Raw genomic sequence first — 144,179 nt, 5'->3', positions numbered from 1 at the left:
ACCAAGAAGAATTACTTGAGATCGTACTTGTCCCTGTACGAAGGCACCGGACAGTTAGGAACCAATACCAGTCACGGTATTACGTACGAGGATTATGCAGGAGGCTACGCTTTGTGGGCTTTCGATTTCACTCCAGACCAAGGCAGCGACGAGGGACATTTCCACCCTATAAAATCCGGCCAGATTCGTGTGGAAATTCAGTTTAAAGACCGAGACCCTGATGAAACGGTGAACGTCATCCTGTATGCAGAATTCGATAATACCATAGAAATCAACAGTTTGAGAGAAGTCATCCTAGATTACTAGAAACCATGGAAGACTGTTATCCCTCTTTACCTAGTGGAGAAACGTTTAGTGTTGGATTATTGTTAAAAAATGTTAGAGTTCTTGTTGTTTAGTGTTAAGTGATTTTTGAATAAAAAAATGTTGTGTTTTGAAAAAAATTGTTTGATGTTATATTGTTGGATTATTGTTAAAAATGTTAGAGTTGTTGTTTAGTGTTAAGTGATTTTTGAATAAAAAATGTTGTGTTTTGAAAAAAATGCCTTTGTCTTTTGTTTAGCTATAAGAATGTTGGATTGATGCTCTTTCATTTCTTACTATCCCTCTCATGACACTCACTAAACTTTGCGACTCAAAAACCGTATGGGGGATGTTTTCCTTCACGTCCGCGCTTTGACTTTAAGAACCGGGTTGTTTCCAGTCTAACCATCCATTGTCGACTCATCCTCCTAAGAAGATGTGCTCCAAACTAGCTAATCTCAACGAAGCCTACGTAAATTTGCATAGGGTCAGACACAGTCTGATACCGAAGCCAGAAGAAATAGAGAATGTGAGAATGTTAAAAATCACTGAAGACCTGATAGAAGAGCTCTTCAGAGAAGAAATGAACAGGGAAAAAGAAGAATGGACAGAGAAGTACAGACTTCAGAGACAGCAGCAACAACAACAACAACAAGAGCAGCAGCAGCAGCAACCTGAACCTGACAGAGGCTTTGTCGATTGCCGTATCGACACCAAAGAGTTCTTCTTTTCTTTCCGAAGAAGCAGACCTATCGCCAGAAAGTCTATCCTCAGAGGACATCGCATTCTTAGAAACTAAAAAAAGAATGCCACAGCAAACAAAAAAAAAAAAAAACAGCCCTTTTCAGGGCTACCCCAATACTCTAGAAAAGAAATAACGATCGATTTGCCAATGTGTGTAGGTAGAATAGTGTGAAAATAAACACTAACTCTTTTTTAAAAAATGTGAGGGTATGTGTTTGTGTGTTAGTAAGTGCTTAAGTAAGTTGGTATGAATAGTAGATTAAAATCATGGTTTTTTTTGGTGTTTGAGGTGTATATTTGGAGTTAGATTGGATTGCTTTGCGTATGTGGATAGTCTAATGAAGTGATTTATAAAAAAATTTAAAATAGTGATGGGTAGCATAAAAAAGTGAGTGAGTGTTTCTTTTAGGTCCGCGCGTTGTTGTTTTTGGTCATGATGTAGGTAACATCAATTTTATGTTTTTTAGGGGGATGTTTTCCTTCACGTCCGCGCTTTCACTATAAATTGAAACTCGCTGGGCAGTCTAGCTACCCTTGTTGATTGATCAACACCAAAAATGAACACGAGACTGTCTAAACTGTTGGAACTTCATGTGCATCTGGAATATGCCAGGCGCCTGTTGAATGAACTGGCCGCGGAAGCCATTGTGGAGGAGGGAAGGATAAGAGAGGAGGAGGAAAGAAGAAAAAAAAGAAGAGGAGGAGAGAAGATATAAAGAAGAAGAAGAGGAAAGAAGATACAAAGAGGAGGAGAGAAGAAAAAAAGAAGAGGAGGAGGAGGAGAAGGAAAAGAAGAGAAGAAGAATAAATTTCAGAATCCCAGAGAGCGAAAATTGGGATTCTGAAGCGACATATCCTGCCTCTGCTCTCTCCCCCAAAAAAGTAAAAAGTAACTGGGGGATAAGATGTGTATGTGGCGCCAGGCCTGGAAGGTGCCACCATTAACCAGGTGTCCATGAAGTTCCAAAAAAACAGCCCTTTTCAGGGCTACCCAATACTCTAGAAAAGAAATAACGATCGATTTGCCAATGTGTAGGTAGAGTAGTGTGAATATAAACACTAACTCTTTTCTAAGATAGTGTGAGGGTATGTGTTTGTGTGTTGGTGCTTGTAAGAGCTCAGGTATGTTTGTGTGAATAGTAGATTATGGGTTTCTTTATTGTTTCTTAGCGTATGTGGAGAGTATAGTTTGGGTTTTGTAAGCGCTCACGTACGATTGTGAGGATAGTAGATTATGGATTGTGTTTATTGTTTCTTAGCGTATGTGTTTGTGTGTTTGTGTTTGTGTGTTTGTGTTTGTACCCGCTCACGTAAGATTGTGTGGATACTAGATTATTGATTTGTTTATTGTTTCTTAGCGTACGTGTTTGTGTGTTTGTGTTTGTGTGTTTGTGTTTGTACCCGCTCACGTGCGATTGTGTGGATAGTAGATTATGGATTTTGTTTATTGTTTCTTAGCGTATGTGGAGAGTATAGTTTGGGTTTTGTAACCGCTCACGTACGATTGTGAGGATAGTAGATTATGGATTTTGTTTATTGTTTCTTAGCGTATGTGTTTGTGTGTTTGTGTTTGTGTGTTTGTGTTTGTACCCGCTCACGTACGATTGTGTGGATAGTAGATTATGGATTTGTTTATTGTTTCTTAGCGTATGTGGAGAGTATAGTTTGGGTTTTATTATATGAAATGAAAAAGTAGGGGATGTTTTCCTTCACGTCCGCGCGTTGTTTGGTCATGATCTAGGTAAGATCAATTTTACGTTTTAGGGGGATGTTTTCCTTCACGTACGCGCTTTAAGTATAAGAACACACAGTATTCGTCGTTCAAACCATTCTGCAAAGAATAAAAAAAGAAGATGGCTTCTAACCAAATGGACAAAATACAAACATTACAAGACGTTTTAGACAACTTAGGAATGATGGAGCAGATGTTGATAAGACTGGTTGAAGACCATTATTCCTATAGTCCCCATCGTGTAAAGATGGAAATTAATAACTTAAAAAAGGTAAAGGACAAGATTAGTGGTGTCATGAAAGAGATAAAGGAGGAGAAGGAGGATGAAGAGGAAAGAATAAGAATAAGCAAATGGAACGAAAAGATTGAAAAAGAAGAAGAAAATGAGAAGAGGAAGAAAGAAGAGGAGGAAGAGAAGAAGAAAGAAGAGCAGGAGAAAAAGAAAGAGAAGAAGAGAAAGAGTGTTGGAGATAAAATAAGAACTTGGTGGAGAAAAAGAAGAAATTAGAAGCAGAAGAAGAAGAAGAAAACCCAAAGGCCCTTTTCAGGGCCAGCCATATTTCTCGAAAAGAGATAGCCTTTCCATTGCCTACCCCTTTTTTTAAATTTAAATTTAAATTTAAATTTAAAAAAAAAATCCCAAAAGCCCAAACTCTATTCCCCATGTTAATTTCCCCTTGTCGCTAGACAGACCCACCCTGTTTAAATTCCTTTGACGCTATACAGTCCCCTATTCCCATGTTAATTTCCCCTTGTCGCTAGACAGACCCACACTATAGTTCCATGTTAAATTCCCCTTGTCGCTAGAGTGACCCACGATTTATTCCCATGTTAATTTCCCTTGTCGCTAATCTGACCCACGATTTTTCTCCGTGTTAAATTTCCCTTGTCGCTAATCTGTCCCAGGGGGGTCTGTAATGCTAATTCCCATTGTCGCTAATTTATCCCCCTTTACTACTCCCATCTCTTGCTCGTGCAGATATGAGAGGGTAGAGCCCACTCGTACTTTGAATTCTCTGTCGGAGAGAAAGTTGGATATGAAAGAGGGCAGACGGCCTTTTAGACCTAGATCGTGCAGGTCATTTAGTATCCCGTACTTCCATGTCGTGTCATAGGCCTTTTCTAAATCAAAGAAAACCGCTACCAAGTGTTCTTTCTTGATAAATGCATCTCGAATAAATGTTTCTAGTCTAACCAGATGATCGTTGGTGCTCCGGCCATATCGAAAGCCACTTTGGAAAGGAGATATTAAATTATTAGTTTCTGTCACGGAATGGTGTAAATGTTGTTAATTAAATACATGTACTCGGGTTTCGTTTCTTTTTCTCTGTACAACGATACCCGAGGGTGATTATAATATGGTCTATGTATTTCGAAATCGTGAGTACGATTCGTCCTGTGCCACACGTGCAAGGTGCCTTTGATAAAGAATAACGAAAATTCTAAAGGTATAAATACGTTACTACATGTAAAGGACCTTTACAATACTAATGGTTTTGTCAGCAAGCGGCCTGCTAAAAGGGAATCGCACAACTCCAGCTGTAGGGGTAGGTAATGTTTTGGGTTTTAAGTGATAACTAGTGTATTACCATATTTGCCTTTGCATGTTTGTTATAGTTTTCTTTACATACCATAATGCGTGCATTTTTTATTCTTGTTGCGACGTAGTGCAGGACTTATATTAGTAATGTAAAGCTACATTTTTTAAAAGAATTGTTTACTATTGTCTTATCAAGCAGGGACAGGTTTACTATTGAACCTGTTTTGTAATTGCCATAATAATATAATCTTTTTAACTTACCATGTATAACGTCCTTACGTTATGTCTGTATCAAGTTTAGTACACTGTATCGGGTATATTTTCAGCTGAGTGACTGAGTTTTTGATGGTAGGAATATCCGGGGTGTCCGGTGTTGTCAGAGGGTAGAAACGTCCGTGTGTCCGGAGCGTTTAAGGTGCCTGAGCGTCTAATGTCTAGCGTCCGGAATGTCAAGAGTGACTAAGGTGACCCAGCTGTAGAGCCGTCAAAGGACAGGGGGACCGGAGGGTCTAATATTTCAAGTATCCGGAGGGTCTAATATTTCAAGTGATCATAGTATTCCGAGGGTCCGGAGTCTATATTGGTTGTGAAATTGATTCGGAGGAGCTGTGGAGCGGATATGGTGCACGGGTGACGGAGTGCATCTCCACACATGTATTTTTAGCTGTATGCTAATTTTGGGTTAGTAAGACCCAGTGTATTATTCAGGACTGGAAGGATAGATTGTATATCCGTTCTTGTTTAGTGACATAATTTCGCTACCTGAGCGAATACATTTTTTTTACTATGTGTAAACGCTTACATTGTTTACTATTTGAGTGAACTATATTCATCTTTCCATTATTGAATCATTTGTGAAATCATTTATCCTGTATTTTAGGGTTACTGAACTAATTTATTTGTATTTTTTTTGTTCCATCTTTGAAACTGTGCGTTTTTTATGTTAAATAGATCCAATATTTGGATTATAAATACGCACATATCTTCATAATCCACTATTCATATAAATCGCCATATTAAATCATATGTCTGTGTCGTCAAAACGTGTTCTGTTGTTAATCCGAGATATCCCACCCGGTTATCTTGTTACAAATGGTGTCAGAAGTGGGATCATTTCGGATATAACAGAGCACTGAAATTGTTTTATTATATTTGTATGCTTTTTGTGTGTTTCAGATGCGTTTGACAAAGCACCAAGGTTAGGTAGATACCTAATTTTACGTTATTTTTTGTATTTAATATTTTTGTTGCATTTCGTGAAAGAAAATACGGTTTGTGGTAATTACGTGGTTTGTATACAACTGCACTTTAAGGTTGGTCACCACCAAACTTTTGAAATGTCTTCTATGAAAGAACTGGTAGAACTGTGTCGTCAAAACGTGTTCTGTTGTTAATCCGAGATATCCCACCCGGTTATCTTGTTACAGTTTCCAAGTACCAGACAAGCCGAGAATTGATCATTCGTTCCATTGTTTTGCACACACAGCTTGTGAGTGCAATTGGTCGATAGCTGTTAGGGTCTGCGCTATCTTTACCGGGTTTGGGAACTGGTATTACTGTTGCCTCTTTCCAGATTTTAGGTACATTACCAGTAATCCATAAATTGTTGAAAATTTCTAGAAGGGCTGTTAATGAAGGTTCTGGGAGGTGTTTCAAAAACTGGTAATGTATTTCGTCAGGCCCAGTGGATGTATCGTGGGCCTTATTCAGAGATTCCTTCAGCTCATACATTGTAAACGGTTGATTATAACTTTCTGAGTTATTCGATGTGAATTTCAACCGTGTCTTTTCTTTGTGAGTTTTTAATCTTCTGAATGCTTCTGAGTAATTAGAGGATGAGGAATTTTTCGGGAAGCTATCAGCAAGTATGTTAACAATGTCATGTTTGGAATTGATTTTCTTGTTGTTTACTTTGAGATGTCGAAAGGAATTGTATTTCCTATTTCCATTGATTTTGCGGATCGTGTCCCAAACTTTCTTTATAGAGGAACGAGAGTTTAGAGTTGAAACATATTTTTTCCATGATGTTCTTTTACTTTGTTTAATCGTGCGGCGAGCATTGGCCCGAACAATACGGTACTTAGTTAAATTTTCGGGTGTTGGACGATTATTAAAATTTTTCAGTGCTTCTCGGCGTTGTCTAATGGCCTCTTTACATTCTTTTGTGAACCATGGTTTTGAGAGTTTTTTACCGTTTGGTGAGGACTTAGGAATGGATTCTTCTGCATTGTCGATTAAAACAGAAGTAAAATATTGAAAAGGGTTATTGTCGTTTAAGACAGTATCCCTATTAAGTCTAGTTGTACAAAGTGTTTCAAATTTGGCCCAGTCGGCCTTCTTTAAATTCCAATGTGGAACTGCTTCGTCAATTGTAACGTTGGTATTGTTAAAAGAGATTGGAAAGTGATCACTGCTGTGAAGGTCATCAGCGACCTTCCATTCATAGTCCAAAAGCAGCGATGGGATACAAATTGTCAAATCAATACACGTGTATGTACCAGTTCCTGGATGTAAATATGTCGGTGATTTGGTATTATATAGACACAAATCGTGTCTGGAAATGAAGTCTTCTATTTTTTAACCTCTGTCACTTATGTGATTTGAACCCCATAAAATGTTATGGGCATTAAAATCACCGAGTAGAATAAAGGGTGCGGGGAGTTGTTGAACAAGGTCGTCTAATTCATTTGTTACTAAATTGGTGTTTGGTGGTATGTAGATAGAACAAAAGGTAATCACCCGATGCAGAGTGACGTTCACAGCAGTGGCTTGTAAATTTGTGTTTAGAGGGATGACGCTATGAGGGGCTCTGTTGTTCACAATAACAGAGACTCATCCTGAGGCTCTGTCAACATTATGAGAGTAGTTGTTAAACAGGGAGTAGTTTTTAAGTGTGATGTTATCTATATCTTTCAAAAATGTTTCCTGAAGACATAGTACTGCAGGATCACGTTCGTTTAAGAGCAAAAGAATATCATTGTAGTTGGCTTTAAGTCCTCTACAGTTCCATTGTATGATGGTGTTCTTCATTACAAGTTTATATTGAAGATTCTGGAGCTAGGTTAGACCTTTCGCGGAGGCAATGTCTTTGGTTATTTATCTGGAGGAAGTACGGGGGTGAATTTTTTGTTGTTAGGTCTGGAGCCACCTTGAAGACATGGAGCAGATTCTTTTGCATCCATATCCTCAAAGTCTCCAAACCTATTGTGCAGTTTTATTGGGTCATCAGACCCTTTTTGCTGCCTATTTCCTGTCGACTTTTTCTTACTGTTTGGTGATTTTGATGGTGGAGGATTGTTGAACGCTGTTTGCGTCGATGTTGAGTTTTTTGGGGGTTTGTAATGCGATATGTTCGAGACGGAAGGGGATTCAGGTGGGTCTGTTTGGGTTTGGGCGTCTTTCGTTGCTTTTTGATTGCTCTTTACTATGGTTGAGAAGGATGGGCCGGGGAGTGATGTTCTATTTTGTACAAGCTTCCTGGCCTCTGGATACGGGATGTTGGATGTGTATTTGATCCTTTGGATTTCCTTCTCCTGTTTCCATATATCGCAATCTTTTGAATTTGCATGGTGTTCCTTGCCGCAGTTGACGCAATGCGGAGTGGCTTTGCACTCGGATTCCCGATGAGAAGGGTCTCCACATCGTCCACATACCTGGTTTCTGGAACAGCGGTCTTCATCATGACCGTATTTTTGACATTTGCAGCATCGGAGGGGATTTGGTATGTATACCTCAACCCTAACTTGTAAGAACCCAACTTTGACAACTTTAGGTACCGTTGGTCTGTTGAAGGTGAGTATAATGGTGTTGGTGTCTTGCAGATCGTTGTTTCGTTTGATACGAATCCTACGAACTGCAGTGACACCTTCACTTTTCATCCCCTCTACGATGTCTTTGTCGCTGACTCCAGCCAAGTCACGGCAACGAATGACGCCTTTTGATGTATTTAGAGATGTGTGTGCGAAACAAGTCACTGGGATGTCATGAAATACTTGAATTTTTTGAATGCTCTCAGTGTGTGCTTTACGTTCGCACTCCACAAGCAGACCACCTGATTTAATCTTTTTAACGCTTTTTGGTTTGCCGACTAATCCAAGTATAGTCTTTTCGATTATAAATGGCTAGGGGTTTGTTTTCATCTTTTGATTTGATGACCATGAAGCGAGGAAACGATTCCACACTACATGGTTCATCATCTGAGTCAGTTCCCGTTTTGGTACGCTTATTTTGATTTTTTTGATTGTCCATTTTGGCTTGAATAAAAATTCAGCACCCGTGCTCCCCACCCACCAAGGAGCCCAACAAGGGGACACTTTTCAAGTGTCAGGGATACACAGATGCCATACTCAGTTGATAAAATTACCTTTGATTGACCCTGAAGTCGCCAATTTCTAAGGTCGGTAAAATTACCCCCCCCCCCGATTGACCCGTTAAGCCACCGCCTTCTAGGAAGTCTTCTAAGACTTGGAAAAGGGAAAGATAAAGGAAGAGAATTTAGGGGCAACAGTGGTATCAAGAGAGATACAAGGAGACAGATGAAGAAGGTGAGAGAGTAAATAAAGACCTCCTAGGGCTCGGCGTGACCAGCCGATTTGTCGGAACCGGGCCCATCCCGACCACCCGTCTAAGAGAAGTAGAGGCCAAAGTAGTGTGTTGCAGGGAAAGCCTCTGCTCAACTACCAGGATCCTTTCCTCCTCCGACACGGGACGCAACCCACGGCAAACAGGTTGCCTCTACTTAGTCGCGTTTTACGACACGTAGCGAGGCACGTCGGGCCAATTCTACAACCCCGGACCCGCAGGGGGAGACGAAGGTGGGTGAAATACTTAAGTTCGGCCTTGCTATATGGCACTCTGACATTCGATCGTACGTGCTGGGCCACGTGTTCCTAGTTATGGCCACCACTTTCCGAATGCTGCCCACCCAATATGGTATCAGGATGAAAGGTTGACGAGCTCCAACGTGCCAAGGGTAACTCTGCCTTCTGGTTTGCATCAGGAGGAGAAGGACATTCCCCTTTATCAAGGATTTATTCGCTCGAAGCGATAGTTTCCCACAGGCTCTAGCCGTCTATGAGCGAACGTTTGTTCTCGTCTGTAAGTGTGCACATTCGGTTGAGTTTCTGCTGGAAACTAGATCTAACCGGGAGGATTCCCCAGCGCGGCTCCATAGAGTCCACCTTCGGTTTTAGTTCCACCTTGGGGTTTTTATCTATCAATGTAAACCTCACCGACTAACGCCCAAAAGAGTTAGGACCATATCAAAATAAATAAAAGAAAAGGTAGATCTTACCATACGCACCACCAAGACTAACTTTCAGCATTAAAACTGCAATCCAATACACGCATTTTGTAGAGGCTAATTTAGAGCTTGGTCATGGACTAAGGTAGAAAGATGGAACAATATTCGTCAGATATAAAAAAAACCACAAAAATAAATTTAAAAGAAACAAACGCGCCAACCCCAAACGGATACCGAGTTCAACAAAATTTGATTGTCCAGTCCAGTATTGACTCTGACACATGAAAGCAATTTGGCTTGGGAATACATCCATCTACAGCATGTTCTAAGTTTGTGGCAATCCACTAGCAACATTAATCTCCGTGAGCTCTACGCGGCTGATGGTCATAGACAAGGGCTCCCCGCGCATGACATTAATACCAGTTTAAAATGATTTGTATAACGGATCTATCCCTCTGGAAACCCTACTCGGCCTAAAATCTTGCTTATCCTAACTTTCAAATACACGTTCTTGAAAGCTTATTTGGGTTTGCATTGATTTCGACCTTAAAGTTCCAGAGTACAAAGATTAAAACTCATCCTAAACAACAGCCAGAAACGAGTTTGACATTTGTGGTTAAGTGCTCAAAGGAGGAGTATCGCGGTACAGAGCCAAAATGTCATCCTTCTCAATTACTCGTTTATGTAAACTTCGCTTTGGAAAACAAATGAAAACTTTAAAAACGATAAAGAACGCAAAAATATATTATGATAAATAGAAAGCTTTTCAATTACCACATATTACTTCGGTTGTTTGAGGAAGAATAATAAAGATATGGCATTAGCTAATTGAAAAAACAAACAACTCTATATTTGCTTAAGAAGGTTATAATTCTATCTTCCAAGCCACGGTATAGGTCAGCTAATTCGTGTATTGCATGACAAATAGAGTACTGAGTAGTCTGAGATGCATCTGGTAACTAATAAATATATTTAATTTGTTATGTTATACATTTCGTGAACTTCATTATATGTCCTTTAGATGACAATAGACTATTTACTTTCATTTGAAATATCCTGCTTTTAATTTCCTACTGACAATATAACGCATGGACTCGTAGTAGTGTCATTATTTACAGGAGTACGAACCTGAAAACAATAGATTGACGAAACCTGCATATCAAGGCCAAAACAATGGACTAACTAAAGTGAATGGAAGCATGAAAGTAGTTTGTTATCAATGCATTGAGATTATATTAGATGGAAAATGATGTGGTTAGATCCCTTTTCGGGTGGGAGGTTGTGTGGTAGTAACATTTGAATTATGCGACTTACGAAAACAGAAATTACAATACCAAACATCATGAGTAGAGTACTTTAGTGCAGACACAAGTATATGTGCAGATTAATGTGGAAAAATAGCCGCATGAAGTTGTATAGCTGTGATTGGCTACTACTATCTGGGGCAATTGTCACGTTGCTTTTACACCCATCTTCTAATGTATCCTTTATGGACCACTACATTTTATTACCAATATCCATTGAACGGTTATATTTGCACGATTGTTAAAGTTGCCATCTTCCACTATATGCATGAAATTGACCATAGCGGCAAAGTTTGGTTTTGGTCACCATTATAATCTCCGTGTTGAGATGCACTTTGTACCTAACGTATAAACAGCTATGAGTGATGTTTCAATGGTGTTTTACCAGCCCTATATGTACTTCCCTATTGTGCATGTCACATTGAATGCCAATATGATCAGTATCAGCTCGTACCAATTCATATCAGATCTGTACAACGTATTTCTGGTATGTTTCCTACTTACTCGACCTAACATAAATGTATTACCATTATTGTCACATAGAATCTAACATGCATATTGTGTGATGTTGTACGGCAACTTCTAAATAGCTTAATTTCTAAATTATTTAATAACTCACTCTGCCGTGATATTAATTGGAGTGGATCGGTTACCTCCCCGTAACCATGTGTCCGATCTTGAAAATGTTACATGCATTTTGCAATCCTTAAATTGCAATTATGAACTGTATGAAGATCTTGAAAAGATCGTGGCTTCGATTTGCACCTTTTGGTTTTAACCCATAAACATTGAGTATATTTTAGCTGTGTATCAGTTGTTTACATAATTTTAAAAATTAATTCAAGTCAAGTAGAAAACAAATTTAATTTGGACAAGGTTTAGTGCAATATAAAATGTTACATTACAATAGCATATAATCAAATAAAGAAATTAAAAAAACTAACTAACAAACAATGCAAATTATAATCGACTCTAGGATCAAATTTAGTTTTGGACACAATGTTAAATCGCCGTGTTATTGTGAGCTACATTGTGTACCTGAGTGTAACAATACTGAGTTGTATGGGTATGCTGTTTTACCACCTCTACATGAACGGCCCTATTGTATATATCACATTCAATGTCAATATTGTCTGTATTACAACGCAACGAAATTCACATTCCTTCATTAATCTCAGATCTATGCTACGTTTTTCTTTTTATGTGATCTTATTACTCTGCCTGACATGAATGTATTACCTCTGTTGTCACATATTATGTGATGTTGCACTGGAATATCTAGACTGCTTAATTTCTAATTTCATTTCTCTCTCTCACTCTCTCTCTCTCTCTCTCTGCCACGATATTAAATGGAGCTGATCGGTTACCTCTTCTAAACCATGTCTCAACTTTAAAATGTTATAGACCTTTTGCAATTTTTAGATTGCAATTAGGAACTGAGGAAAAGGCCATGTCTCTCAGACACATGACATTTAGTGTGATATCTTGTGGGCTGTATGATGTATGATAAATGATTTTATTCTTTTATTTTGGCTGTCATTACTCTGATTTATGAATCATCAAATTGAATGATAATGCATTATTATGATTGAATAATGTAGAAATTGATTGATTGATTGATTGTTTTTATTTTTAACGGCGCATCAGCACTGTTAGGCTATTTAGCGCCAAACAAAATGTTATTTGTATAATCTTTTAAAAATTATAAAAGGTCCTATACCGACCAGCGATATAAAAGAACAAATGGTTGAAATTAAAACGGTAAGATGGTAACTTCCCGATCAACGGGGGATGTAAATGTTCTATGTTAATGAAAAATGATGAAAAGGTATTAAAATAGGACGGTATATATATTATATAAAACTGCACAACATGATAGCATAAAAGTTAGAGTTTAGAGTAAACGTTTACTGCTTTCAGGAACTTTATAATACGAGTGATGTTTATTGTATCAAAAAGTTCCTTCATGTCATGCACATTGTAATATTGATTGCGCGTAGGTTGCAGGTCAAAACACTCCATCATAAAAGTGGTTGACAGTGAATGGTTAATTGCAAGAAACGCACTCTGGTGGGTCTTCACCTTTTAGTATGTGTGAGTGGGTGATGTAAGTATGACCAATTCGGATTCTCGCAATGACTACCTCCTCCCTACGCATGGTTCTGTAGGAAGGAGTCCATTCTCCTAGAGTTGAAGAAATTGTATTTACCTTCTTTTGTTTCGAGTCCTCAGCATGCAAATCACTTGTAACTATTAGGTTTTGATCAGTCATAGACACATGTATGGCATCGAAGCTTGTTGTCCGTAACAGTTTCTGAACCTGCTTTTTAAAACAAAAAGAGTGCAGTTTCCTTCCAAATTTTTTATGTTGTGCTTTTATTTCACCCTTCTCTACAATGTTGTGACTTGTGAAACACTTGTTATGAGCAATATTGTCTGGCTTGAAATGACAGTGACTTCGATTAATCTAACCGTTTGTTTTTCCTCGTTACTTTATCATTTGACTTATGTTGATACTAGTAAGCTTTCTACTGCTATTACTGCTGTTGTTGTTGTAACTACATTATCACTGCCAGCACCAAACACTACAACAACAACTACTACTACTACAACTTATATCATTTCTTACATTTACATTTCAATTGATGTGAAACAAAACACACCAGCGGTCCATTTTGGAAAGGTACGCGTGTGGGTAAAGCACGTGAAATAACAAGCCTAAAAAGGATTTTCGCCAGGATAGTTCTAGGTCAGTACTTATTGTTATCAGAGTCTATTGCTGAAAGGGAGTTTTTTTGTTGGGAAATTTGGAACGTCGTTATACTCGTTTAAGCCATACTTAATTATCATTCAAAAACAGTTCGTAATCTATTATTATATAGGTGAAAGACTGTACACATATAATTAACGCTAGACTTCGCCTATGCTATAGTGTTATCAAAACGACGATCTATCTTTCTTTTTTATCAAAACATAAACGGAAGACAAAAAACACCAAATAGTTATTTAGCAGTGGGTGTTAGGAAGGTAAACAAGACACTGCAAGGCCATTTCACTTAAATTGTTCAAAACATTATGCTTTCACAAAGGTAAAGATATGAATGATTCCCAAATAATATATACCATTTCTATATTAATGGGAAACCATTATAATCATTTGAGATCAACGATGATGTTTGTTATTATCTATATGTATATATTTGCAATTGTAAGATTTGGTTATTTTCTATATATGTCATCACAGTTAGATGTTATATCTCTGGTACGTATTTTGGTTACAGCATTTACAACACCCGAGCTGAAGTGTTAAGTGCCTTATGTTCCTCTCCCTTCTTCTAAAACGCAATCATAGTAACATTTTTCTTAAAATTTGTCTTTTAAGAATAATGTTAGATGTTTCTGCTATAATGTTTCTCCTATACGTCCTTGTGGGTTCTGTTTGACATTATAACAATATTTTATGTTCAATTTTATAGTAAATATCAGCCACGGCCCATGATGCTGTTTTCCAAAGTCAGGCTACTGTTTATGGGGTCTTTTTGTCAATTACATTTGTTATCCAGGAAGACGTGTCGAAAAAATATTTAAATTAAGGACTAGTGCATTTCATCAGCAACTCAGTCGCCTAGGTTATAGTGTGCCGGCCTATCTGTTTCAAGTAGATATAATGTTTACAAATTCCTTTTCATCATTACAGTATCATACACCACACACACAACAATTATCAACACTTTTCATGCCAGCACCACCATATTTATTGTAACGGTGATTTCGTTTCTTTAGCTTCACCACAAATTTGATGATCGTGGATTCAAGCCTAATAGTAAGATGTCATTTTTTTTTTCTTGTCTTACCACACATTTCTGTATTATTGATCATTTTTCACCAATTATTACAAACAGTGTTTGTCTGTTACATTAATGTATAGAGACGAGTCCTTACTATGCAGTGTATTAAAAATCTTCATTGAATAATAAGGAAGCAGAAAGAATTTTGATTTAATTGTGTTGCGAACAATGCAAATAGTAAGGTTAGGATTAATGATATGAGTAACTGGAAATGAAACTGAAACTTATGAGTCAGAATCACATAGTGCTTACGCAGATCAGATAGCACAAATACAATATATATATATATATATATATATATATATATATATATATGTATGTATGTATGTATATATATATATATATATATATATATATATATATATATATATATATATATATATATATATATATATATATATATATATAATCCAAATAATACTATCATGCAGGCTAAATAATGATACTATTATTTGTATTAAATAATATTTCTGCCTAGTATAATCAAGTATTCTTCTATAGAATCCAGAGATAGCACTTTCCTTTATGTCTGGTGTATATTTATAACTTTCTCTGACTGTCTCTCTGTCTCCTCTCTCCTTTTATTGCGGGACACAACCCCTGTATCCATGTTTTTTTTGTGTGCTTTATCCCTAAAACATTATTAAGTTATATTAGATTCAGTCAGTACACCTTGTATGGTAGTTGTTATTTGTCTGTAGTGATCCTGTCACTCGTTGTTCTGTGGGGGTGGGTACGGTAGGCTGTTGTGCGGCTCCTCCTTCCTAGCGGGAGAACCTTCCGCTCTTGATCACCCCAATCGGGTCCCTACCACTGCTGACAGAATGAGTCATTATATTCTGTTCAACCACTTCCCACACCGTTCTAGTATGTTTTCTGTATGACTTATTTTCTTCATACTTTCCTTGAGTTGCTTGTTTATTTTACTAGTTCTGTGTATGTTTCCTTATCAGTGATAGTCTTTGTGTACAACATTCGTTACATATGTGTTCTTTATCAACATTCGTTACATATGTGTTCTTTATCATATTCATATTTTCTTTCGTTTCCTTTTCTAACATCTTGCAATGTAGTAAAACATTTTTGCTTCTACCTCGTGTTGTATCAGTCTGTTTTTCCCCTTTATTTGTCATATTATAAATATTTTTTTCATCTTCTATCCATATGGTGGGGCCATCTATCTATCTATCTATCTATCTATCTATCTATCTATATATATATATATATATATATATATATATATATATATATATATATATATACTACAAGTACAGAGATTCTTTCACGCTCTGAACATACGTATCATTCGAAAGAAAAAATGATTCATATATTCAAATGTATGACGGTAAGATTCATAAAGTCTCACGTAATAAAAGTTAGATTCAAATAATCTCATGAAATGAAAATAGGATTCAAATAATATTATGGAATTAAATTAAGATTCAAATAATCTCTTGAAATGAAAGTGTGATTCACATAATCGCACATGATGAAAGTAAGATTCAAATAATCTTATGTAATCAAAATGACTCAATTGTATTTAATCGAAACAACAATCAATTGAAACAAAATATGACTAGGTCATTTGTACAGCCGTATGATTCATAAATATTTGTAAAATCTTTCAAATGTGTCCACTGATAAAGCCACACGGTTCTCCCCAATTCTTGAGTTGGCCCACACTTGTATTGGCCTCACACACCCTTCATGGATCCACCATGCGCAAAAGCTTACAAATTAGCGGTTTAGTGTTTCTATGGCATTGTTGATTACATCATCTTCCAAATCCATGCAGAGACACAGACTGCCAGACAGACAGCATGATTTACTCGCATACACTTACGTACAAACATCACACAGTTCTCCTGAATTGGGTTGGTCTACTTGTATTGTCCACACCCGCCATTCACGGATCCACCATGCGCACAGACATTCGTATAGACATACGTACAGACATATACAGACATCACACAGTTCTCCTAAATTGGGTTGGTCCACTTGTATTGGCTACACCCACCTTTGATGGATCCATCATGCGCACAGACATACGTATATACATACGTACAGACAGCTACAATAAAACCAAACTGGTCATAATGACAAGTACAGAATTAAAAATTATATATACATGCTACTAAATTAAACACCTAATAACGACTTGTAACAGTTCAAAAGTTCACAACGTTTCAAATCCGCATAGTAGTAAAGTCATCATTTCACGATACGACTTCAAAAACTGAATATGATTCACATATCAAATTAAATATAAATGTAACACTGATCCCTATGGTTGTAGAACAAAAATGGAGAACGTTCACTCCTTGACTAGATCCAAAAGACCAGTCTGTCAGTTAGAAGGAAAGAAACTTTTCTTAAATCTACAGGAGAGTGAGTGTTAATAAGGGTAAAATACCCGTGCATATCGTGCCTTTAGTGTCTCTCGCCGCAAGCGATCTACAACGTGATACATGCTAGTTCAGTTGCTTACCCAGAAAAACAATTATCCACCCTAGGTAATGTTGTACGCATGTACGACGAAAATGATCAAAATGTTCTAAGGCGAAACCAAATTAGTTATAGCGTTATTGTGTGGCACGCAGGTACTGTATAATTTCATCTCTAGCGTAAGTATCGTATTTAGTGTATTACTTCCTCCGTCAGCACAGCTTTGATTGATATTAATTAGTTTATTCATGCATATTTTAATATTATTTGTTAGTATCTTACTTAATATGTTATAGTCTGTTTGTAAGAATGCAACTGAACGCCAGTTTTTCTTTCAAACTTTTCATCTTCTGTTGATGTTCTTACCATTGTCCCTTAGGATTGATATCATATCATATTCGTTAACTGTTCCCTTGCATTTTCGTTTTACTGTATTGCATGATTTATAATTACTGAGTATTTCTTTACATTTTTCTTTTCCCTTTCTCTGTAGTTCTTAGATCTTTTCGTATTATGTGATTGGTTTTCTAATCTGTTTATTTTTTCTTCAAGTTGTTCCAATTATCTACGTTTTTGCATCTCTTCTTATTAAGGCCATTTAGCATTTCACTTACTCTCATTGTATAATCTTCCTTTTCCAGTACAGAGTTGTTCATTGTACAATACCCGTTCCCCCATTTTATCCTTTGTTTCATTTTTTAAATAACCTCGTGGTGTTATACTTTTTATAGTAGTTTGCATTGTATTTAGATCCTACTTCAGACACACAGTACTTATCCAACCTGCTTTCTTGAATTGTTCTTCATCTGCGCTTATATGCAACCTTGCGCAGTGGTAGGTGCCACAATAGGGTCAAAATGGCACATGGGGGTCAAACGAAAAATATAAATGGGAATTGCACTTGGCGACCAAACGAGAAATTAACATGGGAATGGCACTACGGGGTCCAAAGGGAATTTAACATGGGTGAAGTCACGGCACTGGACAATGGGGGAAAATGGCAACACTATTACAAGTGGCTGACCTCGATGAAATAGTGAAATAGCAACTGTTGGAGTTGACATCAATACGCGCACCACTCCGTGTAATTATGATATTGTTAGCTATTTGTTTTCTAGCATTGTCTTGTTCTGCATAAATATTTATAGTGGTTTCGATATTTCTGGGGGTGCCATAGTCTGGGCCGTAAATAACTGAATATAGGTCCCCTTTTCTAGTCTAAATTTGTATCCTTGTTAGGAAAATGTAAATCCAGTCGTGCATCCGGCTTTCAATTCCATAATGATCCAGTTTTACGATGAAGCCATTGGTCCCGTTAAGGTCAAATGCTTTTTATAAGTCCAGGAAAATTACAATCTAATGTCGATAAATGCTCGCATCTGAAGTTGAAATCTAGTTTAACTCTGGATTCCAGTCGCATTAATTGATCCGTTGTTTCTAAAACAGCTTTGATTTTGTGAGATTGCATTGTTTCGTTCGAGTTGGTACTTGAATGTATTATCGATCATAATTTCTATTCTCTTACAGATGTTGTTTGTTAGAGAGATGGGTTTTCGGACGGGAATCACTATTACCTCCTTCCATATTAAATAGTACGCAGGAGCAGCTAGACTCCTTGACAAAAACATGATAATATGATCTTTCTGCGGTAAAGGTTTCTTTAACAAGCAAGAAATAAACATTATCATGGTCCAATTCCACTGTTCTAAAAGAGATTAATTACGTCTATCACTATAGCCTCCATATTCCCTGGCACGTTTTTGTATATTTCATATTTCATTTGATCTACTCCGGGAGTAGGTGGTTTCCTTGCTGGTAATTGCTTTCCTCCATTCGTATATTAAAAAAATGTCGTTTAGTTAGGAGCTGTTACTATCGATTGCTTGGTCTGTGAAAACGTTGGGGTACGTGATCTCATTGGAAGCCAGATAACTGTGAAACTGAGCTGTGTGGTTCCGAATGATGTTAATCCCAAAGAAATGTTTAGTGAGTAGTACAGCTTTTTCCATTATTGGCGACCGATCCTGAAATTTTGGTGACACATGGACGATTTTTTTTCCTTTCTTACATCTTCTTTTTCCTAGACCTGTTTTGCATTGCTTTTGAAGTTCAGTGATGAGCAATAGTTTTGCCAAGAGGTTTCTTTGGCTGGCCTTTTTACTTTTTTGACAATTTGTTCTTTTTTTGTACATCATGATGTTAGACGCGCACTTGGACAACATTGCTGGTGTTGGTGTTTCTTAAGTTTTTTTAGGTGGTGTTTTTGAGAGATGTTCGGAAAGTACCTAATAATCTTGTCTTCAGTTTCCTTCTCCTGGTGTACTGATTTGCAGTATCTTTGGTGTTTTAATATGAATTACAATGACATTTGGAAAGTGGTGGCTACCTTGTGTGTTGTCTTATATAACTTCCCAGTTTGATATTTAGGCTAATTTTGGTGTGCAGATTGATAGATCAATAGCTGATAATTTTCCACTTTCCGGATCAAGTCTTGTGGGGGATCCGTCATCCAGGATTATTAGATCCGTAGTTCTATGAATCTTCCTCCTTTATCTAGGTATTTGCCTCACTATTGTTCACTATAATGTGTTGAAGTCGCCACATATTAGTATATTTTCTTTTAAGTTATTAATATTGCTTGTGTAGGTTTTTAAGGCGGTCTTATCATGTACTCCTGGTTCGTATACGTTATATAATTTCAGTGAGGTTTGTGTAGATTTGATGTGTATAAGTTCTTATTCTAAGTCAGTTATATTGTTATGTTCTACGTTCTTTTCAAGGATGGTAATGGAGACTGAGTCATTGACAAAGGTGGCAAGTTCTCCCCTTTGTTTCCATTGCATCTGTGCTGGAAGCAAACTATATTATATCCAGCAGTTTTGGGGGTAAATATAGAGCTTTTGGTCAGATGGGTTTCTTGGAGGCAAATAATGTTGGCCTTCTTTGTTGCACGGTGTAGTGCTATAATTGGTTCAGGTTGGTTCCTAATTAAACATCGACAGTTCCATTGTCAAATTACAATCGATTGCTTGTATTTGGTGTCGCCTTTTGCATACGTTGTATATTTATGATGGTTGACTTTCATTAGGTTGATTGCTTCTACAGAAGTTTTAGAGCAGGTTTGTTAGTAGTATGAAAAATGGATGTATCGGGACCTGATTGCTATCTGTTATTTTCAATATTACCGATATTAATTCATTAATGTATTGTAGGATGACTAATAGGTCAATATTGTCCATAAATTAATATTGCAGTTTATGTTTACAAATTCAATTGTTTCACTCTTTTTGTTCTGGCATTAACTATTGCTATGTCCGGATTCCATTTGGAGCTTTCTATTTTGGTTCTTTCCTTTATTGCTTTGTTTTTTCTGTCGTGCTGCTTATTGGACGATTATTTACTTCTCGGTTTGATCATGGTTGGTATGGTCCTGTTTGCCGTCTTTGTCTTGTGTAACTTATGGTGTTCTATGTTCCTTTGGTTCTTCCTTCGTTTCGGATGGCTTTTTTTGTTTGTGCTGGTTCTTCTTGCTGCTTTTTGTTAATGGTTTTCTTTGCCTTGTTATATGTTATTTTCATCTGGTCCATTAACATAATGTTCTCGTTCTCTCTGGTTGCGTCTAGGATCTGGGGTGATGTTCATCTTTTCAATGGGCGCATATCTGACCTTGCGTTTTAAACTTACCGCTGTATTGGCCTTCGGATTTGTTGAATCTCGTCTTTGTCGTACATTTTGAGATGTAATGGCCTTTACAATTAAATCATGATCTTGCTTCGTTGCAATTGAGATAACGTTTCATTAAATTCAGTCAGAATTGTGGATGTCTTGAACTCTCGTTCCGTTCTTGAGTTTGATTGCTTTCTTGATGTTGACGTCGTAGTAGATGAAATCCCAGTTTCATTTGTTCTTGTTGTATACCGTAAGTTTCAGTATTTTCTTGTATCATATTTTCTTCCTGGATTCTTAACCTATCTCTTGGCCTTAGCTTTTGCTTGGTTCCGTTCTTTCTATTTTCGACGTTTGAAAATGTTTACATGTTTTCCTCGATAATATATATTTCCATGAATTTAGATAATTGTTGTGCGGTACTGTACCAGAATATTAGATAGTTCGCCTAATAATAGTTTGGCCTAATAATGCTCGATTCTCCTCCGTGTTTCTTTGTCACAATTTACGATATGCTTCTGTTACTTATTGTATTCAATTGTGCAATGTTGCTATTTATGAACATTGTTAGCTCAATCGGGTGATTGGGGTTGTTAGTTGGGTATTTCATTTGAATCGTGTTATGTTTCCTGTTTTTCTCCTTTTGCTGTTCCTGTAAGGTCTTCAAATATTCAAGAGACTATGTTGATGTTATTCGTGCTGCATATATCCTTATATTTTCATTTTTCTGAAATTTAGTCTAGTGACTTTGTGTGCATCTTCCGTGTTACGATTAGTAACACTGATGTTCCCTTCGTATCTTCTATTGTTTCCATTAGTTTTTGTTCTCCTGAGTTATTTCTTTCTTTAGGTCAAAAGTCAAACCTAATAATCCTAAGTAGGGTGAGTACAATAAGTCGTTCTTTTTAACCTAACCAGACTATTGTATCTTGTTGATTATCGAATGTACTCTTTGATAAGCCAATTCTCAAACTATATAAATTAGAATAAATCAAGATCCAGGACTCAAATTGCAAAAGAGTCATATACAAAATAGCAATATCAATAATATATAACCGCTACTAATTTTATGAGCAGTCTGTGTTTCTGGAAAAACATGACCAGTGAATTAAATAATTTGAAGAAACAAACCACTTTTAATGTGTGGCCAATAAAAGCAATTCAAGATTTTGTGATACATCTTATGGATCCCTAAATGACCAGCCAAAGGAATTTCATTGGTCAAACTAAGAACATTCCATCCCTTCTCTATGCATTTGGAACTACTATTTTATATTTCACCGACCACTTGTTACCAGCAGGTACCTCAGGTGATCACCATTTTCTCATATGGATGCATTGTTTACACAACAAACAAATAGGTACTTACCTGGTTTCAGTTACATTACGGGCCCTCTGAAACAAACAGGAGACCTCATTATCATTTTTCTGTCCGACGAAAAGTGATTGTCGTTTGCCGTCCTGATTCGAATAAAGAGAATGAGTAGTTAAAAGAGGATCAATGTGATCATTACCCTTTGATTCATCCAAACGATGAGTAAAATTGACCGCATCTAAAGCCTGACCAACAACCTGTGTCAGGTGAAGGAATACTTTCCAGATCAATGCCATGCTCAAGAGCTTTATTTACCATAGTTCTAGTAACTGCACATGCTGAAAATATATCATTGATTTTTTTTTTCTCAATAGGATCGACTTTCTAATCCAACCAAGGCTTGTCAGTTACAGGTGGAATCCCCACAAACTTATCTCCAGCTAGGTCAATGGCTAGTAATACATATATACCTCGATGGGAAAAAGGCGACACTACCGATCGCCATGGGTCATGAGATTAAATCTGATGACAAAATTTACACAATGGAGAGGGACATTAACAGAACCGCACAGTACTCCCTGAAAAAAACCCACTTTCATTAAACAAAAATTTCTCAGAAAAGGCAAAGTTCCTGATAATAAAAGACTTTACGAAGCCACCTTCCCATAAAAGTCCAATAGGGATATGTTTGGCCGAGACTCCAATGAGTGATATAGAACTCTTTGACATGATTGATTCATTGTTATCCATAATAAAATCAGACGGGTTTGCTTGACCCAACAAATTTGTTGCTTCAATACGTGACTGTAACTGTCACCTCCTAGAAATAAAAGCATCTGGAACAGGTCTGACTTAATGGTCTTGCTTACTTTTCAATTTGTTGCAATCAGAAATAACGTACCCTTTCTTCTTGCAATAGTTACACGTAGGAAGAGAAATTGAACCTTTGATCAATCTTATCAGACAATTGGAAATGTTCGTATTGAATTGGAATATTTATTTGTACTAGAACACTGCTGAATGGTAGACTTGCCAACAAAGGAAACTTTATTAGTTACATAATCCTTGTCAGCTGTACGAGCAGCATTTCTAACATTTCGACATTATGCTCATCAAGTTATGTCTTAACGCCACTATGGACGCAATCCTTGAACTTTTCAACTAGTATGAGTCGTCTGAGAATTTTGCAATATTGACCACTTTTCGTGGCTAAACACCACCTACCAAATTAGGGCTCTATTTCTCTTGCAGATTCGACATGTGTTTATCAAGTTTCTTTATCCTGAACGTTTGTAGATAAGCCACACGTATCAGCTCATAACCATTCATCTTAACCAGACCATAATCAGCACAGAAGCGTAGATGTCACGAACTTTGCCAAAATGTTCCCTTTGTAAAATTAGAATACAATCCTCTCTTGGCCATTTCAAAAGTTCAGCATTTTTTAATGAGGAAACAACTTTTATACCTCCTTTCTCTAAAGGTTGATACTAACGTAAAATTCTTAGTAACATAACAATCTTGAATTTATTTGTAATGTGGGTTCTTACAGTTTACTTGGCTAACTTTATTTATTTTAATCTGAATTGAAATTCCCTTTCTTCTTTGTTTCTCTCTGTCTGAATTTTGATTTGTTTTTCTCTTTACTCTTTCTACAAATGCATTTGAATTTGTCTTTCTTTTTCGTGTCACTGCATTGTCTCGTGGGTCGGGGTTTTCCTAGGTTCTTGATTGATTGATTGTTTGTTTTTTAACGGCGCATCAGCACTGTTAGGCTATTTAGCGCCAAAAACAAAGTGTTATTTGTATAATCTTTTAAAACTTATAAAAGGTTCTATATCGACCAGCGATATAAAAGAACAAATGGTTGAAATTAAAAAACGGTAAGATGATAACGGTGCAAAATAAAGCTTCCCGATCAACGGGAGATGTAAAAACGATGAATAGGTATTAAAATGGGACGGTATATATATTGCATAAAACTCCACAAGGTGATAGCATAAAAGTCAGAGTTTAGGGTAAATATTTACGGCTTTCAGGAACTCTATAATACGAGTGATGTTTATAGTATCAAAAAGTTCTTTCATGTCATGCACAATGTAATAACGATCGCGCGTAGGTTGTAGGTCAAAGCACTCTATCATAAAGTGCTTGACAGTGAATGGTTCATTGCAAGAAACGCACTCTGGAGGGTCTTCACCTTTTATTATGTGGGTGTGGGTGATATAAGTATGACCAATTCGGATTCTTGCAATGACTATCTCCTCCCTACGAATGGTTCTGTAGGAAGGAGTCCATTCTCCTAGAGTTGGCTTGATGCCATGAAGTTTGTTATTCACGGCATCATTCCATGATGCCTGCCACTTCTGACGAAAGAACTGTCTGATACAAGGTTTAAAATCAGTATATGGTATTTTAAAATCAGATGGTTCTTGAGTAAAGGCCATTTTAGCAGCGCGATCTGCTTTTTCGTTACCTTTAATGCTAATGTGGCTAGGTAACCAACAGTATATTATATTGTGGGAGACACTCAGCTCGGTATTTTTGAAGAGTATGTTTTTTAATAATGGGTTCTCCAGTTTTCTATTGTGTAGTGACTGGAGTACTGATAGCGAGTCGGAGAAGATGATACTGTTTAAAATGTGTTTCTTTTCTATATGTTGCAGAGCAAGGTCTATTGCTCTGATTTCGGCTGTAAAAATTGATGCTCCATTTGGTAAGCGAACTTGCGTTGTGTGATTTCCACAAACAAAGGCTTCAGCAGCCTTTTCCTCATCCTTTGATCCATCCGTATAAAATCTGGTGTAGTTTTTAAATTCGGTGAGGAGTTCATGGTAAGGGTTGTGGAAGACAGAAGGGTTTGTTTCGGATTTTTTGCCATCGTGTAGCGTGAAAAGAACTTTTGTTTGTTTAATTAGCCAGGGTGGTGTTTCGGAGATGGACGTTTTCTGCATTTTAGAAAGATCTATATTTGTAGTGTCAAGGCTGGATGACATTCTAATGCCAAAGGAAGGTATGACGTTTGGTTTATTTTCGTATAAAGTTTTATATTTGGGTTGAAAAACAGCCGAAAAAGCAGGATTCAGAGGGTTTGATTTTAATTTCAGAGCATACTGTGCGGAAAGCATTTGTCTACGGTGCGATAATGGTGGTTCGTTCGCTTCAGCTAGTAGGCTTTCACAAGGGGATGTTTTAAATGCTGCCAGAGCCAGTCTTATTCCCTGATGATGAATTGGATCAAGCATGTTCAAATATGACTTTCTGGCTGAACCATACACAACGAAACCATAGTCCAGTTTGGAGCGAATAAACGTTCTATATAAATTGAGTATGACTTTTCTATCAACACCCCAGTCAGTGTGCGCTACTACTTTAAGTAGGTCAAGTGCTTCTGAGCATTTAGCTTTTAAGTTCCTTAGGTGTGGAATAAAAGTCAGTCTTCTGTCAAAGATAATACCTACAAATTTTGCTTCCACAACAACTGGAATAGGTGTTCCGTCCAGCGTGAGGTGAGGTTCATCGTGACGTTTTCGTAACTGACAGAAATGCATGCATACTGTTTTGGACTTCGAGAATTTGAAACCGTTTGCACTGGCCCAATTTTGAATCTTGTTGATATTTTGCTGAAGTTGTCTTTCAATTGTATGCATGTGCTTCGATCGATAACATGTGAGAAAATCATCAACATATAGCGAGTAATCCACACCAGGAGTCAAGCACTTGGTGATGTTAATAATTTTGATATTGAAAAGTGTTACAGATAAAATACTGCCCTGGGGCACACCCATCTCTTGCTCGTGCAGATCTGAGAGAGTAGAGCCCACTCGTACCTTGAATTCTCTGTCTGAGAGAAGGTTGGATATGAAAGAGGACAGACGGCCTTTTAGACCCAGATTGTGCAGGTCATTTAGTATCCCGTACTTCCATGTCGTGTCATAGGCCTTTTCTAAATCAAAGAAAACCGCTACTAAGTGTTCTTTCTTGATAAATGCATCTCGAATAAATGTTTCTAGTCTAACCAGATGATCGTTGGTGCTCCGGCCATATCGAAAGCCACTTTGGAAAGGAGATATTAAATTATTAGTTTCCAAGTACCAGACAAGCCGAGTATTGATCATTCGTTCCATTGTTTTGCACACACAGCTTGTGAGTGCAATTGGTCGATAGCTGTTAGGGTCTGCGCTATCTTTACCGGGTTTGGGAACTGGTATTACTGTTGCCTCTTTCCAGATTTTAGGTACATTACCAGTAATCCATAAATTGTTGAAAATTTCTAGAAGGGCTGTTAATGAAGGTTCTGGGAGGTGTTTCAAAAACTGGTAGTGTATTTCGTCAGGCCCAGTGGATGTATCGTGGGCCTTATTCAGAGATTCCTTCAGCTCATACATTGTAAACGGTTGATTATAACTTTCTGAGTTATTCGATGTGAATTTCAACCGTGTCTTTTCTTTGTGAGTTTTTAATCTTCTGAATGCTTCTGAGTAATTAGAGGATGAGGAATTTTTTGAGAAGCTATCAGCAAGTATGTTAACAATGTCATGTTTGGAATTGATATTCTTGTTGTTTACTTTGAGATGTCGAAAGGAATTGTATTTCCTATTTCCATTGACTTTGCGGATCGTGCCCCAAACTTTCTCTATAGAGGAACGATTGATTCATTGTTTGATTGTTTGTTTTTTAACGGCGCATGAGCACTTTTAGGCTATTTAGCGCCAAACAAAGTGTTACTTGTATAATCTTTTAAAACTTATAAAAGGTTCTATATCGACCAGCGATATAAAAGAACAAATGGTTGAAATTAAAAACGGTAAGATGGTAACGGTGCAAAATAAAGCTTCCCGATCAACGGGAGATGTAAAAAAGTCCATTCTCCTAGAGTTGGTTTGATTGCATGAAGTTTGTTATTTACAGCATCATTACATGATGCCTGCCACTTCTGACGTAAGAACTTTCTGATACAAGGTTTAAAATCAGTATATGGTATTTTAAAATCAGATGGTTCTTGAGAAAGGGCCATTTTAGCAGCGCGATCTGCTTTTTCGTTACCTTTAATACCAATGTGGCTAGGTAACCAACAGTATATTATATTGTGGGAGATACTCAGCTCGGTATTTTTTACGAGTATGTTTTTCAATAATGGGTTCTCCAGTTTTCTATTGTGTAGTGACTGGAGCACTGATAGCGAGTCGGAGAAGATGATACTGTTTAAAATACGGTTCTTTTCTATATGTTGCAGAGCAAGGTCTATTGCTCTGATTTCGGCTGTAAAAATTGATGCTCCATTTGGTAAGCGAACTTGCGTTGTGTGATTTCCACAAACGAAGGCTGCAGCAGCCTTTTCCTCATCCTTTGATCCATCAGTGTAAATTCTGGTGTAGTTTTTAAATTCGGTGAGGAGTTCATGGTAAGAGTTGTGGAAGATAGAAGGGTTTGTTTCGGATTTTTTTCCATCGTGTAGCGTAAAACGTACTTTTGGTTGTTTAATTAGCCAAGGTGGTGTTTCGGAGATGGATGTTTTCTGAATTTTTGAAAGATCTATATTTGTAGTGTCAAGGCTGGATGATATTCTAATGCCAAAGGAAGGTATGGCGTTTGGTTTATTTTCGTATAAAGTTTTGTATTTGGGTTGAAAAACAGCCGAAAAAGCAGGATTCAGAGGGTTTGATTTTAATTTGAGAGCATACTGTGCGGAAAGCATTTCTCTACGATGCGATAACGGTGGTTCATTCGCCTCAGCTAAAAGGCTTTCACACGGGGATGTTTTAAATGCTCCCAGAGCCAGTCTTATTCCCTGATGATGAATTGGATCAAGCATTTTAAGATACGATTTTCTGGCAGAACCATACACAACGCAACCATAGTCTAGTTTGGAGCGAATAAACGTTCTATATAAATTCAGGATGACTTTTCTATCAGCACCCCAGTCAGTGTGCGCTACTACTTTAAGTAGGTCAAGTGCTTTAAAGCATTTAGCTTTTAAGTTCTTTAGGTGTGGAATAAAGGTCAGTTTTCTGTCAAAGATTATACCTAAAAATTTGATTTCCTCAACAACTGGAATAGGTGTTCCATCCAGCGTGAGGTTCGGTTCATCATGATGTTTTCCTAACTGACAGAAATGCATGCATACCGTTTTTGATTTCGAGAATTTGAAACCGTTTGCATTGGCCCAATTTTGAATTTTGTTTATATTTTGCTGCAGTTGTCTTTCAATTGTATGCATGTGCTTTGACCGATAACATATTAGAAAATCATCAACGTATAACGAGCAATCCACACCAGGAGTCAAACACTTGGTGATGCTATTAATTTTGATGTTAAAGAGCGTCACAGATAAAATACTGCCCTGGGGCACACCCATCTCTTGCTCGTGCAGATCGGAGATTGAATTCTCTGTCGGAGAGAAAGTTGGATATGAAAGAGGTTAGACGGCCTTTTAGTCCTAGATCGTTCAGGTCATTTAGTATCCCGTACTTCCATGTCGTGTCATAGGCCTTTTCTAAATCAAAGAAAACCGCTACTAAGTGTTCTTTCTTGATAAATGCATCTCGAATAAATGTTTCTAGTCTAACCAGTTGATCGTTGGTGCTCCGGCCATATCGAAAGCCACTTTGGAAAGGAGATATTAAATTATTAGTTTCCAAATACCAAACAAGCCGAGAATTGATCATTCGTTCCATTGTTTTGCACACACAGCTTGTGAGTGCAATTGGTCGATAGTTGTTGGGGTCTTCGCTATCTTTACCGGGTTTGGGGACTGGTATTACAGTTGCTTCTTTCCAGATTTTTGGCACATTACCAGTAATCCATAAATCATTGAAGAGTTTCAAAAGAGATGTTAATGATGATTCTGGAAGGTGTTTCAGAAACTGGCAATGTATCTCGTCAGGCCCAGCGGATGTATCATGGGACTTATCTAAAGCCTCCCTAAGCTCCGATAGTGAGAACAATTGATTATAACTTTCCGAGTTGTTGGATGTGAATTTTAAACGTGATTTTTCTTTTTGAGGTTTCAATTTTTGGAAGGCTTCTGAATAATTAGATGATGAGGAATTTTTCGAGAAACTGTCAGCAAGAATATTTGCAATGTCACGTTTTGAACAAAAGTTGTTATTGTTCAGTGTCAGATGTCGGAGAGGGTTTTGTTTTCTCTTTCCGTTTATTTTGCGTATAGTGTCCCAAACGTTTTTAACAGAGGAACGAGAGTTTAAAGAAGAAACATACTTCTTCCATGATGCTCTTTTACTTTCTTTGATTATGCGGCGAGCATTGGCCCGGGCAATGAGATATATATTTAAGTTTTCGGGCGTCGGTTGATTATTAAATTTCCTTAATGCTTCTCGGCGTAGTTTAATGGCTTCCTTACATTCCTTAGTGACCCAAGGTTTTTGGGTTCTTTTACAATATGGCGAGGACTTGGGAACGGATTCTTCTGCAATCTCTGTTAAAATAGATGTAAAATGCTGAATGGTGTCGTCAACATTGAAAACTGTATCCTCATTCAGCCTAGTTTTACAGAGTGTTTCAAATTTGGCCCAGTCGGCCTTCTTTAAATTCCATTGTGGAATTACTTCATCGCCTGTAGTGTTAAGATTTACAAGAAAGATGGGGAAGTGATCGCTGCTGTGAAGGTCATCAGCGACCTTCCATTCATAGTCCAAAAGCAGAGAAGGAGAACAAATTGTCAAATCGATGCTTGTGTATGTACCCGTGCCTGGGTGTAAATATGTAGGTGTTTTGGTATTATATAGACACAGATCGTGTCTAGAAATAAAGTCTTCAACTTTGTGACCTCTGTCACTTATATGATTTGATCCCCATAAAATGTTATGGGCATTAAAATCCCCGAGTAAAACAAAGGGTGCGGGAAGCTGTTGAACAAGATTGTCGAGTTCGTTTGGTACTAGGTTAGTGTTTGGTGGTAAATAAATAGAGCAAAATGTAATCACTCGATGTAGAGTGACGCTTACAGCAATGGCTTGTAAATTGGTGTTTAAATGAATGAAGCTATGAGGAGCTCTGTTGTTTACAATAACAGAAACTCCTCCTGATGCCCTATCAACATTTGGAGAGCAGGTGTTAAACAGGGAGTAGTTTTTAAATGTGATATTGTCTGTATCTTTCAAGAATGTTTCTTGAAGGCATAGTACCGCAGGATCATGTTCGTTTAAAAGCAGGAGAATATCATTGTAATTTGCTTTAAGTCCTCGACAATTCCATTGTATGATAGCGTTTTTCATTATAAATTTAAATTAAAGATTGTGGAGCTAGGTTAGACCTTTCGCAGAGGGAATTTGTTTTGTTATTTCTCTGGAGGAAGTACGGGGGTGAATTTTTTGTTTGTAGGTCTGGAGTTCCCTTGGGCGCATGGAGCAGATTCTTCTGCATCCATGCTCTCGATGTCTCCAAACCTGTTATAAAGTTTGATGGGGTCATCTGACCCCTTTTGTTGCCTGTTTCCGTGAGATTTTTTACTCTTTGGTGATTTAGGTTGTTGGGTATTATTAAATGTAGTCTGAGTAGATGCCGTGTTTTTCTGTGCTTGGTAATGGGGGGTGTTTGAATTTGGTGTTTAATCGGGTGCTTCTGTTTGTGTTTGAGCGTCCTTCGTTGTTTTAGGATTGCTCTTCACTACAGTGGAGAAGGATGGGCCAGGATGGGCTGTTTTTGCCTGTACAATTTTTCTGACTTCTGGATAGGGAATATTATTTGTGTATTTTACCCTCTGAATTTCCTTCTCCTGTTTCCAGGTATCGCAATCCTTGGAATTTGCGTGGTGCTCTTTTCCGCAGTTGACACAATGCGGAGTTGCTCTACAATCAGATTCCTGATGAGCATTGTCTCCGCATTGGCCACATATTTGGCTCTTGGAGCAGCGGTCTTCGTGATGGCCGTATTTTTGACACTTATAACACCGAAGGGGGTTGGGAATGTAAATCTCTACCTTTACTTGCAAAAAGCCAACTTTTACCACTTTGGGTACAGTTGGCCTGTTGAAGGTGAGTACAATGGTGTTGGTGTCCTGCAGATTGTTATTACGTTTAATACGTATTCGTCGGACTGCAGTGACACCTTCATCTTTCATTCCTTCGATGATGTCAGCGTCGGTGACTCCAGCCAAGTCACGGCAGCGAATCACGCCTTTGGACGTATTCAGTGTGGTGTGAGCGAATGAGGTTACTGGGATATCAAAGAACGTTTTCATTTTCCTGATATTGTCTGATTGACCTCGTTGCTCACACTCAATAAGAAGACAACCCGATTTCAACTTTTTAACACTTTTAGGTGTGCCAATCGATCCTGTGATAGTCTTTTCGATGACAAATGGAGATAGTGCGGCAAGCGGTTTCGTGGCATCTTTTGACTGTATGACCATGAAGCGTGGAAATGACTCCACACCACATGGTTCATCGTCAGTCTCTGATAAGGGTTTCGATCTTTTATTTTGATTTTTTTGGAATTATCCATGATGGCTAGATTAAAAATTCAGCACCCGTGCTCCCCACCCACCAAGGAGCCCAACAAGGGGACACTTTTCAAGTGCCAGGGATACACAAATGCCATACTCAGTTGATAAAATTACCTTTGATTGACCTTGAAGTCGCTAGTTTCTAAGGTCGGTAAAATTACCCCCCGATTGACCCGTTAAGCCACCGCCTTCTAGGAAGCCTTCTAAGACTTGGAAAAGGGAAATATAAAGGAAAAGAATATAGGGGCAACGGTGGTGTCAAGAGAGATACAAGGAGAGAGAGAGAAAGAAGGTGAGAAAGTTAATAAAGACCTCCTAGGGCTCGGCGTGACCAGCCGATTTGTCGGAACCGGGCCCATCCCGACCACCCGTCTAAGAGAAGTAGAGGCCAAAGTAGTGTATTGCAGGGAAAGCCACTGCTCAACTACCAGGATCCTTTCCTCCCCCGACACGGGACGCAACCCACGGCAAACAGGTTGCCTCTACTTAGTCGCCTTTTACGACACGTAGCGAGGCACGTCGGGCCAATTCTACAACCCCGGACCCGCAGGGGGAGTTTTGATTAAAGGCATTTATGCCAGCTGTACAATATTTGAATATGTGCTGTCTTGCCTATAAAAGCTGAGGTAAAGATATTGCTTTATTGATTTGTATAAGGTTGTGATTTGTCTGACATTAATAATTATTCTTGGTTATTGTATTCCCTGCCTTTATGTCCAATCCTTACACATATGCATATATGTTTACGTGGATCAGTCAATATGAGAGATGGTCACATAGTGTGGGTGTTGCAAAGTAGATGTTAACATCTCTCAGTAGGTATGGATGCCGCTTGCTAGGGGTGGGTGATTGTGAGTAAGTCTGTGAATGGGTCACTATGTATACGGATGATGTTCAATACAACTGTATTGTTCTGGGCGGTTGGCGTCGGTGATGGTCAGTCAGGCTATGTGTCAGTAGATGAAGGTAATGGTCCATAAGACTGCTGGTTTGATCAATATGTGTGGGTGATGGTAAGTAAGGCAGTGAATTGTCTACTATATGTGCTTGATGATCAGAATGATGCATGAGTCATCAAGTGTGAATGAGTATCAAGTAGTCTGTGTGCTGGTCTTTTCAGTAGGTATGGGAGACTGTCGACAACGTTGTTGATGGGTCAATAGGTGTGGATGGGCGTTAGTAAGTTTAGTTAATTTAAATATGTGGGTCAATAGGTGAGGGTGATGGTTAGTAAGACTATGTCTTGGTCAGTAGGCGTACTCGATGGTTAATAAGTGTGTTGATAGGTATGTGTCGGTGTTTTGCACTCAACTATGTTCAATTCCCCACGAATAGCAGATCCATATGGGAATTGTGTCTGCAATAAACACTATTGCCTGTGCAGAAAACCAATTTCAATGGGATGAATGTGTAGGATAAAGAGGACAATATATATATATATATATATATATATATATATATATATATATATATATATATATATATATATATATATATATATAATGACGTAAGGTTCACGGTTCTGTTCAGTAGTTAGTCATTGTCGTTGAATGATATAAAAAAACAGTTGTGCATATGTAGAGAAAATACCCAAAGAGTGTTGTGGGTAGTCGGTAGTAGCAGTACAGACCCCGGCAAAATTAGACTGCAAGCTTTTCGTTTTCTATACAAGAGACACTTTACTACTATGAGAATGTAACTAAATAATATGGTTAACTTTCTACAGCATTATTCATTCGAGTTATGGTGGATGACTGATGATACTAGAATGTTTATTTTCAGCTTAATAATATTTTAGGTCATGTCTTTTTTAAAGCAAAGTCATTATGCAACTTTATATTGGCGAGATCGTATCTGGGGTCGCAGTTCAGTGTCATATGTCATCAATAATGTCTTTGTTTAACTAATTTACTATACACCCTAACCTTGCCTATAAAAAAACTTTCCTTCTCATAAGGAAATGAGAAGAATAATAATAATTATAGCTGGGTCTGCAATCTCCATCTCGATCGTATTCAAGCATTTTATATATGGGCTGATCAACGTTCATAACACATACATCCAAGATACGTTTAGCTCACAATGTACACATTACATGGTGTGGGGTTTGGGGTACTTAGAAAGACGCTTTTAACAGTTTATATTATACATCATGCAGAATATATGAGAGCCAAATGTTTCGTCCAAGGACACAATGTTCTAGGATGGGAGGGAAATTAACTCGCGACCCTTGGATTACGATTAAGAATCCAACGCTTTAGATGTTCACCCTATCACCGCCACCCCTCAACCTCAAGCGATTCCGGCAATTTTCAAAAGGCGTATTATAAATTGCACATATTAATCAATTAATTACATTATTTGTTTCTGAACTATACATGAACTTAAATATGGAAACCAAATCACTATGGAAAGATTATACGAGCTTTTAGGATGGACATTTTTTAAATGCTGTAATATTAATCAGATTTTATTTTTGCAGTGTCTTATTCTTTGCTATATGATCGGGCATGTTTAAAGCTGCTTCTTCTGAGGCTCTGCTCTGTAATGACTATTACCATTTTGCATGAATATAAGCAACAACAATTTCGCATGATAGCCAATTTTATATGTATTACTTAAGATAATAGCCTCAACCTTTTGTACTACTCTTTCTTTCTTTTGATCCCATCCACTCCGTCCGTAACGACTTTATCTAAATGGGTAGAATAATTGATCAATATTGTATTGATGTTAGTAAAATTTAGATAATAATATAGCAGTAAATACGAAACCAATGCAAAGGGGGAGGGGGAACTAATTGTTCAATAGTTATAAAAATATGTTCCTGAGAAATTATTAAAAGTGTACCAATTTCTGATTTGTGCAAAGGAGGAAGGATCACTGATAGTTATGTAGCACATACTGTAAATGTGACTGTTCTAGCAAAGGCCTCAGTGAAATAGGATTTTCAGACGTATATTTTGAGGTATATACAGCTAAATTGATTTCGAGTATTTACAGCATCAGTAGGCGATTATGTGTTGGTTTCAATGCGGAAGTTACATGAAGTATATTGGAGTGGTTTTATTGTGATATATATTTATATGAATAGGAGCTGTATTTTGAGACTGGACGTGTTCGCCCTCAAGAAAATGAATGGAAGGTAAGAACTGTAGGATCTTGAACGTATTTTTAGAAAAAATATGTAGTTTTACGATTAAGACAATAATTTGCAACACATTATATTACATGATACTTCACATATGACCACATTACCATTCCCTTAAATAATACATATATTTTCCTTCTTGGATAATACTAATTCATTTCGGGACAGATATACTGAATAGCATGATTATTTCGCATGAAATCGTTTCAGTCGTTGAATTTAGCACCAGAAAATCACCACACTTAACGTCATTTACTGTCATTACTGAACAAGTTTCAAAAGATAACGAAAAAACAGGTGCTTCAAAAGCAAAGTTTAAACCTCATTTTATTCAGTTTGTTTATGGATAAATTCTACGTCAGTTTAGACTTTCGTAAATATGCATTAAAAAGAATTAAACCAGACCTAAACGATTACATTAAGATAAAATATTAGAGAAAAAATATCCTATTCCATTATACAATTGGTGTTCTTACATAGCTCAAAAGCAAATGAAGCAATTGACTGACCAAAATGTACTTCTAATCTCGCTCTTCGCACAGTTGCTTCAATCGCCTATGTTATTATACTGATCAGACAATGCAAAACTTGCATAGATATCGATCATAAGCTAGAACGAGTCATACGATACTTGAATGTAAAACGATTATCAAGGCTGACGAAATATCGGGATTAAAAGGCTTTATTATTTTATTTGTATTGTTATTTGTATAATTGAAATATATTGAACGTTTCTAAAATGATTATTTTTATTATTATTAGTGTTTCCGGTTTTCTAAGTATGAAATCAAAGTTAGTAGCTTTTAAAAGAGCATCCATTAAACTTTGTGTGTTTCATAATGCTTTTCCAAATATTTATTTATGATTGCCTTTATTTTACACGTATTATTACAATTTTAAGTAAACCCCAAAAGTCACAATTGTTCCTATATATTTTCTCTAAATTAGCAAACATATTGTAAAAACCAGCTCTCTTATGTAACATAGGCCCACCGAAGCAAATGAATTCAAAAAGCGCAATGGATTTACTTTATAGATAATTTTTACAAGTCATATTCTAATTGCATTTATTGATATACCTTGATATTATAATATATTAATTTCTTTCCAGAGACTGAGATGGAGATGAAGTTTCGAGGTGTAGCGTGTCTGCTTGTATTTTCAATCTGGATTTTTTATGGAAAAGAAGTATTCGGTAGGTAAACAACACCTTCATAATAAGATAGTAAATGTTTTTATCATTGGTAGAGGTTTCCAGACTTGGTTAAAATGAACATTGTTCTGAAGCATTCAGAAGTATCTTAAAATTGCCTTTACAACAATGGTATAGCTCTTGGTGAGCTTTAGATTTAATCGCTGTCGTCTCACATCGAATTGAATTCTGAGAAGCGACACGTGTTAAACAAAACATTACGCCGGATAGGGTAATTGAGAACTGTTTGTTTTACGTGTCTTCAGGTTTGGTGAGGTAATATAAGTATATTTGATGACATATTTCTTAGCAACATTACCTTCCTTTTCTCAATATATGCCTTGTACCTAAATTTATTCTTTCGTTTGCTAGTTAATATTGCCCGGCCAATTCCACTGACAACCACCTAAACTAAAACTGTTCATTTTCAATGTTCATCGTACCGGAACTTTTTATACATTTTGCCATAGGGGCCAAGAATTGGACATAATCTTAGCAAGGTAAACGCTTCTAAACTAATGCAAATATGTTGGAAAAACCTGGCCTCTAACGGAACTCCAAAATTTCGAATGATATACTTGTATATATCAGCGTTACCATATGACAAAAACGACCATACGGCGTCATAAAAAGCAAATTTTAGGTGGAGAAAGCAAGAATTGGACAGAAAATCATAGTAAGGTGATCCCTTCCAACCCAAGATAAATGTGAAGAGAATAGTGCGTTTCCAGCATAGCAGCTCTGTGTTCAGATGACCATTGCAGATTGGCGCGTCGACGTTTTCATGAAAGAAAAAAAAACGCTTCACAATACACTGTGCGGAAATTGTTGACTTGATGCGCGCGAGTCTGATTCGTGAAAATCCTAAAGTACTCGTCGATTCTGCGCTGCGGTTCAACATCAACCAGCTGATGCAGTTGTACAATATGTTCCAATATCTTATGTTTAACTCGTGAAATTTCATCCATCAACCCTCAAATTATTGAACTCATCTTTAGCATAATCGATTTTCTTGCATTTAAATTTAAATCAATTAAATAATAAGCGTTTATTATAATGATAGAAAAAATATTTTTGCGGATACCTCATTAAAACAACAGGTCCATGTGAACGGTGTTGTTTAAAAGAGTATTGCGGAGATCATGTCTCTGGAAATCACCGTGGTTGAGACCTTTCATGCACCGGTTGTTGTGTAGAAACTAAGTCAACATCTAAGTTGTGTCGAGATTATAGGGTTGTTTAACCGTGGTGGAATACATGGAATCATATCCGACTAGGAGACGCTCAGACATTATCAGCTGTTGGTTCATTTGTTTCTTTTTGCTATTGTTCTTGTTTTATTTTTAGTTGAATAATACACATTTATTTTAATATGGAGTACGAATTTATAAATTTAATCAACATCGTAACCAATCCCATCAAGTTTGACTTCGATCAAATAGCTGCACCTCCAGTACCTCTACTTTGTTGATTAAATCTTTATGATTTTATCATTGATGCAAAATTTAAGTTTCTAATGATGGTGCCATTCATGTGTGGCTGACGTGGTTCTTTAAACAACGTCAAAACAGTTCCTTGACGATGACAAGTTCGCTTGCAGCTAAAATCATCAGCGTGTTACCGTCAAGGGCGCGATACCATATTAGAATTAAATGTATCACCGAGCAATGTGATTGTGGTTGAATAATCCAAGATAAACATGAACCTAAACGCGAATCACGATTGAAGGTACGCGTCAACATGCTAACAAGTTCAACATCACCGGGGCTGCTAACTGGGATCGACAAGCATTTTACGAAATCGCGTTTCCGTACACAACCGAAGAGCATGGAATTTATCAAATGCAGCCACCGAACGAAAGCAAGATCTCACCAGTATAGGTTAGAATATTGAACTTGATGTTACCGAACATTCTGCAATTTCAGCTCCTTGATCTCCGCTAACTCCAAAACTTTTTGTTGCTATTGATGAATGGAATAGCGTTGTGCTTGGACGAGGAGCAACACTCTGCGACGTTGCTGTGCTTGAGCGTAAAATTAGAATTCCTGTCATTATTAGCACGATCAGTGGTGAGATCATAAAGAATTTTGTTAAATAGAAAAATAAAGAAGCTGCCTTTGAACTAATCGAAAATAACGCACATGTGTGGACGTCTACGTTAGCGTTTCAAAGTCAAACTCAAGTCAAATTTTATCACGGCCATATTTATCAGGCTCGCTGTGATATTTCCAAACATAAAGGCCATTTTCAGTCTGGTATTTCGATCAAACAGTGTCATCATGTGCGACTTGCTACTAAACAAAACCACTACACAATCCAACACAATTAACAATAATGAAATACATGAACCATAAAACTCCTATCGATGAGTAAGTCATTCTTTTGTAACGGTGGAAGTGGTATATCATTTTCCACCAAAAACTAATCAATGCGTCCAACTCCAAAATGCTTTCACGAAGATACTGCACGGTCATTCACCGAATATGGACATGGGGGTGTCTGAAACACACAATATAATATCACCATGGTCACGTGTTACCCAGAAAGTTTTCTGACAGGGTGAATGCTTTCCTATTTTACAAGGCTTGGTCTCCTACACATTAACTGGTCCGAGTGTATGTAAACGGATCGATGCCTGATTTTGACGCAACAAGGTGTGCGTGCATCAGCAGCCTCGAGTTTAACAGCAACGTCCATCTAATTATTCCTGCGTGGTTTGTTACACACTTTAATCCGCGAGACAACGAGGTAGCTAAGCATCAGGGTGGATGTGCTCCATGTGTGTTGTTGATTTCTGCTTGACAAACATATTTTAGTGAAGATATCCATCACTGACGTAATTGTCTATTATAGGCCTCAAAACGCTGTGTAGACACATGTCACTGATTTGGCAAATACCATTGTAACATCGCTTTTAAAAGATCTGGGACCAAAATCGTTGGTAAGTTTACGATCTGTGCGTCTGTGGATCATCAAAGTCAATGTCACAGACTCATCACTGACCCAACCGAACTATATTTTATCGTTGCAAATACCATTAACAAAGATGTGTATAGACGAAGGTATCAGAAATGGCAAAGACAAAGCGTAGCACTCAATTCTGAAATTGCACCGGACTTTAGTGGGTACTGAAGAAAACTTTAAAAAAGAAAGCAAAAATACCAAGACCTAAAGTAGTACTGTAATTACTAAGCTCATACCGACGTTAGTGGAAATTGCCCAAAATGTCCTTTGTTATCTGAGAGCCTAAGTAAGAGTGTAAGAGGAGATGATATCTCACATGAAAATTCTACTATCCAACAACCATAAAATGCTACTCTTTACACCCTTCTAAATACCATATGGAAAACCGCTAGTATCTAGTTCTAGTCACAACTTGTAGGAAATTCCATTACAAAAAAACTAGTATCAATTCATAGTCACAACTAGTAGGAAAGTCCTTTTTGGAAAACCTAGTATTTATTTTAAGTTCTAATTTGTGGTAAAATCAAAATGAAAAACCTAGTATCTATTTATAGCTACAACTTGTTGAAATTCCTATGGAAAAACCCAAATATATAATTATACCCTAAAAAAAACCGGTGTTACAATTGGCTGACCTCAATACGCGATGCTGTAGGTACATACGTGAAACGAATTTCATAGAACCAAATGGTCTTGATAGGGATATATGGAGTTTTGTAGAAGTAACAAAGACCTACACAAACACATACACTCCAAACGTCATGTGCTAGCGTGCAATCTAAACGAAGAATCTACAATCTCACAAAATATAGAATCCCTTAAACCGACAAAAATACCATCCATTATACCAGTATACCATCTAGCATCCCAAACCCCATACAAATACTATCGATCACACCATCTAGACTATCCATTACCCTTGCAAACTGTATGTACCTGGGTGGAAAATCAAAGTTGTCGCCTCTAACAACGACAACGGCGACGGTCAAAAGTAGGACAATAAACTTTGCCTGGCAGATCACAAGTCAGACAGAATTTTCAGCACCTAAACATATTTGTAGCATTTCAAGATAAGAGCAGTTAAACAACCAGTGCACAAACCCAGTGGTGTTCGACAAACTTAATGTTACTTCTGGATATTTGAAATAATCCTTACTACATATGTATGAATATTTTAAAGTTACCGAAGAACATCAAATTAATTTTAAGATTCCTCATTTTGATGCTGAGGGCAAACGATAATCTATCAATGATTTACTAAAAAAATGCCACACCGATTTAACCATGAAATGGAATGGCATACCATATTATTAAGTTGTGTGACACAACAATGACCAAACCAACAAATCCATTTTATCTACGTTGAATAAACATCGATATGTCTTTGTCGATGTCATCATGATTAGCAGATTACAGTTGCTTAACAAATGTATATTCAGCCGGCAAAATATATCTGTATGAACACCTGCATGTCAAAGGCAAAATGAAGTTTAACGTGAGGCTGTAACTGTTGTATTGCAGCTTACCTTCAGTCAGTTGTACTTGCACCTAATCCTGAATTTAATCTGAGATTTGCATCACAATGAAACCTGCTCAACAATGACGATATATTTTCTTGCGCGATTCCACTATCATCTATATTTGGGTATTGATAGGTTGCCAAGCACACCGTCGATCTGGTTGATTGATTGATTGATTGTGTTTTAACGGCACATCAGCACTTTTAGGCTATTTAGCGCCAAACAAAGTGTTACTTGTATAATCTTTTAAAACTTATAAAAGGTTCTATATCGACCAGCGATATAAAAGAACAAATGGTTGAAATTAAAAACGGTAAGATGGTAACGGTGCAAAAAAAAGCTTCCCGATCAACGGGAGATGTAAAAAAGATGAATAGGTATTAAAATGGGACGGTATGTATATTGCATAAAACTCCACAAGGTGATAGCATAAAAGTCAGTGTTTAGAGTAAATATTTACGGCTTTCAAGAACTCGATAATACGAGTGATGTTTATATTATCAAAAAGTTCTTTCATGTCATGCACAACGTAATAACGATCGCGCGTAGGTTGTAGGTCAAAGCACTCTATCATAAAGTGCTTGACAGTGAATGGTTCATTGCAAGAAACGCACTCTGGTGGGTCTTCACCTTTTAGTATGTGGGTGTGGGTGATATAAGTATGACCAATTCGGATTCTTGCAATCACTACCTCCTCCCTACGAATGGTTCTGTAGGAAGGAGTCCATTCTCCTAGAGTTGGTTTGATTGTATGAAGTTTGTTATTTACAGCATCATTCCATGATGCCTGCCATTTCTGACGTAAGAACTTTCTGATACAAGGTTTAAAATCAGTATATGGTATTTTAAAATCAGATGGTTCTTGAGAAAGGGCCATTTTAGCAGCGCGATCTGCTTTTTCGTTACCTTTAATACCAATGTGGCTAGGTAACCAACAGTATATTATATTGTGGGAGACACTCAGCTCGGTATTTTTTACGAGTATGTTTTTCAATAATGGGTTCTCCAGTTTTCTATTGTGTAGTGACTGGAGTACTGATAGCGAGTCGGAGAAGATGATACTGTTTAAAATACGGTTCTTTTCTATATGTTGCAGAGCAAGGTCTATTGCTCTGATTTCGGCTGTAAAAATTGATGCTCCATTTGGTAAGCGAACTTGCGTTGTGTGATTTCCACAAACAAAGGCTGCAGCAGCCTTTTCCTCATCCTTTGATCCATCAGTGTAAATTCTGGTGTAGTTTTTAAATTCGGTCAGGAGTTCATGGTAAGAGTTGTGGAAGATAGAAGGGTTTGTTTCGTTTCCATCGTGTAGCGTAAAACGTACTTTTGGTTGTTTAATTAGCCAGGGTGGTGTTTCGGAGATGGATGTTTTCTGAATTTTTGAAAGATCTATATTTGTAGTGTCAAGGCTGGATGATATTCTAATGGCAAAGGAAGGTATGGCGTTTGGTTTATTTTCGTATAAAGTTTTGTATTTGGGTTGAAAAACAGCCGAAAAAGCAGGATTCAGAGGGTTTGATTTTAATTTGAGAGCATACTGTGCGGAAAGCATTTCTCTACGATGCGATAACGGTGGTTCATTCGCCTCAGCTAGAAGGCTTTCACACGGGGATGTTTTAAATGCTCCCAGAGCCAGTCTTATTCCCTGATGATGAATTGGATCAAGCATTTTAAGATACGATTTTCTGGCAGAATCATACACAACGCAACCATAGTCTAGTTTGGAGCGAATAAACGTTCTATATAAATTCAGGATGACTTTTCTATCAGCACCCCAGTCAGTGTGCGCTACTACTTTAAGTAGGTCAAGTGCTTTTAAGCATTTGGCTTTCAAGTTTTTTAGGTGTGGAATAAAAGTCAGTTTTCTGTCAAAGATAATACCCAAAAATGTTGTTTCCTCAACAACTGGAATAGGTGTTCCGTCCAGCGTGAGTTTAGGTTCATCGTGTTGTCGTCGTAATTGACAGAAATGCATACATACCGTTTTTGATTTCGAGAATTTGAAACCGTTCGTACTAGCCCAATTTTGAATCTTCTTGATATTTTGCTGTAGTTGTCTTTCAATTGTATGCATGTGCTTTGACCCATAACATATGAAAAAATCATCAACATATAGTGAGCAATCCACACCAGGAGTCAAACACTTGGTGATGTTATTAATTTTGATATTGAAAAGTGTCACAGATAAAATACTGCCCTGGGGCACACCCATCTCTTGCTCGTGCAAATGTGAGAGAGTACAGCCCACTCGTACCTTGAATTCTCTGTCGGAGAGGAAGTTGGATATGAAAGAGGGCAGACGGCCTTTTAGACCTAGATCGTGCAGGTCTTTTAGTATCCCGTACTTCCATGTTGTGTCATAGGCCTTTTCTAAATCAAAGAAAACCGCTACTAAATGTTCTTTCTTGATAAATGCATCGCGAATGAATGTTTCTAGTCTAACCAGATGATCGTTGGTGCTCCGTCCATAACGAAAGCCACTTTGGAAAGGAGATATTAAATTGTTAGTTTCCAGGTACCATACAAGCCGAGAATTGATCATTCGTTCCATTGTTTTGCACATGCAGCTTGTAAGTGCAATAGGTCGATAGTTGGTAGGATCTTCGCTATCTTTACCGGGTTTGGGAACTGGTATTACTGTTGCTTCTTTCCATATTTTAGGTAGGTTACCAGTAATCCATAAATCATTGAAGAGTTTTAAAAGAGATGTTAAAGATGATTCTGGAAGATGTTTTAAAAACTGGTAATGTATTTTGTCAGGCCCAGCGGAAGTATCATGGGCCTCGTCTAAAGCCTCCATAAGTTCTGATAGTGAAAACAGCTGGTTGTAGCTTTCCGAGTTGTTGGATGTGAATTTTAAACGTGACTTTTCTTTTTGAGTTTTCAATTTTTGGAAGGCTTCGGAATAATTAGATGATGACGAATTTTTACAGAATGTATCAGCAAGAACATTTGCTATGTCACGTTTTGAGCTAAGATTGTTATTGTTCAGTTTCAGATGTCGGAAAGAATTGTGTTTTCTCTTTCCGTTTATTTTTCGGATCGTGTCCCAAACTTTCTTAATTGAGGAACGAGAGTTTAAAGAGGAAACATATTTCATCCATGATGCTCGTTTACTTTCTTTGATTGTGCGGCGAGCTTTGGCCCGGAGAATACGATATTTACTTAAATTCTCGGGCGTCGGATGATTGTTAAATTTTTTCAAGGCTTCTCGGCGTTGCCGTATGGCTTCCTTACATTCCTTAGTGAGCCAAGGTTTTAGGGTTCTTTTACAGTTTGCTGAGGACTTGGGGATAGATTCTTCTGCAATGTCGGTTAAAATAGATGTAAAATGCTGAATGGGGTCGTTAACATTGAAAACTGTATCCTCATTCAGCCTGGTTTTACAGAGTGTTTCGAATTTGGCCCAGTCGGCCTTCTTTAAATTCCATTGTGGAATTACTTCATCAATTGTAGAGTTATGATTTACAAGGGAGATTGGGAAGTGATCGCTGCTGTGAAGGTCATCAGCGACCTTCCATTCATAGTCCAAAAGCAGCGAAGGAGAACAAATTGTCAAATCGATGCATGTTTATGTACCCGTGCCTGGGTGTAAATATGTAGGTGTTTTGGTATTATATAGACACAGATCGTGTCTAGAAATAAAGTCTTCAACTTTGTGACCTCTGTCACTTACATGATTCGATCCCCATAAAATGTTATGGGCATTAAAATCCCCGAGTAAAACAAAGGGTGCGGGAAGCTGTTGAACAAGATTATCGAGTTCGTTTGGCACTAGGTTAGTGTTTGGTGGTAAATAAATAGAGCCAAATGTAATCACTCGATGTAGAGTGACGCTTACAGCAATGGCTTGTAAATTGGTGTTTAAAGGAATGAAACTATGAGGAGCTCTGTTGTTCACAATAACAGAAACTCCTCCTGATGCCCTATCAACATTTGGAGAGCAGGTGTTAAACAGGGAGTAGTTTATAAATGTGATGTTGTCCGTATCTTTCAAGAAGGTTTCTTGAAGGCATAGTACCGCAGGATCATGTTCGTTTAAAAGCAGGAGAAGATCATTGTAATTTGCTTTAAGTCCTCGACAATTCCATTGTATGATAGTGTTTTTCATTATCAATTTAAATTAAAGATTGTGGAGCTAGGTTAGACCTTTCGCAGAGGGAATTAGTTTTGTTATTTCTCTGGAGGAAGTACGGGGGTGAATTTTTTGTTTGTAGGTCTGGAGTTCCCTTGAGCGCATGGAGCAGATTCTTCTGCATCCATGCTCTCGATGTCTCCAAACCTGTTATAAAGTTTGATGGGGTCATCTGACCCCTTTTGTTGCCTGTTTCCATGAGATTTATTTTTGTTTTTTGGTGATTTAGTCTGTTGGGTATTGCTGAATGTAGTTTGTGTAGATGCCGTGTTTCTCTGTGATTGGTAATGAGGGGTGTTTGAGCTTGGTGTTGAATCGGGTGCTTCTGTTTGTGTTTGAGCGTCCTTCGTTGTTTTAGGATTGCTCTTCACTACAGTGGAGAAGGATAGGCCAGGATGGGTGTTTTCGCCTGTACATGTTTTCTGGCTTCTGGATAGGGAATAATATTTGTGTATTTTACCCTCTGAATTTCCTTCTCCTGTTTCCAGGTATCGCAATCCTTGGAATTTGCGTGGTGCTCTTTTCCACAGTTGACACAATGCGGAGTTGCTCTACAGTCAGCTTCCTGATGAGAATTTTCTCCGCATCGGCCACATATTTGGGTTTTAGAGCAGCGGTCTTCGTGATGGCCGTATTTTTGACATTTGTAACATCGAAGGGGGTTTGGAATGTAGATGTCAACCTTCACTTGCAAGAAGCCAACTTTGACCACTTTGGGTACAGTTGGCTTGTTGAAGGTGAGTACAATGGTGTTGGTGTCCTGCAGGTTATTATTACGTTTGATACGTATTCGACGGACTGCAGTGACACCTTCACTTTTCATTCCTTCGATGATATCTGCGTCGGTGACTCCAGCCAAGTCACGACAGCGAATCACGCCTTTGGACGTATTCAGTGTGGTGTGAGCGAATGAGGTCACTGGAATATCGAAGAAAGTTTTTATTTTCCCGATATTGTCTGACTGACCTCGTCGCTCACATTCCACGAGAAGGCAACCCGATTTCATTTTTTTGACGCTCTTCGGCGTACCAATCAAACCTGTAATTGTTTTCTCAATCACAAACGGAGAGAGTGAAGCAAGGGATTTTGCGGCATCTTTAGAGTGTATTACCATGAAGCGTGGAAATGTGTCCACACTACATGGTTCGTCGTCCGAGTCAGATAAAGTTTTGGTACGTTTATTTTGATTTTTTTGGGAAATATCCATTTTGGCTAGATTAAAAATTCAGCACCCGTGCTCCCCACCCACCAAGGAGCCCAACAAGGGGACACTTTTCAAGTGTCAGGGATACACAGATGCCATACTCAGTTGATAAAATTACCTTTGAATGACCCTGAAGTCGCCAATTTCTAAGGTCGGTAAAATTACCCCCCGATTGACCCGTTAAGCCACCGCCTTCTAGGAAGTCTGCTAAGACTTGGAAAAGGGAAAGATAAAGGAAGAGAATTTAGGGGCAACGGTGGTATCAAGAGAGATACAAGGTGACAGATAAAGAAGGTGAGAGAGTAAATAAAGACCTCCTAGGGCTCGGCGTGACCAGCCGATTTGTCGGAACCGGGCCCATCCCGACCACCCGTCTAAGAGAAGTAGAGCCCAAAGTAGTGTATTGCAGGGAAAGCCTCTGCTCAACTACCAGGATCCTTTCCTCCCCCGACATGGGACGCAACCCACGGCAAACAGGTTGCCTCTACTTAGTCGCCTCTTACGACACGTAGCGAGGCACGTCGGGCCAATTCTACAACCCCGGACCCGCAGGGGCCGTCGATCTGGTACGATGAATGAACGACGATCTTGCGACATGGCCACCGCGGAACGTAAGGCTGACAAAACTTGGACTTTGGATGTCAAAGATGACACCGACTACCGTTGAGGAACAGCGGTTACTCTCCTTCATATACCTGGGTGGAAAATCAAAGTTGTCGCCAACGACAACGGCGACGGTCAACATCAGGACAATACACTTTACCTGGCAGATCACAAGTCAGACAGGATTTTTAGCACCTAGACACATAGTTGCTGCTTTCAAGATAAGAGCAGTTACACAACCTGGAAACGAACCCAGTGGTGTTCGACCAACTTGGTGTTACTTCTGGATATTTGAATTAATCCTTACTTCATATGTATGAATATTTTAAAGTTACCGAATAACATCCCATTAATTTTAAGTTTCCTCATTTTGACGTTGAAGGTAAACAAATACCATACCGATTTAACCATGAAATGGAATGGCATACCAGATTATTAAGTTTTGTGACACAACAATGATCCAACCAATAAATCCGTTTATCTACGGCGTTTGTTAGGTCTGCGCGACGAAAAACTAACGGTTACCTTGTATATAAGGGAGTGACCTGAGTTAACGATAGATCTTTACTGTAACAAAGACAACTATCGATTTTGCTGTGTTCCTGAACGTCAATTTTGAGAAATAGAAACACAGACTAATTTGATTGAACAGTTTCAACAAGCTTTCGTAGATGTCAAACTCTTGAATTTGCAAATTTCATTTTTACTCATATTTGAGTGACATGGACGATCTAACTCGTTCGGGTGCATGTGCAAGTTAAATAAACATCGATAGATATTCGTCGATGTCATCAATGTTAGCCAAAGACACTGTCATTGCGGAATGAAGTTGCTTAACTAATTTATATTCGGCCGCCAAAATATATCTGCCTGACCACTGGCATATCAAAGGCAGGATGAAGTTTAACGTGAGGCTGTAACTGTTGTATTGCAGAAACGATTTAATTAATGTTTTCTTGGTTCATGATAATTTACTATTGCAATTCGAAACCTTTAAATCGTTAGTTTGCTGATCATTGATACCATTGCTGATCGGTATTTTTGTGCAAGATTTGTGGTGAGTCATGGTTGACAAGAATTTAAAGTAGAATGTACGTAAGATGTTTATTTGCAATGCTGCAATTATCCTTTCTTATACGTGGGCTATAAGTTTAATATAGAGTAGCCGAAATATTATAATGCCGTTCTAAACCATTATACTTATCAGTGATTTTTTAAAAAGTTAACTTTTAACATTTATATTTCTTCCTATCGCTCCCTGATGCCCTTATATATGCCATTAACATGTGACTGATACTCGTGATAACTTTCTTTGCAATTCTTTATTGTTCTCATCCAGTTGCATTTTTAGAATTCGTATGACATTACTGAGATATTTCATACATTCGCTGGGTTCCTGGTTATAGTACGGATTAAGCGTTTGCTCAAAATCAGCAAAATCGATGGACGTCAACGTTTCAACGTCAGGGATTGACGGATCTTGCACCAACTTATGCTTTGACTTTTTGGGAGATACCTAACATTGTTTTTCATCGGAACGTCATTGCGTATCCTGTACAGCCGATTCTATCCTATTTTATAATGATGCGCGATCGCCGTCAAATCTTCTTTAACCAACACTCGCTCTGATTTCAGCGATATCGTTTTCCGTCATATCGATTCCACAAGGCGTATGAAAAGTATTAATTTTTGTAAGCATTGGCGGGTACGATGAAGTAAAAAAGATATAAAGTATGTCAGCTTGGGCATGTACGAATAGGTTTGAGTGGGTACGAGAAAGAATGCTTAAGAAAAGTTACTAAGTATTATCAGGTGTATTACTGGATATTAACTAGTATGACTGCATAAAACCTATTAAGTAATGACATGTATATTTGGGTATATTATTGGGTATTAATGCATATATTATTCAGTAGACACTTTAAGCATTATTGGGTATTCTTGAGTATAGTATCAAACATTTACAAGCACGACTATATATAGTTTTTTCAAGATTCAGACGCAAATGTAGTAAATCAGCTATTTGGGCACTGCGTATTCTAGCTCGTTTCTTCGTGAAAGCGTTGGTGCACCGATCTGAGGCATTTCGCAATAGTCCGTCAAACATCAGTCCTACTAGCGTGCTTAAAATATTTTCATGCATGTATGTATTATGTTGCCCAATAAAGGAAAACGTCCTTCATGTGGGCACCAATAACTGTACAAAAACTCTATAGCGACAAACCCTACCAAAACATGTGTAAACACGAAGAGGGAACAGAATTGCCACCAAAATTACGAATTTGATAATATGCACTAGTTTATCCGCTCTCAAGGGCATTTCAGCTCTATATTCTCAATCAAAGACTATATAGCGCAAAACTTTCCAAGCATTAAACACCCATAAACCGCAAGAACGAATAAAAGTCCGAACAAAGCAAAACACGAAGAGGGAAACGAGAGCTCTGAATATAACATGTCTCACTCTCCATTAACAAACGTGCTACCAGAAGAAAAAGTGCCTACAATTGGGGTTCCAGCAATTACAGTGCCAATAAGATATATTTAGTTCTAGCCCTACCCCACCCCCAATGGACTGAGCAACCGTGTTACATGTCATTAAATGCATATCACCAAGCCATACATGCAACGTTACTTTAGTCTATACTAAGTCTTTCACTGACACAGAGCATGAAAGCATATCATCCCCGATCATGTGTTGATATATTGAAAGTACTTTTCAAATCCACAAAATGTAGTGGATCAAGTCTATGAAATTTTCAGATTGAAATAATTACCTTCATATTTACACTAGGGAATAATGCATACAGTACAGATGAAATCAAAACACCATAGTCTTATAGAGGTTCATACCGTGGCTCAGTCGGAACTCAATCGCTCATTATTACCAGTTGCAAGAACAACGGGACTACATCGCAGCGTGGTCCATACTTAATCATCGGAAGTATGAACTGTCATTACTTGTCAGAAAACGAAATTATCCAGAAATATTCACTCGTGATTCATCAGCAATCCATTTGCAGTCAACTTTCAACAAAATCATACCGTGTCATATTTATCTATAACATGCATTATTTTTCAATGGTAGTGTGCAAGCATTCAAAGTAGTTAATAAATGTTATATGCGACATTTTCAATGCTAGTTTCCAAGCATTCAAGGTAGTTAATAAATCCATTATCTGACAATATGCCTTCCTAAATTGATATAATCATTGGACCTTCTTTTCTGTCAATAAGTAGGGATTAATATTCAACAAGACACCTGAGCGTGTTAGTACAAACCATTAGTGCTGATAACATATTTGATCTCCTTTCATTACGACTTAGTATATAATCCACCGCGAATATCAAGACACCATAAACCATGTGCGATTGCTAGATATTTTATATCAAAATATCAATTTCTCGGTAAATAATTTGTTATTCACACATAATGCCTTAGTTCAGAAATGTATTATTTTCACACAATATCTGGGTCTCATTGCCTAAGTATGAACTTTTACTACATTCGAAATCTTAGTTTCCTTACCTAGTTCTCATAAAAGATAATAACAAAACCCAAAGGCCACTTGTTAACAGACTTGTACTGCCACTGATCGACAAGATTTTCCTGAAGAATAAAACACAATGTCACTGCTGCATAAATCTCGACTATCTTGCTATATTGTGAATGTTATTTGCCCCAAGTTTTTGCTGTAGCACAAAAATCAGGCCGCTGGTTTGCTAAAAGCCGATGTCGTTGGTACAAAATTTAGCTATAAAAACAACAGGGAAGTTTTGTTTTAAATCTGAGGCCACCCAGTTTATGATCGTCATGTGAGACCATTTGGTTTTCGAAACTATCTAGCCAACGCCGGCGACCTTTCATCGTAATAATGTTGGCCCAAAATATATTGCAGGTAAACAGTAGCGCCTGCCCCTAGATGTTGGTATTTAAAACTATTATATATTAAATAGTAAGTCCATGTTATTACCATTTCTGATTCGTATACATTAGTATAAACGGTTAATACAGATTTAGACACATATCCATCGGTAACCTCGGTATTTATTGTCTTGAAAATATGGTTGTATTATGCCCGTGATACACACGATAGGAACTTATCTTTGCGTAAAGTATTTCCATATTTCTTTATTTTGATCAATACTTGATTCGAGGAACAAATATGCCTTCAAATACAGCACGATAATCGTCAATGACCAAACCGTTGTTTAAACTAGTGAGCGCATTTATATAAGTTATGTTGTTTAGAATCTCGTACAGCGGTCCTAAATATTGACAAAGTAACTAGCGCAAATAATAAAATTATTGTGCAACAGAATTTCTTTGAGTTCTGAGAGTATAATCTGATTTCCCTATATTATTATTTCGTTTGTTAATGAACCATGGAATTGTATGCCTGACACGAAATAACTTGTTCTAATATGATACAATTAAATTACTGTGAAGATGTGTCTTACTGATGAAAAGTAAATTTGACAGATATTAGTCTTCAACCAGTATCTTAACATTATATGTAGCTTGACCAACAAATTGCGGCCAGAGGTAAGTAGTGCGGCCATCTAACTAACATCGGATCACCACTGTCATATGTACCCAGAACACAATTAAATTTACAATATATTCTATATATTTGTTTATCAGAACTGAACTTTCCACTGTGTGACAATCAATATAAATCGTTTGTTAAAATAAAATACATTCAAAGATGACTTCACGGTAAGCTATTTTCATAGGTCCACCGGCATGTCTTTGAGAGGTTGGACTGTAAAGAAAGCAACGTGCAATTTAACACATTTGTCACTTCCGGATCATCACCAAGGCCTTATTACTCACTGTGCACTGTTGCCAAAACAAACACATACAATCACACCATTAGCGCATATTCTAACGAATAAGTATTACCTTTAAATCCATGCCATGAATGGCTAATTATAGCTCTTGTATCAGCACCAACAGGAGACAGGAACAATTGTCTAAAATAGACTGGGATTATATTCGTGGGTACTGAACCTGAACTAATAATTGTGATCTGATTCCTAACAGGCCAAAGTGTTTAAGCCCCATTTTAGTCAAACTTTTATATGTGCATGCAACACCTATTTCACCTTTATACATGAAGTTATTTTTATTTCATGGCAAAATAGACATGTTAAAGATATCAGAAAGTGTGTATTGCAGATGTTCCACAGGGTGCAAGTTTTGACCCAAGTGCCTCGAGAAACCAAAATAAATTTGCAATATCTTCCTTAATTAAAGGCAATTTTCAATGCAGTAAAACGTTAATTGTAATACAAGATGTGTTTTGTCTGAAATTTATTTGAGATATAAAACCTTAATAAATTACATTTTAATGGAAATTTAAATAAGCATTTCAATTTAAACATAAACTAAATTTTAATGGAAAATTCAATTTTCATACAAGTTTTAAATTCAAACTGACACATTTTAGTGAGTTAATTTGAGTAATGAATAGTATTTGAAACGATTCGTAGTTCGGGTTTGTACAACTGATAACATTTTTCTCAGGGGTAGTGAAGCAAGATTGCACACAGTGATGTTTTGCAGAAAATTGCAATAGGCCTATCAAAATGCATATAAGTAGACACTAAAGAAACAATGATATTTCTTATGTTCAACATTTATTATGTCAGGTACTCAGGCAATTGATTATATAAGTAATAGAGCACTCACATTTAAAATTGCATTCCATGTAAATGTCGATAATTACAAATGTCGACAATGTGATAGGAATATATAGTTCCAGGGAGACTATACATTACTGAACAATGGTGTTGATCTCTCTCATGAAGACCTATGCCATATCTTTCAGGTGTTATGTATCTGTGTTGATATGAACCAATCTACGTCACTTATGGCTTCTATTGCACATGTCCTAATTAAAACTTGCTATCGCCACTATTTCTACTGGGGAGCTTCCAAACTAATCCAACCCTAACACTTTGTTCCAGATACCAGGCTAGACCTGAAAGAGATAATCTGTTTCACTCAGTTCTAGAAAACAGTAAGATGTAGGCAAATGAAGTTAAAATGTGTTATATATGGAGACCTCGCAATGGCATTATGGGTGCAAGCACGGGAAAAAATATTATACTTGACATAGTGACTGTCGGAAATGTAAAGTGATGAGCATGTATTAAAGTCATAAATGTAACCCAAAAATATATGAGGTTTCTAGAAGTATATTTATCCATTTACCGGCTAAATAAATAAGTAGGTAGACATGTATCATAAAGATTATGGCAATGTGGGGACGGTGAAGTCTGAACATTGGTGCAAACATTAGTGCATACCAGTACACAGGAACGTCAAGTGACAATGTACTACATTAAAATATATTACTATAAGTAATCTTATTCATGATTGAAATAACAGATGTGCGTATTGCAAGTGAATACAACCAAATGTGGCCACAGAGATCAGCTATAGGTACCAACAGATCCTATATCATCAACTAAATCTGAAATTCTGATCCCCAAAACTTGTAAACAAGGATGAAGATCTGCTTATGTGGAACATGCACAATGTACTTGTTAAAATTAAATGAGCAAACATAATTCAAATGATCTGTTTGAACATTTTAGCGGATTTTTAAGAGCGTTGGTTTCAAATTATTGTGTTGAATCATTCATTGGAAAATGATATAGGCCGATGCTACAATACCGCACTCTGACAAAGTACTAAATTGAAATATCTTACCATACATATGCATATTCATGATGAAAATAACATTTTGGTGTATCTTAAGGGCACGCAGCCAGATATGTGCCTTACTGATTCACTTTAGTACAATGGCAGCCTATACGATGTACTGACTGTAAACTTTTGATCCCAAACATTCTAAAATGGATGGATATTTGTTCAAGTGGGATATGTAACCATGTTAAGATCAGTTGTACAAAATTCAATTCAAATAGTCTGTTTGAATATTTCTTGTGTAATCTTTAGAGTGTCGGTTAACAGCAATGTTTAGTAACTCATAATGCATAAAGCAAAATGGATCATTAGAATTCCCATAACATCATATAGGTCACAATGCCGTACTACATCAATCAATATCTTAACGAAAATGAACAATACAATAGAATGAATTTTGCGTCAACTTACATTATATTCCAATTTTCTTATATACAATGGGACATACACCTGGGTAAAAGTATATTATATCAGTTTGAAATGTATTTTATTATCTCACATTTCAAAATGATCTAGCACACAACTGGAGTAGGTTCTACTATAAAGCCTTTATCTAAGTCATCTCATCAAATGCCAGATAACTATGTAAACAATTACTGAAAGCTACGAAAGCACATATATATTACTCATGATGTCACTCCATCATAAACACATACATTAACTACTTGGACCCCTAATAAATGGTTTGAATGAACTAAAGGCTCAACACCAAATAGAATATTGTCTTCATCTAATTGAAATGAATGTCTCGTTTTGACTTTCAAACTTATTTTCACTGACACAGTTTGACAAATATCCACCATTACAGCTTGCATGTGGTGTAGAAATATATACATACTAATATTATTTGATATAATTCCCAATAAATATGATATAAGTTTATTTTGGGGGTAAACATTTAAAAACAATATTTAAAGTTATTTAAGTGTTTTAACAAAATGTAATTCTCTTATTTTTAATTTTATTTTTCTGTTTAAAAAGTCAATATACATAACACACTAAAGTTTCACGTGTCTGTCTTTAATAATAAACATTTTATACCAGTTTAAATTTTAATCAATACTGCACTGAACACGACCCAGAACACATTTAATTTTACTATATATTCTCTATATTTGTTTCTCAGTATTGAACTTTTCACTGTGTGACAATCATAACAAATCATACCTTAATCTCAAAGTCCTTCAAAGAAGACTTCACGGTAAAGTTCTTTTGATAGGTTCACCGGAATTTCGTTGAGGCTAGACATCCGGATCATCACCAAGGCCTTATTACTCACTGTGCACTTTTGACTAAACTCACGCATACAACCTCACCCTTAGCTAATATTCTAAAGGTTAAACCATTACCTTTAAATCCATACCATGAATGCTAAAAAAAAAATCATCTATAATCACCAAATAGAGACAGTAATAGTAGGCTAACAATAGACTGTGACTACATGCGTGGGTACTGAACCGGAACTAATAATTGTGATCTGAATCCCTATGTGAAGATTTGACAGCGACCGCTTAGGGATCGTGTTCTGGTGACCTAGTTTATTATAAGCCAATCAGCTAAAGACTTGTATCATCGCGTTTGGGGAACTGAACAGAATACCAGAAGAGTATGATTGTGTGTCTATCGATTAAATTCAAATTTCTGAAAGTTGCATTTCTATTAGCTAACACAAATGTCACCAGAACATGACCCCTAAGCGGTCGCTGTCACAGCTAAATCCAGGGCAGTGAGTCTCTTATTTTAATCAGATTGGTAGTCGCGGTAGAATGAACGCCAAGTCTTTCATTGACAAAGTGGAACAAGGTGTGAGCAATAGTGTTGAGTATTGGTGTACATGAGCTGACAATGAAGTAGCACCACTGCCGCTAATACTTGATAGTGTAATTATGTTGTTCTTTTATAACTCCCGGAATCAAACATTTGTGTAATAGCAGATAAACCCATTATGCTATTTGCTTGCATTAATTAACTTATTCTCATTAACTTATTCTCTACACATGTAATAAACTGTCTCATGCAGTAACAGAAAAGGTTAAAGATTACAGATTAAGTAACAAGTTAACCTGTTTAAAAAAGCATTGCCTCCGATTATGCAAGAATACGCAAAATACGAACGCTTGTGTATTTCTTTCATCGTCTCTATCCTTTATTTCATGCGGCATATTAGTTGTAGGTACTGTAATGTTGTATATATTTCTTATTAAGTTTAGTCTATTACTGGCCTATTATATTGACGAATTGTTGAAGTCTGTTCATCAGCTGCTAATATTAGTTTCATTACCACTTCATTATTTATATTAAGATTTGTTTCTAGTTTAGGTGAATCTGATGTTTCTAAAATAGTTATCTTAACTTAATATGATACCAGTTGTATTGACAATAACCTCGTAATTGATCTAACGATAGTCTGAACTATTTGTATGTCGTTTTAATCCAAACTGTAGCATTCTTTACTTAAAATCAATTCTTCAACTTTTGTTGCCTTTTTAGATATTACATATAATCTACCTACACATAGATAACTCAAAATAGTTTGCAAAAACTTCATCGTAGTCTAGAGCATAGTAGCAAAGAAAAGAAGAAAGTACACTTGTAACATCGTTTCATTTTCAGTAGTTTTAAGGCTGGTCCACTGTTAACTATCTACAATCTGAATATGAGTTGAAAGCCGGTTGGAAGTTCGCAAATAAAGGTTGAGAAAAATGAAATAACAAGATATATAGAAAGAAAGGTATAGACAAAATAAACGAAGAATAGGAAACGTGTAAATTTCAGAAGAAATTGACGTAGATAAATCAAGATGGGAATGATACATATATAATTAGAAAAGCTAGAATATTTTAAAGGGTAATGAGTGGATTGAACAGACAAAAAATAATGTAACGGGAAAATGTAGAAGGTGGGTAATGCGGCCAATCCCATCCTTATTAAAATGTTAAGAGACACAGGAACTTTTCAGAGTATTTTATTGTCAGGTACTTTGCCTTTTTCTGAGAAGTCTTCTTCCAATGAAAGTGTTCTTATTCAGGGAGTAGATTGCGGCTTTGTTATGTCCTCTCCACTGTGTAAATTTGTAATCAGTTTTAGTCTCAGGACCCTTGACAGTAGGAACAGTCTTTCTTTTACCCGTTGAGGGCATACATTTATTACTAGGCAACGACCTAGATTGAGGTAAGGTTCTGGTTAATCAACTCATACCTGACAAGCTTTGTTTGGATCAGAAAGTTGATTCTATTTAAAAAGAATTCCCTGGTTTATACTCAGCTTGTGCAGTTACTATAGCTATGGCAAACTATGCTCTTGGGAATGATGTTGATCAGGATAATATTCCTTTAGCTGACACATGTTTTGGTCAGGCTTTTGATGAGGTCACTTTCATTCCTTGTTTGGATCAATCGAAGTGTATTGATCACAGTGATCACCTTTTAACTACCCATTCTCTTTATTCGAATCAGGGTGATAAACGGCGATCACTTGTCGTCGAACAAGAACAAGATCCTGAGATCTCCTGATTGTTTCAAAGGGACATTAGTAAAACTGAAGCCATTGAAGTTCATGTCTGTTATTTCATTAAAAATGGAATTCTTAGGAGAAAATGAAGACCTCTCGAGGCTCCTGCTGGTGACGGGTGGTCAGTGAACTATCAAGTTGTAGTTCCAAAATCTTACAGACGGAAAATACTTAGTCTGACCCATGAAACTCCTTTGGTTGGTCATTTAGGAATTAATACGACTGATTGCTGTTGTTGTTCTAGGATTTAAAGCAATTTTTCAGCACAAGATAGGCTATACATGGCGGACAGTATAACTGGTGAAGGAAGAAACCTGGCAAACCCAGGGAATAACCACCGACCCACGAGAAGCTACTGGCAGGCTTTCCCACGTACCCACGCTAGCCGAGCTTTGGACTCGAACCCACGCAGACAGAGGTGAGATGGCAGTGATCCGGAACGGTGAGCGCTTTAGACCACTCGTCCACTCGGGGCCCCCCAGGCTTATTGCAAGATCTTGACTCACTTATACTGGCCAAAAATCAAAACTGATGTTTGCAAACATTGTAGATTTTGTCATGTTTGTGAAATAGTAAGAAAACAAAAGCAGAAGATACCTAATGTTCAACGGTAACTTATTCCTGCATTTGTCGAACCATTTAGTAGAATCATGGTAAATAGTGTTGATCCCTTACCTAAGACCAAGTCAGGTTACCAATACATGTTGACCATAAAGTGTGCGTCAACAAGGTTTCCAAAGGCAATTCCTTTGAGGAATATTAAATCTAAAACAAGAGTAAAAGGTTTAATAAAGGTTTTGTTTAACTCAATTTGGCCTTCCCAAATCTGTTCAATCTGATCAAGGGTCAAATTTCATATCTGGAATTTTTCCGCAAGTTAGCAACACATTTGGCATCAAACAATTCAGATCTTCTGCCTATAACCCTGATAGCCAAGGGGCTTTGGAAAGATTTTATCAGACTTTGGAAATTATGATTCAATCATATTCTTGTGATACGAATAAATATTGGGATGAAGACATTTATTTACTATTGTTTGATGTTAGGGAATCAGTTCAAGAATCTTTAGGATTCAGTCTCGTTGAACTGGTGTATGGAGAGACTGTGTATAATCGTTCAAGTTGCTGAAAGATAAACTTCTTTCTAATGTAGATACTGAAATTAATCTTCTCGATTATATTTCCAAATTTAAGTATAAGTTGTCAAAGGTCTGTGAGGTTGCAAGAGCGAATCTGCACTCCATTCATTTGGGGGACTCAGCTCACCAACATCGTCAACTGTATCATCTCTACTTTCAAAGACCTCAAAGAACTTGCTGATCTCATCCATAGATAAACCTAATAAACTAAAATTCTCCGTGTCTGCTACATAAGTACATTGTTTATAATATTTTAGACACACGTACGTGCAGTATAAGAAAGTGTAGTATGAAAATGAATGAACCATTAAAACAATGTAAAGCAAAAGGAACAAAATGAGTAATAACAGTAACATGCTTTATTTTGTACATTAAAGTCGTTAACTGGACAGATGATACATCGTTATAAGTAATGTTAATTGTTCATCATTTTGACTGAATCTTCATTATTCCATCCATTTAATTTGGATTTGTTTTCATCTTCACTTTAATTACAATTGGAACTCTAGAGCAATGTTAGAAATAAATTATAAATAAGAAACAAAAACCGTTAATTAATTAAGTAATAATGAACAGATATTATAAATTTACGTTCAAGGCTTTTCATTTGCACACAGATTGTATCATTTCGGTTCTATTGTATGTGGCTTCGCTAGATACTACGTCCGGAAAGTGGGACATTAGTTCATCTTGTTAATCAAGGACAACCGAAACTTAGGTTTTCATACTCATGTTATTTTGCTTTTAATTACAGCTGTTGTACCAGTGGTTTCTGTAAAACTAAGAACTATTGGCAATGCTACCGATGGAGGATCTCTGACAATTTGCTGCGAACTAGAAACGGATGTAAATATTGCAAGTGTAATCTTCATGAGGGATTCACATGTACAAGTATATATCTTTCCACCTTGTAGTTTGCATTCCAGGGATAACAAGAACGATGCATACAACATAACGTGTTCTAATAATCGATCATTTACAATGGTAAAATATAATATCAACACCAGTGAACATGGGAAGAGTTGGACGTGTCAGATACTCGCAAATGATGAACATTGCCCTACAGCATGCGTGAGCAACAATGTTACTATACATGTAAGGGGTATGTAGTGACGCTTTAATATTCCATATTGTTTTGAACGGTGGTCTTAACTTAAACAGGGTTTGCGAATGGGGTAGTATGTTTATTCCTAAAATAAAACTGAAAGCGTCTTGATGCTACGTTATTCAATGAAACGTTGAATAAAACGAAACGTGTCCTGTGAATTAAGATCAAACAACTTCGTCAACAATTTAGATCTGACGGTAGTTTTTGACATTAATTATCATTTCTTACAAACTATGACCAGAAACAGACAACTCTAATTAGTTGATGTTAATATGCTTAATGTCTCCCAACGCATTTCACAAAGGTGACTTGATAGGTTCTAAATTTGCAAAACTGGTTTCGTAGTTAGCGCGGTAGTCTATTGTAAATCAAAATGATTAATGCAGCGGTTGATCACATTACTACTATATTGATTAGGTTTATAAACCCATATAATATGTTTCGATATAAAATTATGTAAAACACTCTGAAGATGCATCAAGATAGCATGATATAAAGCAACAGCCTCATTTCAAATGCATCCATATGCTTCTCAGCTTCCTTTAACCACGGTAGCTTAAGATTTATAGAATAAAGTAGGTATTTGGCAGCACAAAAACGATACAACGTAAATACGTCTTATTATTGTTTTTTGAAATTGACACCATTTTAAATTTAGATTTTTCTAATACTGACACGTTTTCAAAATGTCGTAAGAAAACGCTTCAATATTAGTATTAACATGTGCGAAGTGGCCGGCGATTGCTATTATGCCGTTTTCGTTCATACTGTTCTGGACTCTTAAGTGAAACTTACAATCAATGGGGACTTGATTTCGCTGTTATGTTTTATTGTTCATGCAGTTCCAGTGACTACAGTTCAGCTTACAGATGATGCTGACCAGCCTTTAGTTACATCAGTGTCTGTTATTGACGGATTAGAAAAGATCATCAGATGTAATACGTCTCCAAATGGAAGTAGACCAGCAGCCTTGTTCCTATGGGACATGCGACATGAACACCAGTCATCTGAATTAATAGACCGTCCAAGTATAATCCCCAAACCAAACACAACACAGGTACCGGGACAACCAAAATCTGACCTGCTTGTATCCTACAGTACGATGATGTTCATGCCACAGAGGTCACACAATAATATGTACTTACGGTGTGCTGCGAAGGACAACACGTACAATGCAACTCTTGTTGGGTCACGAGAGGTTCAGATTTTTGTCCAGTGTATGTATATTACTAGATAACACTACACCTTTTACGTCATTTTGCTAATCAATAATCTGCTATGTATGAAGAAATAGCTCATTTAAAATGGGATATGAAATGCAGATTCCATATTATTTCAATATTTGTAGTAAGCACAGCACATGCTTCATTAAACCTAGGGTAGAGTCTCAATCTAAAGAAAAACTATTCCTTCCAGAAAAATTGAGTGTGTGAAAATTTCAACTCATAATTCTCCCAATACGTCAATTTTCTCATTTAATTGGGATAAGTTAGGTTCAACTTTTCTTTTAATAAAACTTTTGCATTATATCAACTCTTTCTTTTTCAAAGTCTACAATTTAACATAAAAACATGCATGTCATCTTTCAGTTACACCTTAGATAATTGAAAATTTAAAGACGTTGAATAAGAAGAATGTACAATCTATACTAAATGTACCTTTCTGGGACCGCCACTAAACTTTTATATTTTTTGGTAAATCAACGTTTATAATCATCACAAGTCTTATAACCTTTAAAGTTTGATATCGACGTAAAATAAGTTTATTCATCATACTTACTTCAAGACACAAAAACATTAGTGATGAGCTTGGCTCTAACTATTCCGATAGGTGATAAACAGTTAGGTAGACATAATGACAAATTTGAAATTCGCACTTATGTTTAAGATTGGTATCTATGCTCTTGTATTTAGAGACAAAAATAAGATTTGTTTCATTTTGATGCTTTATAATTTATTGGGCTGTATTACAAATATTGAAATTTACGTTTTATATCAATTTAAATGCTTTTTTCTACATTATTGTCGTTGTTTTCTTCAATTATGTAAGTCTCGCTTTTAGGTCATGGCATTCCAAATTGTAATAATCCATCTCTACATAATATCTGCAAATCAATGATGTGATACTAAATTTCGGATATATAATTATCTAAATAAAAATAAGAAACGTCGTTTCAATTTTTCCAACTCACCACTCTTCAAGCAGTTTTACTTAGCAGCCACTGCCTTTATATATTTATCGAAATTAGGCTTCAGGTCGCTTGGATAAAACTCACTTTACTGCATTATGTATAAGTCCAATAATCGGCAAATTATTACTGAACTTTCGGACCTAGTAAACTTCTTACACTCATTAAGCAACTATGTACCTAAAGTGTGTTACACCAACGTTCACAATCAGAACATTTAATCATTTTAAATGTCACTGATTTATCGGTTATTTTTTATCACGCGAGTGCAACATTTATTTCACATTTATAATGCTCCGGCAGTCGACCCGGACTGGTCAGGAATTGAACCAGCAACGCTCCTTTTACGAGTCTGAAGTTGCAAACAGAGCTAACGCGACTCCATGAACTACAATTTATATTTTATGATTTCCATTGCAAATGACATTTGCAAATTTTGTGTGGATAGTAAAGGTACAAAACTTGTCAAAAATTGTGGTGTTAGATGTACCACAATTTGTGGAAAATGCTAGCCATTATAAATAACTAAACACAGCAATATCAATTGATGTAGCCATATCTTTCTTTTGGTATAATTTAATCACGGATTTTCTGACGATAACTTGGCATATCTCGTATGGATTATTATGGATAAAATCATATCAAACATTGGAGCAAACTGAATATAAGGTGATCAAAATATGTATTAAAAACATCGCGACAGTATTTATTATAATCAGTATGTTATTGACAATGTTTCGTTCTCACCATGAAGGTATGGATAGTAAAGTAGCAATCTTTGAACACTTTTGATTTAATACATTGTAACTTGCAATATTTAAGTATTGTACTGGTGCAGATCTAATCCACACTTTACGTCCAATAAATAATTGCTAGCTGTAAAGATAAATAATATTAATTATTTTCATTTTCAGATCCCCCAACTGTTCACCTTTACCCCAACAATACCATATATAATGTTGCGGAAGGCACAGCTAATTTAACGCTAAACTGCGATGTGATCGATGCCAATCCTAATCCACAGTTGAACGGCTTTATTTGGTTGAAGGATGGGACTAATATATCAGGACAGACCTCATCATCCTATACCATTCATTTAGTAAACAGGTCAGATAATGGGACGTATCTCTGCAAGGCCAAGAATGCCATTGGAGATGGAATATCAAATCCCTTAACCATTCAAGTGCAATGTGAGCATTTGGATAGTTTCATTTGAATATTTAAATGCATTGAGTTGTTCATGCCAGAGAAATAAATACTACTTTGAAGAACTAAACTTAAAGGAACATAATATTACATACCCGGCTAGGGCCACGTGGTATGAAGTAGGCAGTTTCACATATATCCAGGTCGTTCAGAACCATCGGTAAAATATGCTCTGTTCTCTCATATATTATCTTTGAATCTCAGTTCGCCCAAAATAGTTATTTGGATACGCTTGTCAGTCGGTGGTTCTTCCCGGGTTCTTATAAATATACAGGCTACCATGTATAGCTTATATTTTGCTGAAAAATGACACTGCACTCAAAATAATAACTAACAGATCATAAAGTATGAAATATAGATCCGCTAAAGGTGCGAATAAGAGGCACATAATGGACAGTATAATTTACATCTGTGCTGAGAAGACATTTTTACAGTGGGAAAATAGTTTACCTGGTAAACTGTGCGCCAAACTATATACAGAACTATTTTCAAACCATAAGTGAATAATATAAGAAGCAGCGTTTTTGAATTAAAAGATATTGTAAACACTGTTTGATGTTTTAAATTTAATCTAAGATTTCGAATTTTGTCCTCCCAGGGGATTCCATCCGTATGCCTTACAGAAACTCTAAAGGAACACGTAGATGTTCTGCTGTGGTCACTGTATGTGTTCATGAAAATCTCTAAAAACGCATTACAGTGAGAACCTGTAATTCAAATCTGGAGGAAACTTGACAAAATCCCCCTCAAACAAAAAGATTGCCAGCTTATAGATAAAATCTATGTACCATACAAGTCAAAAAGTATTTGCAACCGGTCATTTTCTTTTGTTCCTTGAAGATAATAAATAAATATGAAATGTCACTAATGGGTTACATTAATGTCATAACGAAATAGATCTTAGCAAGACATCTATCATAATGTATCCATACACAGGTAATTTGCAAATTTCTAAAAGTGAAATTATGATTTTAAAAACAGATTTATAGTGTGGTTTTAACTAAAATAGGATGCGGTCATATTCGTGCCATATTCTAGATATGCTGGTAGTCATCGAAAAGAGAAACCTCTTCCGATCACAACAAAATAAAATAAACGAACTTAACATGTGTTTAAAGGCACGAATCTTGAGTGATTCCATTACAGTTTTTTAGGGTTTTTTGTGTAACTAGGCCGATTATAATTCATATCCTCGACAGCCCATTTGTACTATTTTGAAATATAGTTTTATCGAAAGTTCAAGAGGTTCCCTCGCTTGGTAAATAAATTCACCCTTCATGAATTTCTGACCTGAAAAGGAATCAGGTAACAATTCACTTCCTTAGGTGTCTGCATCAAGCATTAGGTTCAACAACACAATTATATATTACACTATGCATTAAAGGTATTCTGTTGAGAAATATGTTTGTGATAGACTAAAATACCTTTTGTAATACAATGCATAGATACTCAATGTTACATTTAAAGGAGTATCTGGGAACGAATTATAAAAATATAAACTTTGGTTAGGAGACTTTCACTGAATATATTAAATTCAAGTCATTATTTCTTGTGCTCATAAAATACACAGTCGCTATAAGTATATTATAAATTTGCTATAAGAAGAATATATCCTTTGCTATTGCATGATACTGATTAAAATGTATTTTCTTCTAGACAAACCTGAAATTTATCCTCTGGCAGAAATAAACGTAGAGGAGGGTCAAACTCTTGAGGCAACATGTAACGTTTCAGCATACCCATTACCTGCTGTACGTTGGACCAGTTCAGGAGGAGACATATCAGCCTCGGCTGTCCTGCGAATTCCCTCTATATTAAGAAACCAGAGCGGAAACTACACCTGTATGGCTCAAAACGTTCTTCATCCAACAGATCTGTCTCCTGTCATCGGTAATGTGTCGGATATTCTCCGTGTTGATGTTTTATGTAAGTAAATATATACTCAATTCCTCTTTATGACAACGTATTGATATTACTAGCTGAATAATTGAATTCCTTTTTTGCAAAAATGAAAGTGTTAATTAACATTATAACAAGATAGTGTTCTCGTCTGAACAGCCAATTGTGTTTACGCTCTATGTTTAAGCAGTCATTTTGTTTAATTGATATACCAGGCTTAACAATCATGGAAAAAATATTTAGAAATATAGACACGTGGAAGTTGTTTTACCCATTTGGATATTGCTTAATGTACACTACTGTAGCGCAACTCACTCGACAAAACTACCATGAGTCTCGCTTTCGGAATTTCTTTAGGAAAGGTCTTTAATAGGGGTAGTACCCCGTTGTATCTGTTTGTGGACTGGCCCTCCAGAATGTGACATATTTCTGCCCTAGCATCTTCTGTATCGTCGACTGAATCGTAATCTGGATCACGGGTAAGTCGCAGTCTGCTTCGTCGACGGAGTCTTGGTCACGGGTCATCACTCCTTCAAGATCGACGGAGAAATTAATATTATCGAAAAAACAAAATAGAGATCTTCAGATACTATCTGAATTATTGTTACTTGAACGAACCTTGCAATGCCTCTATTCTGGTCGACGAAAGACTAAATCCATATCATTTTGAGACTCTATGCTCTAGACGGTTTCCGTTCGTCGAACTACGGGACAAATGTCTTGCTCAGTCGCCACACTACTGTGCATCATACCACACCACAATTGCAACCACATCTGGTTATACCACACCACTGCATCCATATTTGGCGTGAATATAGGTATATATAAACAACAACAGGATCACGTTGCCAAACTACAAGACGTTAGATGCCGAAATAAAGTCAGTTATGACTTTAAATCGAAACTTGAAATTAATCGAAACGAAAAGTATTGTGCATGTGTTTTCTAGTTGCAGAACCCAAGCCTCAACAACTATGTACTTCAAAGCACATACCAATACATACAATGTCACCCGAAGTACGGTTAAAGTACAGAAAAACACAATATTAAATAATCAGAGTGGTTCATCATTAGCTGTTCTAGATTCCGCATTGTTATTGTCTGCTACGAGAATTCCTTTCACGGTGTCAGTGGGGTAAGAAGCAACTAGGCTGCCAGCATCGAAGTCGTTTTCCCTCTGAATGTATGCAACTCTTTCCGATTTCTCATTATTCAATCCTATCTCTCCGTTGGCGACTTTATTACGTCCCTGATAGCATTTCGGGTGACCCAAGTGCGTTACGAGGGGTTTTCCGTGTCTACCGTATTGAATCTTATACATGACGTTACTGAACATGTTAAGAACTTCCTAGGGCCCATAACACCATGTCGGTAAATTTGGCGAAATTCCCACTTTCCTCATTGGCGAAAACAACCAGACAAGATCTCCTCAGCGCACCTACCTGGCAAGTATATCACAATAGCACTTATGTCGGCGGAGGATGCACTGCAAGTTCTCTCTGGCAAAACGACTTCTTTGTAATGCACGATCCCGTTCCTGCAAACTGCATTAGATTTGAGTTGGTGGTCTTCCCAACACATCGTCTAACGGCAAATTAGTTTCACTTCCCAGTATCATGAAATTAGGAGTAAAACCTTTGGCTTCACGCACTGCTAAGTGGCATGACATAACTAAGTATGGGAGGTGATGGTCGCAATCAGTTTGCCACTCTTCGACGAACGTAATTATCATGATGTCTAGCACTCTGTTAATTCTTTCTATCACACCGTTGCCCCACACATGGTACGGACCGGTTCTATTTTTCTCGAGTCCAAGGAGACGACACATGTCACGAAAGACTCTCGAATTGACGGCATTGATCCGTTTGAATCTGTCTTGGCACACCCAAACAACTGTGACGACTTTCTTTACTGTCATTGTATCTTTCTGCCAAGGCATTGGTGATACTTCAATTCATTTAATAAAGTATGTAGCGATAACTAGAATGTAAATGTTACCATTTGAGATCTCCAGAAGTGGCATTAAGACGTTAGCGGATGTAGTTCCATCGGAAACCCCGTCGTATCACGCTGAAAAAATGGAGCACGCCTTTCATGTACTCGAGACTTTCGCTTTGCACATCTTTGTCACCATAGTCGAAAAGCTTACTGAAGTACAACTAAGAAATAAGCTTTTGTAATTTTCGTAATGAGTTTTCAAAATGCCCAGGGCTTGATTGTTAATATCTACACCCTCGTGCGACTCCCCACTTCGACAGAGTATATCATTCTTTATCTCTAGCTGCTCCCATTGCCTCTATATGCGTTTAACCAAAGATACGTATATTGCAACTTCATTCCACAGTGGTCGCTGATTGCTTTCAGCTCAGCTTAGAACAATTACTACATCCTGGTCTGATATATTAGTCTCAGCAAACTCCTTGTTACCACATGACGCATGGCATATGAGTCGTAACACTCCGTTCTATGTCTGTCGCCGGATAATTGTTGTTTGTATGGGGTTCTGAAAAATTGTCTGAGTCAAGATGTAATCTTCAGGGAGGACACCAAATTCGAAGCTGATACTGTGGCAGGGTTTGAATCCGCTATTCAAGTTGATGTTTGTGCGTTCTTGGAATGATGTAACCACTTGAAAGATATGTGGTATGTCCCGATCAAAAACCTCATTCCATACAAGTAATGATTGCTAAATGACGAAAGAATACCACGGTCAATAACTCCTTTCTCGTGGTTTTCGTTAGCGATCGGCCAGCATAGTCTTCAATCGTCTCGCATCCCTATCCACTGTGTACTTGCGACAGGACAGACCCAAGTCCACTGTCAAGAATGAAAGGGTTTTGCAGTGTCTGGGAAGCTAAAACAAGGCGGGTCGTCTATCATCTCTTCGACTTGTATATATAAGACTTATCGGTCTATGTACAGGCAAAGATCTACATTTTTAATGCAGTCAGTGTAAGTTATCTGTATTATCAGCAAAACCCTTTATGAATAAGCAATAGTGTGATTGCAATCATATGAAGCCGCAAAGTTAAGTCTGCGAAGTCGGTATTTTCCAGTCGTCCACGGCGGACACCTTGTCTGCATCTGAACGTATCTACTCCTTCCGCACAGCATACCCAAAGTATTTGATGTATTTTGCGAACAAACGACTTTTCTTGGGCTTGAACTTTAGACCATCTTCCAGTGTCCTGTCAAAGACCTGCCGAAAACCACCCACCTCTTCTTTGAACGTCCGTTTAAAAAGTATTATGTCGTTGAGGTACACCCGTGACCTATTTAGTCAGCTCCAACATTTGTTGCGGCCGTTATTCTAATCGTGATGTTATGACTGGACGGACACCCCGCTGACATGGCATTTACCCCCTTGTCGCTGTAGCTCGTCTCTACCAAATGGCTCTATCTCGATAGCTAGCTATATCTCGTCGTTAAAGGTCTCTCCTTTTGCATCTTTAATATCATGTAATAAATATTCCAGGGCATTAATGAGCTGTGAATTTGAGAGGGCTGTCTTCTGGACCACCGATAGATTGTAGTTAGAGTAGTAGTTGCGGTTTGACACTCCTTGAAGATCGACAGAGAGACAAATAGGAGCCAAAAAATAAAAGAAGATATATTTTAGATACTATCTGTATTCTTCCTTGGCCGTACTAACGCTATTATCGTTCTTCTTGAAAAAGCCTTATAGCGTATCTATTATGATCAACGAAAGATCCAATCCATATATTTTTTTAAACTCTTTGGTCTTTCTTTATATTGTTCGGTGAACTATGGCTTGCTCTGTCTGTGTTGTTTATACTGCTTTGCTCGCAGCGTTACGTTTTCACACATACATGCATCATACCACACTACGATTTGTGTGTATAACTGAATATACTGCCTGCGAACGTGCAAAACTAGTATCTAACTAGCCTGGGCGCTTTCGACTCTTAATGAGTCTTTCCAAAGCAAATACAAACTATAGAGAAGACGAACAAATAAAACAGAAATACAAATCATATGGTGAATTATAATCCTTTCAAGCGCATTGGATCCAGCAAGGGATTACGTGTGTCAGGGATTGATTAAGATAAATGCAATAAACTGAAAACCCACAGTGCAAAACTAGTATCTAAGCTAGCCCGAGCATTTTGACCCTTTAAAGAATCTTTTACAAAGACAAATACAAAACATAAACAAGACAAACAATAAAAAAAAACTGAAAAAGGTTAACTTTGCGAAACTTTACATGGCTTTTTCTTCAGGAATTTAACCTTTTAACTCTTTTATGTGTGAACTAGTTTATTTCAGCCTGTTCCTGACACTAGAACATACCAGTATTGACCTAGAAATTGATGAGCCATAACGACATCTATTATTGTATGTAAATTTATGTACACACGGATTATATCCCGGATATTTCATTTTTATATGAATAATAATATAATAAGCAAATTTAGAGAATTATTTAAAAGACAATGTGTCGGCTGCAAAGACAACCATGCACAAATAAAATTATCTTTTGCGGCCGATACATTTTTTTTTGTCCGGAGTGATAAACACAAAAAGTATTTTAATTACAAAAGGTTACGTAAACATTTCTTTAGTTTTCTTCAACTTGGCTGATAATAAATGTATATTAGTTTATATCGACCTACAAATGATGAACAATATTACCATCTGACTGCAATTGTATATCCGTGTGACCGTAAACTAGATCCTGGATATTTCATATTTTAATCAGTAGCAACAGGTTTATGATTGACTATTGAGCAAAATGAAAATGTAGTGCATACCTAATTTGTATTACTTGCTAGTTTATCCTCTATGATTATATGTTATATTTATATTTGCATTGTATATTTGGCCTTGTCCAAACTTAGTTTCACAGTCTACCTGACTAGGACATTGCTTTTCTAAACAACTTAATACATAGCTAGTATTTCTCTGTTAGCACATTGATTAAATATAAAGATCAGTATCAATAGAGATAAATATCAATGTTGATCTATATCGGAGTGTAGGATTTGGAGAAAAATAAACTGGTTTATCTGATGTTTTTTTCATCAGCTTCATTATAATTTTAGTCATTGAGTTTATCTTGTTGACAATTTTTAATATTCTGAAAATTAACTCACGACCCTCATCCTTGTTATATTATTGTGTTTTAGGTTTTGATATAATGTTTTTACTTAATGAATTACCCATTCTTGCATTATCATCTTCAGCAGAATCGGTCCTATTGTGTTCAGTGTTAAATTTAGGTGGACTTATTTATTCACTATTCTATTCGCTTAAATTACAAAGTGCTCAATAATTTTCGTGGACTGGAACATTCATTTGGAAATATAGTGAATTCAGTTAAATACATCTTGGATTAGAATATTATGATAATCAAAATACTGTTGGTACATCACCACACAACTAGCAGATTAGCATGTTACAAACTGAAAAAACGCATTCAGTATTGGAACCTATTTGGAATACCTGTGGAATTTAATTGGAACTCTATTTATTTGTACTTGTGATAGAACTTGTTTCACAATTTGGGTTTGAATTCAATATGATGTATTCTCTTTTTAAATTTTACATTTTTACTCTAGAAAACAAACTTTTTTGTGAATTTTACAAAACGTGATTTTGGTATTTTCTGTAACATTGTTTAAGACAAGAGAGTCGAACAAAATAATAATTTAAATAAAAATGTGCTGCCTGTCAACAGATAATGATTTTATTTACCTTTATATAGGCTTCTTGGTTGAAACAGCTTGGTTTCAGCGAGACTCCTTTTCATTTGTGGTTTCCAAACTCCAAACTCCAGTTGCTATTAGCGTTACATTATTGAAAGTATGGTCAGAAGAAAAGAAATATTCTTGATTTCATTCCGTCTGGTTTATGTGAAGAATTCTTCTGGACTTCATTCTCTCTGATTTATCATTCAATCAGATATGTGAAGAATTATTCTGCAGTTCATTCTGCACTTCATTCCGTCTGATTAATCATTCAATCAGATATGTGAAGATTTATAGCTTTTCATTTTCTAGGACATCTGACATTTATCCTCACCTACCACCCTGATAAACAAAATGTAGATAAAATCACCCAGAAATACTGGACAATCGGGGAATCTTGTACACACTAACGTTAATCTTCCTGAACAAACCAGTAATGGCCTATATCAGATCAAAAACCTCAAAGACATCGTCGTAAGAAACAAGTTAACGCAAGCCACAAGACAAGACCACCCAGGCAAATCTGGTCCCTGTGGGTGACAACAAGTATATAATATGTCAAAATAAAATAGAGGCCAGCACGGGATTCCAGTTGCAGAGCCGTACTCGAATGTGGCAATATCATCATTTTAGTTTAAAGTTCAGAGGTAGATGAGTTGTCAGCATAAAGGAGGTTACGAAAATGCAACCAAAATTTAACCAAGACAGAAAATGCACTAACCCAAGCCTTTCCGTTAAACTGACGTTTATTCTTAGACAGAAAATTAAATCGGACTTTGACGCCCTATTGTAAGATGGTGTAATATGACTGTCAGTAAACACCTTGAGCTGCTCCAGTAAGTACATGTTACCGCATTTGTATGGGAAAATATGACGAGTGTGTTTTAACTGAATAATACTGCATGACATTTGGAGTGCAGTATTAGTAAAAAGAACGAGTTCATATTTTCTCAAAGAAATGCAGTAACTTTTTATAATACTTTGATTTTGTTTTCCTATCTAAGGTTTAATTATAAAGGAATATTCCACAAGAAACAAAGTAATTAAATGTATGCTGTACTTTAAAAACAATACACAACCGTCGATTCATGCATATGTTCATTTCTACTATCAAGACTTGTTATATATGTGTTTCGTCTATGTCTTATATCCAATGACTTCCATTGATATGTACAAGTTTCATATTTTCACATTTTCAAATAACATCATAGCTTCACAAATCCTTTGGGAAATCATAAAAGTATCCAAAAACAGACATCGGTAATAGAAAAGTAACAAGAAAATGACAATATAATAATCCAATAGGTATTACCGACTGAGTACGCCTCATAGTTCCTGATACTCATTACCTTTCCGACGTCTACCCTTTTAACTACAAAATTGTAGCAATATATACCTTCTAATTTTTAGGATACAGACTATAAGTTATTATATAATACCTCACAGCCCGTGGTGTAAATATAGTCTTTTCATGTTTTTTTAAAGAGAATTACTTTCTATATATTTACAGACGGTCCAGGTAACAGCACCAGTCTTAGCACTCATTCATCATTGTATGAAGTGGAAGAGGGCTCCAACGCAGTGGATATAGTCTGCAAGGCCACGTGTAATCCAAATTGTTCATATGATTGGCAACGAAACAACAAGACGATAACGAACACAAGCACTCTTATACTGGGTGATGTCAAGAGAAATAATACTGGACTATATACTTGTACAGCTTACAACACATTTCTAGAGGAGACGAGGAAATCCACTGTATCATTGAAAGTGACTATAAAATGTACGTTTCAAAACAATCCTCACATCCTCGTATTATAATGTGTTGTTGTGAATCTCCACGAATTTACCGTTAATGATAGTATAAGAAATAGTACAAGTTGTTCCATAAATGATGAATGATTATTTGAAAATAAATCAGAATATGTTATTGACAATTGATATTGTGTGAAGTATTAGAAAGACGAACAGTGAACGAAATTAAATGGATAGAGTTAACTTGTACACTTTTACAGTACAATACAATTTTACAAGAAACATCTGCGATTGCAATTCAAACTTATTTTGTAGCAGGACATTGACATAAATGTGTAGACCCTCATTGCACAAACACTAACATATGCGACTCATTTTCTTTACCTTAATAGGTATGTTTCTAATAAAAAGTTTATTTTATAAAGTTTTGTAATGCCTAACTGAATATTTTCTTAAGCAAGTAAAGAAATGCATGATTGAAAATTCGCCAAATGAATGTCATCGAAGAGTTATTGCTGATTCACATAAACTGCAAATAATAGAATACGAACATTCTACATAAGGCAAGATACAAACATTTCAGTGTTAATTCCAATCAATTTTTGAAAATGAAGTTTCATCAAAGAAAACACCTTTCGGTATTGGGAAATATATTGGAAAAGTGCATTTTGAAACTTCTAGCTAGTACAAAATTATTTTTTCTTCACATCAACATTATAAATCATGTTGTAAGTAATCTCATGATGTGCCGATTTATAAGTAATATTTCAAGGATGAGTTTTTGGTTATGAACAACAACGCCAAGCATGTTGCAATATGTGACTAACATTCTTTAATGATACTGAGAATGAAATAGTAGTCTGCTTTTGATGGGTACCATTTCCAATAATGCCGAAATTTACATTAATGTACTCGTGCTGATAAATCAGAAACACTATCTGCATTGCCAGTGATATCTTTCAATTTCCTAGCTCTATGATGTTCATATATGTATCAGGAATATTTATGTTCAATATCATTGTTTGAACGTTATTAGTCATGAATGTGTTACTTTACCACATTATTGATATATGTTTATAATATGTCTTTAGACACTGACATGTCTCAATGGAATACGGGACACGGGGCTTGCGACAATGTCAGGGTGCCTGAGCATGTACGAAAACACCGCTTCTCTGAAGACTAACTTAAGCTGAAGACGCCTACATGAGATAAATCATTGCAGAAGTAACTTGTTCTTTGACGTCTAAGAGCACAAAAACCCAGTTTGTATTACTACTGTTCAATATATGATTCAATCATGATTTGAAATTAAGCATTTTTATATATTCTTATGGAAAAACAATGACGTGAAGCAATATTGTTTTAATTTGCAGACGCACCAAATGTAATGATTAAATTACATGGGTCAGCCATACCTAATACATCTGCAACGTTGGAATGTACACCACAGGGAGAACCACCACAGTACACATTTCACGAATGGATCCATACGGTAGGAGAGACAGAGATTAGGAGACTGAATGGAACCCTTACGGGAAATACCTCCACCATCACCTTGTCAAACATCAGCATCCAAGATCTGGGACTATATTCATGCACTGTAGAGAATTCTGTCACTGGTCTCAATGGACAGCTAAGCCAAACAGCTTATACTTATGTATATATTCAAGGTAAGGAGTTTTATTTGCACATTCCTCAAGTAATGCTATTATAGCAAACAAATATAACAATGGTAACTGTCTCATTGGATTTTTATTTGCTGCTCCCATCATCCACTTATTCAGTTTGAATGAAACCATCTGAAGACATGTTTCGGAAGGTTTCTTATTTAGCTTGTCTGGTTTATCAAAGCTAAGACGAAGCAATCAATATAGCAACAAGTCGGACTATAAGCCTACAAACTGATCTGTATACACAAAACATGTACACTTTAATGTCACGTGATGAAAAGCACATCTCAGTCTCCTCGAGACTAATATTTTGTATAATTCAAATTTCAAATTTCCTTTTGTTCGTTTCAGAAAAGAGATCAATTCCAATTCCGTAAGATATCGTAGCTTAGTTGTACGCAAGAAGATTATTTTACTTGCCATTAGCAGGAATATATTAAATTGCTTGGATCAGTGTATGAATTGTAGGGTTATCTTGCTGAAATATCGTGTCATCATTGATGAAAAGAAGGGAAACCGGTATTATGTCTCAGTTTTTTCGCAAACAAAGTTTAATATGGCTTTAAAACGAATTTGAACAATGTTGTGCAAATATATTTCATTCAACCAAGTCATACAGTAAAGCGAAATACAGCAAGTTTTGAAACATTCAACAAAGACAAGGGATCTTACATTATTGTGAATTAAATTTAAAAATGATCGTAACGCTGTATCACAATTTCCGAGGTATATTATTCGAATAGAATTACAGCGGGGTTCCGAATAAATTCCAATCTGCAATTTGCTGATGTACCAATAGCCTGGAATAATGTTGCTGTGATAATGGTCTCGATGTATCACAATGATATAGTCTAAAATATCCTTGAAGGAATTCGCAACAAATCCAAAATATTGATTTAGTCCGAAATCAATGAAAAATGTGTAATTCAAATGAAAACAATGAAATACATACATTGTCTCAAATTATAAGTGAAAATTAAGAAATGATTGATTTCACTATACTGGTGTTAAGATACGGATTGAGTAACTTTGTTTATCATTATATATATATATATATATATATATATATATATATATATATATATATATATATATATAATTTATAAGAACTAAGAAAGAATAGCAGAACTAGGGTAATTGACCTATCAAATTCCTTTCCTTAACATATTAAGTAGTCGAAAAAGGTAAGCAAGCATCAAGGTTGGTCTCAAGGGGAATACTAATGTCGGGAACAAAAACGTATTCGAGACGAAACAATTTGACCTTTGATTACATAGGGTAGATTTCGGAAAGCCAAACTGTGTCAAACATTTAATACAGACTTTTGCCAAGGTTTTAATTTAACTTTTTCTCAAACGAATAGCCGCTGAAAATCTCATGGAAGGATACAATACGGTCAACAGTTATTATTTTCCTAAATGGTTTGCCAAATGTAGGGATAGGTTGCAAACGAGTCTTACATATATTCTCATTGGTGTTTCCTATCATTTGACAAGTATGACAAAATCTACAGTATTGAGAAACATAACTTTTATTTTTTGGCCAATACAATTATAATAAATCTAGCGATAAGTCTTATTAACTCCTAAATAACCAACCTAGGCAGTTTCATGGGAAAGATTAAACATTTCTTATCGATATGACTTTGAAACAAACATTTAAAAGCTCACTGACCACGCGTCAGCGGCGCATACCGCCTGTAATCTCCACTTTATCATATGGACCTCCAATGTACACAAAATAACCAATTGAAACTTGTGTATCTTCAGTTTTGCTAATAGCTCCTGAAACAAACAGGAGATGTTAGGATCTTGTTTCTCTTTGATGAACAGTGATCTTCGTATGACACCTTGACTAGAATTGAGAACATGAGTATGACAAAGGGAATCACTGTAATCAATTCCCTTAACTGATAAATACCAAGAACAAATGTGACCTGATAAAATCTGACCAATAAATGTGCCAGTTCTAGGAACAATTTTCTGAATAACATTATTCTCAAAATCTGGTTTTGCTATAGTTTTGATAGCAGAACGGACGGACAGGGTAAGCATGATATGAATCAAAGGTTTCCTTTGCAATAGGACCAACACGACGTGTCAGTTACAAGCGCATTACCACATACTTATCGCCAGCGAAGTCATGCCAACCTATAAATCAAACACGTTCATTGCGAAACGAATTCACTGTTTCAACTGTACATGTCCTGAGACTAAGTGTGATGACAAACTTGGAGAGAAACCTTAATGTAGGAATATTCTACTTCCTGAATAAGAACACCCACACTAGAAGAAGATTTCGTGGAGAAAGATATATTAGATGCTCTTAATCACACAAGACTAACGTAAGTCAAAGGTCTATTAATATTTTAATAGGGATAGGCTTGGCATAATCACCATTAAATGCTATATAACCGTTTGACTTACATTTTTCATAATTCTCCATGCGTCCACCTTTTGTTCAGGCAGAAAGTGTAGATATTACTATGGATGTCATTCGGGCGCTGTTCAGCTAATGTAAGTTGTCTAAGGTTATCATAGTCCTTATGAATCTTTTAATTGACCGGCACCTTTCAAACAGTCATTCTTTTTCCCACGTAAATTCGGCAACGGTATTATTCGTTGTTTTTCTACAATTCTTAAAGATTTTGTCGCCATGTCTCAGGTACCAACTCATGGTCCTGAAGGACCTATCCGTTAACCACATTATAATCAGCACCGTGTTCTACCGAGGGTAAAGTATAGATATATATATCTGTCTGTCTGTCTATATATCTACATATCTATCTATCTATATATGCGTTTTACGTTCACTCTCTTCTTTGTCCCTCTGCTTCTCCCTTTTTTCGCTCGGACATTGTATTTCAATCCCTTAATTTGTTATTTGCATCCTCTCCTCTTCCGTCATATATATTCTCTCTCTCTCTCTCTTTCTCTCTCTCTCTCTCTCTCTCTCTCTTTCTGACTTTGAATCTCTCTGGCTGTCTAACTCTTCTCTGTCTCTCTCTGCCTCTTTCCCTTTGGTTCAGGTATTCCGTCATACTTTCTGACGCCGATGCTTTCTAAACTCTATTTGATTTGTTAACTGCAATTCGTTTACTTTTCTATCTGACTCAGATATTTATACAAAATTGCTAATCAAACCCAAGGCTATTTGATTAAAATGAAACATTTGGAACAAAATATTTGTATTTCTTGATCGCTAGAGAACGCTTGCCTTCAAAAGATCATAATCTCAGGCCTGCTCAGGCAACTCGTCCGTTTTCTAGGACATTAACCCTTCCTGAGCACGATTAAACACAAAGATCCCCACATTAGATGACACTGTGAAAGCTTGTTATTTCGCTATTTATTTCACAAACATGTGAAATCGAAATAACAGGAACTAAGAAAACTCGGAAAGAACGTGAATTCAAATATAAAAATCAATTTTTTATTTCTGTAAAATAATTTTCAGAATTTCCTATCCCTAGATGAATGCCCCAATGTTCTCTTACATCTCTACGGTCTTAAAATATGTATCGGAAAAGAGAGAAAGGCACGTTTTGTCTAAGTCAACAAACCAAAACCCAACCAGAGCTATCTGCTTATTCAAAACAAAAGTCCGCATGATGTCCATTAGTCCATTGAAACATTCAGAGAGATATACAAATTTTGGAAAGTATGAAAAATGTGACTCATTACAACATTTTTGGAGGTTATGTTGATTCAAATTGTTGAAACGATAATGAATGCCCGTTAAAGACACTGGCATCCATAACGTTGAAATTCTAAACTGCTTTCCTGTATAATGGTGTTAATCTTGCATAGATTACTTTCAGTTTTTTATGGTAATGTAAGTCGCTATGATTGGACAAGGGAACAACATTGTATAGGGATCCACTTATTTTTCAGATAGCTAATTAAAATCACTCGATTTAGAGTAGCTCTATGTTACGTATTAGTTATAATTTAACCTTACTGGACAGCAGAACACATACAGCCAAATATTTGAGTTTTAATGCTAAAGTTGTATTAAAAGAACTCAGTGAATATTTTACAATGTATTTTACAATGTATATCCTTCAATCACTTATTGAACATACATCTGCATCACCACTTTCATAGTATTTATTTGATTTTCAGGACCACCGGTCTTTTCTGAAACCCAGCATATATTTACGGGAGAGACAAACAGGTCTACAAGGATAGAAATCCCCATTTATAGCAATTCTTCCATAAAGATACTAAAATTAATCAAACATTCGTTCTCTTCAGCCATCATCAATACATCTGAAACTTCCAGTAACATCTCGCTTGCGAATATTACTGTGACGTTTTATAAAAAGAAAGCGATGATATCGGGATATACAGCCATGCTGATGTTCAATAACCTAAAGGATACGGACTTTGACAACTATACTCTTCACGTACAAAATGAAAAGGGCAATAACTCATTCGAGATCTCTTTGTTTGCTTCAGGTATTTAATTTTCATACTGATTACTACTTGACACGTATGTATGCATGCATGTATGTAAGCATGTATTCATGCATGCATGTAGGCATGTATGTATGTATGGTTGGCGGATATATATATATATATATATATAACCATTTAACAGAAGATCAACGAAAGCAGTCTTTACAATCTTTAAGAAAATGGAGCATCCTTGATTAAAATCGGATACATTCAAGATGGCCATTATGTATTTCGCCAGTATGCTGCAAACGAGAAAGGAAAGACTAGTGCAACATAAAATGTAATATTGGAAATAAGGCAGGGTGATCTTTTGTCCCAGTTCTTTCTGTAATATATTCTAAGTTCCTTTGTGCAAAACAAATGAACCTCATCGTTTACTTTTAATGTAAATTTTGTATCATCTCATTAAACCTCAGTTAAACCATCCAAAGAGGGTAAGAAGCGTTATAAGAGACCCAAAATAAATATTTGTGAACATCCATAACATACTTGCATACAGAAATTTAACTATGAGTTAAGTCAAATATCACACGTATTCAGCAAAACGCTTGATAAGCGTTCATTACAAATCACAAGTTCACTCATACTTAGAAATTCTTAACTGGTTTACAGTTAGTTGCGTTTATGTCCCTCTAATGCAGTTACTACTGGTAACTCTGACGAACGCAGCGCATTTGCGCTTGGAACAGAATATATTTATCTAGAAGTATTGTTGATCAAACTTTTCATCGTTGTGGTCGTTATTAACATTAACATTACTATGATAATTATCATTGAGATCAGACTCATTACAATTATTGGTTGATGTAGTAGTGGTGATAGTGTAATATGATAGGCAAGTTTACCAATACTTGAAGAAATCGATCTCGCATTATTTGAGAAAATATCAAAATTCCAAAACGAGAGGGTCACTGATGTAGATCTAAAGAAATAGAAGAGAAAAAACAACAAATATATACGTATGTATGCATAAAGCATGCTGATTTTTATTTTATACATCCAGTTAAATAATTCAAAACTAACAGCTTCAGTTTCGAAATATGCAAGTATACATGCAACTAGTTTTATTATTTTGCTAATGGTTGATACACTATTCTGCTCACTATTCTGCTTGGAGTATATATATATTAATTAATAATATAGCAAAAATATAACTGGGTTGGATTTCGGATTTTACAACATAACACTTTTGATGGTGACACAAATACGATGTTTAATGACAAATTACTTGAATGAGAAAAGAACTACGATTAATACGTGTGTATGATATCCAAATATTGGATCAATTAATATAATCCGCACGAACTAAATAATGAAAATACAAATAAATGACCTTTCAAGGTATAAGACAAGGGGTGAATGATTCACAGTGATTTGTTTTACTCAAATAGTAAAACTGGAAATTTACTCATATAGTAAAAATTTATTCACTCAAATAGTGAAAATGATGAAAAAAAAAAGGGACAGATGTACAAAATATATACAGTCCAAAAAAAACCACACTGGGTATGACAAACCCCAAAGATTAGACCACGACTACAATATTACATGTATGGAGTTACACACTACGTCACTAGCACACTTGGCTACCAGTCACACTGGTCAATCAAGCGGTCAGTATACCAGGTTGGTCAAGTAATCAGCACCCACCAAGCTCGGTCAGCAAGGCCCAATCACCTACTACTCAACGAGCAACATAGTTTACTCAGCTGTACAGCTGCTATGCTGCGGCTTCAAGGCTGCTATGGTCAACTTCTATGGTTAGCTCGGCAGCTAGTATAACGTCGACTCCGATCACTCCTATAAAACTGATAGCTCTTATCAGCTATACAGCGGCAACTCCGATCACTCTGGTCTGCTGAAAATACATCTAACACCGCGTAATATGCATTACACGGGTATATACGATAAAACGTAATTACGTTATATACGGTAAGCTACACAGATTACATTATCGGCACAATAACTGCGAAACAGTACACAAGTTCAGAGGTGAGCCTAACCGTGCCCCACAAGAATCCTACGGTGCAAACGTTTCTTAAAACATGCAACTTTTAATATATTGATAATATAAATATCTTGCTTAGTCACAACCAAGAATATAAAAGGTTTGCATAATACTACGTAAGCCGAAGCTATATAGAAAATATACAAGAGTAAACGTAGTAGTACAATAGTTATAACTTATTCACATGAAATTATTAACTCACATACCTCTACAGATGAAGATGTACAAGTCCTTAAAGTAGACACGGTGAGGTATTTATACACAGACGATACCGCAATAGATCGTCTGTGAGCTATAAGTATTCAGTTCTTCCCATCGAAAACACTTAGCACGTACGGCATAGGATGAAACGAGCTCACTATTTCGAAATCTTTGCACAATATACATAAATGGCCCTCGGGTATCGTTGTACGCAAAAAAACGAAACCTGAGTACATGTATTTAGTACATAAAAAGATTTATACAGTTCCGTGATAAAACATAACAGACTGTGTTCGAATAGTTATTAAAATCATTAATTATTTGTACTTACTATTTTTCTCTCACTAACTTAATGTTATGTTAAAAATGGAATGTTAAAAATATTACCTTAGAGTTTATCAATATTTCTCACTTTATTTATTCATTTTTATTAAAACAGAAATGATACCATAGGAAAATAAATTTTTCTTAGCTCTATCTCTCTATCTGTCAATATATCTATCTATATATCTATCTATCTATGTATCTATCTATCTATGACAAGATTTTTATTTATGTTACGTTCTGGAAAAAATGATGTTTTATTAATAGCCCCTTATACAATATAACATTTTAATTCATCAGTAAGGTGAATACAAACACTACTTGAATATAAACATAGCGTCTCTCTTAGTTTTAGTTAAATAATACTTATAGTGACATTATTTTCAATTACATATGATAGCTAAAGTTTGTAGCCCTGTGAAGTCACAGAATTTATATTCAATCATGGTTAAAAGTAATTTGGCATTCTTCTTAAATAATCAGAACTTTTTCTTTCTTTCATTAAGCATTAGGACCATTTTTGTGTATACACAAAATGAAAAGTGAATAAACCCGCTGTAACTTCACGGTCATACTAGTTTGACCTGTTATTGCGATCATCTTACCTTGGGTTAATACTATCAATTGCAAGAATTTATTCCAAATTATGTTTTGACTTGTCTGCCTTTTAATGATGTAAAATCCTCCGCTTGAAAGTATAGTCATTCTGTATATATATATATATATATATATATATATATATATATATATATATATATATATATATATATATATATATATAATTGTTAATTGTTTACTTATATCTGTCTCTTCATATCATTGGCTGTTTTTGCAATCCGGTATTCTGTATCATCAAACAATCTACTTAATCATTATCTAATTTATCAATAATTTCTTATGTACTGTTATGAAGTTCTTTGTCTAAATTTACTTTACTACCTGCTGGGTGTTTTCTAAATTGCTGCTGTATGTTCAGGTTTGAGAATCACAGCGTCATTTTCATTTGATCATTTTTTTTCCTTCTGTATGAAATAGAATAATAAATGTTTAATTGTACAGATCTAGACTTCAACTAAGATTATACTTCATATTTAATTCATTTATCCTTCTAAGTTATTCCTTCTCCCATATAAGTAGTATTTGACGGTTGTTCGTCTTTGAACCAGTTATAAACCCTCTATAGATAAAGGATATACTGTATCACTACTATTAGAAACATGTATATCATAACTCGTATTCATATATATAATCGTATTTTAACAGCATGATAGGGTCGGAGTATTCGAAGTAACTATTTGCTCAGTTTAATTGATCGAATTATATAAGTATTTAGCTCCAAACGGCCACATACTAAATCTGATTTTGTAGGTACATTTGCACGTATTAGATACCCATCTAGTCATGTATGAGGGGTCTGGCATTCGAAAAAGATGTTTAGTATGTAATTCCGCATCATGCATTCCGTATTCAACACATAGAATTTTAAAATTCTCAAGTTCCGGTGTTTTCTCAAAACCGAACACTTCTTTCTTGAAATTATGGGATTGCAGTGTGCATTAAGATTTACTTGCCTCCGAAATGGAAAAGCTTTATAACATGTCAATTTATGCAATTCCGAAACAAACATTTTGATAATGGATGTGTTTCAGATGCATGACCAATATTACGTTTTGCAAAGCCACGTGGTAACCCATTTTTACAAGTATTTTACTAAGTTTAAACCAAAAGGCAGACACAAGTTAGAATAACCTTAGCAATACACGAAAATAAAGAAATTAGTGGGAATTCGTGCTTTGAACAGTTTGTTTTCTCTAAATATACAGACGTGTCCTCATCGCCGGTCAGCGTAATGAAAATGTCGAACATTTGATAGTAAATTGCCAGATTGCACAGTAGCTTATTTAACGAATATGGCGTAGAGTGCTAAATTTGATGAATAGCACATCCGGCCCGTAACTAACTTCTCAACTTAAAACATAATATTACACTTAAAATACCAGTAATGAGGTATTGATGCATGTCGGAAGTTATTCACAGATACCAACATACTCTTGTAAGTTTAATAATTGCAGTTATATTTATTGACAAATGCCGCTTTAGCCATTGGAGATAATGGAAGAGTAAGTAGCATAAATATTGTTGACAGAGATTGAGGGAGAGACAGAACGTGCATTGAAATATTTTAACGTCTTTAAAAGTAAGAAAGACTAAGAGAGTCATGTCAAAATTCAAGCATGACTAGAAATGCCCCACATTTGGAAAACACTTAAATTAATGTTTTATACCCAAGAGAAATTCTACAACGTAAATCGTCGAAAATTGAAAATAGCTAAAATCTACTTCAGCTTCATACGTTTCAACTATTTTCTGCGGAAAATATTTTAAAGGAGAAGGTTTAAGTGGAGGGAATCACAATTTCTCTATTAAAATTACAGAGGAACTTAATTCGCATTAGTAAATCTATGTATAAAACTAACCAACATTTACACCATAAAAGCGTATCGCATAGATCAGCAGTGTTTGTATGCTCATCTTAAGTATAAGGATTACATCCTGCTACAATTTTGAGATCACAGTGGCTAACAGACTCAACATTCCGATGTCGTAGCACGCTCATTCGTTTACGCGCGCTCAGACTTATAAAGCGGATGAAACTTTAACAGTAAATGTTTTTCTAAGACTTCCACACTGATCCAATTTTGCTTCGCCATTTAGGAAACTATTGATGTTTTCTCTGAATAATTCAGTGTGCTACCTAATTAACAAATAGTGTTTCTTTTATTTAATAATCTTGAGTTTCCAAATTCAAAAGTGCTCAACTTACAAATAATTTTGTTACGCTTTATTAGGTACTTTAATCTTGTTAAAAGTATCTTCATTGGTGATTTAGGTAGCGTTTACAACGCACATGCAAATTATATAAACGTTACCTTCAAGCTATTTTAAAGTTAATCTTCAACTTATTTTCAAGTCATCTTCAACTTATATTCGAGTTACACTTGAATATTTTTCTTCATGTTTCCTTCCCAGATCTTTTCATATTATGTTCACATTACCTTTAAGTTATTTTCATTGATATTATTTATACTTGTTAACATTATAACGCAGCTAGGTCGGTGTTTTCTAGACCTATTCACTTTTCTTTATAAAATGAGCATATTTACGTTTGAAAGAACGGTGTTTCAGCAAATGTGATATTAACATCATCTCAAAACAGGACAATGATCTTGTTGATTATTGGTAACTTATTCGCATTAAACTAAGCAACAAATCATGCGAAATGTTATAATTTCGCTCTTGTCAAACCATGAATGGACCCTAGAGAATATTCAACTTTGACATTAACGTATTCAATAGAGGCTGAACAAATTGTAATTAAATGTTATACACGATATCAATAAATTGTTTTAAGTTAGAGAATAAGCAAACCATCTGCCTTTCTATTTTTATACAATGGTACTTTCTAAAACTTAGTATAACTAACATTAATATGATTGGAGCAAGTGTCAGCAGCTGATATCCTCCCATTAAGTTTCCTCAAATAGCAGCCGTCCTCTCCTCAGTGGCCATACATTTGAGACATTGGATAAAAGAAAGAATATATTGATCGTATGTTTCTTTCATGGCTATATGTCTGAATTCCTGATGCAAGTTACATCATAATCTACTATATTCCACATTAGCCCTCCAACTTACTTTAATATAACTATATATATATATATATATGGACGTACCTTTTCATTCCTGCAATATTGAAAACGGGCTGTAACGTATTCTTCTTATGCATTTAGTAGACAAACGTATGGGTCACATTCCAAAGATACAAATTTATTCCATTACGATTTCATGAAATGGCCATGTGCTACTTTATATGACAAATCTTGACGAAATGCGGTAATGCAAGATGAACATACAGTTCTCATGTGTTTTCTTTATCTTGCGTGCCCGTCAGCTTCTCCTTACTTTTGTAGCCTCAATTTAGTTACTGGCATGAACATACTACTACTACTACTACTACTACTAATTATTATTATTATTATTAGTAGTAGTAGTAGTAGAATCCAGACAAATTTTGAAAAATAAACGTATTGATACTTTTTCTTGTCGTAGTTTAATTTATATCCGGAATGTAAAGATTCCAAATTAAATATAACCTATCCGCATTCCTGATAATGAAACAGGTAAATATCGTACATTAAGTATCCCCACGCTGTCAGCTTTATATTGCGTCCGAATGTGTTCACGTTACATATAGGTGCTAAGTCTTTTTGGGATGTGTTTTTAATACTTCGGCTATTTTGTTCAAACTGTTTAATGTTTACCTTTTCGTTATAATCAGCGGTTGTCATCATTGCGCAAGCCTGTATTTATTATGCATTGCTCTATGCGTCCAAATCATCATTGCGTTGCTCTATGCGTGTTACAATTATTTGCTCTTGATGAAGACTTTATGTCCAAACGGGAGAAAATCCATGCTTTTTTCCTAGATATTTTCCGACTTTTGTGGCAGTATACATTATGTGTACTGTTATCTTTCATTATACTTTATTTTCCATTTTTTTAATTAGGCGCACTTCAAAGCTGAGAGAGAGAGAAAAATATAGAGATAAATATATGTAATGCTACCCATAATAATTTGGCACTTATACTGTTTTTTCAGGTCATCCCCGGCCAGTTTTCCGATTTTACTTCAACAGCCTAAAGAAGGACCAGATTGAGCTTCACTTTGACCCTGGTTTCAATGGAGGTCACAATCAGTCATTTGTCATTGAGTACATGTCCATACTCATTCATGATAGTACTTGGGAAAGTACCAGTATTAACGGCTTGCAGGAAGGAGAAAACCAGTACCGGCTAGCTAATGGTACTTTCTCTGTGAACCTTACCAAACCTTCTCCGGGTCCATATATGTATAGGATGTATTCATGGAATGTGAAAGGCAAAAGTCCATTATCGGACAGTATTCTGATTATCATACCCAGAGGTACCATAGCCACATTCATGCTAATGCATGCTTTTTCTGTTATTGTTGTGCATACAGATAAACGTGTTGCTTAAAAAATGTTGATAAGTTATTTGTCCTTGTTTCCAGCGTAAATTTAACACATAAAGATACATTGCAGGGAAAATTTGTTAAAGCACATTTTGAAAACCCAGGTAACGGTTATTATTTTCTCGCAGAATTTCAACCATCGCACTAGTTATAGTATGACTCCTGGTGCAATCGATACTATCTGTTGGTAGTTTTTATAATTATAGTCATCTTTTCACAGTTATCATAAATATAAGAATTTATAAATGATTTTCAACATGATTATTAACTTTTCAGTATTGTATCCAATTGATTAGTCATGTATACAAAATTGTTAATATAATAAACAACGTATTTACAAAGTATTTTCGGCAAACTTAAACGTTTCAAAACTATTTTGCTACCTACATTTCTAAACCAAAATGTGGAAATTTCCTGTTTGTGTTTTCCAGTATAAATAATTTGTACCAATATGTATTTCAAAACGAAATGTGAAACAGAACTACCCATTTTTATATAATAGTTGAATATAATTTTTACAAAGGTATAAGATAGAAAAACCAGGAAGAAATGGTACTTTAATAAAACTACATAATCGTTTTAATGACGAGGCTTTATGTTCCCTGATTTCCACTGTAGACAAGAATTCTTTCCAAGATAATATTCAAAGACAATGTGTAGTTCACGTGTGTCGCAGAATAGAAACCGAGTGGGTTTTTGGACTAAATGAATAAGAGAAACACAATGTGAGAAAGATGGAAATTTATGAATGAATTAATAGAGAAAAATATATGATGTAAAAATACAATGATTCTCTCACGCTCTCAACATACGATTTACTCAAATCACTCTACACAACATGCACACATCGAAAATAAATCAAAAATATTAAATCAATATGAAGTACAGATCCAAGAGCCCTCATGGACTGCAGATATGCTTCAAACAGTATTTTACACTATAAGAGAGATCCACATAATCTCGAATATGAATTCTATTAAGAGTCAAAAAAATCTTATGAACATAACTAAGATTCAAAATATAATCTTATGAACTCAACTGCGATTCAAAATAATCTAATGAATACAACGAAGATTCAAAATAATGTTAATACATTCGCTTAACTGGAAAAACACGTATTCACCCTAGATAACGTTGTACTATGTACAACGAGAAATAGTCGAATAGTTCTAAGACAAAAACCAAGTTATTTCTTTGCCTAATTATGTGACAACGTGTACCTAAAATTTATTAAAGTAAAATATGCAGCTAGGGCTGATCGCTTGAAAGAGTGAGTTTTGTTATTCTTCATATGACAGTCACGAAGGTTATTTAATAAGTAGATAAAGATTACATTGTATAATCTATATCGGAAAGGATATATTACATGCAGTACAAAGTAAAACATTTAGAACAAACTAAACTTTTAAATAAATACGTGTAGTAAAATGTGCAAATAAGATGCATTAAAGGATGTTACAAGATTAAATATTAGCGAATGTCTTGCAACAAACTGAACATGACATTAGTTTTTTTGAAAAGTGATGTAAATTTCTCAACATGTCAAAGTCATCAAAAATGACTGTCATATTAAAGCGATAATCATCAAGAACATGATCACTATAACTTGAAAGTATTTTAACAGTAACTGTTTAGGTGAATTTCGTTTAGAAGATGTATTCTGTTTTCTGTTTTAATAAGAAAGTCACATTCGTTTAGCCGGGTCTTAATACGTGGAAAAGTTATTCGTAAAGAAATGAAACCATTATGTTTTTCTCTCTTTACGTACATTTATACACGTACAAATCTGTTAAACGTTCCTGAAATAGGATTACAAAATGAAGAACTTGATAGCCAGAGCCATGCTATGCTGTAACATTAATCTTAAAAACACCACTTCAAGTCTTTCTTTTATTAAATCACAGTAGCTGAAGAAGAGACAAATCGAAGTGATCAACTATTTGCAGCCATGCCAATCGTTGTTGGGATGGGAGCAGGAATGGCAATGTTAACTATTGCTTTAGTCGTCGTTATTCTCAGGAAAAAGTCATATGGTATATTCTCTTTTGATCAATGAAGACAGTCTTTCATGGATTGATTAAGATGTAATGTCAGTATCTGAAGAGTTTTTAGATATCGAAATGCATGCATAAATTATATATTTTATGTTTATTTTTCGAGTTTAAAAGAATGAAACAAAATGAAACAAATGGTTTAAAATTCGCCCATATATCAAGGAGTATTTAATACTGTAAGACGCATTTACTGTATAATGTGAAATGAAGATGCAACAAAATTTGATCAGAGAAGAATATGAGAGTTCATATAAAGAACAGGAAATAATAAACGCATTAAGCCGTATGCCACCTGTTATCAGTTCTACAATGTTGAGTGGGTAACCAGACCTGGTTAATTATTATTATTATTATTAATTTTATTATTAATATTATTATTAGTAGTAGTAGTAATAGTAGTAGTATCCATTGGTTAGCTTTAATGAAACTAGGTATTTGCTCCCAGCGTCTTTGCAAACGTTTAGATGGCTTTTAAAATGACTTAGTTTTGGAAAAATAGTATGCAGACTGTAAGAGTAAAGCTGCTTCTTTCCTCTTACTATTCGAGATATTTGTTTAATTACAGGTAGTACGTCTGAAGGAAACAGAGTTTCTAGGTAGCAAAGCATTGCATTTCTGTACATACATTTCCTAGATAGAACCGAATATATGCAAACACAATACCTAGGTAGCACAGCATGTATATTTATGAACACGTATTTCCAAAGTATCACATCATTAGTATTTATATACACACATGCCCCAGGTAGGACAGCATTTCTATTTATATACACATAGGTAAAATGTAGCAATGCATTTGTATTTATATGCACACATGCCCCACGTAGGACAGCATTTCTATTTATACACACATATGACATAGTATCACAACATTTGTGTTTATATACACATATTCCCTAGGTATCATACCATTTTAACCTATATACACATAGGCAAAATGTACGACAGCCTTTGTATTTATATGCACACATGCCCTAGGTAGCACACGATTTATATTTATATGCACACAGGACATAGTATCACAGTAGTTGTATTTATATACACACATGCCCTAGTTAGCACACCATTTATATTTATATGCACATAGGACATAGTATCACAGCAGTTGTATGTAATACACACAGACATTAGATAGCATATCGATGGTATTTATATACACACAGGCCATACGTAGCACGGATTGTATATTTATATATACACAGGCCCTACGTAGCACGGATTTTATATTTATATATACACAGGCCCTACGTAGCACGGATTGTATATTTATATATACACAGGCCCTACGTAGCACGGATTGTATATTTATATATGCACAGGCCCTACGTAGCACGGATTGTATATTTATATATACACAGGCCATACGTAGCACGGATTTTATATTTATATATACACAGGCCCTACGTAGCACGGATTTTATATTTATATATACACAGGCCCTACGTAGCACGGATTTTATATTTATATATACACAGGCCATACGTAGCACGGATTTTATATTTATATATACACAGGCCCTACGTAGCACGGATTTTATATTTATATATACACAGGCCATACGTAGCACGGATTTTATATTTATATATACACAGGCCCTACGTAGCACGGATATTGTATGTATATACCCCCAAGCCTTTGGTAGCTAAGCATTGGTATTTATGTGCACACGTACAGGTAGCAAAGCATTTTTATTTATATACCCACAGGTCCAGGGCACACCATCATTAGCATTTATATGCACACCTGCCTAGGTAGCAGGGCATTAGTATTTATATCCACACAGATCCAAGGTACCACATAATTTGTATTTATTTACACATATTCCCTAAATATCACACCATTGTATATATAAAAAAACAGACTGTCGGAAGCACAGCATTTGTATTTATATCCACACAGGTCCAAGGTAGCACATCATTTATATATATAAACACATATTCCCTAGATATCACAGCAGTGTATTTATATACACAGTCTGTAGGTAGCACAGTATTTCTATTTGTATGCACACAAGCTCTGCATCGCAAAGCATTTATATTTTTGTACGCACAGACCATAAGTAGCACAGAATGTGCACTTACATGCACACAGGCAGATGTATCACAGCATTAGTATTTATATGCACATAAGCCTAGGTATCATGGCTTTTGTATTTATAAACACATAGGCTCTATGTAGCACATCATCGGTATTTATAATCACATATTCCTACGTAGCACATCATTTGTAATTATATGGACACATGCCCTACGTAGCACAGCTTTGATATGTTGTTGGCATCCGTTAGTCTCGAGAGACGATGGAACTGCGCCCATGAGAGAAGTCCCGGTTGGTGGTTGTGCAGCGTCTGCTGTGGCTAAGTACTCCAATGCGGGAGTGGCAGTCCCTGCTGCACTTGCTGCACTTGAAGGTTGCGTCTGGTGTTGGTTGGAGCTGCTACTTCTTCCTCTGCGATCGTCTTTCATCAGCCAGCAAGCGTTGCTTGTCCTCTCCGGCTTTCATACCAGTGATCAGAGCATGTCGCCAGCTTCATCTGTCTTGAGCGAGCTCTTCCCAGGTGTTGACATCGAGATCAAGGGCTTTCATGTCGTGCTTACAGACGTCCTTGAAGCAGAGATGTGGCCGTCCGATCGACCTTTTTCCAGAGTTCCGAATAAAGAATGTCTTTGGGGATCAGTCCGTCGTCCATCCGATGTACATGGTCCAGCCATCTGATGCGGCGTTGGCGGAGGAGTGTGATCATGCTGGGAATCTCGGCACGCTCGAGCACCTCGTTCTTTTTTACTCGATCGCTCCAGGTGATCCCGATTATGCATCGGAAGCATCGCATGTGAAAGACGCTCAGTCTTTTCTCTTGTTAGGTGTACAGAGTCCAGGTTTCACTGACGTACATGAAAGTGCTTAGCGCGCATGCACGGTACACGGTGATCTTAGTGTTCATGGTCAGCATTATATTGTTCCACACTCTCTGCGACAACCTGGAGAGAGTTGTTGATGCCTTTTCAATCGGCTTGTTGAGCTCAGCCTCGAGCGAGAAGTTACTGATGATGGTAAAGCCGAGGTACATGAACTGACTCACCAGCTCAAGTTCATAGTTGTTGATGATGATGCTTGGGGGGTCCGCGTCCTGAACCATCATGCTTGTTTTCTTTAGGCTTATGGGTAACCCTAACACATCGCATGCTTTAGCAAATCGGGCCATCAGGCGCTGAAGCTCAGCTTCTGTGTGGGTGGCTAGAGCAACATCGTCTGCGAAGAGCATGTCCCTGATGGTTACTTCACGCACTTTTCTCTTTGCCTTTTGTCGTGCCAGGTTGAACAGCCTGCCGTCTAATCGTGTGTGCAGGTAAATCCCTTCTGTGGACGTCCAAAAGGCGTGCTTAAGCAGGACTGCGAAGAAGATGCCGAAGAGTGTGGGGGCAAGGACACAGCTATGTTTAACTCCACTGCGGATTATTTATATGCACACAGTCAGATGTAGCCCAGCATTTTCATTCATATACATCCATGTACCCCTAGGTAGAACAGCATTTGTATTTATTTACAGATAGACCCTTGGTAACACATCATTTATATTTATACACTTAATAGCACTGGGCAGCACAATATTGGTATTTATATACACAGGCCAAGGTCATACAGTGTTTACATTTATATGCAAATCGGACATATGTAGCACAGCATTGGAATTTACATGCACACATGCCATAGGTAGCATATCATTGGTATTTATACGCACACAGGCCCTTCGTAGCACATCATTTTTAATTGTATTATGCACACAGGAACTAGGTTGCACAACATCTGTATTTATATACACACAGGCATTTGGTTGCACAGCATCTATATTTATACAAATGCAGTCCCTCGGAAGCACAGTATTATTTATATACACACAATCCATGGTCGCACAGCGTTTGTATTTGTATGCATATAGGCCTTATGTAATACAGCATTTGTGTGTGTATTAACATATTCTTAGGTAGCACATCATTTGTATTAATATGGACACAGGCCCTAGGTAGCATATCTTTTGTACCTATACGGACTCAGGCATTCGGTAGCACTGTATTTTCATTGATATACCGATAGGACCTAGTTTACACCGAATTATATATATATATATATATACCCTAACTTTGGGTAGGGCAGCATTTGTGTGTATATGTACACAGGCACTACGTAGAATAGAAATGTATTGGTACTTACATATATACATGCTCTAGGTAGCAGATAATTTGTATTTATATACACACATGCCTCTGTTTCACATAATTGGCATCTATATACATACAGGCCTAAGGAAACACAGCACTGACGTTTATATATCCACATGCCCTATAATGAACAGCATAGGTATTTATATGCACACATGCCTTAGGTAACACAACATTTGTGTTTATTAGTACACAGGCCTGGGTAGTACAGTATTTGTATTTATATACACATATTCCCTAGATGTCGCATCATTTGTATTTATATACACATATTCCCTAGATGTCACATCATTTGTATTTATATACACACAAACCAAGTTATCAAAGCATTTCTATTTATACAAACACAGGCCATTGTATCACACCATTTGCATTTATATGCAGACAGGCCTAGGTATCACATCATTTATATTTATATGCACGCTTGCAAATTTATGACATCATTTGTATTTATATACACACAAGCCCTAGGTAGCACATCTTTGTTATTTATAGGTGGCACATGATTGATATTTGTCTGCACACATGCTTTTTTTAGCACATAATTAGTATTTATATGCTTATTGGCCGTAGGTAGCAGAACATTGGTATTTATATGCACTCAGGCCCTAGGTAGCATAGCATTCAGGTATGTATATGCAAACAGGCCTGGGTGTCACAGCAATTGTATTTATATCCTCACAGCGACTAGGAAGCACAATATTGGTATTTATATTCATATCGCAATACGTATCACATCATTGTTATTTATATACAAACAGGCCAAGGTGGCACATAATTTGCATTTATATACACAATTGCCCTAGGTACCACACATTTGGTATTTTCATAAAAAACGGGCCCTATGTAGTACTCATTGGTATTTATATACACACAGGCCCTATGTAGCACAGTATTGATATTTATACTAAAACAGGCCAAGGTAGAACAGCATTCGTATTTATATTAAACACATACCCTAGGTACAACATCTTTAGTATTTACATACACAATTTCCCTAGGTAGCACATTATTGGTATTTATAAACACACAGGCCATAGGTAGCACATCATTTATATTTATATGCACACCTCCCCTAATTAACAAAGGTAGAACAGCATTGGTATTTATATACACACAGACCCTAGTTAGCACATCATTGGTACTTATATACACACAGGTCCTAGGAAGCTGAGCACTGGTATTTATATACACACAGGACTTTGTAGCACAGCATGAGTATTTATTTACACACATGCCCTACTTAGCACAGCATTGGTACTTATAAACACACAGGCCCTAGGTAGTACAGCATTTATATTTATACTCACATTGGCCCTACGCAGCACAGAAATTGCACTTATATGCAGACGTGATACCAGAGCCATGGTATTTCTATACAAATATCTCTAGGTAGCAGAGTAGGTAGCGGAGTATTTGTTGTTATATACAAATATCCCTAGCTAGCACAGCACTTGTATTTGTATGCACATAGGGATGGCGAACGAGGTGACGTTTCACCAGGATGGTATCCACTGGTCTCCTCGTTCAGCTAATTTGATTCTAAACAATTGGTTAGATCAAATAGACTCCGGTAAACGGGGTTTTCCCAAGGCCAAGAAGGTAAACCATCGTATATAGGAAAACAGCTAGGGAGAGCGGTCGTTAACCTTAGCAGTAGGAGTTTAGCGCAGGGGGAATACGACTTGCTAAACAAGGGTTTGAAATTCGTTCCCGCACCGAGCTATGTGGATGTTTCGACGCTTAAAGAACCGGTTAGAGAATTTACTAGAAAATTGATCATTACAAACTTTTTTCGTTCGGACGTAAATAGGGAGAAGGAACCCTTCGTGGAGAAAAGTACTTGGTGTCCACCACCTACAACATTTCCATCCACAATTAGACAAATAACCGATAAGGTGATGGTACAAATCTCCAAGATGCGATTTGAAAGAGAAGGACCGAACCTGAACAAGGAAGAAGTAAAAGCTATAAAAACTCTGAAACAAGATCAATCCATCATTATTAGAAAAGCAGATAAAGGTTCGGCAACAGTGGTTATGGATAAGGACGACTACATAAGGGAGATTGAACAACAATTGGCAAACCGAAATAATTACAGAAAGATAGACAATCCAATCTTCCCAGAGACTAGTAAAACTATCACGGAAATTGTCAATCGATTGGTCAAGAATAAATTTATCAGCAAAAAACAAGCGATGTACTTAACACTGCCAGGGAACCCTAGACCTAGACACATTTACACTTTACCGAAAATACATAAAGACCCGGAATCGTGGTGGGTCCCCTTTGAAATTCCACCTGGAAGACCGATAGTATCAGATGTAGGGAGTGAATCCTATAAAATATCAGAATATGTGGATTGGTTTTTAGCTCCGCTAGCATCGAAACATCCATCTTATCTCAGGGATACGAACGACTTTTTAGATAAAATCAGAGGTATCAAAATTCCAAAGGAAAGCCTTCTCGTTACTCTAGACGTGGAAAGCATGTACACCAATATTGACAACAAGGAGGGCTTGAAGGCGGTGAGGAATTGTTTCATGAATAACCCTGACCCGAAGAGACCAGACCATGAAATTTTAGAGTTATTAAAACTGGGATTAGAAAATAACGATTTTGAATTCAATGGCAATTGGTATTTACAAACCTCAGGGACAGCTATGGGTAAAAAGTTCGCCCCTAGTTATGCTAATATCTTTATGGCCAACTGGGAAAAGGAAGTATTTAAGAAATGTCCGTTTCTCCCTTTGGTCTATTTTAGATTCCTAGACGACATTTTTCTCATTTGGACATTTTCAAGGGAAGAGTTTGACAGATTTTTTGGGATTTTAAATAATTTCCATCCCTCGATTAAACTAAAGGCGACTGTAAAGGAAACTTCCATTGATTTTCTGGATACCACTGTTTTTAAAGGGATCGATTTTAGCAAAACGGGGTTCATAGACACTAAAGTCTTTTTTAAGCCCACGGATACTCACCAATTACTGCATAAATTATCTTTCCATCCAAAACACACTTTCAGTGGAATTCTGAAATCACAAATTATCCGATTTCACAGATTATGTACTAGACAGGAAGATTTTCAAAGAGCGACAAATATTCTATTTAGAGCACTTCGGGGAAGGGGTTATTCAAAGCGATTTCTGAGAACAATCAAAATGAACACAATAAGGGATTTTCACTCCTTCACACATACATTCGGAACAACCAAAGCCTGCCGCAGCAAACGTTGCAATACGTGCCCTTTTCTGAAAGAATCAAGACACTTTTCTAGCCATGCCACTCATCAGACGTATGCAATCAAACAAAATTTATCCTGCGATTCGAGAAACGTTATTTACCTAATCTCGTGCCAAAAATGCGGAAAACAATACGTTGGGCAGACCACTCTCACACTGAGAGACCGCTTCACCAGACATAGATTTGACATTAATCACAAAGAAAATAAAGCGGTGGCAAATCATTTGAACGGTACTGACCATTCCCTGAAAGATTGCGCCATCATTCCAATTGAAGCAGTTGGAAGAAAGGAATTCCTAACAAAACGAGAAAACTATTGGATGCAAAAATTAAAAACTCTAAAGCCTTGGGGTCTCAATCAGCACGAGGAAACTGAGGAAGTCGTACCATTTGTGATAACCTTTAACTCCAAAGCAGCCCAGGTGGCTAAATGGATTAGAAAGGGGTACGCTTCTATTCAAGACAAGTATCCTCGAGTCTTTCGAAACAAACTTGTGACAGGATACCGGAGAAATAAAAACCTAAGTGATATACTAATTAGGAATAAAATAAGGAACGCAAGTAATTCTCCCTAGGCCAATGCTTGTAGGAATCTTAGTAATTCCTACCTTATATTCCGTTTTGCCTAGCTAGCACAGCACTTGTATTTGTATGCACATAGGCTGTATGAAGCACAGCATTTCTATGTATATACACAAGGGCCAAGGTAGTACATCATTTGTGTTTATCTGCACACATTCCCGAGTTAGCACAACATTGTTATTTATATGCACACATGACTTGGTATCACAGCGTTTGTAGTTATATGAACAATGGCACTAGATATCACAACATTGTGTTATTTAGATACACATATTCCCTAGGTAACAGGGCATTTATGATTGTATAGAGACAGGCCCTAGGAAGCTAACCATTATTATTTATATGCACAAATGCATAGGAAGCACATCATTTATCGTTATATTCTCATAATCTTTTTGTATTTGTATATGCGTAGGCCCTATGTAGTCCATCAATTGTTGTTATATACACACAAGCTTAGGTAACACAGAATTGGAATTTATATACACACAGGCCGTAAGTAACACAGCATTGGTACAGATATACACACAGGCCATAGATAGCACGTCCTTTGTATTTATTTACACGTAAGACATATTCATCACATCATTTGTATTTGTACACACTCAGGCCGTAGGTATCACATCATTTGTGTTTATATACGAATAGCATTGAGATATGAAATCATTTGTATTTATATAAACACAAACCCTAGGTTACACATAATTTGTATTTATATGCACATATTCCCTAGATAACACAGAATGTTTATTTATATACACACAGGCCATGGGTAGCACAAGATTTGTATGTATATACACATACGATATGGTTTAGCAGCATTATTATTTATATAAACATTGGTCTAGGTAGCATACCATTTGTATTCATATACACATATTCCCTATATATCACATCATTTGTCATTATATACACATATACCCTGTCTAGCACTGCATTGTTTTTTATATACACTCAGGTCATATAAAGCACAGCATTTGTGTTTATATATGCATAGCCCCGAAGGTATCGTATCATTTATATTTATTTACACACAGGCCCTAGGCTACACACCACTTGTTGTTATATGCCCAATGCCATAAGTAGCACAGCATTTCTAGTTATATTCACATAGAACGTAGGTGCCAAAGCATTTGTATTTTTGTTTTAAAAACCGGCCCTCTCTATATTATATCATTTGTATTTATATACACACATGCATATGTATTACAACATTCATATTTATATACACATATTCCCTAGCTATCACATGAATATATTACACATATTCCATATTCCCTAGAGAACACAACATTCGTATTTTTATACACGCAGGCCATCGTTGTGCACCATTATTATTTGTATAAACACTGGTCTAGGTAACAATCATTCGTATTTGTATACACATATTCCCTTGATATCACATCATTTGTATTGATATACACACAGACCTAGGTGTCACAGTATTTGTATTCATATACACTCAGGCGCTTAGTAGCATTAAATTGGTATTTAAATACAAACATGCACATGGCAGCACGGCATTTGTACTTATATGCACACTGACCCTACGTAGCAAAGCATGTGTTTTTATATGCACAAAGGGCCTAGGTTTCACAGCAATAGTATTTACATACTCATAGGCCCTAGGCAGCATATCATTTGTATGTATATGCTCACTGTCTCTAGGTAGCACATCAATGATATTTATATGCACATAGGCCCAAGCTAGAGCATCATTTGTATTTATATGCACACAGGCACTATCGAACACATTATTGGTATGTATATGCACACAGGTCTTAGGTAGCACAGAGATTGGTGTTTCTATTCACCCAGTCCATAGGAAGCAGATCATTGGTATTTACATGCCCAAAGGAACTAGGTAGCTAAACATTGGTATTGATATTCACACAATCCCTAGGTAGCACATCATGTGTACTTATATGCCCTCAAGCCTTAGGTAGCACAGCGTTGGTAATTATACGGACACATGTCATAGGTAGCATATTATTGGCATTTATGAGCACATAGACCTGGGTATCACAACATTTGTATTTATATTCACACATGCATTGGTAGCACAACATTTGTATTTATATGCTCACAGGCCCTTCGTAGCAAAGCATTTATATGTATAGACACACAGGCTCTAGGAAACACAATATTTGTATTTACAAACAAACAAGCCAAGGGCGCACAACATTTGTATTTATATGCACGTAGGTCCTCTGCATCAAAACATTGGTATTTTTAATCACATATTCGTAGATAGCACATCATTTGTATTTATATGGACACAGGCCCTAGGTAACACAGAAACAATATTTATATGGATACAGGCCTTTGGTAGCACAGTATTTGCATTTATATAAACCTTGGACCAAGGTAGCACAGCATTGGCATTGCTATATACACAGGCCCTATGTAGCATATCATTGATATGTATACGCACACAGGCAATATATACCATAGCATTTTTATTTATATACACATAGTACCTATGGAACAGGACATTTATATATGTATACACACAAGCCCTAGGAAGCACACCATTATTATTTATATGCACACAGGCCTAGGAAGCACGCAATTTGTATTTATATATGTACACACGAAATAGGTAGCACATCATTTGTATTTGTATGCAAATAGGTCCTAGGTTGCAAAACATTTGTATTTATATAAACATAGTCTTTTAGTAACAATTCATATGTGTTTATACACACACAGGAAGGAGGAAGCACAATAATGGTAATTATTTACACACAGGCATAGGTAGCATAGCATTGGTATTTATATACACACAGTCCCTAGGTATCACGTCATTTCTATTAATATTGACACAGGCCATAGGAAGCACAGCATTTGCATTTATACGCACACAGGTTCTAGGTAGCAGACTATTTGCATTTATGTACACATAGTATATAGGTAGCACATGATTGGTATTTATATACACACACTTGCCATATGTAGCAAAGCATTTGGATTTATATGGTCACAGGCCCTAGGTAATAAAACATTGGCGTTTGTATGCACCCATGCCCTATTTATGACAGTATTTGTATTTATATTCACACAGTCCCCAGTTAGCACATCATTGGAATGGTATAAGTACTAAGTAGCTTAGGTAGCACAACATTGGCATTTATATGCACACATGCCCTAGGTAACACAGCATTGGTACTTACATACACACAGTCCTTAAGTAGCACGGCATTATTATTTGTATACACAAAGGCCCATGGAAACACGGTATTTGTGTTTATATACACACACGCCATAGGTAGCAGAGCAATTATATTTATATACACAGATGACATTTCTATCTCAGCATTTGTAATTATATAAACACAGTCCTTAGATGGCACATTATTTGTACGTATATAAACACAGGCCCTAGGTGTCACATCATTTGTATTTATATACAAACGGACCCAAGGTAGCACAGCATTTGTATGCATAGGTACATAGGGTCTAGGTTTCACAGCGTTTATATATATATATATATATATATATATATATATATATATATATATATATATATATATATATATACTCATATATATGATCACATGCCCAAGCACATAATTGGTATTTATATTCACACAGTCCATAGGTAGCACGTCATTTGTATTTATATGCACACAGGCCCTTGGTATCATAACATTTGTATTTACATGATCACAAGCCGTAGGTAGCAAAACATTGTATTTATGTTCACACAGCCCCTTGGTAGCACAACATTTGTATTTGTATGCACCAAGCTCCTGCATAACATATACCTGGTATTTATATTCACCTAGTCCATAGGTAGCACATCATTGGTATTTATATTCACCTAGTCCATAGGTAGCACATCATTGGTATTTATATTCACCTAGTCCATAGGTAGCACGTCATTGGTATTTATATTCACCTAGTCCATAGGTAGCACGTCATTGGTATTTATATTCACCTAGTCCATAGGTAGCACGTCATTGGTATTTATATTCACCTAGTCCATAGGTAGCACGTCATTGGTATTTATATTCACCCAGTCCATAGGTAGCACGCCATTGGTATTTATATTCACCAAGTCCATAGGTAGCACGTCATTGGTATTTATATTCACCAAGTCCATAGGTAGCACGTCATTGGTATTTATATTCACCCAGTCCATAGGTAGCACATCACTGGTATTTATTTTCACCCAGTCCATAGGTAGCACGTCATTTGTATTTATATGCACATTTTAACTAGGTAGCACACCATTTGTATTTATATGCACATTGTCCTGGGTATTTGTATTTATGTGCACACATGCCCTATGTATCACATCATTTATTTGTATATACACACAGGCACATGGAAGCACATCAATGGTATTTATATACACACATCCCCTAGGTTGCACAGCACTGTATTCATATGCACACATGCCCTAGTTGAATGGCATTTGTATTTAGATACACGAAGGCCCTTGGAAGCAATGCATTGGTATTTACATACACACATGCGCAAGGAGGCACATAATTGGTATGTATATGCACACAGGCCCTACTAAGCACAACATTAGTATATATATACAAATAGTCCCTTTGTCACACTGCATATACATGTATATACACACCATTATTGGTATATGCACACAGGCCCTACTAAGCACAGCATTGATATTTATATACACATAGGCCCTAGATAACACAGCACTTGTATTTATATGCACAATGGTCCTAGGTAGCACGTCATTTACATTTATATACATATAGGCCCTAGGTATCACAGTATTTGTATTTATATACGCATCGACAAATTTCCTAATTCGGACTAGGAAAGGACGTTGGTGTCGCTTTTGATGTGAAATAAGCGTACATAAGATGTATGTGAGTTCTAAAATTATGTCATGGTTGCTTACATTAGTAGATATGAGAAAGTTGCATACAGTTTTATTAGAATGACCATTGTTTACTGAGGTATTTCAATTTGTGGTTTCTAGAAGGCATGCCATCCGCACACACTGGTACATTGAAACAAGCCTAATTCACAATATCCAATTATAATACGTTTACATTTTGGTCATTATTTGAGACTAAAGTCAATGAACCATAATCATGTATCATATTCCCTAAAGACCAGTTTGTTAAAATGTTTGAACCAAATCAACAAATGTATGTTATATCTGAAGGTGATGTGCATACAATTTCTTCTTTTGGTCTGTAAGTTCGGCTAATTAAAAGATTATCTGCGTACATTTTATTCAGAATGTCATCTTAAAAATTAAATTATAAATTTGACTCATGCTTTTCGAATCGCTTTTTTTTCCACGTGTGTAATCAATTTAATATTTGCGTTTCTTTCTTTGTTAGATACGAAGGACTTAGATTGGTTCCAACAGGGATGGTCAACGAAATGCCTGCAGAGTATGATAGTATACGGGAGGATGACAATCCTTATATTGAAATGCACGGTACGCCAATAAATCAAGTGTTTTGTACACTAAAGTGAAACAATTATTTTAGAGGATACTATTTTTTTTATTTGAACGTGCATATATAACTATTAAGTTAGAATTCGTGTCAAAACTGTATATAAAAATATATAAGATTCTTCACCAATATAAAAATGCACTTATTAATTTCCATGTAGGCGACATTTTATTTTTTTGTATTACTGTACTTTCAGACCACTCTGCCGAGAATAACGAAATTAATCTGAGGTAACAAAACTACTTATACGTAATAAACGAATAATAGATGGACGACCTGAAAGAATAATATATAAACACTGCTTAGTATCAATATATAAAAAAAAAAAAATAATAAGAAAGAAAGATAAGATAAATTGGAATATATATATATATATATATATATATATATATATATATATATATATATATATGTACTTCTTTGTAAACGAAAAAAGAGAGTTAAAACTTCAAAATCTACACTACAATTCATGAAAGCTTTATCTTATACGGTACCAGTTAAAACGGAGCAAAACGATCTTTGAAGGAATCAAATCTACACAGGTAAACACAATAGAAAGTGATGTGATAAACTGGGCAAAAGTCACTTGATCGGATGGGAATATTTAAGTTTTACATGTGTACTTGACTGAGAGGTAATACGTTTTTATGTAATAAGCAGGTTGTTTACTTGCGCTCGTGTTTAAGACCAAGCTTTGATGATGACCTTAGCAGCAGAAGGGGGTCCATCGATCCCAAACAAGTGGCGACGACTGGGGGTGGGTGGGTGCGCAATTAAGGCTTCAGTTTAGAATCTGAGGCAAAAAGATGCTACCTTTAGCCAAGCAATTTTGACTTATTAATTATCCGAAGACCGATCCGAAGCTTATATGTAGCTGCTTGGTTCCTATCAGTGAAGGGGCAGTGGGAACTGAGCCCACAAAACGGCTTCGACCATGAAAGGGAGGAAGACATTTCTACCTGCGAAAAATGCACAGCCAGACACGTGTCTTGGGGATGTCTAAATTGTGAGTCGAACTGGAATTCCGGCAATTCAATGTAAATGAAAAGAGTTACGTTACATTACAAGATATAATGAAATTTTATTTTCTGATTAAAAACTTTGAATGACCTGAAATAGTTATATCTGCATTGAATTGGGATGACTAAGATATATTTTGTAGCAGATAAGATAGATTTAATTCGTTTCTTTCTCTTGTTTCAAGACAGGTTCATCTAACAGGTTGTGGTGGTTTTTTACTGTATTTGCCAGCTTTTCATCGTATTGTATTTTCTCCCATTGTGATACCTTGCATAATTTTTAGATTATGATTTTTGTATTTATTTCACTTTGTCTAAATACGACATTATTATATTTTACATATCTCTCGATGTAATATAGTGTCTCCATTATTTTGAAATTATCGCCATCGTTAATTATCTCAGAATATAGTTTCAGCACGCGATATTTTCGTCCACCACAGGAAACACAGTTATCCGTTTTTACACACACACCCCATCACACATAACAGACACGGTTTCAGGACGGTACTGCCAAGTCTGATATTTATCATATTGCAATAAATTTGGAGTAAGTGCACTTGGCCATAGCACACCATTTTAAGGAATTCTTAGAATTGTGTGATTACTTGTCTGATTATTGGAATTCGTGCAATGTAAATATTTCTTAGCCCGAAATATTTAGCTCATTATTAGAAGCAAAGGACATGGAATGAACTGTTAGGGAGTTTTCATGATGCCGTGATTCACTAGTAGTGAATTCATGACCAAACCGAATGAATTTCCTTTGATTACCATAGTCCCTATTACAATCTAGTGGTGCACATTGGCGGTGTGACTGCAGTGGCAGCATTTGCGGCAGGAAACTGGTAAATTACACAGAATAATAAATTTAAAGGGACTCAGCAGATACCCTTTATGTCGCATTGTAGCAAATGTGAAGTAATTCTGGTGAAATGTGGCTGGAAACCATAGTTTTACTGGCCTATGGTGGCGCAGTTAAAATAGTTCACTACGTTATGGGATATTTTTATAGTTTCTACGGCGTGAACTGCTGACGATAAGGAAACTTAACGCATTTGTGCAGTTGATAGATATTTGGCAAGTTGTGAGATCTGTGGTCTTGCATTGATAGCGTAAAATTTATTTCTAGAACGGACACATTGGGCTTTCTAATTTACAGCTGAAGTTGTATGGAAGTCTTTGGAAATGTGGAGTAAACTTATGACTTTAAGCGGGAATCGCGCCTGGGTTTGACACCACTCAGTAAAGTAAAAAAAAAAATGGAAGAAGTCATGTTATATTTAAGAAAGTATATATCATACTACAGAAATGACTTTTTTTACAGCGGCAAGGCGGCTGAGAGAAAGGTATTCTAGTCTAACCGGGATAAAACAAGATTTCCCAACGACAAAAATCGCACTTAATTAATTTACTTAAAGAGATAAAATCATTGTCAACCGCGACGCACCCGAGAAAGCAGGGACAAATGTTTGTAACAGGAATCAAAATGATTATCTATACACAATACACCACTAAATTTGACTTCGACTGATTTCCACGTGGAAAAAAATGTTCACATTTGAGCTAAAATTACACGAATTTATCAGAATGACCAGACTTCAGTTTCATCAAGATGGTGCGTCTCATGTTTCTTCTACATTTAGGATAGACGGCGATGGTGTTTTCACCATGAACGATACACGAGCAGCGACTATTATTAATTATCTTGTGGAGGACAGAAAGTACCTATTTGGAATAAAATTTATTGTCCAATATGTTAGCCAAGATGATCCAACTTGGATTATTAGTGATAAACCCAACCCTGTTAAGGAATCATATCGTCTAAATAAATAAAAATTCTAAACCAGGCACGTTTACCGGAATAGAAAAACCATTTTACAATAACGCATATCCAGTATCCACCGATGTTTACGCACTACACCGTTTAAACGATCTTGGGCTCCAATAGTGCTGCTACGTTATTTGTTAGATAATGGTTACATTTTAACTTCGTTGATTGCAACTTCGTTGATAATATTGTACAGGCCATACAATCTGTCTGGCTTCATGGCGATGATAAACATATTTGCAGAAACGATGCTAGTTGCGATAATTGGAGAATAAAGAGTGAACAAATACGTAATTATTCTGAATCTGCCTATGACAAACCAGTAGGCGCATATTACTTAATCGATAAATTATCAGAACCATCATCGTCACCGTCAGTGAATGATCCAGTTGAGAGACATAGCACGGTATATCTTAATGGTCCATGTTGTTCTATTAGAACAACAAGTGCAGTAAATTTGTTTAGCAACACTTACACGATTGTGTTGGCGACAACTCACCGTCTTGCCCGAGTGATGAAACATCGGAGAGTTCAGTCACGTATCACAGCTTCTTACGATGGCGTTGCGTTGCGTGGACCTCACCAGGATGGGTGAAAAATATATTCCTAAAATCACCATCTGGGACGAAATATGCACCGTATCCAAAGATGTTTAAAACATGTTTCGTGACTGGCTGTCGACGAAAAAAAGGCAATTATCATGTGCCTCAATCAGGGAGAGCCTTTGCCGCTTACAGTATAATCGTCGCATGATTGGTTAAAACATTACGTTAGCCCCTACGAAGAAATATTATATGACCATCGATCGCGCGATGATAAATTGCGACGGTTGAAATGGCAAATCAGTTTACATCCTGAAAAATATTCAAGATAAAATACGACGTACCGTAAGTCACGAGACACGCATGTCTAATTTCTGGAACTCATGGCAACCTAATAATTGAATAGTCGCATCCAAGAAAATTGTACGTGATTCACTTCAACGTGAAATCATTTGAGCTTCATAAAGAAAAAATTCCAATGCTGCCAGTTCCATTATGTTATAGCCCTGTATATACCCGTTGACAAAATATACACGTTGACATCCATAGAACGGATACACAACAAAAACTGGTTCTTAATGATATAGGTCAACAATCTCAGATACCAATATTTGGATTGTAGATGATCGCATTGATTTGTCAAATTCATTTTATCTGGCTTTACCGCTAGTCACAAAATATATCAGCTGCGAAGAATTGTCTTCGTTATGGAGTTGCCAAGAACAACACTTGTTATATCAATTACGCAAACAACCACCGCGGTTAAGAAAAGGAGCGAGAAGAAACAAATATGCAGCGTCAGTTTGATCTTGACAAAATAATCACAATAATGCCACGATTTACCGTGGACAGAAGATGATAGCAGTCTCGGCCACACACGCGAAAATGTCGCTCTGACATGTCTTGAATGTAACAGACGTAAGGCGCTGGCTTCCTTTGGTAGCGCGAATCCAACCTGGTGGCAATTGTGTATTTTCAGGATATACATATAATTGCCTGTAATTGTTCACAGACACATATACGTTGAGGTGCTGTTGAATCTAGTATGTGGATTGCATGCTGGACAGTAGATCTTACCACGCTGAACATTTTAAGTGTGGTTATAATCCAGATGGGATCAGTTGTTCTTTTCGCATAGCCTTCAAGTTCACCAGGTTTAAATAAATACCTGACTGTCAAGTTGCTGCCCAGCACTGGTCTCTGGGGTGTGAATTACCTGCTTAATCGGGATGTGTTTCCTCGCGACTGCATCGACGGGTTTCATAGCAATTGGAGTTGTGCCTTCGTTGTCCTTGGTAAGTAATTCCTGATCGTATTGATGTCCAAACAATCGCTATGCAATTGTTCGATGAAATCGCTCAACGATTACCTGTTAGGCAGTGTGTTAACGTCTGATTTTAACGTTATGTTGTTTCGTCAGCGTTGTTACTGCCCTGATAATTGTCTTGCCCTGATTAACCTGTATCAACTGTAACCAATGCAGGCCGTGTCGCTGGTAAATTCGTTCGAACACCACTGAAACTTCAGTTGCTGTTTTAATCGATAGCTGTTGTTCTTCTTTGTATACACTTGCAACATTGGCGATCGTCAGCACGTATTTGTATGTGCATCGTCTATGTGATGTGCCAAGGACATCATGTCAGAAAACAGGATAGCTGCTTGATGAACTTCGTTGTTAGTGCTGACACCATACTGTTCATTGTTTCGGGACGTCGTAGTTCAATTTCCCATACTGCCTGTCGTGACAACCAATCTGCTGCAAGAGCACGTGCGACACCTGCTGAATCAGCGAGTATTCCTATCCATGCTGTACCTCTACAATATCGTCTTAGACTGTCATACATCGACCCATTATGTAATTTATTGAACAATTCATTGACCTGCACCTACCTCTAGTTTACCACTCATCGCCGATCTTATCTATCAGTTGGCGAATGAATGATTCTCCTATGCTTTTATTATTTATCGAAGTCTGGGATATTTCTTTGTTGCAGATATTTGTTTTTATAAGCATCATCATTAGCATGGCACACTTGATGAATCTTATTTACAAGAAATTCATCTGGTTTTCGTTGATTTGTTTCGTCAAGTCTAATAACAAGTCGGGTTCCATGACCACTATAATTAAATTCCAGACAATGTTTTTGCCCTGGGTACTTTGTCCTTGGCGTTCCTGGTATTTGCAGAGAGTCGAAGCGATGTCACCGCCATGGATTGCTCAGTGATTCGACGCCACAAACTTATATTTGTATACCGTATCTCACACACTTACCTTAAAGCGCAAGTGCGTTATGTTTCAACGTGCTTGTGATTTATCCGGTTGCATCCAGTACCGTCTTGCATCGAACGCACTATAAGCTCATGACTATAAAAAGTAATATCATTGTATAATAGGAAAGTGATTGACTTTTCGACGCAGTTCAAGCATGATCCATTGATACCAAATTACATTCGAGCTATTATAATTAGTCGGTCTAGGTCTGGTAAACATCGGTTATTTCTCAACCTGATATAGAGGTGACTCAAATGGGATGAAGTTTATTTGGTAGTTCCGTCTGTGATATGATGTTCGCATTGAACAAACATACAAATCCAGCCAGAATATTTTCACTGGTAAACATAAAAAAACAGAGATGTCATTTACGTTACATAGCGTTAGACTCATATCCCTAAAGTAATTAGAGATATCTGTAAGGTTTTAGTTAGTTTTAAAAGTTTTTGGCAAATACGCTCCAGCAAATTTTATCAGACCTGGTGTACCGGAGACATGGACATACATAAGTTTAAAAACGTATCTGCACATGCTCAGAAAACCCTGCAATGATTCATCAGAATAAGTTTCCACAATCTAGCAAAACGCTATTAAATCTGATAAGATATATTTATTATTAAAGAAACGCACAAACTGTATAATGAACCAGGAAAATATTAAGGAGATAATCTCTGCAATTACAACAAGATGGTCTTGCAGTTCAACGTGATGTTGAAAAAATCAACCTATGATTTTCAGATGATAAAGCAGCCACGGGAACAGGTAACATTATGAATCTAAGCTCTTAAAATAAGTAATAGAAACGAGTGACGGACAAGAAGCTTTGTAAAAGTTAACAAATATAATTTATTTCCTTAGAATACAAAGTGAAATTGAGAGAAAAGAACTTACGGTATTGCGGATTAAATCTCAAAATAATCCAAGAATTACAGCAACAAGCCGTAACAAGTCCACAATAAATCCAACAGCTGAAGGGAATGATGTGTCTGTGGTGAATAATAGAGTGTTGATGTATGAACAGTTTTTTGCTCAATCACACTATTATAATTCCAGGTTTGAATTCACTATAAATTCCAGTGAATGTCTCTAAGAAGTTTATCAGCGCACTTTTGTATTTACAGAGGAAATAATCACTTGAATTCAATAATTTGAGGAAAATGATTCCAGCCCGTACTAAATACTGGTCACAGCATTTTATATACAACGTAAATGTGCTTGTTAAAGCACAAAAGGCGTTGTCCTCACAATGACAAAATTATATAGTTCTCTACTTGACTTCGGGTCACAATTAGCATTTCTAAAAAAAATATAGGTAATGGAAAATAATCTGATATAATTATTTTTGATTTTTACAAAATCATAACCAAGACCTGGATTACACTTCGGAAATTCCGAAACATAGACCAAAATGAACATATTTGATTCTTCTATTAATAATTTTCCTGATATTAAGCAAATACATAATTTAGCTATGTATTAGTTGTTAACACACACAAAACAGACAGTCAGGTCAAGGAGAAATGAACTCAGTTTTGGATGTGGTCAAGTCCAGCATACAGTGTTACATTACAATAGCAGCTAATGAAATTAAAATAATAAACAAATAAACAATTAAATTGAATATACGGAACAGTAGATATACACTAGAGACAATATATATATATATATATATATATATATATATATATATATATATATATATATATATATATAATTACTTTAACTCGAAATTAATTATCATTGGCGGATTTACACGAACATGAGATAACTAAATTTGTTCCACTGGTGAGCGACCTTGATAAAATCCGATCAAAGTTTTCTCGACAGTATGAAATTCAAGTAGCTATATGTGCTAAATGTGCTAAAAACAATCTTGTTCCGAATCCGCCGAGGAGGAATATAAACGTCACCGGTACCCAGAAAGATGAACGGGAAAATCTCTTGTTATTTTTGATTATTGATGATGGAATGCGCTATTTATTTTTGGTCTTTGATGTTGGACCTTTATGGTCTATCACGTACATTCAAACTGATATCGCGTGTTCAATACTTTACCGTCTTGGACGGTAAGACGAAAACGTATTCGTAACAACGATGCATTATGATATTCTAAATAAACATAATTAATGGGAACTGACACAATCTTTGACCCCGTCAAGGATTGTAATCTTATACCCCGACCCTTTTTTGAGGTCATTAGACCGTGTCCTGTTGCTTTTTTAGTTGCATACTGGCAGCTGCTCCAACATCACCGAGTGTAAATATACCGCCGGTCTTTGTTGTATCGCGGATCGCATTCGTCGGCGATAATTTATTTGGGTCCTACAACGCTGTTCATTACAGAGATATTTTTGCACCAATTATTTTTAAATGCCGATTGCAGCTGTTTGTTATGACCTGGTGTCATAATAATATTGACGCGATGATATGACTTTATAATATCGTGAATTATCTAATTACGTGTTTGGAAAACACTTACATGTTTTCAACGGGCGCGTACATGACTCATTTATCCTCAATACCTTTAAGCAACAGTGTTTTGTCCGATTGTATAATAACTCACCCCCAAAGATAAATATTTTAATATGTCAGCAGAATCGATAGATGTTTGACAGTGGTATCACACAGCTGAATATACCCAGAGCATCAATCTGAGATCGTCCTGCTGAAAATTCCAGGTTAAATTCTTGATTGCCGCAATTGACTACCTGGTTTATGTCGATGTAAGCAGCGCCGCCTAAGTGTGATGGTCATCTTATGTCATCATGTACATGGTTAGGATGGTCAGTTATATCATTTGAGGACGTCATTGATGACCAGCAGACTTTGAATAATCATCGGAATATCTTACAAGATCAAGTATCATCATAGCAAAATTGATGTCGTTGTGATATACTTCGATTTGTTCATTATGAATCATATATATAAACAACGCTACAATACCATTATAAACATTATCCAAAGATGTGATCTGCAGCGTAAGGATTATTGTTATTTCACAAAAGTCTAAGCTAAACTTTAAAATACCTGGATGCATCTTGGACTTTAGTTCGATTTGTTCACGTTGATTTGGATATCTTGCTTCATGAAAATAATACTGATAATCACGCACAGACTCATCCTTGATAAATGGTGCATTCGGGATCAGATACACGATTGATCATTTATATTGTAATCGTTGCTGTCTAAAACTATGATCTTACACCGATCAATATCACCAACTAGACCACAACCTGCTATTAGGTTTGCGGTTATATTCTTTTCCATCTCGGCTGTCACTTGCTGGCATCACTTTGATGTTGAGTAGTTTTACCAGCTGTGAATATCGTCGTGCTAATCTGTCTTTGATCGCCGAGAATGCTGTACCAATTACATCACCAACAGCGCCAATACACTTATCATGGTCAATATTGATGACTTTCATGCCTAATTGTTATGCGATCTTGGTAGCTTTTGGGGTTATCCTTCTAAATAAAAATTGATAAAAATAGCCGAGTCCATCTCCATAGATCGATTTATAAATTTGTAATCTTGGATGTATCACCCTGACGTTTTCATGTCCACCTTGAGTGTTGTGTATAATTGTCTAATTTTGTTATCGCATATATACTTTTTCAGTCACTGTAGTAATCGTTGATAATTTCATCGATTTGTTCCATGACATCAGCGGTAAATCAACGCTGTCAAATAGCAACTGCTTCATTGATGAGTTCTTGAGAATTATTCTTTTCTCTTCTTCCACCAATCAAAATGTCCAGTCGATCGACATCAGGATGGCTTTTGGACATAGTTTATTTTGAATTACCAGCGAGGTTGGCCTTTTACGACGTCGTTGCTCCTTCAGTTTGTTTTCCTTGGGGATCTGGTTGTGGTTTCCGCGCATTGCTATGGCTCCTTATTTCGCCTTCATTTTTAAAATATAGTTTGAACACTTGATTTGCTCTTTTCTTCACCTACGTTTTCAATTTGACGCTCAGTCTTTAAAATTTTTACCTCCATTTCCTGTTCCATCTTTGCTGCATATTCCTCTACTGTTAGGTTGAAGTTTTCTAAAAAAGTTTCTTCATTAGTTTCAATCATCTGAATCTGATTATAAACGCGATATACGTCTCTAACCCAATCAATTATTCATAGATTGGTAACAAGTTCGGTGTGGCGCAATATTGAGATCCTTGATGGACAGCATGCAGTAGGCATACAGGGAAACATCCACACGAGCATTTTATTCTCCTTTACGAGACGTCACACCCGTACAAACATTGCCATGTAATACAGCGACATCTTGATCGTTCATAGTACTTCTCGCTGCTGGCACCCAGTCTTTAGGAATAATACACGTAAACAAATGACTGGATACCATATTTGAAATGTATAGCACTTACTCACCTGTTACTTTGACTCTCTGGAGCCAAGACTACCTTGTGTATATTACTCATCCTTTCAGAACACTTTGCATGTATGAGACCTTCATCGTTACAGGCATAAAACTATGTCCATACGTCTTGTATCCTTACCCAACCTACTTGCCTGACTCAATTGAAATAATTGTCTAGGCGTCGGTCAACTAAACTGGTTTCCAGACTTATAAACGTTTGAAACCAAGTTCTGGATTCTAGCATGAGCTTCGCAGAGTAATCCACCTGCTTAACAATGTCTTTGAACGTTTGCTAAGACTTTCTCTTTCAAATCTGATTCATTTCCCAACCAGCAGTACCTAGCTATCTCTGAGCTAGAACGTTGTCAATCCTTCAAATGTTGTCAACACGTTCCTGCATTAAATCCATCGTTGGAATAAATTCTCTATTCTTGAAATGCACTGGTCTAAGGTTTCTCCACTTTCGGGTATGCTAAAGTTCAACATTTTACTAAACCCGTGTTCGGTCAGTTCATAACTTGTCTGCAGTGCTTCGTTCACAGAGTGCTTATCAAACACAGCACATCTAGGAAGTCGCGAATATGCATCCAGAGCTTTTATTTATAATTAGGACACCAGACGTCTTGTCTCCACTTACGATTACTTAGATGTACAAGGTATAATGGGAAAAATAGACCGGATTAAGTTAATGTTGTCTTCCAAGGAATATAATATACATGTTTTAGGACTCACTGAAACCAACTTAATTGCTAACTACATTGATGATCTATTTCACTGTCAAGGCTACAATAAACCATTATGTAGGAACAGAGAGATAGTAGGTGGGTTTTGTTGTGTACATTAGGGAAGATGTAAATGTAGAAAGGCGACATGACTTGGAGTCACATGAAATTGAGAGTATCTGGGTGGAACTTTTTCAAAATAACGCAAAATCTTTCCGAGCTGGTTTCGTTTATAGGCCACCTTCCTCCAAAGCATTTTGGAATGATAACTTTTTGAAACAAACGGAAAATGTTCACGCACAGGAGAAAAAAACATATATACTCGGAGATATAAATAATGACCTTCTCAATACTCAAATAAGGAACAACTGGATGGAATTTATTGAATCATTAGGCCTAGAGCAGCTGGTAAATGAGCCTACAAGGGTACCATAAAAATCGAGCACTCTTATTGATCACATTTATACCAACCTACCAGATAATGTGGCTTGTGTTAATGTACCGAATGTTGGTCTTAGTGACCACTATCCTACTTTTTTGACAAGAAAGGTTAAATGCAAGAAAAATAAGAAAAATACACATAAAACGATCACTTACAGATCGTTTAAAATTTTTAATGAAGAACAATTTCTCAATGGCCTATATAAAGTTCCATGGAATATGATCCAACATTTGGATGACATAAATGAAGCCATGAGGGTGTGGACTGACCTCTTCATGGATGTAGTATCTAAGTATGCACCACTGAAAGTACATCGAGTAAAGATTGAAATTCAACCTAATTGGCTTACTACTGAAATCCTAGATGCTATGAAAACACGTGACAAATTCAAGGCTATGGAAAACCAGGCACAATATAAAGTATGGAGAAATAAAGTAACAAGTACGATTAAAAAGCTAAAAAAACGTATTATCAATCATTGCTTGAAAACAAAAAGAGCAGCACAAACTCCATTTGGAAAGTCTTCAATGAACTCGCTGGAGGAACGCACAAAAAAAAACACAAATAAAATTCACTCACTTCTGGAAAAAGGCCACCATAGTCACTGATGAAACTGACATTTCAAATGTTTTCAATGATTTTTTCACCAGCATTACCACAAAATTAAAAGAACTAGTGATAGAAAACAACTTTAATGAACTGAAAAAGTTCTACAGCAGCAAAATCTCTAAGGAGGTATGTTTCTCTATCCCACCAGTGTCAAAAAACTTTGTTAAAAAATGTCTCAGTTAACTTGATACCAAGAAAGCTACAGGACTTGATCAGATTGGTCCACGACTGATTAAATCTTCTGCGTTTGCTATTGTACATAGCATAACATTCATAATTAATTTAAGTATTGCAACCTCGTCTGTCCCCAAACTATGGAAAACTGCCAAAGTAACTCCTATTTACAAATCTAATTCTAAGGATGATGCTGATAACTACCGACCAATCTACATACTACCAAACTTGTCAAAATCGATTAAAAACATGTCCATGACTCATTCATGTTACATTTAACCAAACACTTGCCGTTACACCCTAATCAATCAGGCTTTAGACAGAACCGTTCCTGTGAGACTGATTTGATCTCTTTAACTGATAGATGGCTTCAAGCACTTGACCAAGGTAGAAATATAGGAACTGTATTTGTAGATTTTAGGAAAGCTTTTGACATGGTGGATAATGAAATCCTTTTGAAGAAACTGAAAATCTACCAGTGTGATGAAAGAACAATTAGATGGTTTACTTCTTACTTAAGTGAGAGAACACAACATGTTTACATAAATAATGTTCTGTCTGAACCTGAAACAATTAGATATGGAGTACCACAAGGCTCAATTCTAGGTCTCTTACTATTCATTGTATTTATTAATGACCTACCACTGTTACTAAGAGACCCAATATCATCTACAGATCTCTATGCAGATGACACAAAAACATTGTCAAACATTCAAAACACAAAGCATGAGCTCGACATTTCTTAACAGAATGCTCTAAACAAACTGGAAAACTGGCGCACATGTAATGGCATGGTGGTAAATACTGGTAAAACTAAAATATTACTTATCTCAACATGGCAAAGAAGGAGAAATCTTGATATTGATGAACTATGTCTGACATGGAAGGATACAGATCAGCAAATGGTATATCATGATAGACTACTTGGTCTTCTGGTTGATAATAACCTATCGTTGACTGAACATATCAAACATATCAGTAAAAAAGTAAATTCAAGTATATGGCTTCTCAGTAGGATAAGATATTTTCTCCCTGAAAGGCACAGAAAACTATGTTATAACAGTTACATACAACCATATTTGGAATACTGTAGTACAGTATGGGGTAATTCAAATGATAAAAACATAGAAAAGCTGGCACATCTTCAAAAAAGAGCATTTGGGATATTATCAATCCAGAAAGAAAGCAAGGAAAGTTTAGCTGGTCGGTTAACAATATTACCTATTAAAGACCGAATCTGTTTGAGAAAAGTCAAATTAATGTACAGGATATTTCATAATAGTACTCCTGAATATTTACAATCACTATTCCAGTATAGCCTACCTGGTAATACTCCCCACCTGCGATCCATGTCTATCAAACAGTATAAAATTCCCAAACCAAATAAAGAGTTATTTAAGAAAAGTTTCCAATACTTTGGAACTCTGCTCTGGAATAGTATTCCAGTTGAGATTAGAAATGCCCACTCTATTTCCTTCTTCCAAATCCAATATATCCCATGGCTTCATAGATGCAGCTAAAATAAATTCCTTTGTATGAGGGCCTCAAGGTAGATTAATTTTTAGCTAATTGTGTTGCCCTCATTAAATAAGGTCATTATTATTATTATTATTATTACTATCATTATTATCCGTTTATCGAAGAAACCGATTGATGTTTCTACCCATCGTATCTTTTTGATCTTGAATGGGATCAATTGGACTCTTTAATTTGTTAGAGCCAGTATAATGTCATTCTATCGGCTAATAACTCAACTTATTTATCATAATCGCTTTCCATATTTCTCTCCTCGGCCACTGCAATCTTCATCTTGTCCAGTTTTCTAATTCTATTCTCATTTCCTATGCTTTCACCTCTAATTTCCTTACCTTTGTCCTTTCATTCTTCCTTGAGTTGCTCTTTCTGAATATTTTTCCTCAGATTTTCACCCTCGTATTCCAATTGTGTGACAGTCAGTAAAGACCTTAAATTATGAAACGATAACTAATAAGGCAGTCTAATCAAAACTGACATTAATACAAGATGCATTGACGGAAGTAAAGTTTCAATTATCAACAGTTTCTTCGTCATCGAGGCGAGTGAAACAAAAGCCAAAAGAATATGTAATGACACACGCACTTAGAAAAGAAAAACAAAGGCACACTATTTGTAGCTTGACGTGACCGGAAGGTCATAATCCATTGCAACTAAACAGCATTGCATACGTCTTGAAGCAATATATCGGTAATTCCCTCAATCTAAAGATCACATTTCCTGCGCCATTTTAACACAACTGAGACCGAATGCACTTGGGATTGAATGCATAAACCGAAAATAAAATGTGAGAATGAAAGGGAACGTATGCAATGAAAAAATAACATATAACAACAAATCAACACGAATATTTTAATAACTATTAACTTTGGTCACAAACAATTCAATATACATAAGATTCATAAACATGCGAATAAAACAACCACTGTTAAAGGGTATAATGCAACTATACTGAATACATAAATCTACACAATTCATATCAGATATAAACACGATAAATGTGGTTCATTTAATTATATAACATACAGTAACTATGGCTTTTTCAGTCGCATACTTTAAGGAAATAGGTGTGGTTCATATAACCATGCAAATCACATGCTTTAAGGAAATAGGTGTGGTTCATATAACCATGCAAATCACATGCTTTAAGGAAATAGGTATGGTTCATATAACCATGCAAATCACATGCTTTAAGGAAATAGGTGTGGTTCATATAACTATGCAAATCACATGCTTTAAGGAAATAGATGTGGTTCATATAACCATGCAAATCACATGCTTTAAGGAAATAGGTGTGGTTCATATAGCTATGCAAATCACATGCTTTAAGGAAATAGGTGTGGTTCATATAACCATGGAAATCACATGCTTTATGGAAATAAGTGTGGTTCATATAACTATACAAATCACATGCTTTAAGGAAATAGGTGTGGTTCATATAACCATGCAAATCACATGCTTTAAGGAAATAGGAGTGGTTCATATAACCATGCAATGCTTTAAGGAAATAGGTGTGGTTCATATAACCATGCAAATCACATGCTTTATGGAAATAGGTGTGGTTCATATAACCATGGAAATCACATGCTTTATGGAAATAGGTGTGGTTCAAATAATCATGCAAATCAGATGCTTTAAGAAAATAGGTTTGGTTTATATAACCATGCAAATCACATGCTTTAAAGAAATAAGTGTGGTTCATATAACCATGCAAATCACATGCTTTAAGGAAATAGATGTGATTCATATAACCATGCAAATCACATGCTTTAAAGAAATAGGTGTGGTTCATATAACCATGCAAATCACATGCTTTATGGAAATAGGTGTGGTTCATATAACCATGAAAATCACATGCTTTAAGGAAATAGGTGTGGTTCATATAACCATGCAAATCACATGCTTTATGGAAATATGTGTGGTTCATATAAACATGCAAATCACATGCTTTAAGGAAATAGATGTGGTTCATATAACCATGCAAATCACATGCTTTATGGAAATAGGTGTGGTTCATATAACCATGCAAATCACATGCTTTATGGAAATAGGTGTGGTTCATATAACCATGCATATCACATGCTTTATGGAAATAGGTGTGGTTCATATAACCATGCAAATCACATGCTTTAAAGGAATAGGTGTGGTTCATATAACCATGCAAATCACATGCTTTAAAGAAATAGGTGTAGTTCATATAACCATGCAAATCTAATGCTTTATGCAAATAGGTGTAGTTCATATAACCAGGCATATCACATGCTTTAAGGAAATAGGTGTGGTTTATAGAACTATGCAAATCACATGCTTTATGGAAATAGGCGTGGTTCATATAACCATGCAAATCACATGCTTTAAAGAAATAGGTGTGGTTCATATAACCATGCAAATCACATGCTTTAAAGAAATAAGTGTGGTTCATATAACCATGCAAATCACATGCTTTAAAGAAATAGGTGTGGTTCATATAACCATGCAAATCACTTGCTTTAAAGAAATAGGTGTGGTTCATATAAACATGCAAATCTGGAATTCATATCCATCAACGAAATTTCACTGTCATAAATTATGCTGCATCAGTGCCAGCCAAATTGCCAAACGGTCAGACACGCTGCGACATTCGACATATAAGGTCCCAAATTGTTGTTTAAACAGTTATATCTATAGCAACGCTGCCACACTACAGTCAGGCAATGACACCAGTTTAACAAGATAACCCGGTTGGGTTTGGATTATAACGAAGAACATCAAGGATGGTAACAAAACTATATGATGTTTATATATGAATGATTCAATGGAAACGATTATGAACATTTCGCGCGCATGCATGATCCAGATGATGGACAATTAACATAACATACACGAACCTAGTAGTGTAATGCAATAGAAGAAACAAAATTTAAATAGTACACAGATTTACGATGCAACGTGATTTCACACAATGAACCCAAACAATTTAAGTAGACATTGACCATATTCACACAAATAGCAATAAATGATATGTTTCAATGAAATATATGCTTTACGCAAATAGTAAAAATGTTGCGTTCCTCACAAATAGTGAAATTTATGAAATATTGTAAGCTTTACTCAAATAATAAAATGTTGCGTTTCACGCAGATAGTGAAATGTATGGAAATAATATGTTCTTTACCTTCTGTGCCCGAACAATATGTCGGGAGGTTTTATGGGCCAGCACCAATGGTCTGCCCCTCTTAGTCTGCCTAAAGATTCGTTCAACATTTTATTCTCCGCAAACTGGTTGGTCCAAAAGCTTCTGCTGGCAAATAATTATCTCCGTCAGCAGAAAACTCGGTATAACATAACCCAAATTAGCCACGGCTAAAGGACACTTACATTACTGTGCATATGTGTACATACAGCAAATCACTCCGTCACTCTTCTAATTCAACAACTGGCAACCAGTCAATCGACCGTCAGTCAATCACTGTTCAGACAATCAATCAGCTGAAAATATACCCAAAGCCGTTTACTACTAATGACACTGGCATGTATAATAATAACACGTAAAGGCATTATGGACTGGAAACTTGAATTAATTCTTTCATACAAATGATGTTATCGGGACAACTTTATAACACGAGAAACAGGTTCAGAAGTAAAGCTTCGTCTGATAAGAATCTTATAGTACTGAAAGTCACTTAATTAATTGCAACGTTATTGCAAATATAAATTTTTAAGTTAAATCACACAGAAGTAAATTAGGAAATAAACTATAACATTGCAATACACGAAACGATTCAGTTACCAAACATACAAAATAAACATGGTAGTACATTACTTATATCCTATAATACCAATAGGAAACTAATATATAATGTACATACCTCTACAGCTGGAGATTGCGAATCGTTAAAATAGACTGATCACTGAAAAGACTTCCTCGAAATGTGTCGTTTTGCTATACGGTGATGTAGTTTATACGCCAACTATGTAGCCATCCATCGTCTGTGCGCTTGATGAATCTTGGTTTCCCATCATACACACTTCGTTCGTGCAGCTTAGGATGAACCAAACTCATTGTTTCGAAATGCTATGCGATATATAAAAATCACTTTCGAGTAACATTGTACACAAAAAACGAGTACGCTTATTTAATAAAACGTTAGATTTAGATAATTCCCTGTCAATCTGCAGTATGGTGCCACACTACACAACTATGTCAGCCATATGGCTTCAACGTTGCCAGTCCTATCAGATATATGCTGCCAGCCTATCGGTTATGGTACCAGCGTTCACAGCCCTTCCAAGTACAAATAGACAACATAAGTCATCACATTACACTGAACAAACGCTAAAAGTACCAAAAACTAAACATCTTTTAAATCATAACCATTAAATAGAAAAACACTAAACATAAAGACCCATGAAGTGCACTCTCAATACTTTTTCTACGTCAATATGATGTTCCGCGTCTATTGCAGGCTGCTAAATATCCTATCGCGGCCATTTATGATTTACCCAACGTGAAGGATATGACACCGCTGACCGTTACCGTTGCAATATTTATCTCCATACAAATAACCCTTGAAGAAGAGTCATCATGCAGCTTCATCCAGTTGGTGGATTTCAGTGGATGGATCCTGTGCACAATAATATGCAAAAGGACGTCTACGATCATAACATCCACGGCGACCACGAATACTTCTTTTAAGTGGACCTGAAATATTCTGAGTATATAATTGAGGCACACAATATGTATCCGCTGAACCCAGAAGCGGTCTTGGTACCCCATTCTTGGTCCTACCCATACCCGTGCTCGATCATTGATGAGTTCCTTCCTTAAATACACAGAACGCTCTAAAATAGTATCATGTCATTGGACCAGACAACCATTTACTGTAGTTAGAAACCTGCACTGTAGTTGTACGTGCGATTGGGTATGCGTGTCGCCAAGATCATGATGTCATTCAATTTCACCAGCGCGACTGCAAGGTTCAGTATGTTTAGATAAATGCAGACCTAACGCCCAAACATCTTTTATATTTTGATTCAAAAGGGTTTGAAAAATGTACAAGAATTTGTTGATAATTTAACCCGAGTTGTCCGTCAATAGCAATGTTGTTATTCGACCCCGTTTTGATAGCGTTTGGGACTACCTGGTGACAATCATAAAAATTATAGATTGATGAATCAAATGGCAATTTTTTTTTGCATGTTTATATAGACGATGCTCTTTGTTTCTAAAATCGATAGAGATGTAAAATCAAACGTGAGGGTGTGCGAATACTATACAAAGTTTCACCTAGATTAATAACATAACTGTAAAATTGTTATTATGCTACATTTAATCGTGCTAATATACCTATTTGTGGAGTTATAATAATTTTCCTTTATGTCATGCATAATATCTTTGTTGTACAACGTTTTGGCAAGATGTGGATTTACTTTTAAGTTTTAACTCCATGTTATTGTAATCTAAATTTCGAAAGTAAGTTTTTGTGCTTAGGGTATCTGCTTCCAAATTTTCTTTGTTATTTATCAAGCACTTGCATGTTAATATCTCAGGTGTACACTGATGTTTTTTGGGAAATTTCCTATATAATTATTTTATAGCAAAATGATACGGTACCTGAGAATGACATGAATATGACATGAATATTTCTAAATCTAAGGTTCAGTTTATTTCGCTTCTGTCCTTTTACATTTTTTTCATAGAAACCATGCTCCAAAGCTGGCTACTTTAACAATTAATATTGTGTTTGTATAAACTTCTACCGACAGTACTTGTACCTTTCATTTTATGTACAAGATATGCAGCACAACCGTGGACTGTAATTGTAGAAAGTACTTGTGTACAAACAAAACAGTAAAGCTGTAATTCTCCTCCTTTTGTAGGTCAGTAGTATACATTTGTTTTCTAATGTATCCTATTTATTGAGAAACGTTTTAAATTGTTATATTAGCAATTTATATTTGTAATGCTTCTGGCGGTAGTATAAATTTTAAAAATTATTTTTGTCAAACTTTTTGCCCTTAAATTTGGGAATAGTATTTGGTGTTAACTTTATGTATCTGAAATAATTTATTTGATATTAATGTGTGACTTATCAACTATGGGATCGGAAGTAAATTACTGTGTTTTTCTTTTTCTTTTATATCACACACAAAATATAGGTTTGAAGCCGGAAGACCGATTCCTCAATCTACTGAGTACGATATCACTTGCAATGTGTATGATAGTCCAACAAGTTGCAATGCCGAGGTTTATACCTACGTTGAACCCCAAGGTGTGTCATTCCTGCCTTTTAAATATAATTGTGCATTATTTCTTTTCAAAAGCAAAATTATGTAAATGTAGAGAGACATGGAAGTCATTATTTCATACCCCACTTTAATTTATATATATATTGACAATATATGTACAACGTAATTTTCAAGTATACATTATATCAAATGCAGACTGATTTGTAACTTGTAAATAATCCGAATTTTCAATCAACTTGACCTGACTAAACACTTCACATTTTCACACAAACGTGCTGCTAACAACGAATCTACTCGCTTCATATTCATTCATAGTACGAAGCGTTTCTAATTTCAATGATGCAGTACAGATGTATAATTAAAAATTGTCTTTAGGTTTTGATCAAAATCCGTCATGCCTCTTATCTTTAGATCTATATTAGTTTTAAGCAAACTTAGAAGATCTGGTGCCATGAAAATAACATATTTTCTAAAATCGCTTCTCTTTGCAGAAATAATAAATGAAAGCAACGAAAAGGCAGTTGCTAGGTCAGTACGATATTTGATCTTGTATTCAGCTCTTTAATTTTTTATATCATGCAGATAAAATGTACAGTCCTGATTTTGAAGGTAGCACAATAAATTATTTGTGAAGCAATATATTTGTTTGATAGGTGTTAGAAAAATCATGAGAGTCACTTACAGATAATTATGCAGTTCGTATCTACTACAGTGTACGACTTGAGTAAGTTTAATCAATTAACCGAATCAATACTTCTAAATCAACACAAATGTCACTATGTCAGTTCTATGTTCAAGATAAGAGAAATTTCGTTTGAAAGTGTTGATGCGAAAATGTAATAACACCAAACTAGTGTACTAAATATCTAGGTCTAAAGTCGGAAGAGTGATGCATCCAGATCCCCTGACCAATGCCACTTCTCATATCAGTGATGTGTCAAGGATGCACAAGGCTGAGGTACATTCATATTTAGAAGTGCAAGGTGGGTATGAGTTTCACCGAAAGTGTTAGAGGATTACTTTTGAAATCAATAACCTTGAGAACAGCGAATTTTGTTCTCAAAGAACATTAGTTTGTATTACATAATGACCTATTTTAGTCTAGTAGTGCACGTTATTTATATGATAAGTTTGCATATAGGTCAGGATCAATTAGTTTATAGTTTACGAATTTTCGATTTTTCATATTTTTTATATTACATTCCATTAGTGTCTGTATCTAGAGATATATTCAAGAAATCTGCGAAAGCGTACATGCTCTCTACATATAATGTTATGTGCGCTGATAATATTGTATTATTAAAGAGAAGTGCATTATTACATGTCATGCATAACTCGTCTAAATTCCTCATCTAATTCATTAATTATTAGTGATGACTGACATTTATAAAGTAAAGATATAAAGTAAATATAATCACTTCTAATTTCGATTATATCTTTTCAGACTGTACAGTGGATCGTATGGAAGAGACACTCACTAAGTCAGTATAATATTTGTCAAAGTAAAGATATGGTATTCTGCTTTCAAAATCACCCATTATTTTCTAAATATAACTTCTAGTCTTTTCTTTTGCATAATGCATATCTAAATTATAAAATTGAAAGTTCAGTGTACAGTGAAGGAAACGTCCAAGAAAACAACAATAATTGTTTATTATGATTTGCATATGTTCTGAACGGGTTGTAGTCTTCAGCTCTAATGTGATATAATTGAATCCTACTAGTCCACGTCTTCAGTGCACAGCTCTGTCTTCCACCAATATAAACACTATAGAAACACGTCTTTTATGTACGCCGGAAGCCTATAAGTGTCACGTGGAAATTAAATTCTAATCTATTTAATATGAGTTAGTATCTCGTAATTACCATTTACTAACTCGTATTCACGAGAAAATTAACTCAAACATGCGACTAAGAATCTCAAAGTTAGGAGATATATACATCTTATTTACGAATTAGTATCAGCTGACTTGCGAAGAGTAAGTCATGATCATGACATAGCAAAGATGTATATCAACATGATGAATGTATATTTCATTCAGTTCTCTCTCTCTCTCTCTCTCTCTGTATATATATATATATATATATATATATATATATATATATATATGCATATATATATACCATCTTAAACAACTACGAAAGAACCAAAGTCCCATTGAATTAATGATGTTGTTCATCGGAGTCCCAGTCTAGATTTGCAGACCAAAGTTCATTACAGTGTGCATTTCTTTGAATGGAGAGAGAGAGAGAGAGAGAGAGAGAGAGAGAGAGAGAGAGAGAGAGAGATCAAAGTTGGTTTGGACAAGGATGAGAATTGTTTCTGACCTTCATCTCCATATGGTACCAAAGGAACGTTGAAGGTTTTATTTGTACTTATACGGCGGCCACTATATGTGGTGGAGGAATAATCCAGGAAACCCCATCAAGGAACCACCAACCCTCGGAAAGCATGTGGCCAGCTTTAACACTTACGTTAGCCGAACCTGAGACACGAACCCACGGACACACGGACATACTTGAGATGTCAGTGATTGATAAAAACGAGCGCCTTTCATGAAACAAATCACACAGGTTCAAAGTGATGAAAGTACCAATACTTATGTGATGCGAACACTATAAATGGAACAATATTTTAGTACTTTGTTGGCTAAACAGGAATAGGCAAGCTTTGATGCATTTAATAATATGGTGGTTGAAAATCAATCAAAACAGCATGGATAATTAATTGTTGAAAGAAGCGAAATGAGATTATGATAAGGAAGATAAAACTAATGACGTTCATAATGGATTTAAGTCTTTCTTACACTAGGCAGATTTGCTATTTTGGGGTAATACGTCATTTCGTAGGGCAAGATAGGTTAAATATGGCAGCCAGTAAGAACTGCCGACAAACGGGAAGCTACTGCCAAGCTTTCTCACATATCCATATTAGATGTGACCTAGATTCGAAAATATATTGCTGCATTTTATATCTGGAATCTCGCTCTCTGTTTGAGAGTTGGAGGCTGAAGTAAGGTTTTTTTCTTGCTGTAATTTAAGGAGTGGTGATCCTTGTTGCCCTATCAGCATTCCTCTTGGCTCATCGTTTGGTACATTTGGATGATGGGACCTGCTTCATTGTACCCTGTATTGGATGCGTGGATTTAGAGCCGATATGGGCTTTTAACACTTCTCAGCATGCGTTAGGTGTCCGGTAGTTGGTGTTGGCCACTTTTCCTTGGCTGCATGTTCGTCCTCCAAGATATCATCATATTCGCTGTCGGTGATATAACCGTCCCTTAGCGGGATGTTCTTTCGATCTATGCCTTGGGATTACTAGTACATACCATCGTATTCCATGGAAAACTAACATTCTCCAAATCAAAATTGTCGCTCGTTGTTACTTACTGAAAATGCCGCTAGGGCAGGCCTTGGCATATATTTGCAGATAGGGTAGGCCCTGGCATATATTTGCCGCTAGGGCAGGGCATGGCATATACTTGCCGCTATGTATGCTAAGTCAGATAACCTTTCTTAGTAGCTGAGCATTTACTCTTCAGTGCAATTCTAAGAGAGCTTTACCTTTGCTTGTCACAAGAGTATTGTTGCCAGTACTATATATAAATTGGGTTGTCGGCACACTTTTTTCCCTGCGTGAAAAAGTGAACGATGCCCCTTTGAGATATACTACAAAGGTGTGTGTTATGAAACGTCTATGCGTATTTGTTGTATGCGTTTTCAACTTGTAATAATTACAATTTTCATAAATTAAAAGGATTTTCTGTAATACGAGAGTGATCTGGAATTATTTACACATCGATATATTATGGAACTACCTTCCGTTTTTGTACTGTTTGCAATATGAAGAGAAAAAAAAACAAAACATTGCAGACACGTCATTGTGTAACGATTGTTTCATCTCTTTTTTCTTCAGCAAAAAATATATAAAAGACGATTTTTATACTTTTTCAAATATTCGTTTATTGAAATGCATAGTGTACAATTTGGCATTCATCTGCTACATAGTCGCGTACAAAATTGCCGATTACTGGGATTTTTCACTGCAATTTTCTGCGGAGTTTTTTTAACAATTACATGACAAGGAGTTAAAATAAATAATAGCAGCGATTGAAGCAGAAGAAGACGGATTTGTCTAGAATGTGAGTGATGTTTAAAACGCTGAAAATGAAAAGAATAACAGAGTTTGATAAGTACCCTCACATAGCACCTCGGTCACCCTAGCCATACACAACAACAAATTAATAGCGTGGGAACTGGGTGAGTCAATTGTGAGGCAGCCGAGGGATATAAACCAAGATTCGAGAAATTATCTGAGGAGGATTTAAAAGCTATTGAAATAAATCAATACTCAGAGGATAAAAATGAAACACAATATGGGGTATTGGCATTTTCAATGGCATTTTTAAAAAAGAAATTATTTTAATTTTGTTTGCTTATTTAATAAACGTGAAACGTGTGTGAAAGTTGTTGGTTTGGTGAATATGACCACTTACAAAAACATAAACACAAATATTTATGAGACCATTATTCAAAGAGTAAATAAACGATTTTAAATGGTAAAACTACCATCTCTACCAATGTGACTTAATAACATTGAAAAATGTATATAATAACCCATATAGGTGATTGTTTTGCTAATTCAAATTATTTTGGATGTGTAGCCATTAATTCTTTCCAGCACTCCATCACTGAACTATGCAACCAAACAAAACATATGGCCGGTTTTGATGGGAACTCAACATTTAACAACTGCACATTTAATTTCAGATTAGGTAAATGAAAGGTGTCTTGTTAAGTATTAACGCTGATGAGAAAGGTATTCCTGTATAGGACACACTGTATTTTTTTAAAAAAATATTGAAAAGAAATGTGCTTACACCACGGGTAGCCATTGTCTAAAAAGTAAAATGTGAAGTTGCCGAATAAACGTAACTGAGACAGCAGTTACATTTCGTTTGACATTTGATCACTGAACGGGTCTTCCCAAGTATTAACGCATTTGAGAATGACATCAAATGTTATTTCTGTATACAATTTATTTAATTGTTACCTTTATGTTAGTAAGGGATAACATCATCTTGTTCATATTTATATGTTGTTCATTGATAAAATCAATTATAATTTAACGTTGAATTGGAAATTCAATCGAGCACACTGGTACATTCCGCATCAGCTGTTATTATGTAAGGTCGTGGTCATCTGACGTAGCAGATACGACTGACTAAAATTGAACAAGAATGTTGTAAATGAACTAATCGTGTTGCAACCATTGGTAGCCATTGCCTAGGATGTAAAGTATGAAGTTTCTGAATAAATGTATATGTGACGGTAGTCAATATGATCATGTGATTCTGTACAGGTTGTGTATGATGGGGCGACGTGAAGCGGCGAATGAGATGAAAGTAGGCGCTCCTTAAATTGGAATGCACTATTGATAGAATACGTTGATTTGACGATGAAAGGACGAAATCGGAATAATAAGGATTAAATGAGCATGGTTGAGTATTTATCGATGTGTTAATTCTACCTAATCACTCACAAAGTTAACATAAAGTCCTTCGGACTTTATTTACTTTGTGTGTGATTTGGTGAAATTTACACGTCGATACATATGAAGAGGGAGAACAGTTTTTAAATATAGCAATTATGAAGCAGCTCGGAGCGATGAAGCTCTAAAGCAACTATTAGTTATTCAGATCCAGTTTTATAATTAAAATGTTAGTTAATTTTAAAAATGAAAACTTTCAGCTATTGAAAATAATTAAATAAGAGAGCAACTTTATAGGAGGCTTATTTCGACATTTTAGAAGTACACAACATATTAACTAAAGTATACAATATAAAGTATACAAGTATACAATATTTATGATAGAGTTATTAAACATTTGTCAGATAAAGATGTAGATCAGGTGAGTGAAATGACTGATACAATTTAAAACACAATAAGCATAGATCTTCGTGGTGCTGATGAAAAAGAAAAAAATACAGAACTTATATGGAACAATATCAGCCACATAAACTAAAGCAGCCCACACAAAAACCACAACAGCCATAACAGCAACAGCCACAGCAGCAGCCACAAGGATAGTAATAAGTGGAAATGGATCATTGCAGTCAAAACTAAAGGATGATGGTGAAACGGATGGAAAGGAGACTGGAAGTGGCTTCGGTGCTGGCATCAACAACAGCATTCGTAGAAGATGGTGGATATCCTCATTCATCTTCTGGGCAGTGATCTTCTCACGTCAGATCAGTATAAGAGTCTATACAATGATTTGATTGGTTGAAAACAACGTTCAACAGGTAGCTAAAATACATGTTTCAAAACATCTAGCTGACTTTGTCAACTTCTGTCCATGCACCACAGCATCTTACTCATCAAATTCTCAAACGCTCAGGAATCGTTACCTTCGGTCGTTTCAGCATCCAACGTGAATTATTCCACGGCGACTATCATTCCTCTGGGATCGCTATGGCAGAATCATCTTAATATATTAATGTATTATCATATTATGACCACGCACGTGATCTCAGAAGTCACCATGTGGCTCACTAATAAAAACAACGTAAAAATTACCGCTACATGCATGTAAGACGCAGAGCGTTTCCACGGCACAAAATTTTCATCGATACAATAGTAACTGGTTAAAGAATAAAACATGAGATGATTACGTGCACAAAAGCGAATATTCCTGGGTGGATTTTAATCCACCTTATTGTCTTCCGTTACAGCAGAACTTCCCGGTATCGCTTCTAAAGCCTCTCGTATTGTCCTCAAAGCAGATGAAGCTAGCGCTACCGGAGCAGCATCAGCAACTGGAACGGCAGTGGGACAAGATTTAGCTAGTAACATCATGCCACAGTTGACTGTGTCGACCAAGCTCCATTTTCAGCAACGCTCTTCACAAATCTTTCTTTGCAGGCAAATATGCTCTGAAAGAAATTGAAGTAGTTACCATATCAAGTTCACAACATATATTACAGGGTCTTAAGAAAATAAATTGCGTGCAAATACCATCTATTGGTTCAATCGGATCTGGTTATGGATTAAAACGATTGTGGTGAAAACTGTCCAATGGCTCCTGACAAAAGAGTTGACATCTGTGTTATTTCGGCCACACCGCGGCTGTAACTGTGTGATTTTATCACGGTGTTATTTCTATAACACTACCTTAGTATAAATCCGATGTACTTGAGACTTACCAGCGATAATCTTAGGCTGAACGACGACACTCCTGTCGATGAATCCATGATGGAGTAGGAGTACATCGAATAGCAAGACTAGAACATCACCAACCTGAATGCAAGCACGATCTGAAAAATCCAGACGCCTGACGAAGATGAGTACTTGCATCCCCATAAAGCCTTTCTGGACGTCCGAAGGAAAATTCAACATGAAGAGTAGATTATGCAGCAGGATCTCATGTTAAGTTGAAAAATAAATGATGGTAGTTATATACGTTGGCACAATACCGGCTGAACAATCAGTGCGTGGAATAAATCAAAGGCTTTTTACCAAAAGTTAGCACAATACTGAATCTGATTATGTTAAGCGCAGTCTACATTCTTCATGATAAAATATCATTCAACGAGTGTTGTGTGATTCACCTGCACATTTGTATGATGGCTCTGGAACTCACCGGTTTGTTTTGGTGAAACGTGCACATAACAGCTACGTCGATTATTTCGATTCGTTTATTTTACCTCCTCCAGATGAGGTCATATATTATATCCAGTAACAGTCGAAAGGTGCAGTCTATAATTAATTACAATTTTAAAACGTCAATGAGAGCACGTGTGGATGGTACTGCATCGATTGCACCATACTGTGGAAAATCACGTTTAGATGTTATCTGACGACTTTGTGAATAGTGATGTCACTGTTTGAAGACGTTTTAATAACTTGCTTTGGGAAACATAGTTTACTAAAATAGGGTAAATATAACATATAACATTCAACACTAAGTCGAGGTGGATCAATTGTAAAACTAGGTAGGTGATATCAAACCCACAGTGGCGATGGTCAAAAATAATCGCCTTATAACTAAATCGAGGTGTGGAGTATCTGGTTCCAGAAAAACCACACATCGTCGCAGGTAAAGGGATACAGACACCATCTACAAGTTAATATAATTTCTTTGTATAAAACATGAAATGCAGAAAGTACGACGTGGACACAAGCTGAGAAGACTTTCGCGTAGAGAGTAAGCTGTATGTGGGAGACTGTACATGCTGTGAACAACGACAAATTCTCGGTGGCACTGTGAATATCCATGCACTGATCAGAAATCTCCAAGGGCCTCGCAGAGGATGGACGTTACCAATACATAATTATCCCAGACCGTGGAATCCATTAGAAACAAAGCAACTGGATGAAAACGAACGTTATAACGACGTAGAAGCCATCGCGATGATATTTGTAGCAAGATCAACCCGACGACATAGTAGGATGTGGTAAAGTGAAGCTGTGGGATATAAGAGAACTCAAACCGGACAACTTTCAAAGAGCGAGTAGACCAAACTCTTGTACGTGGTATTAAACAAAAAATGAAAAGTCAGCTAAAGTAGATGATCCTTCAGCACTGAAGATGCTGCCAGAAGATCTTCATAAACCTGCATGTAAATATTTTCCACAACTCAGAGTCATCGCAGTCGCAGCAGACGATTCATGTTCTGCAGACCTCGTCGACATGAAAGATTACAATGCGTATAGCGATAATTTAAAATATCTCATCACGGTGATCGGTGTATTTCGTAAATATACATGGATGGTTCCTCTGAAAAACAGAAATGGAAATTATATCCATGAGGCGTTTGATAGCATGGTAGGTGCACGCAGACCCAATAAATTATGGGCAGATCTTAGTAGTCAATTTCATAACAAAACCGCCTCAGACTGATATAACACAAAAATAACTATGCCTATTTTCAACACTCTCACAATCAAAAATCAAAGCGGCTGTTTTCGAGAGATTTAACAGAACTCTTAAACATCCCAGCGTTATTAGTGCTCACATTATTATGAGTATTATTATTATTATTATTATTATTATTATTATTAGTATAAGTATTATTATTCGTTAGTTAGTAGTAGTAGTAGTAAAGGTAGTAGTAGTAGTAGTAGTAGTATAGGCATGTTATAAACATAAAGGAAATCCATAATACCCGTCGTCGTTATTATTATCAGCGTCAGCATTATCTCATTTTCTCATGACTCACAAATTAGCTATACTACGTTGCATATCCACAACCACACATATCTGAGACTTTATCCACGAAGTTAATTGTCTACAAATTATCTATACATTTATATTTAAAGCTTTTTACCTCTCCTTCTAATCCTTTTCAATAATCTACATTTATATTTTTTATTCGCTTGCTTGATACGTTTTCCAAGTTCGCAAGAAGATGTGCTAAACATAAGTAACAGAAAAGAGTGAGAAGCTAAAAGTATTATAAAATGCAACAGGTCATCTATTTCCCTTGAATACCAAGTGAAAATGAAATAAATGAGCTAACGGTTTTGGGAATTAAATCCCAAAATAATCATAGAATAGCAGACCAAATCTTAATTATTAACTCTATGAATAATATTTAATAGAACTCCAAACAAATTAAACGCCGAAAGAGCTGATGTGTATGTGATTGCTCGTAAAGTGTACATATGCCAATAGTATTTTACTGGATAAAAATCATATAGTTTTAAGATAAAATTCACTATAATTACCAGAGAACGTATTTGTCCAAAATTATTATTTTTATATGAGAACTTGAATTTCGTAAGGAGAAAACACTTGATGAAAATTATTTGACGAAATATGTATACGTTATATACACTTAAATTATTGTTATGAATTTAGAGTAATTAGCCTGTGTCAAATGATCTGACTTGCTTATATGTTCGTCTTGAAAGTCTTATTAGTTGACTACACTAATTTTCAAATATATCCTATATTTTTTTGGCGAGATGATCGGGAGAAAGACAAATCAGCAAACCATTATATAAATTTAGAATGCCTCTTATGGTTATATCTTTTTAAATTTTACGAAGCATACCATGAAAGGAAAAACGTTTAAATTATCATTTATTCAATTATATAGCTGTAAAGCAACAACATAGACATGAAATAAAAAAACATAAATGAGATATCGCAATAACCATGTTGTTCTGTATTCACTTTCGCATGGCTATTACCATATCTGTTCCCCAGCATGCATGGCCAAAATCATCTTATCCAGACTATTGTTCCCCTATGTATTTATAGAAAGAAATTATATTTGAACATTATTGGAAGAGCATGTTTTAAAACTACAACTAAACTATTTTATTTTACACCTAGGTCTGAATTGGGAAGAGTGATTGTTCAATCTCCTTTGAACGATGCTACTTGTTACGATTATGAAAGCCCAGTGGGTAGCCTCACAGTTCAATCCACCTATGACTCTAACGGTGCATCGGGCCGACAATAGAATACCCAAGATAATCAAATGTCCTTGAAACTGGGAAAAGGCACGCTTTACCAAAACAGAGGCAATGTTGTTGTTTTTTTACCAGTCGGTGCATATGTGTGTGTGTCCGTGTTTTCGTTTCCAAGGCCTCTTGAAGTGGAGAAGTTTATGATATGCTCGTACAGCTTGAATACATTGATAATAAACGACACACCGTCATCTTACTTAATACAATGTTTACGTGTATATAAAGTTGTGCTAGGCGGACAAGGACATATTTTATTGACTGCAATGAAACATTAACATGACGAACAATGCATCAGTGCATCTGTCTTTAAAGAAGAAAGTTTGATTTTCTCTTTCGTCTTCCAACCTATTTGCTTATTTCATTTAGGAGTATCTTCTGATTGGATTGAGACAATGAGAAAAAAAAGAAATAAACCAATACAAAATATACCTTTAGCAGTTTCTAGTTATTTTGATGGCGAGTCAAAACATTGCAAGAAAAGACGACTTGTGTCCGTTATAGAGGGTCCTGGTGGACGTTTAGGCATAACTATTGCCATTATTGTAAAGTGTAAACAAGATGTTTAGCTACATGTGTGTTCAATGTTAAGCCAAGTTTATCTATCAGAGGAATTTTCCTTTGGAATTTCAAAATATTCTTTTACACAAATTGTGAGTTTCGTAAACAAATAGTTGTATTCCTGGTATTGATCTTCACTGAATATCTACACAGCGTTAAGTTCAAGATGAATCATTTATTTAAATCATTCATTGAAGGAATTATTCTACCCAAAGTAATAACTGCACAAAACATTGCGACTGATTCTGCTTTATGTGTTAAGGCAAGAAGGAATAATTCTTAGGTAAACAAAATCATATTCCCCGCTGCTGCCCTTAGGTCAAAATTGAAATTTTCTGAAAGTCTGTGTCTATTTAATGGGATATTTCATTCTCGAAGTTTCTAAGATCAGATTCAAGACTTTTTCTTTACTTCAGTTCGAACTTAGCATGTTTGCTTATAATATTGATTTACGTTAATAGATATATACTTTGCTATGATATGGAAAGATATTTTGTTTAAAACAGTGATTCTGATTTAATTTTGGTACACTCGGACGTTACAGTTTCCATTTGGAACACACGCTTGAATCATATTCGGGGCACACGGGCTTATTGGAATTCAAAGAACATTTAAAATGTTTAGAAATTCATAAACCAAAATACCTTGTTTTTTCTTCTGTCAGTTTATATTTGAAGAGAATAAAGTAAATTTGTGTTTACGCAAAAGATGTTGCATTGTTTTGTTATTTAGTTTAATCCCCTAGCAATCACTTAAAGCAGACAATTATGAAGTTGACTACTATGTTATTCATGGATTTTACTTATAATTTCTAGGTGAAGGGCATCTATCCACCATTTTAGTGATGCAATCCAAGAATAGAAAGATAGTCAAATAGGTAGACAAAAAGTGTCTAGATTAATATAAGAGAGATGCAGTGATGCAGATCAATCACTGCATGAATCAACAAAACCACCTATGACAAATTGTCTTTACTCGAACTTAATTTTCTGCAAATCCCCACCTGCAAGATTTCTTATTTGAACTTGGAATTGTCGGAGATTTGTCAATTCCACTAACATAGTATCGAACTCGGATGCACTCGTTATTTTATCTTCGATAGCCACCAAATACGGTATAATAATTATGTTAATATTACATTGTCCTGTTGCAAGAGAGATGAATTCGTGAATGTAATCGTATCGTAACTCATCCGCACAAGCTAAATAGACCGTTTTCTAATAATACAGCCCCAACAATACTTCCAACTGGTGCATACATGATAGTTGTTGTAGTTGAGGTTCCTGTAACACTACGACCGACAATTGTTGACACAACAAGACCAAAACTGTATGTACGACCAGACGCGCGTTTGTACTGTACGATCAACGCTTTTCTCTTATGAATTTCATCTCGCAGCTGTTTATCGGCTTCGATAAAATTGATGGTACAGTATGGCTTTATTAATGATACAATAGCGTAGTATAATTGTTCGACAGGCAGACCATGTCCTGGCTGATGAAGCTCGTGTTCGATATGCAAAACGCGCTTGTAAACATTTGCTTTTTTTACTGGTATATGTGTAACACACTCGTAGAAAATATCTTCCGGGGAATATTTAAACACTGAGTGCTTTGTTTGTCAAGCACCCTTTTTATTTAAAGAAACCTACACACTACGCCTTTAACATGTACATCTACCAATCGTGTTTGTCCAGTAAATATTGCTCGAACAAGTGTGCCCTTGTTAAATGTTGTTTCAGCTGAGCCAATGTTGGTGTAGCATTCCCTAGTGAACATAACCAAGGTGAATACAGCGGTAAATTCCAGTTAGTCTTTCCTTTTGCACAAAATATACTATCCGTTACATCACAAATAATACTATCCATCACGCCACTATATCAACCAACGTCCCTATTCTAATAACATAAGCACACAAACTACTCTCACATACCTTATAAACCACTAAAACTTTATACACTCTATCCAAAAAGAAATGGGTGAGCTTAGAATGCAAGTGAAGGAAATGAAAGCAAACAAAATATAATCTCACATACCTTATATACCATTCAACACCCCATAACAATAATTTTCATTACACCATCTATTCCCTTCGTCACAGCCAAAAATATCCAAAATTAGTCACGTGTCAGCTCATCTTGGAGTCTATCAGAACTAAATAAAATTTCGAACAATATACAATACCATAATCCAGGCAAATATTATCCATCACATCACCTGAACAATACAACATCTCATTTGCATTCACACCCTGTAGACACACTATCACAAGCGTACTGTATTAGATTAAAGTATAATAAAAGCAGATGCAATCTTACAAAAGATGTCATCCTTTAAGCCGCAGAAAATACTATCCATTACACCACTGTACTATCCAATATTCCAATACCATCCAACACCGTTCCAAACACTATTCAAAACTCCTCTAAAAATTATTTTATGGTGTCAGTGTCTGCGTGTGTGAATATTCATCTAAAGTTTATAAAATAAAGACAAGACAATGTTGGATGAACAGACTGAAAAATTTTTCCACTTCAATGCCTCAGGTGCGTACGTGAAAGAAAACATACACTCCATTTCAATTATAACCAAAACATTACCCAGAGGGATATTGAGATGTGAAGAAAAAAATAATGCATTCTCAATACAAACAAAATGTTCCATTCATACTCTAAAACATCAGGACCAAGAGTCACTTACTTTTTCTTTCTGGTTTATTATGTTTTGGACGGGACGTAACAATAAAATTTCACCATACATGATGGCCAACACATGGAGTGATATTCTCCATTTTTGGCACAACTTCTTCTTCATCGTCACTTTCTTCGTTTCTTTTTATCCCCTCTGCTCATCATTCTCTTGTTTCTTCTATCTTTTCTAAGGACACTCTGAAGCCCAGTGTCCTTGCCCCTGACAGCGTTAGCAGGTATATTACAGGTAATCGCTTTTACCGGGATGAATTGAGCATGTTGGAGACAAATGTTGATATATCTTAACGATACAGCAAACTTCATTACACGTTTAACCTTTCGTATGACTCTCCTCAAATCTCAGACCAGAAGGGTACGTTTTTGTGGATACTTTCGTTTGTGAATTACTCTTTCATATGACTCTTAGCACATTTTTAACCAGAGATCGATCTGTGTTGACTCGACCAGCACTTTCTTCGTTTGAGAGTTGAATGAATATGCGCCTAAATAAAATGGCCTGCTGTGAGTGTATAGAGTTAATAACTTGCCGTATAGCCTCACACACAAGCTGAAATGTTCGCTCGTGTCAGCGATTCCGAAGACGACATAAATGAACCTGAATCAACGCTTTCCACGTGTATAAAAAAAATTGTTTCGAGAGCTGCACAAATTTACTGTTACAGTGTACATAGAGAAAGAAAGAAAGAAAGAAGGACAGAAAGAAAGGAGAGAAAGATATAAAGAAAGAAAGAAAGAAAGAAAGAAAGAAAAAAGACGATAGAAACAAAGCAACAAAAAAGCCAGAAGGAAAGAAAGAAACAAAACGAAGAAAGTAAGGAAGGAAAGAAAGAAAGAATGTTATGTATATTTGATTTAATTTATATTTGATTTAATGTTATTGTTTATTTGATAGGTTTCGATTATTAACTCCATTGCATGATATTGCAATGTAATTTTATTTACTTGATTTGACATTTTCCAGTAATGTTTTTCGTAAACACTAATATGGAAACTTTGTATGTAAAGCTGACCTAGTTCCTGACCTTAATTCATGCTTTGAAGTAAACAACTTTTTAAAAAAAGATATTTTTTATTCTTTCTTAGTTACGATTTTTTGAGCTAAATCGAGACCGTACGTGATATTAGAGATTAAAAAGTTTTGATGTTGTCCTGGAAATATGGAGCAATCATTAAGAAACTATTATTGATCCGGAAAGTGTACCCTCTTCCGGGCGTCTGGTTTGCGCAGAAACCAGATTTATCAGTCATGTATGGAGAAAAAAATCAGTCTTGCATTAAGCCTGATGACCTAAAGATGCTTTTCATTTCCATCATTGAATGGTGCAGCTCTCAATTGTTAGGCTTCCAATATTATTGAAAGTTGGTATTGTTAGTATGCCTTTTCCCATTTATATAAGAGAGAGAGACTTCTTGTATTTTACATGCAGTTATTGCAACTGAAACCATCAAAGAGTAACATAAAAGGAAGTCAACTTTTTGTAAACCTGGAAACATTCCACATAACAAAAGAGTCAGATATCTGACTGAGGATGCTATACCTTATTCAAGTATTGAATCTGTTCCAGTGGATGCAGACAAGTTCTCTCTCATAGCAGACTGCAGTGGCACACCTGGGATTGCAAAATTTCTACGACTAACATTTAAAGCAAAACTGGACCTGAAAGATACATAATTGAATTCGCATGATGAGACACGTATTATCTGCATGAAAATAAATGTTGAAATATATAATGATATCATTGAACGCTATTGTAATCAAGTCAACAGATGTGAGATAATATAGTTCCGAATTGTTAATTAAAGAAATAGGGATTTGCTTGGAAGCATACTGTGATATGTAAAACCTGCAGCTTTAAGTCACCAGAGTATAAGTTATAAGTTGTATGAGGAGATAAAATCAAATAGACCTGGGCCAAATCCTACTGCTTTAAATATGATGTTTCAAGATGGACTACAAGATACACCAATGGGCAACACCAGGGCTGGATACTTGCTTGCACCTACTGACATTCCGCCACCTAGCCGAACATTTATGCTAAAGGTCTCCAACATTGTATGCAAAGCAACTGTGAAGCTCAATGAAATGGATATAAAAGACAATGTGAAACTATTCAGACATGTTAATATCATGGATGGTACCATTATCTAAGGAAGCGGGAGAGGGGGCGAACAGACCTTTTGCTGAAACGTCATTTGCTTAACACAAAAGCTTCCTACGAAATAACAAAATAAGGTCAATGACGCTAAACCAAAGACTCTAACTTTACCGAGAGTTTCCCTAATTAGGTTACTTTACTTTTGTCGAAATCTGTATGTGGTTTTGTCTACCCACCGGACGTCTCATTGGTGTCGTGTCTCATCTGCTGATATAGTTAGATCATGGTTATATCAATACTTGCGCCCGCTATGGAGTCTCATACGGCTAGACTAGCTCGAGAGAGATTAGAAGCAATAAAGAAATTTCTTCCTGTTCGTGATTCTGTCAGACAAAAACTGCAAGCACTTGAAGAATCTCAAGTTGAATTTACTGAAGGTACAAAACAATTGTTTAAACTTGTTGCAAAAATTTACTGAAGGTACAAAACAATTGTTTAAACTTGTTACACAAATTACTGAAAGAAGCTGATGAAGGTCTTCGTCCAACGTTATAACAAACCGCTGTGGACACTAGAAAAATAGCAGAAAGAACTATAAAAATAAAAACGATCGTACGAGATTTTCCAACTTCCCCTGTTAATGATGAAATACTTGAGGCTACTGGCAATGCTTGTGCTGAAATAGCCGATGTGAAGAAAAAAACTTGCACCTAAAACTAAAGTAGAACATAAAATATTGAATTGATTAAAAAATTTAAAGAATGTGTTGTCGAAGAAATAAAAATATTAAAGAAGAAAACTTACCTGAAAAGATATTAATTAGTATGTTTAACAAATCTCGTATTTTAAAACCCAGTTATGAAAATGTAAATGATGTTAATCTTATTCAATGGATATATGGCATATTTAGCAACAAAAACAAGCCAGATATGATGATTTAAGATTTAAAAGTCTTGTTAAAAAGTACAAAGACTTCATAACGAGGTACTGAAGCAAAATCCTCTTTCGCCGCAATCCTCCCAGCAAGAGCCTGCATACCAACTTCCTCCACCGCAGCAACAAATAGAACAACAACAACCGTCTTCACTGCAGCAAGAGATGATGTTGGAACTTGAAAAGTCTAGAGAAGAAAGAAACAGACAGAGAGAAGAATAAATGAAATGGACAGAAGAAGAAATAAAACTTATCAAAGCTAGACAACTGGAGAAATTGCATTCTTTTCAAAGTAAAGGAACTAGACGGTTGAAGAAATTGCGTTTTTCACTAAGAAAAGAGATCCTGGCGATGATTCTTTTGGCGCTACTAGAAGTAGTTTTTATACTCAAGGAAGCGGTTTTATTGATTGTCCTAACAATATTCTTTCTGACATAGATGATAAATTCTGATTGGAGGAAAACGTGCTGGAAATAATTTTCCAGAAATAATTAATGAAATATCTGATATATTTCGAAGATTATTTACCGGTGGCATCATCGACGTGTATCGGTCTATCATTGATGAAATTGCTGATGATTATCACAGTGATTATATAAATAAGTAATACATAAAATGGTTGTACATCATGGTCAACATGGACCAGTAATTATCAAAGTGGTAAATTTGCGATTACCAACCTATAAAGCAGCTTACGGGGTTGCAATAGATGATGTTCTTCAAGGTCTATTTAAAAGGATAGCCCCAAAAGCAATACCGATTGCAAAACAATTAGGAATGAAATATATTGATTGTTTTCCTGTCAAAATGCTTAGCGCAATTGATAATGTTGCCGGTAAAGCGTTCTCGACAATCAAAATTAGACTAGCACGGTTAATTAGACGAAAACCGCAGCTACTAAAATTACCCAGTACTGAAGTTATGTCTGCAAATATCAGTAAAATGATACATCAAGCCGTAAATCATAAACTATCCGAGTTGGATGGTGAAGCAGAAACAAACTCAAATACAAGTCTGAAACCAGGAAGTGGTTTTCGTGTTAGACGATAACAAATAATAATAAAAGGATTAAACGTAAAGTAGATCTAGAGTTCGACATTGACGCACCAATTCTTAAAGATGAATTTATACGCGATTATCAGTATTATTCTTATGAAGCACGACAACAAAATCAGCGTGGATGAATCAAATTACAGGTTCAAGTAGATATCTCTTACCCGCTGAAGCATTTATTGAAGTAAAAGGAGAACTTGTGACCGACATCGTCGCTAATACAGAATACGCAGCTAATGTCGGAGTTGGTTTTGTTCATAATGACATGGCGTTATTCAGAAGTGCTGTATACATGATCGATGGAAAAGAAATTGAAACAATTCAGGATAATTTTGACGTTGCTACAACGATATTAGGTCTAGCAAGATTTTCAGATGATTATACTAGATAAGCTGGTCCGTCAATGATGTTTACCAAAGATAATGCTAACCACCCTGATGGTAGACCATATCTTAAGGTACTAGCAACACAAATGGACAACCAGATGGAATGATAGCCAGACACGACGCTGATTTTTCGATGTTACAAACCGTCAACGACAATTACAATTTAGGTTTTAGAGCACGTCAATTAATGTTAAAAGCTAATCTTAGAACAATTTCCTGTGCAATTCCACTGTCCCACGTCTTTGGAGTTTGAAGAAACGTCATAACGGTTATTTTCTGAGCCAACCATACAATTGTACTTGTAAAATAGGGTGATGATAATGATGCTATCTGGTGAGAAGGTGGCACTGCTGCTGGCAAAGTAATATTATTTAAGCTTTCGTTGTGAATGTCGGTAATGACCCCATCGCTCGCCATATAAAAAAAAATACTTTATTTTATGGATTTAGGTGGTAAATCATTACTATCATGGTTAACAGTAACTACAGATAGTGTTCAATGTGCTGTCAGTGGTATATTTACATGACATAAAGCATCACAACAAGGTGTTTCTGCACCATGGCATATTTTATTTGCTCTTCAAAATGTTGCACGATTAAACTCTCAAAAACATAGTCCAACGATATTTGACAAACTTGGTAGTTAGTGAAGTTTATTGAAGGATAAATGGACATCAAGAACCATCTGAAGACATATTAATACATTTGGAACAAAATTATGTAGCACGTCCATATCATCGTTTGATGACATTTATGGGACGTGATGAAAATATAGATACTAGTTTACAAATATCACAACTAGATTTTACAACATTGTATCCAATTTATTACTTTTCTTTGGAAGATCTTGATTTAGTTAGCCAGTCTGTTGTTGATATACATGTTCGTGCTCGCGTAAGCCCTGGTGGCGGCATTAGTTACAAAGCAGTCACTGTTACACTCAGCGACAAAACAATGTTACTTGAAGGTGTTGGTGGACGGATCAGAGTTGTTGACGCACCAGTAGAAAATTTTGTAATTAAATCACTTATCATATTAGAAAATGTGGCATAGTCACGTTAATGTCATTCTGACTCCAGGTGAGGGAAAATATTTCAATCAAAACGTGCAAGTAAATGAGGAACAAAAATAACATTATAAAAGATCAAACTGCTTGTGGTGGGCCAAACAAATTATCAGTAACCAAGACTCAGATTAAACATTTTAATAAAGGCAATAACACACACAAAAAAAAACGGAACTCAACTTCATCTTTCTCGGAGTTCAATAAAACATTTAGTTAAAGTAGGTGGTATATTTCCACTTCATGCAGCTATACCAGCGTTAATAGCCCATGCAGCCCCAACTGTAGAAAAAGCAGTCGCACTCAGTGCTATCGGATCAAACGCTGGAAGGGCATTATAGAAAGCAACATGACAGGGTTATAACAAAAGGGAAGGGGTCTAAGATTGCCAGGAACCTCTTATCTGTACGGAAAAGGTATGATATTTACAGGAACACTTCTCTAATTCTGCCTATGTCAAATTTTGATTTACTTTATACTGTTAGAAATTAAATATAACAGATTTCAGAGGTGTTTTTATGCTCGATCAATTACCAAAACAGCCGCATGATACTGAGACTGCAATTATAGATATTCATGATAATTCTGGTCCAGGAACTCATTGGGTTGCATACGCATTTGATCCACGTAGTTCCATTTATACTGATTCATACGGGCTTCCTCGGCCAGAAGAATTTTTAAAATAGGCCAGAAACATTCCACTTTGCTACTCATCATTTCCAACACAAACACTAAGTAATTAATGTGCTCAGTGCTATATAAAAATCAGCATTACCACCTCATAAGGTCGTGCTTAATTATACAAGAAACCGCGTCATTTTAAACAGATTTTAAAGTATATAATGGTTGATATTTACGGAAGATCGTCCCTTGGTAGTGCTACTAAGAGAAAGAAAAAATAAGATGATACTGATCTGTCAAATTACGCGACAAAAGATGAACTCGCTGACATTATGAACCTCTCTGGAGTTGACCCAGATGAAGTTGTTATTTTTCCGGATAAGCACGGTGTTTTAAAGAAGAGTAATATCAAATGGAATGAAATAGTTGGTAGATTTATCGATGCTACTACGGATAATATTCCAATATTTATCTGTGACGGTAAAATCAGAGCCTCAGGTATATCAATCGCAACTATTAGAAATTAATGAAATTACAAAAGGTGTTGCTAATGATTTGCGGAACACTGGCGATACAATGAAAGGTGAACTCAACCCGAATGGCAATAAGATAGTTGTTTTAAGAGTTCCAACATCTGATGAGGATGCTGCCACAAAAGCAAATATGTAGGCACATTAGATACTAAATTATCTAGGCTGCGAGCTGAGTATTATGTCCACGTAAGTATGTTTTTAAATACTCGTAGAAAGTTTCAAAAACTTAATAAAATCGCCGATGATTTATATAGCACCCCGTTGAGTGATGACGTAAAATTCGTTGATATTAACCCAAAACATGGTACTATTCATAAAGCTACAACAAATATTAAAACGATTAGAAATAAAGACTAAAAACTGTGGGATTTAGTATATCGTTAATAAAATTAATCTGATTAAAATTCCACACAAGCAGATTAACAACATGGTATGCACAGTAGCGTCGGACCAAGCATTATGATCACCACTCAATAAAACCATTAACCATCAGGCTGAGGTTACCGTTATATACAGACACTCAGTTCTCGGTGTTGCAGCTTTTATAATATCTACCACGATTTTACGGCGTTATCCACTGGCTCCGTCAGCTGGATCCATGTTATTAATGTTAAATCAAAACGACGAGTTAACTGTGGAACCTGAAGAACAAAACACTTGGCTTGATTTATTATTGGTGTCTTGAATTAGTAGCTAAATTTCCACCTAATTAAAATAGGTGGATCAACGTTCGACGTGATGTTGCAGCGCAATATTATATAAATAATCAAGCACGTGAAAGGCAAACAAAGTTTTAAAAAATCGTTGTCGAGAATGCAGTAAAAAACAATATTGCAGACGTGTAGCTATTGTTCATATAATTGTTTATTCAACGTCTACTGTTATTGCTGGAACCGGTGTATTATTATCAACAATAACAATGATGGTACTAATATCTGTAACAATTTTAGTTTTAGCTGCAACGACGATTGCCGGTATTCTTAACATCAACAAACAATATGTACGTGCACAAATGCAAATTTACTTGATTATATAATAAAGTTACACACAGCAACGCTAGCATAATCCAAATTATCCTTGTTATTATCAACAAGCCTTAGTAATGGAAAACAGATTTTCTTGAGTTGACATTAAATTCTACAAAGAAGTAATGACTGTGATTGATCAAGAAATCAAGATTTAAATAACAATGTCAACTCCACTGACGTCGTCAGGCGAGCCACTTCAACAAATCATAACGAACACGACTCTGTACTAAACAACAATGATATCGGTAAGCTCAACTAATCCAGAATTTAGTGTTGCCTATCCAAGTGCAATTCCCGTGAAAGATATCTCACTAGCACAATTACGAGTATATTACAGCTGGCCAGATATAAGATCCAAATCATTAGCTGGATTATAGGCGAATAATTCGCTTGCATTTGCGAATAAAAATACAAATAATGGAGTACATCTTTGGATTTTGTTTCTATTCCTACAGGAAGTTATTATTAAATTGAACAAATCAATGAAAAATTTCAGCACAAAATAAACGCTATAACCGGAAAAGAAGCATCAAAACTATTTGTGTTCACGAACCAATGTTTTGAGTTACAACTGAAATATATTCGATATATTACGTTGTTGATATTTATCAATAATCAATCACATATATTTTATGTTGGCCATAAATTATGGACAACTCAAACCGAAGCTCACTAATTTTATAAAAGAGGAGAAGATTTAAGAACAACTCCAAAATATCAAAATAATTTTCCGTGGAATGGAATTTATGGTGTGTATAATGTTTATGCTTTTAGTGGGAAAATAAGATACTTGGACTTTCTAAAATATATTCCAACCTCATTAATTCTGAGGTCAAACAATCAATTGAAAAAATACAAAATCTGTTTTTTGTCGTTATCACAATTTTATAATATTATAAAACAACAAATCATTAAACCAATACATCTAAATCAGTTAAAATCAGATTATAATTAGGCTATGATACTTTCATTAAGGAAATATTTAACCTAACTAGTTATTCCACCGGCCCTCGAAAACCATTTATCAATCATTATAAAATAACAGAAAAAGAATATGAAGGATCAGGTGATTTTACATTTGTAGTGCCAAAATTTAATAAAGAGGAATTTAATAAAAGATTAATGAAAATGTTCCAAAATACTCGAGTCATGGAAAAAAATAGCCCCCCCCCCCCAAGCATCTCTTGTAAGACATAACAATCATCAATACGGTGTTGGGCGTCATATTTCACCTGAAATTGATAATATAACCTCAACGATTGAAGTCAATATTGTATGTGACGTAACTGATGGCGGTTTTCAAATAGATCACATCAGACTCAGCAAGGATATATTGTATATACATTTAGTCAGCAAGTACCTCCTGGATATTTAATCGTACAAGAATCTAATAATCCTGTTTATCTACGATATCATAATAATTTATTATCAATAATACATTTCAAATTTGCTAACCAGAGCGGACACTTAACTGACCTGCGTGGATAATTTTTATGCATAAACTTATTTGTAAAATCTTAACGCGATATTTTTCTAGAGTGATTTTCAAATTAATCAAAGAGATATGTTTTATAAATGTACCAGCAAGTTTGGGTTTTAATAGATGGCAAAGAGGTAATTGAAAACGCCATCAGAATAATATTTACACTACCCCCAGTCGGGGTAGAACATTTTAATATTGATATAGTTACTGATGACTTTTTATTGACGCAGGAACAATTTGATGTACTGAGGTGAGACCAAATTGTTATAATCACGTGTGATAGAGATCAGAATCTGAATCATGCACATTCTTGCATTAAATTTGATCAGATTAAAAAAATATTAATTAATTCTAAATAAATATAACCTGAAACATTTTCATCAGATTGATATATTATAACATTTTTTCTCAGATTTCAAAACATTATGTGATTTTGATGAAAATTTGTTTAAATTCATTGCCTTTTAGCCCATTTTAGCCCGATATATCATGGAAAGTTGGGGAAATGTCTGATTTTCGAAGGGTGAAAACCCCAACGATTCTCTAACTGATATATCGATAAATTGATGCATTTTCTTTGTTCTGCTCATAAATCGACTAAATTCAGATGTATTTCAGCA

General features: G+C 36.0%; 1 protein-coding gene across 1 annotated transcript; it reads left to right on the top strand.

Annotated features, from left to right (window-relative positions):
- The first annotated feature begins 56,668 nt into the window (after window positions 1-56,668).
- Window positions 56,669-132,363, top strand: LOC149795962 (uncharacterized). Its single transcript, XM_089963902.1, has 17 exons — window positions 56,669-56,723; window positions 59,691-59,876; window positions 61,951-62,226; window positions 63,899-64,168; window positions 71,360-71,632; window positions 72,981-73,277; window positions 77,534-77,737; window positions 84,931-85,254; window positions 87,228-87,356; window positions 87,943-87,973; window positions 100,750-100,850; window positions 101,066-101,099; window positions 120,527-120,639; window positions 121,108-121,144; window positions 121,487-121,599; window positions 122,061-122,097; window positions 130,960-132,363. Exons 1-17 carry the CDS (start codon window positions 56,669-56,671, stop codon window positions 131,087-131,089), a joined length of 2,610 nt encoding a protein of 869 aa, XP_089820028.1. The 3' UTR covers window positions 131,090-132,363.
- Window positions 132,364-144,179: the final 11,816 nt, after the last annotated feature.

Source organism: Sinohyriopsis cumingii, chromosome 7 (assembly GCF_028554795.1).
Source record: "Sinohyriopsis cumingii isolate HCF-2022 chromosome 7, ASM2855479v2, whole genome shotgun sequence".
Classification (NCBI taxonomy): Eukaryota; Metazoa; Mollusca; class Bivalvia; order Unionida; family Unionidae; genus Sinohyriopsis; species Sinohyriopsis cumingii.
This window is presented reverse-complemented; position numbering and strand designations above follow the sequence as displayed.

Coding starts and splice junctions, on each gene's coding strand:
- LOC149795962 (XM_089963902.1), top strand. CDS start 56,669: ATGGAATTCTTAGGAGAAAATGAAGACCTCTCGAGGCTCCTGCTGGTG. Junction 59,877..61,950: donor TGAATTAATAGACCGTCCAA/GTATAATCCCCA, acceptor TTTCATTTTCAG/ATCCCCCAACTGTTCACCTT. Junction 120,640..121,107: donor TACCTACGTTGAACCCCAAG/GTGTGTCATTCC, acceptor TTCTCTTTGCAG/AAATAATAAATGAAAGCAAC.